This window comes from Oryza brachyantha, chromosome 5 (assembly GCF_000231095.2).
Source record: "Oryza brachyantha chromosome 5, ObraRS2, whole genome shotgun sequence".
In the NCBI taxonomy this organism is placed as follows: domain Eukaryota; kingdom Viridiplantae; phylum Streptophyta; class Magnoliopsida; order Poales; family Poaceae; genus Oryza; species Oryza brachyantha.
In genome coordinates, this window is record NC_023167.2 from 3,438,354 (window position 1) to 3,555,414 (window position 117,061).

Sequence of the window (117,061 nt, forward strand, 5' to 3'; positions counted from 1 at the left end):
TTAACTAAGCCCTCCTTGTTTTCCGCGCGCACACTTTAACTGTTAAACAGTGTATTTTTTGCAAAAAAAATTTATAGGAAAATTGTTTTAAAAAATCATATTAATCTATTTTATATTATTTTAATAATTAATAATTAATTAATCATGTACTAATCTATTACTATGTTTTCCGTGCCAGGGCATAAGTTAACTTATGCACCCACAACGAACGCGGCCTAAATAGAGCATCAAATATAGATAAAAAAACTAATTGCACAGTTACAGGAAAATTTGTGAGACGAATCTTTTGAATATAATTAGTCCATGATTATCTAGTCATAAGTACTAGAGTAACCAAAGTGTGGTAATGACGAATTAATTAAGTTCAAAAGATTCGTCTCAAGGTTTCTAGGCGAGCTAAGAAATTCGTGTTTCCATTTGTAACCAAAAATTTCTTTCGACATCTGGCTAAATGTACGACATGATCTAGAAATTTTCATTTTAGGAACTAAACGGGCCCAATTCCCAAAGCCAGTCAACTACGTACGCACCCGGGCGTTGGCTCTCTAGCTCACAGCTGGTTGCCACCTGAAGATCGACGTGTAGGAGTAGTTAATTAACTAGGAGAAGTCATCCTCTCCAACCCTGATTAATTAGATGAACATTTCAAATTTCACCACTGTCAACGCTCCATTCGTATGCTGGCTGTTCTAAGTTCTAGAAGGACTAGATAGTTTTCTTAATATAAAAAATAACAATAAGTTTCACAAGGAGTATGTACTAAAAGCTAAGGTAGTATGGCGGTGTTCTTTCTTGATGAAACATTATCTGTTTTTTTAATAAATATTTAATACTATAAATAATGAAATTAACTATTATAGAATTGAAATTCCACTTTAGAAATGTGAGATGATAAACTTTTGTACATAAACTTTTTTATAAAAAACACATCGTTTAATAGTTTAGAAGACATGCATAAAAGCCAAGAAAAAAGTTAAACGGGAGAATATGGCCGTAGTACTATGTTATCTTGAAGCCCTGAACATATGCTTGTTTGTATGGAGTGTGGAATGTTTCTGGAAGAGGCAAAAAAGAAAGTTATCCCTTGAATCTAACACACTGGTGTTGCCCATCAACCTCTCCAAGAGAGTATCTATACTCCTTGAAGGAATAGTGGTGACAGTGAATGATGTTCTGACACCACTGTGCCATTAGAGGGTTTATATGTTAACCACCACTATCAACTCTATCTTTTGTAGGAAACAAAAAGAACTTTGGGACCAAATAACAAAACAAATGATGTACACCGAAAATAAATAGTAATAATGTGTTCGTGATAATTTTTCAATCAAAATTCTATTGCAATATATGGGTATTATGCTAGTCATATCATATTACTATATAAATGAAAACCTCTTAGCCTAATTATTGTTGTAGGGCTTATCATTGGATCATTTCCATTGATCATAACTTGTATGTAGGTAGTAACTTGTATGCATGCAGTAACGATATGGGAAAAGCGATTGAATCCTTCTTCTTGGTCTATTGTTGATGCCGAAGGAAATGGATAAAGCTCGACATGGTCTTGACTTGCTGCAGATAGTATTGTCTGGTGGACAAATCTATCTAGCTAATGACATCACTAAAAACATAAACAACTACAAAAAGAACCGTGAAGCATATCCTCGAAGGGATTGGTCTAGAAGCTAGGCCATGGTTGGGGACTCCTAGAAGTGGAGGTTGCAGCTTCATCGGAACGACAATTGTAGCTTAGTTGCTCAAGAAATTTGTGTTGCTAGGAAATATGAAGATGGTCACCATGGCATCCTTTGTTCAGCCTTATGACCATGATCCCTAGGAAGATGGAAACATAGTAACGGTTGAGTATGGCATCCGTTTCCTTGTTCCACGGTGACATCCTTGGCAAAGTTGGCGTAGCCTTCACCGCCATTGCCGCCAAAAGCAGGAGGCTAGGTATTCGATCGCCGACCAAGCTAAACCAACTTCTTACTCCCCATCCTCCTCTCCAGGGGCGGATCTAGGGTTTGAAGGTTGGAGGGCCGGTTACCTTCTTCTTCCTCCAGCCCCCCTTTTCTTCTTCCTCTCCTCTTTTTTCCCCTCCTCTCTCCCCTATTTTTTTAAGGGGGATCCAGCGTGTAGGAGGGCTAGAGCTCCCGCAGCCCCCACGCTGGATCCGCCCCTGCTCCTCTCCACCGTAGGTCTACTTCTCTACCAACGGTGTGAGCACCAAGTGGCGACGGACAGCCACCACGAAACACCGAGACTAATGATGAACCAGATCCATGGCGAGCAAAACAGGAAGACCCAACCTAAAGAATAACCTGACAAAAAGCAAAACACTAAACTGTGGCAGTCGGACCTCTCCTCCAACCCTTGCCGCTAGATCGGAGGTGGAGGAGGGGATGGGGATTTTCAGATATAGGAGTTATGGTAGCAGTTGTGGGGAAAGGAGTAGGCGAGTCGTTGCTGTTGAATTTTGTCCTATGCCACTGCCGCATATGTCAGTCTACCAAAACCTCATTTCACTTGTTTTCTTTATATATTCAATTGTTTCTCAAACGTATCTATACTTCGAACCTCTCTATACCTAGGCTTTTCAAGCATACAAGCGTACATGAACCTCCTCTCCATATACGACTCTGATACCATTTCGAATATTGCCTAGGGACTAGAAATAATTTTAGACTGAACTTAATTTGTTATGCCACAACAACATTGTAAGATTTTGCACTTTACTTTGATAATTTCGTGCAAAAAGGAAAAAATCAAACTCAGAATCGCAATCATCGAGCTCCCATCCTTATAAATCGGAAAATTCGCTTGCTAACTAGCGAGTTGGTACTATTTTCCCTCACGCTGCTGCTGCTTGTTGGCCCAAATGGCCAAAAGCCCAAGCTGGCAACAAGCTCTTCTTCTCATGACTAGGCCATCTCCCTATGGTAGTTATCTTGGCATCATCATAGCCTAACAAAACCTTATTTCTATAATTATTATTGGGGGACGTTTCACAAATAGTTTTTTTTCACAAATAGTTTGGATGACTCTAATCCTATGGGGTAGATTCTTGCTCCTAGATTCTTTCAAAAAATAGATTTATAGATAAAATTGAATGAGACATCACATTTTTGGTTTGAAACATCAACAAAATGTCCTACCCTAATAAACTTAATTTACCAACAACTCTCTTTTATAACATAAATTTATGGAGTTACAAAAACCCACGTTAAACAAATTTAAGAGTTGGAACTATTCTAAACAAGATGTTACATTCCACCATGAAGTACTGTAAATGTTCACACAAATCGAGCCATCTCACCTGAAAAACAAAAGTTGTCTATCCCTTCCATGTTTAATCAAAATCATCAGATTTTTGGGTGCAACTATTATTCATGTTTCTCAACAGTTTGGTTGATATATTTTCTGAAGTTCAATGGTCGCATAAGTTGTCATGGTACTCTTAACATTTAAATGATTTACATATAAAAGATCAACTACTTATTTCTCCCACAGTTTTACTTTAGAATCAATATACCCAAATATTTTTTACTACCTTTTAGTGCACATCCATTTGTGTTGCATCTTATTCGATTATCTGACATTAGCTTATAACTAATAAGGCTAAGTGTCCTTAGATTAGTCAATTAGCTACAAAATATAGAACATAAACTTGTAGAGAGAAAGCGAGGAAATAAAGTTTCTCCATATTATTACTAGCTACTTCCTAGAATCTCCAGCTCCCAAAATTGGACATAAATTTTCCCTAAACTTCCATGTATCGAGGTACTGCATAGATTTTATTGGATTCAATAGTGCCCAATTCTTTGTTCCAAATGATCATTTAGAGAAAATGATCATATATGATTGACATTTTACAAAATTCATATGTTTTTTCTATAATCAGAAGGAGGCCTTAGTAACTTTTAGGGATTTTTAAATAGTCTTCTGAGGACTTGATCTGTTAATTTGTCTAGGTTTGTGTCCCCTTCCATATATGGTTGTCTATCGAGTTACTAATAATGTTCCAATCGGTGGTTTGTTTTAATGTCTGAGTTAGCAACTTGTTTGTAGCATACTATTTGATGTGTCAAATGAGTGGATATGGTTATGGGCGCTCATACCACGCTTGTCAAAAATTGTAGTATTATGGTTGCGCTTGTCTGTTTGAAGTTATCAGACATCTTTTTTTCTTATAAATCAAAGGGTTAATTCTGATTTACCCCTCTCAATTATCATAAAAGTTTGATTAACCTCCCTCAGTTCCAATACCTGATATTTAATGTTATTTAACTTTTCAAACCATGCGAATCACCCCTGTTCAAATTTAGTGTGGTTTTAGTTCTACATGGCATAGACACAGTAGTATTGTGACTATGTGATGATCCAATTAGCATGTAGATAAAAAAGTAGTGACCCACATGTCAGATCCAATCCCTTTATTCTCTCCTTTCATTCTTCCCATCAAGCGATAACCTGTTGCAACATTTTGTCTCTTCCTCCACTGAGCATGGTGGGGCATGTAGTGAGCGAGGAGTGGATGGTTGTTGCCGCCGCCTTGTTGGAAGGTTGTCACAGCCGCCGTCTTGTTCCCCCTGTTACTATGCCTTGGCAACTGTATACCAAGGATATGGGAGGTGAGACAAAGATGGAGCTCAGCAAGGATGGGGTTGGGACGTTCTTGTGCCAATCGGCAGATGAAACTACAACCCATTTATTCCTGAGCTAGAACTTTGCCAAAATATTTGGGTAGCCATCGGGCTTCGCTCAAATATTAGCGTTGTCACAAAACTTAGACAAATCAATCCTCCGTCTAGATTGCCAACTCATCACCACCAAACTTCCTTAATCCTTTTGTTTCTAGGTAAACACCCATATGATGTGGTCTTTAGAGGAATACCACTATCATTGCCCCGATCGCTACAGATAGCAATCGAAGAATCCTCCCTTTGGATGGAAAGAATGAGTCTAGGAGACCGTGCACTGGTGTCAGCTAGGAAAGACATCTTCTCTCATCATTTACGGGAGTTGAACAATTACTGGTTTCTTTGGTTAGGCTTCACCCCCTACATGTAATTTCTTTGATTGTTGTATTCTTTGTGATAGTTTTATTTCAATGAAATTTAGGTAGGTAACCTCCTCCTTCTGTGATCATCTACAAAATAGCGATGAAGCGGTGTTGTTCTCAAGCTCGTTTTCGTGCTTGAGGAGAGGCATTGGAGGTGGTGACTTCGGGGCAAGAACCATATGGTCCAAATGGCAACAGTGACTTGGCGAGGACCAAGTGGCAGTGACAATTTGGGGGCCAGCACAAGATATGGCCGCCGTCAGCTTCATGGCATCACATCCATGATTCCATGTCATCCACCGCCTAGCCATTCTGTAATTGTCATCAATGACAACCATGCCTGGGTAACCAGAGTCGCAACATTGTGTTTCACTGTTGCCTCCACCTTGTCATTGTGCTATCAAAATTTGTTTTCCATCTCCTGCTCTATCCACTGCCATTGCCTCCGATGCGATATCTCTTGACCTCTAGCACCAACGGCCCGTTGCCCATCGAATCCATCACCTTTTGTGCTATCGGCCCCGCCATCTCTCTCTGGCGTGACTTAGCTTGAATTGATTAAGGGGGCAGCGAGGTTGGATGAGGGGCACACCGATGACCTCCAATAGCTTGCTGATCACCGCCTCACCGGTCCTTGAATTGGTGGGTTAGGAGAAGAAATGGAATAGAGACTTATATGTGGGACCATTCAGATTTTTTAGCCATTTGATAATCTTGTTGAGTGGAATGACATGCAATCAAATTAATGCCACGTGTTTGCCACGTACTGCTGATACCACCTTCATTTAATTCCATGGATTAATTTGTCTCAAATCAAATGGTCAGAGGTGTCGAATGTCTTGTATTAGTTAAGAGGCCAATTCATACTTTTACAATTACAATAGTTCTGGGGTAAATCAGATTTAATCCTAAATCAAATCGAGAAACGAGCACGCGGATGGACCCAGGTGTTTGAAAGCATGTTTTATTTTTCTATCAGTAGAGATAGAGATATATATACTCATATACTACGCCCTTTTTTCCAAATTATTTCCTAGCTTTAGGAGCACACTTCCCAAACTATTAAATATTTTTTATAAAAAGTTCTCTCTCTATATATAAGTTGACCATTTAATATTTCTGAAAGTATAGTAGTTTAATTTCATCATTTATATTATAAAATAGCTGTAATAAAAATTAGATAACATTTTGTATAAAAGAACACAACCACAAAAATGAACCTATATAAAAACAACCCCGCTGTACTCAATTATAGTACCTGCATCGGATGGTTGAAATCTTACTAATAGCAATTTCCATATAAAAATAACAAGTCAAAAACGTCGGACCGTCCCTTGGTACTGATCCTACAGTTTCTCAGACCCCACCCAAACACTCGCATTACGGCAAGGGGGTCTCATTCCTCCCTCTGACAATCCGGGCCACCACCGCATCAACGGCCTCGATCTCCCCACGTCTCCAGATCCAACGGCGACCACGCACGCATCCCACCAGCGCGTCCATCTTCTCCCACCCGGCCACCCCCCCACCCAACGCAAACGCCACACCAATCTCTCTCCCCTCTCACCCCCGCGCGAGATCCACCGCCTCCTACGCTCGCCGCCGCGGGGTAGGGGTTTCGCCTGCGCCGCCGGCGAAGTCGACGGGGAGTACCGGGGGTGGGGGTTGGGGGGTGGGGGGGTTAGCGGCGAAGATGCTGACCAAGTTCGAGACGAAGAGCAACCGGGTGAAGGGGCTGAGCTTCCACCCGCGGCGGCCATGGATCCTGGCCAGCCTCCACAGCGGGGTCATCCAGATGTGGGACTACCGCATGGGCACCCTCCTCGACCGCTTCGACGAGCACGACGGCCCCGTCCGCGGCGTCCACTTCCACGCCACCCAGCCGCTCTTCGTCTCCGGAGGTAAACAAAAACCAAACACAGTTCCTTCTGCTAGATCTCGCCCGCCTCCTCGACCATTCGCTCTATGATTTTCCGTTGGCGTCCTGGTACGGCGTGTCGCGCGTTTGGTCGGATCCAACGTTTGATTTCTGCGTGATCCGTTTCGTTCTGCAATGTCCAACACTCGAGGTTGATACGTGGTTTACGATTAGATCGCGTTTGGTGTATAGTGGTGGTTGTGCAACTGATCCTTGTCGGTCGGATCTGGTGTTGGTTCTAGAGTGCATCTTAGCTTAAGATGAACTGTTTTGGTGAATTGTTAGTTCGATGAGGCCTTGAGGCGATATTTTGTTTCTATTCGTAAGTGGGATGGATCTCCATCCATTTTGCAACCCTTGCAAACTAGAGGTAGCATAGGAGAGGTAAAATCGGTCGATGTGTATCCCTCCACTAGAGAGAAGTAGCTTTTATTTTAGTTATGGTTGCGATTCTGATAGCATGGCAAGTTAGCAATGATGGGGTGCCATCTCGGAAACCTGGCATTTGTTGAAACCTGAACTTTGGGATTTGTTGGAACTAGAAATTAAGTCTCGCTGGTGACCGTTTTTACTGCTGCCATAGCAGCTTATGTGCCAGAACTACTGTTAAGATTTCTGTCATGCATTGCAGGTGATGATTACAAGATTAAGGTGTGGAATTACAAAACGCACCGCTGCCTCTTCACACTTCATGGGCACCTTGACTATATTCGCACCGTGCAATTCCACCATGAGTACCCATGGATAGTAAGCGCTAGTGATGACCAGACAATCCGGATATGGAACTGGCAGTCACGCACGTGTGTGGCTGTGCTGACTGGGCATAACCACTATGTCATGTGTGCATCATTCCACCCCAAAGAGGACCTAGTTGTGTCAGCATCACTGGATCAGACTGTCCGTGTCTGGGATATTGGTGCTTTGAGGAAGAAGACGGTGTCACCTGCGGATGACATCCTACGTCTCACCCAGATGAACACAGATCTGTTTGGAGGTGTTGACGCAGTTGTAAAATATGTGTTGGAAGGGCATGACCGTGGTGTGAACTGGGCATCATTTCACCCCACATTGCCACTCATTGTTTCTGGGGCAGATGACCGTCAAGTGAAGCTATGGAGAATGAATGGTAATACTGCTATTATGACTGAACTTTTCTATTATCATTTTCCATACATAAACACACATATTTGTGTTCATGTCCATTCATTGTTCCATACAACAATACCACAAAACTATGGATGTTTTTATTGTGAGTTCCTTTTTGTTTTGTTCCATTCAAACGAGCTGAATGCAAGAAACATGGTTCATAATTACTCACTTAGTAACTAGCTCAAACATTCAGTATATCACTTTTTTTGGGACTAAAGGTGGTTATTCTTGTTGCGTAGCATTGCATCAACTGCATACTGGTTATTTGAAATAATGCAGTGCAATCTAAATGTGCTATTTATGGACAGACACCAAGGCTTGGGAAGTTGATACTTTGCGGGGGCACATGAATAACGTTTCCTGTGTGATGTTTCATGCAAAGCAAGACATCATCGTGTCCAACTCAGAGGACAAAAGCATTCGCATCTGGGATGCCACAAAGCGAACTGGTATTCAGACATTCAGGCGGGAACACGACCGTTTCTGGATTCTTGCTGCTCACCCTGAGATGAACCTTCTTGCTGCTGGCCATGACAGTGGTATGATTGTGTTTAAACTAGAGAGAGAACGCCCAGCTTTCTCCGTTAGTGGTGATGCTGTCTTCTATGTGAAGGACCGTTTTCTTCGGTTCTTTGAATATTCCACACAGAAGGAAGTTCAGTTGGCTCCAATAAGAAGACCTGGATCAGTGAGCTTGAACCAGTCACCGAGGACACTATCCTACAGTCCAACTGAAAATGCTGTCTTGATTTGCTCTGATGTGGATGGAGGCTCATATGAACTCTACATTGTTCCCAAGGATTCTGCTGGCAAGGCTGACTATTTGCAGGAGGCAAAGAAGGGAGCTGGTGGGTCAGCTGTTTTTGTGGCACGGAACAGGTTTGCAGTCCTTGAGAAGAGTAGCAATCAAGTTTTGGTGAAGAATCTTAAGAATGAAATTGTGAAGAAAAGCCCTCTTCCTATCGCGACTGATGCAATTTATTATGCCGGCACTGGTAACTTGCTGTGCAAGGCAGAAGACCGAGTGACCATCTTTGATCTGCAGCAAAGGTTAATTCTTGGCGAGCTTCAGGCACCTGCTGTTAAATATGTTGTTTGGTCAAGTGATATGGAATCTGTTGCACTGCTGAGCAAGCATGCGGTGATTATAGCAAACAAGAAGCTTGTCCATCGTTGTACACTGCATGAAACCATCCGTGTTAAAAGTGGTGCCTGGGATGAGAATGGTGTATTTATTTACACCACCCTGAACCATATCAAGTATTGTCTTCCCAATGGAGACAGTGGGATTATTAAAACCCTTGATGTTCCTATTTACATAACGAGGGTTATTGGGAACAACATTTTCTGTCTAGACCGTGATGGAAAGAACAAGCTGATCACAGTAGATGCTTCTGAGTATATTTTCAAGCTGGCCCTTCTACGGAAACGATATGATCATGTAATGAGTATGATTAAGAACTCCCAGCTGTGTGGGCAGGCCGTGATTTCTTATTTACAACAGAAAGGCTTTCCGGAAGTTGCCCTCCACTTTGTGAAAGATGAGAAGACAAGATTTAACCTTGCTCTTGAGAGTGGTAACATCCAAATTGCAGTTGCTTCTGCAAAAGAGATTGATGACAAAGATCACTGGTACAGGTTGGGAATTGAGGCTCTTAGACAGGGAAACGTTGGCATTGTGGAATATGCGTACCAGCGGACTAAGAATTTTGAGAGGCTTGCTTTCCTATATCTTATTACTGGTTTTATTGACAAGGTGGGCTTCATGTGCAAAATTGCTGGGCAGAACAATAACCTGATGGGGCAATTCCACAATGCACTATACCTTGGAGATGCTAAGAAAAGAGTGGAGATCCTAGAAAATGCTGGACAGTTACCTCTTGCCTATATTACCGCTGCCACTCATGGGCTCGCTGAAATTGCTGATAAGCTTGCTGAAGAATTGGGTGAGAATGTTCCTTCTCTACCTGAAGGAAAATCTTGGTCTCTTTTGATTCCCCCTGCACCTCTCACAGCCAGTGGTGATTGGCCATTGCTGAGGGTGATGCGTGGTATCTTTGAGGGTGGGCTGGATGCTACCGGGAGAGCGGAACTTGAGGAGGACGACGAAGCTGCTTGTGCTGACTGGGGTGACGAGGATCTGGATATGGTTGATGCAAGTGAAGCGATGGCAAATGGTGGTGATGACTTTGATGCTGAGGATGGTGAAGCAAATGAGGAGGATGGAGAGGAAGGTGGCTGGGACCTTGAGGATCTGGAACTTCCACCTGAAGCAGAGACCCCGAAAAATGCTGGCAATGCCCGGTCAGCAGCCTTTGTTGCTCCTCCATCAGGCATGCCTGTCAGCCAGATTTGGACTCAGAAATCTTCTCTTGCAGGGGAGCATGCAGCAGCAGGGAACTTTGACACTGCAATGAGATTGCTTAGCCGCCAATTGGGCATCAAGAACTTTGCTCCCCTAAAGCCATTATTTCTCGATCTGCACATGGGTAGCCACTCGTATCTCCGTGCACTTGCAACTGCTCCCATTATACCAGTTGCTGTTGAGAAGGGTTGGAGCGAGTCTGCAAGTCCTAATGTAAGAGGCCCTCCTGCACTTGTTTTCACCTTCTCGCAAATGGAAGACAGACTCAAGGCTGCCTACAAGGCCACCACGGAAGGTAAGTTCCCAGAAGCCTTGAGGCAGTTCCTTAGTATCCTACATACCATCCCTCTTATTGTGGTAGACTCGAGGAGGGAAGTTGATGAAGTGAAAGAGTTGATCGAGATTGTGAAGGAGTATATTCTTGGACTGAGGATGGAACTTAAGAGGAAGGAGTTGAGAGACGATGTCAACCGCCAACAAGAATTGGCGGCTTACTTCACTAACTGCAAGCTTCAGAGAGTTCATATGAGGCTCGTGCTTGGAAGTGCTATGGGTCTGTGCTACAAGCAAAAGAACTTTGCTACTGCCGAGCACTTTGCAAGGATGCTGCTGGAAAACAGCCCTAATGAGGGCCAGGCAAAGAAGGCCCGACAGGTGCAGCAACAGTGCAGTGGCAAGAAGGATAGCTGTGAACTGAATTATGACTACAGAAATCCTTTTGTTGTGTGTGGCGCCACATATGTTCCGATCTACCGTGGCCAGAAGGATGTTTCCTGCCCATACTGTGGATCCCGGTTCGTTCCTTCCATTGAAGGGCAACTTTGTAACGTATGTGAGCTTGCCGTGGTTGGTGCAGATGCTTCCGGCCTCCTCTGCTCCTCTACGCAGTTGAGATAAGTGGTACTGAGGTAGAGCTCCCCTATATTATTTCTAGCCTCGTAAAGTTCTAGGGATTCTCTATCTTACATTTTAGCATGATGTTTACTGATTGTGAGGAATAAGTATTATACATGGTCGTGTTTTTGTATCTTCTTCCCCTTCCCACATTTTCCTCGAATTTTGTTTGACTTGAGGTTGCTGTTACACTTGTTATATGCTTATGGACTTTTTGATGATCTCTTGCTGGCCTATGCGCCTATTCCCGGATATTGATATACCAGTGTTGTTTCCTGGTGTTCCTGTTACATTGCTACCATGCTCATCATCCTCAGCTGGAGAACCACTGAAGTGCTGGTGTTTTGGTTCATGTGCTGGCTGTACTGTGTTATGTTAGGCTGATCCTGTGTTTTTGCTGTTTATCGTTCTAGGATAACATTTCATCGTCTTACGTTTCCCAGGAGGATGTACTTTCGCTGGTAGATAGTTTCTCAGAGCGCAGATGGGATGGCATCGGCTTCAAATTGAACCTTCCATTGTCGAAAGGAGCCATGCGCCTGGGTATCTGGATAGCCGCTTCTAGATTTTTTCTTATAACCCCTTACGCGGAGGGAGTATATGACACTGTTGTTTTTTATACATTCGATGATTGGTCTTACTAGAAATACGTTACAATTAAATCATATTTAGTAATAAATTCAATACCAATAAAATACTCGGTATATGATAACTCAGTTAATTTTTCTTAATAAGATGAATGGTTAAAACCATGTTAAAAAATTAATGATATCATCTATTAAAATAGGAGAGGGTATTTTAATATTGTTGCTTGCCTTCTTATTACTAGGACGGATGAGTAACTTTTATAAGAATTTTATAATAAATAATTTTATTATTAATATTTAGAATAAATAATTTTATTGTTAAATCTTTTAGGTAAATTTTTTCCTATAAATCCTTTAGCCTCGATGCCTCTCTGACATGACAAGATAATGCTATCCTGCTAAGTTAAAAAAGACTCACAACGTTTTACGGTTTAGAAGATTAGTGAAAAACTAGAAAATTTAGTTTAGCTAGCCAGGAAAGAACGCACCCTACTGCTGCTAAGAATTTTCAACAGCTATAAACAAACATCATTGCTGATTCATCCTGCGATGATCTAGAAGCTGCAAAACTGTGAGCCAGTGACGGAAGCTTCTACTCCAGTCAGCACCAGTGGTGGCATTTGATTCTTCTTTCTGCCCTCTCTCCGAAGCAAACGCGGCGTCTGAAGCAAAGGCGAAGTTTCGCACGTGCCTGCAGAAAAACTCGTCTCCTAACCGAAGCTAGCTGCCTAGCTTTGACCCCACTTAAGCTTAGCTTTGACCAGCATCTCCACCGGCGACGCATATAAGTAGCCCTCCGTCCGTCGCCACTTCCGTTCAGGCTAATCAGTAACCACTCGAATTCGCCACCACCCACGCAACAACGCGAGCACGCCAAGGACGACGACCACCGTGTTTGTTTCGCCGGCGTCTTTCCCCTCTCCGGCCGGCGGCGCGAGAGATGGCGGGGACGGAGGCGGCGGCGCAGCGGCGGCGGGGGGCGGTCGTCGACGGCAGCGTGGTGGACCAGGCGGTGGCGTACACGCTCATGGTCGCCGCGCTCGCCGTCACCTACCTCGTGCACTGAGCTGCTAGCTAGCTAGAGGCAGAGGGCTCGTGTTATGCCAACGGCTGATGTGATTGATCGATCGATCCCCTCTCCTGCTGTTTTGTGTACTTCATTTGTTTTACTGGATCACACTACTTTGTATAGTCCAGGCGTTTACCGGTTCGTGATTTCACGTACACTCCGTGTATTCGGTCGAATTAACACGATTTTCACCGTATTATTTTAGCAAATCTCATGGGAAATTTCAATCCATCCATGACCATGCTTCCTCCATCCCTATTCTAAGTCTTATCAACAATATAATTCCCATCAATTAATTAAAATCCTGCTCAAATTTATTCACGTCCTACTCCCACCTATCCTATCCTAGCGTACTTATTTATTTCTCATTTATCAATTAATAGGCAACACCATAATTATCTCCTTACCCACTGTTGGGGGTTAAGCTGCCTAACTATAAGGCGTGCCCGAGCCCACAAGATATCGGCAATGTCCAGGCCGCGGCTCATGTCCCCGTACCTCTCTTTGGTGCAAAGACTTGGATTCTTGTTTTAGTTTATATGTTCCTAAAATTAAAAAAATGTTTATATGGTCCAACATCTGGTGTTAGTTCGCAAAAAACAAATCTTGCAATTTTATATGAGATGATGCAAAGCGGTCACATGTCCTCCTAAGAGCATCTTCAAGAGAATGACTAAATTTTAACTCTTCAAATCGAAATTTAGCCATTCATTTTAGTTTTGATAACTCGAATTCCTAGAACATCTCCAAGAGACTATCCATCCTCGCTAGCAATTGTACTAGTGGAGTAATGTGTTGCTAGATTTGACCATTGAGGACTCAAGTTTAGCCATTCAAATGACATGACAAGTCAAAGCCACTCTCTTGGATGAAATTTTTTATGCAAAATTGTCAAATTTAAGTATGACAAATGAGATGATCATTCTCTTGAAACTGCTCTTAGAGCATCTACAATAGCATGGTCATATGCCTTTCCAAGCTAAAATTTAGCAATTTGGCCTCAAATTTACACTCCAATAGAGTGGTCAACCGGATGGCCACCCGGCTAGCCAAACTATTCCTACCACTAGCCAACTTTAGCCAGCCAAGAAAGACTTGCCTAACGTGGGCCCCACGCGTAGGGCCCACACTGCAATCACCCATCCTCCCATCCCTCCCAGTCGCATTCCTATCTCCCATCCACCGCTGCATGTCATCCGGCTGTTGCCGTCGCGTCTGGTCAGGTTGCCGCTTTCGTCGTCCAGATCTGGCCGGGAGTCGGTCACCGCCACCGTCCGGGAGTTGTCCGGGAGTACATCGGGCTCCATCCAAGAAATAGCCTCCAGTTCATTGTCGTCGCCGTGGTGTCCGAGCGAGCCGTGGTGTCCGCTCGTCCCGCATGTCGGCCTCTACCATGCCCCACACGACGCCAGCCTGTGCGTGACGCCGCCGCCGCCCCGACCGACGATGGCAAGGGCTTCTCCACACCCGGCCAACGCCGTCCCGGTCTCCTCCGCACGACGCCGCCGCCGCCCCGGCCGACAGTGTGCTCGTGGTTGCTAGCTCGTAGTTCTCTGCTAGAGAAAGAGAAAGAGAGAGGGGGGAGAGGGAGAGAAAGAGGAAGAAGAATGAGTATAGAGACTGACACGTGGGTCCCGTTGTCATAGACTCAAATTAGAGAGGATGAATGGAGAGACGGTTAGAGTAAAAACAAATTTGACTTGACAAATAAAATGGAGAGTTGGCTAAATAAACATTGGAGAGTCAAATTTGAAGAGATCGTTAGAGATGCTCTGACCGCTCTAGACCTCCACTCCTTCGTGAACAAAGTCTTCGTCATTACCATTGACCAATGTTGACTTCCATCACCTGTGCATGTAATACACCAAACAATCGTTCCGGTACATATATCATAAGTCGTTCCGGTACCTATATCATAAGTTGATCTATGTTAGTCTCATGTACACACCAACACATTCTAAACTGCTAACCAACAATTCCAGTAAAGATCAACACATGAACAAGTCGGTTAACACTTTTTCTTTATAACAACGTATGGTTTTACAATTTTAGTATGCATGTCTATATCGATCGTATCTATATGAGATTGTTATTTTAGCTTTATATTTAATGCCATGATTTATTTATAAAAAATTAAATATGTGTGCGCTTATATTTTCAACGGTACAAATTTTGGTCGTCAACAAATTGACATTATCAAATATTTTTGGATGGTGGCGATGGGGGCGTAGCTACAGTGTATACGTCAGGGTCACCCGACCCCGATGACCTCCGACGAAATCCACTGTTATACTGTTTAGGTAGCTAAGATAATACTAAAAATTAAATATAATTAGTGCATTCTGGCCCCGATGAACTAATTTTCTACCTCCGCTCCTGGTGGCGATAGTTAGTCAAATGAAGCGGTTTTTGCTATAGATTTCTCTGATGATATTTTATCACTAGCTACTACAGCAGCACTGAGAAGAATCGTCACCAACACAAACACAAACACTCCTTTCCTCTACCAAACACAAGTAATCCTTTCATCTACCAAATCCATATATACTATATAAGTCAGCTTTTAAAAACCAAAATTCGCAATCAATTCAAACACATCGTAAATAAAATAAATGAATGGTCACATAAGAAGGATCTCGGCTATGTTCTTTTCCAACTAAAGATAAAAGATAAAAATTATCTGATATTTTCAATAACTATTTAATGATGTTATGGTGATATTAACTACTATAAACTAAAAATCTAGTTTAGAAAGATCATATGATAAACTTCTATATAAAAATTATTCGTAAAAAATACGTCATCAAAAAAACGTACGCGGAAAAGCCAAAGTAAAATGTGCGAGAATAACCCGGGGAAAAAAGAACGCAGCCAGCTGGAAGTAGTTATTAGTTGGCCTGGCTAGTTGACGATGTCCCAGTGGATATCTGACCCGGAGCATGTTTGAACCGGGTCGTACGTTCTAACAATAATCTCACTAAGGTGGTGGTTAGATTGAGAAAGTTTCTAAGAGTTGTGTAACGTCAAATGTTTGATCAGATGTTGGAAGAAGTTTTCGGACACGAATGAAAAACGAATTTCACGGCTAGCCTAGAAACCGCGAGACGAATCTTTTGAGCCTAATTAATCCGTCATTAGCACATATTGGTTACTGTAGCACTTATGGCTAATCATGGGCTAATTATGCTCAAAAGATTCGTTTCAAGATTTCTTCCATAACTGTGAAATCAGTTTTTTGGTTCATCTATGTTTAATACTTTATTTAGGTGTCCATAAATTCGATGTGATGTTTTTGGAAAAAAATTTAGGAACTAAACAAGGCTTGAGTGTAGCCTTATGTCACATCAGATGTTTGGGCATTAATTTAAAGTATTAAATATATATTAATAAAAAAACTAATTGCATAAATGAGAACTAATCGACGAGACGATTTTTTAAGCCTAATTTATCCATAATTACAGCATGTTTAATGTAGCATCACATATGCTAATTATGGATTAATTAGGCTCAATAAATTCGTCTCGCGAATTAGTCCAAGATTATGGATGAGTTTTATTAATAGTATATATTTACAATTTATAATAAGTGTCCAAACATTCGATGGGACAAGGGATTGAACTTTAGCCCCTTGTCCCAAACAGCCCCTAATTTAAGTATTTAGGTCTTGTTTAGTTCCCAAAAAGTTTTTCAAAAACATCATATCGAATTTTTAAACATTTAAATGGAGTATTAAACATGGATGAAACGAAAAACTAGTTACACGGTTATGGGAGAAATCTTGAGACAAATTTTTGAGCCTAATTAGTCCATAATTAGCCATAAGTGTTACAGTAACCAATATGTGCTAATGATGGTTTAATTAGGCTCAAAAAATTCGTCTCGTGGTTTCCAAATAAGCTGTGAAATTTGTTTTTTCATTCGCGTCTAAAAACTTTATCTGATATCCACTCAAACATTCGATGTGATCCTTTTCGTAAAAAAAATTTGCCATCTATTAATAGGGCTTAACCGCTACTACCCTCGATCGCCCATGGAATGTTCCACGCTATGTTTGCGCCGCGGAAACCAGAGGGCAGTACGCGGATGCGGCACGCACGCAGCCAGCCGGCTGGTCAAGATTCACTTCCGCAGTCCACACGGTGGTGGGATCCACGTTAATAATTTTATCGTCTATCTCAAAATACAAATATTACAATCATACTATCCTTAAATAAACGAGAAAGGGACCGAGTAATACGATAGTTAGAGATAAAATATGAAGAGTCATAAATAAAAAATGATAGATATGATAAGCAACATTATAGATAATACCAAAAATGATTATATTTTGGAATTAGATATAAACATAAAAAATGTTTATATTTTAGAATAGAGGAAATATAAGATACCGTATTTTCTAATATAAATTTTTAGTACTCCATTCCAAGCATATACAAGCACTAAAATTTTATAATAAAAATTCTGTACCTGGAGATATTATTTTAAAGAAATAAAATTTCTGCCAGCTCGATAAATGGTAGACGGAGTCTCCGTGGCCGAAATGCCGAGGCCAGTCAACAACGTACCCGAATAAACCTGCAAAACGCTTGCAATCCTTCCATATATATATGCCGGCCGCTAGCTTTCACTGTGAACCTAGTGCAGACGAAACGACTGACTATGGCCACGTTTGGGATGACAGGTAATTTAACTTATCCCTGACACGAACAACGTAATAATATATTACATGATTAATTAATTATTAAAAAATATAAAATATATTAATATGATCTTTTAGAACAATTTTTTATAGAAAATTTTTACAAAAAATATACCCTTTAACTGTTTAGGAAACGTACGCGTAGAAAACAAGGGAGATAAGTTAACTAGCAGGGGCTGCCAGAACGCGACCTATTTATTTCGTCCAGTCATATTCCTCCCACCCTAGTTGCAAGGAAATTTCACTCTCGATGGCTGTTCTAAAGTTCCAGAAGGGCTACTTCTTTTTTCACTAAAAAGATATGAATAATTTGAAGATAAGGAACGTAGGAATCAGGTAGGATCCTCTGTTAGCTAGTTAGGTTAATTTAACATATGTTTTGTTTGTGCGGAATGTGTACACTTTGTTTAATGGAAAAATTGCAAAGATGCCATTATAATTTTGTGAAATCGTAGATATGCCATCCTGGCCCACTTATCATTGACTCACGTGGACCCTACATGTCATTGAGATACCAGTGACATATTTCTAACTTTGCAAAATTATAATGGCACGGTTGCAAATTTCCCTGTTTAATATATGCACAGTTAGAACTACAATAATAAGTAAACTTCACATTACCAACCTGCAGCTAGAGGTAGTTATGTAACAGAAAGTCGCTTAGAGTTGTTGGATAGTTTTTCTTTTGAGATGGGTAGTTTGTTAGTTAGAAAGCTCATTATGCATTGAGCCAAATTAGTCACAAAACATGGAGTTATTAGACCTTTTTTCATTGATCACAATTTATGTGGAGTTACACGTTCCTACGTTAACTATATACTGAACCATATGATTATGTCACCTGAAAAACATAAGTCATTGGAAACATTTTCTTTTCTTAATTTGTTTATATAAAAAGGCCATGCTACGGTTAACATTTCACATTTATGGTATACGTTTAACTATTTAATGACAATTTCAATACGATGCGAACATATATTAGGAAAATATTATATATATATATATATATATATATATATATATATATATGGCTAAAAAACGATATTATTTGTGTATTATTTTTACAGAAACTGTCTCGATACATTTAGAAATTAATTTCCGTTTTCACCCAATTAGTAAGAACCATCAAATATGTCATGTGTTGTTATATATCCTTCATGTTGCCGAAACAGTGTTGTACGAAAAAAATCTGTTTTTACTCGATCAAGAGGAACCCTAAATTTCCATTGCAAACAGAAGGGTATCCACTTTATTTTAAGCATGTGCTGCATGCATCAAAATAAGACACGGCTAGGCGCCGCCATTTATGAACCATCCATGAGCTATGACTTGCCTGTCACTCACCAAAATCTGATAGATCCATTATACATTAGTTAGTACCGTATCTGTTTGTTACATAATGTAATATGTTTGACTTTTTTTTACAACGTTTAACCATTCGTTTTATTTAAAAGTTTAGTATAAATATAAAAAATGACCAATCGTGCTTAAAGTTTTTTATAATAAAATAAATCACAAGGAAAATAAATGATATTTTCATAATTTTTTAAATAAGACAAATAATTAATATTGCAAGAAAAAAACCAAACATCTTACACTATAAAACAGAGGGGAGGGAGTACACGTTTATTTATGGTAACCGAAAATAACCCTTCTGTATATATATAAAGGATCTATCACAACCCAATTATGCTAAACATTATATACAAGAGCACATAGCACATAGATACCACTTTGAGCATCTTGTCGTTAATAGCTTCGTCATTAGCTTGATTACCTTCTGCGACAGTGTGAGGGTAGGTGTTGTACCATGGAGATGGTGAGCGCGGCGAGACCTTGGGCGATGTCGTCGTCGGCGGCGGCGGCCATGGCGTCGTCTCTGCGGCCGGCGGCCAGGCTTTCCAGGCCGCGGGTGAAAGGTGATGACGATGGCCAGTACTCTCCACGCGGCGGAGCGCCGGCGAGGAGGAGGAGGGTCGTCGACGGCAAGGCGGTGGACCAGGCCGTCGCGTACGCGCTCATGGCCGCCGCCCTCGTTGCCACCTACCTTCTCCATTAGCTCCATGGTTGATCATGGCCTCATGGGGGAAAGATCGGCTGCGCAAGATGATATGATCGAGTGCTGTTCCATGCCGAGTTTGCGAATTATAATTGGCATTTCTGAGTTTTGTGTGATGTTTTTTCAATGTGATTAAGTTAGTTTGTTATTGTATATTAGATAAAATTAAGTAATTAAAATGCTGTCAGTTTGATTGATCGATTTTTGTTACGATGTTTTCTTGGTTTGTTACAAATGCTCGTGTAATTCAGTCTCAATATATTTGATTTGTGGACTAGTTAGGATGAGTTGGAGCCATCCCCTTAAAAAAAAGTTAGAGTCATCCTAAAATCACATAATAAGTTAGTTTTATTTTTCTGTTTGATTGTAGAAGTGGATTAAACCCTGTTTTTTTATTTAGTGGAAGAGATGGATGAGGAGTAAGATAGACAACTTCTGTCCACCTGTTAGTCCACAATGTCTCTACGATGTGTTGAGGCCACTTGCCCTTAACTAGAAAAGGAGTGTCAATGAAGATAAGGTCAAGGCGCGTCGTAACGATGATCGACCACTTCCTCACCACCTGCTTCCACGCGAGCAGTGCGCGTGATGGAGGAGTGGTTGTGGTAGAGGAGAGGTGCGGTGGACACGGTGGAGGAGCGCGCGGCGAATGCAAGGTGCGACAAAGGACCAGGCGTATCAAGAGCTGGCGTCGTCCACATGGGTTCATTCAATTCGATTAATTTTGACAAATAAATTGGACTCAGATCTATGAGCAGTATTCTTCTCTCGAGTCTAACCCATGGTCTCTGTCCCCAAACCAAACATCCTCAAGAATGAGTCGGCTCCATCGCCCCTCCGTCCGTGCTCTCTATTTGAAAGGGAATAAAATGCACACACCACCGGGCCCCAGCCCACAGAGATAGCGAGCCCAATACGGCCCATCCAGTCGTGCCGCCGCTTTATATCATCGAGAGATCGCACCCCGCCGCCTTCCTCCAACCCCTCGTCTCCCCTCCATTTTCGCCGGCGCCGCCGCTTCCACCGCCCGGCGGCTGCCGCTGCCGGCGGGATACGTTCCACCCTGTGCTGCTGCTGGATCTCTCCTGTGTAGATCAAAGCAGTACTAGCAGGGAGTGAGGATGAGCGTGGTGGGGTTCGACCTCGGCAATGAGAGCTGCATCGTCGCCGTGGCGCGGCTGCGGGGCATCGACGTGGTGCTCAACGAGGAGTCCAAGCGGGAGACCCCCGCCGTCGTCTGCTTCGGGGACAAGCAGCGGTTCATCGGCACCGCGGGGGCGGCCTCCTCCACCATGAACCCTAGGAACTCCATCTCGCAGATCAAGCGCCTGCTGGGCCGCAGCTTCGCCGACCCCGAGCTGCAGCGGGACCTCGGCTCCTTCCCGTTCCGCGTCTCCGAGGGCCTCGGCGGATACCCGCTCGTCCACGCCAGGTATCTCGGAGAGGACCGGGCTTTCACCCCCACGCAGCTGCTTGCCATGGTGCTCTCCAACCTCAAGGGCATCGCTGAGGGCAATCTGAACTGCGCGGTTGTCGATTGCTGTATTGGTATCCCGGCGTACTTCACTGATCTGCAGCGTAGGGCTGTTGCGGAGGCTGCCACTATCGTGGGTCTCCGGTCACTGCGTCTGTTCCACGAGACGACCGCCACGGCTTTGGCTTATGGGATCTACAAGACTGATCTCCCAGAGAACGATTGGTTGAATGTGGCATTCATCGATGTTGGGCATGCTAGCATGCAGGTTAGCATTGTCGGGTACAAGAAAGGGCAGCTCAACATGCTCTCGCATGCATATGATCGGTCTCTTGGCGGGAGAGACTTCGATGATGTCCTATTTAAGCACTTTGCGGAAAAATTTAAAGATGAGTACAAAATAGACGTCTACCAGAATGCCCGTGCTTGCATTAGGCTGCGCGTGGCGTGCGAAAAGCTCAAGAAGATGCTGAGCGCCAATCCGGAGGCACCACTAAACATTGAGTGCTTGATGGATGAGAAGGATGTTCGGGGGTTTATTAAAAGGGAGGAGTTTGAACAGATCAGCGCCCCTGTGCTACAACGTGTGAAGGGCCCACTGGAGAAGGCCTTGTCTGAAGCTGGCTTAACGACAGAAAACGTGCACTTTGTTGAGGTTGTTGGATCAGGCTCTCGTGTCCCTGCAATAATCAAGATAATCACCGAATTTTTTGGAAAGGAACCAAGGAGGACTATGAATGCAAGTGAATGTGTTGCCCGGGGATGCGCTCTTCAGTGTGCTATTCTTAGCCCCACTTTCAAAGTGCGGGATTTTGAGGTACTAGTTATCCTGCTTACGTTTCTAGTGACAATTTATTCTGCCAGCAGTATATCTATCTTGTCCAATTCTAATGTTCTCTGCCATGTAACGTAAAATAGAGAAAACTGCTGATAATTTGTCCCACATGCATTGGTTTTTGGAAGCCTTCCTGCATTAGTATATTTATACAAAGCAGTAATAAATGTGCCACTAGCAGATTTTAGTACCAGAATAGGTATCTCAGTATTTTATAAATAGATCGTCTTCCAATTACCAGACGTGTCCACATATTTTATGTCATGTAAATCAGTTAATGCTTTTATCTTACATATTCTGATTTAACCATTTGATGGGTCATGAACTAGAATCTGTCACGCATTTGATTTTATTTTTTCTGTGCCTTGCTCTGTTGAGTTAATATGAACTCATGGCATGTATCAATTCAAAATAATTCTATTGTTGCTATTCAGGCAGTGTTACATTAGTCTTTGGAATATGTGTATCAGTACATTATGCTTTGCATTTGGTTTTTTACACATTGCCCACTTGTAAAATGCATGAAGTAAGGAGTATGGTATATCTTATTGATTTTATTATGTGATAGTATGATAGAATAAGGATGGTGCCAATAGAATATATATATATTTCCACCAACAGACTTGTTTGTAATGTTAATAGAGATGGCTTGATCTCAAGTTGAGTGGAATTATCTGTGGTGGCTTACTGTACATGTACACCAGCTAATTTCATAATCATGCCAGGCAGACTTTCTAATTTTAGTTGTAAGAGAATGCTTAAAAGATTAGATGATGTCTGTTTTCATTGTTCCTGTGAAAATAGTTAATCATATGGTTGATATTTTGCAGGTTAATGACAGGTTCCCGTTCTCAATTGTTTTGTCACCAAAACCAGATTCTGAGAACACTGAATCCCAGCAGACTCTTGCATTCCCGAAAGGAAGCCCAGTTCCTAGTGCCATAACTGCGACCTTCTTTAGGTCCAATACATTCACAGTTGATGTTGTGAATGTCTGTGATGATGATTTGCAAATGGCACCAAACATAATAAGCACATATACAGTAAGCAGTACGGCACACTTTTGATGTTATTCAGACCTGATTTAATCTGTGGTTCTTAACCAATTTCAACAGTTACTGAATTGCTATGCTATGATTGACTGTATGCAGATTGGCCCTTTCCAGTCCAGCAAATTTAAGAAGGCAGAACTGAATGTGAAAGCATGTCTCGACATCCATGGGATAGTCTCTGTTGAATCAGCAATGGTAAGTTTAAAGGATGCATCCCACCATCATCTCGAGTAGCACAATGATTCTGATCTTTTTGGGCTTTGGTTATTTTGTAAGCAGATGCTGGAGGAGGAAGTGGAAGTTCCAGTAGCAAGTACGAATGAGACAGTAAAGGATGCTACTAAAATGGATACAGATGATGCACCAACTGACCCTGCTTCTGGAACTGGTGGGAATATGGAGGAGTCTAAATGTGCTGCAGATGCTCATGGTGCTGCAGAAAATGGGGGACCAGATTCTGAGGAAACTTCTTCTCCGATGGATACTGATGCCAAGGTATGGATCAGCTGTTGGGTGCTGGCACACTTCAGCTTTAGTACATATATGTAGATAACATATCTGTTGCATTATGTTTTGAAATAATGCTGTTCTGTTTTGTCTTATAATTTGGTGGTTTCCCATCGCTATGAATGAAAATAACTCATCATGGTAGTGTGTTCAAACTGTTTGACTGCCACTTTCTGAGTTATAGAATGGATTTTGTAATCATTTTTATTGTACTGATTGATAGTTTTGTAAGTGCTATCTTGAGAAGTGTATATCACAACAAATATATTAGTACCGTAGGATCTTCACGCAAATTGTGATGTATTCAATGTTCATGCAAATGAGAGCTGCTAATATTGTTTGAGACTTTTTGAAATGGTTTTGATTTTCTTTTCAGGTTGAGCCACCGAAAAAGAATGTTAAGAGAATTAGTGTTCCAGTTTTTGGATTGGTCTATGGTGCAATGGGGGCTGAAGAATTGGAGAAAGCTGTTGAGAATGAGTATGAAATGGCTCTTCAGGACAGAGTAATGGAAGAAACCAAGGAGAAAAAGAATGCTGTTGAGGCTTATGTTTATGACATGCGTAACAAGGTAGAGAGTTTAATTTTGTAATGACATATGAACTTCTGCGCAGTACCTGATGAGTTTCTTGTGTTCAGCTATATGACAAGTACAACGATTTTGTCATGCCTGAGTACAAGGACGAGTTAATTGCCAAGCTTCAGGAGGTTGAGGATTGGCTATATGAAGATGGTGAAGATGAGACAAAAGGGGTTTATATTGCAAAGCTCGAAGAACTTAAATTGGTCCATCCTTTGTTGCATTTCTTGGTTCACCTTGTGCCTCTATGTATTGATTTGGTTTGTAGAGGACATTAAGTTTTGATATGCCTTAACTTTGTTAAAATTAAAGGTTGGTGATCCTATTGAGATCCGCTACAAAGAGTGGACAGAAAGAGGCTCTGCTATTGCCCAGCTCGTACACTGCATCAAGAGTTTTAGAGATGCTGCATTGTCTGATAATCGTGCATTTGATCACATCGACATGTCAGAAAAACAAAAGGTATGTTACTGCATAGAGATGGATGATTTTCTCTTGATAAGGAAATTCCCTGTGTTTCACTCAGTGTTCCTCACTTGTCTGACCTTCCATATAAAAAGCTGTTTTCCTTTAATGCCATGACTTTCCAAGTTCTAACCGTTATATTTCACAACGGTTAACTCCATTAGGTTCAACCACCATTAACTCAGCAAGTTGTCAGCATTATGTCAAATAAGTCAAAATCTATGGCTGAAGTGAATTTTCTCTTTTCTCGTCTCTTTTGTATCTATCCCCTGCTCTCTGGAGCAAGTCTAGAGACACTACCGGATCCACTAGGTTGAGTGCCGCCAGATGCTTTTATGCTGGTGTAGTTAGCATGAAACATGTGGAGCTATTCCTTTCTCGCTCATGCATTCTAACATCTCTCATCTGCCACATATCCTTCCTCTTCCTTCCTCTTCTGCACTGATTGTTAATCTGTTCTTCCTATGGGAGCATAAATTCTTGTCTCACTCCTAATTGAATCAAATACAGAAGTTTTGTACCAAACTGAAGACGAGCGATAGGGAAGTGAGATTATGAAGCACAAGAGTCATTTCAGCCTCTAAGGAAGAAAATGAAGGATGTCAAGTTGGCTCTGCACAGCTGGCACAGGCCTTAGGGCAAAGATGACCTTTTATAAACATCACATTAGTTGGTTACAGTCTGAAATGGTAATTGGCAAATACAGGTAGAAAAAATCTCTCTGATGGCACTAAAGGAAGTGCAATTCTTCTAGTGTGATATCAGGAGGGAGGAAACGGGAACGGAAGGCATTGGCACATGTTGGGCATGCGTTAAGGGCAAAACATGACCACATGCAACTCAATAAAAATCATACTAACGGGAGACAGGCAAAAATGCAAATAAGGTAGCAAAAATATTCTCCATTGGCAGTAAAGTTAACACTATTCGTTGTATGCATAAATCAGTTTTGTTAGGCCTGGACTGGATGTTTTGATCCAGCGGATGTGTCCTGTTACCGTGCCAGCAGTCTTAAGGTTGAAGGTGGGCCGCATAGGCCATATAATAGTTTGTAGGAGTAAATATATGTCCTCAGCCAGTCTTCCTAGCCTAGTTGGTTCAAATTGAAAACTTGAAATATCGTATTGGACACTTGGGTTGATGGAACAAACCTGTCCAGGTTACTAGGGTGGGAAAAAAGATCAAAGCTGTATTTTCCTTGGTCACTGGATCGGCCTGACTCAAGTCTCAAGCATTGGGTCCTGTTTTTCAGTTGGACTGCTGGGCCAGTAATACAAATAACTTTTTCTTAACCTCTGTTTCCTGCCTGGTCATCAAATCCTATGTTAATATATGCTTTCCTTGAGGTTCTTGTTTTAATAAATGGTATTTTGGCAAAGATAGGTGATCGGTGATCCTTTCTTCAGCTGCTAATCAATTATTCTGCATGCAGGTCATTGACGAGTGTTCAGACGCAGAGATCTGGCTAATAGAGAAAAGTCAGCAACAGGATGTTCTACCAAAGCATGCTGATCCTGTCCTCTTTATTTCTGACATAAAGAAGAAGGCTGAAGCACTTGACAGGTTTGTTTGCTGATCTATGCACCAATGCTCTATGCAAACACACCTTATGTTAGACTGATTCCTGTGACTGAGTCAGCTACTCCTAAACCTTGTTTTACAGGTTGTGCAAACCGATTATGACAAAGCCAAAGCCAGCACCAACAAAGCCACAGACCCCGCCTCCACCTCCCCCTCCGACTGAAACCCCAGCAACACCTGAGCCTCAAACACCTGAGCAGCAGCAGCAGCAGCAATCAGATGGTGCTGGTGAAGCTGGCGAGCCAACAAGCGTAGGAGGCGCTCAGGATCAGGAGCCTGCTGCCGAGCAAATGGACACAGACAAACCGGATGGTTCCGCTGAACCATCGGCATAAGTTTACCGTCGACAAATTAGACTCTCCTGTGATTGAACGCTTACTCCTGTGGTTATGGTCACTTGGTTAAGGCCCGTAAATGAGCTAGGGCAACCGGATGTTTTTTTTGTTGCTGCTATACTTATGTTAGGTGGTCATATATATATGCTGGGAATATGACATGGACATGTTGGAAGGTAAATGCTGTGGTGGCTTCTCCCTTGATTTCACTTTTTTCTTATTTAGAGGTGGTTGAATTGGGGGTGAGAGTATGGGTGAAAATGGGTCGGGTTCGGTCGGATTTCACCTTTCCTATATCCTAACCCATATTTTGCAATCGGGTCCGGATCTAATACGGATATTATCGAATACGGATACAATCACGGATAATATTGATATAAATACGATATAAATACGTATCAAAATGGATACGAACGTTTATGGGTACAAATATTTATATGGATATTAAGTTGAAACGACAACCATATATATCACATAGACAATAGCTATTGCACATTTGTATATATCCAAAATGTGATGGTATTAGGACCGGAGGTGGACGACGGACGTCACCTCGACAGGGGAACGCAAAGACTGGACCAGAGGGCGGAGGCTCGGTGGGAGGTTGGCAACGAGTTGTGTGCGCCACGGCGGTGAGCCTATGCTGTGCGCGTGCGGGAGCCAGGAGTAGCGTGAGTCGCGTACTCGCGTGAGTGCGTGACTCCCTCCTGTGAGGCCGTGACCGTGAGTCGGCACCTGCGTGACTCCCTCCTGTGACTGTGAGCCTGTTACTCCGTTAGTGTTTTTCCTTGCTGGGCTTGGACCTTGAAACTTAAAAGGCCGAAAGCAGGACATGGCCCATTAAACCTGATAATAATCCGGATATATATCCGGGTATTATCCGCAATATATCCCGGATAATCCATATCCATCGGGTATTGCCTTCCCGAACCCGATCCCATATCCGCCAAAATTACCCGGATTCGGCTTCAGATCCGTGTAAAATCCTGGGTACCCGAATTTTTATTCGAATTTATCCCAAATTAATCTAGGCGGGCGGGCGGGAAATATCCGCCCCGTTTTCACCCCTAGGTGAGAGGGCACATGCCCACCCATTGAGGCCTTGGCTCTGCACTGGCCTAAACGGTAAACTTTTGTCCAATGGTCCATAACATCTTGAGGGAAAATTTTTGGTCCATGGGAAGAAATGCTCTCTACAAAGTTGATCTGATGCTTCCATAATTTCCATTGATCTACACGTAGAAAGTTCATCGTAGCACGGATGGTTCGGTTCATGCTAAGTTTGTGATGGATGAGAGCGGTGCATGCGAAAGAGGTGCATTGGACACCTGCACGGCTCATCTCCATTTGGATGGATAGACCAAAAAATAAAAGACTCGTGCACCAGCCGGGAATCGAACCCGGGTCTGTACCGTGGCAGGGTACTATTCTACCACTAGACCACTGGTGCTTGCTGAACTAATTTGTGAATTAAGATTTATAACCATGTGAGATACGAACGACAGAAAACCATATGATCCCATCGACTCATCGGTTACCCAACTGCGGATAACGTGCTAAGTGGCAGAGATATGATGATAATTTATGGTTAAATATTTTACATGTGTTCTTAGCATTAATGTTGAAAAAGAAACTAGGATGAAAAATTAAAAACCAATTCTAAAATTAAATTTTAACACCGACGTATACGTTTTAGTTAAAAGATGGAGCCTATATTACAATTAAGTTCTGCATGGATACGTTTTAGATTCGATGATACATTCTCATTGTTAGCGTCAATACTAGTGGTAAACAGTAATCCAGGAAGGCAGACGCACTAAAGCAGCTGAATATGCGGTAAGTCTATCACCTGCTACTCCAAAATATAAATAGACTATTTTCTTAGCAATAATTAAAGTTAAAAAGAAAAAAAATAGGTGCCTCTTGATTAATACTAAAAATGTTTATATTATTAAACAGGATTTTAACCCTATATTTTTCTTATATTTGGTACGGAAGGAGCAGATAACAATCAAATAACCAATCCAACGGTCAGGATAGGACATACAACATAATTTGTTTTACATACAATGGCACTAGGTGTATGCATGTGTTATGGAAAAACTTAATAAAATTTGATATGGTAGATTATGATGCTATAAGCCACTAACCAAACATGCAAGTCTAATTCCAACGTACATATAAAAAAATAAAAAGAACAAAATTTATTTGATCTGTGTAGTACAATCGCTGACTGGTTTTTATTAATTTTTTGCTTTTATAGTTTGTAGGTCAAATTTAGCTTCCATGTTAGTTTATGCACTTAAATCTATTTTTTAAAAAAATTGTCCGCAACTATTACAGCTATGTAAAAAGGTCTTTGTCCGCTGTCCGGACATATTATTTTTGGGAAGGTCATAAGAAGGCAAGCTCTTTTAAATCCTCGAGGGGATATCCTCTTGTTTTTAACATGTCATTTGAATGTTTATAAAAAATTGATAAGATAAATTAATATGTGATATATCAGTAAGTTGATTTCTATGAGAGAAGGCCATAAGAAAACAAACTTTTTCAAACCCTTGAGGATATATCCCCTTGTTTCTAGCATGTCCTCTAATTTTTTTTCTGTGAAAAAGATAAAAAAAATATAGATTAATATGAGATATATCACTGGGCAAACATGTTGTACCGAATTTGATTTATACAAGTTGCAAAAAAGGATCGAGTTTAATTTGTTTCTTTATTTACATAATTTGGATATATGTGTTTATAAAATGATATATTGCATATTAATCTATCTTTTTAAAACTTTTAATAGCTATTTACTCTATTTCCTCCGTAAGAACCATGTCCATGATTTCCTAAGGCAAGAGCTACCAGTGTACTGTCAGCACAACACAACACACCCAGAAGCATTCTTGATGATTCCAAAACCTCTAAAATCTCACCTAAGATAATCTTAGCCAAGCTTGGTGCTGCATGCCATATATATGCATATATTAACTGCAGCTAAGCTTGGTATTATAATCGCAATTAAGCATTCCAAACTAAACTAAGCCAACACTTAGCCATGGGCGGCGCCCTGCGGAGCTTCCTCCTCTCCTACCCGGAGTTCCTCCTCGCCGCCGCGTGCTTCCTCGCCTTCTCGGCCATCCGCCGCGCGCGCTCCGCCCGGCGGCGCGCCGAGGCGGCGCCGGTGAGCTGGCCGGTGGTCGGCATGCTGCCGTTCGTTGTCAGCAACGCCGGCCACATCCTCGACGCCGCCGCCGGCGCGCTCCGCGAGCTCGGCGGCACGTTCATGTTCCGCGGCCCGTGGCTCGTCGGCGCCGACTTCCTCGTCACCTGCGACCCGGCCGTCCTCCACCACTGCCTCGTCGCTAACTTCGGCAACTACGACAAGGGCCGCGACTTCGCCGAGATGTTCGACGTCGTCGGCGACGGGCTGCTGGTGGCGGACGCGGCGGCGTGGCCGCCGCAGCGGCAGACCGCCGCGACCGTCTTCACCTCCGCCGCGTTCCGGTCCTACGTGGTGTCCACCGTCGAGAGGCAGGCGCGGCGGCTGCTGGTGCCGTTCCTCGACCACCACGCCGCCGGGGCGGCAGGGCGGTGCGTCGTCGAGCTCGAGGACGTGTTCATGCGGTTCTCGCTCGACGTGTCGTACGCCGTCGCGTTCGCCGCCGACCTCGACTCGCTGTCGCTCGCCAACGCCGCCGCGCCGTACCCGCCGTTCGGCGAGGCGACGAGGGTCACCGGCGAGGCCGTTCTGTTCCGGCACATCGCGCCGACGGGGCTGTGGAAGCTAATGAGGTGGCTCAACGTCGGCGTCGAGAGGAGGATGGCCGAGTCCAGAGCGGTGCTCGACGAGGTCGTCTACCGCGAGATCGCCAGCCGGAAGTCGCGCCCGCTCGCCGTCGCCGGAGACGACCTGCTGTCCATGTACATGGCATCGCCCAGCGACCCCGCCATGACTGACGAGCAGAAGGACCGTTCGCTCCGGGACACCGCCGTCGGCTTCATGTTCGCGGCCAAGGACCTCATCGCCGCGGCGCTCGCCTGGCTCTTCTACATGATCTGCACGCACCCGCACGTCGAGGCCAAGATCCTCGACGAGCTCAAGTCCCTGCGCCCCACCGCCGCCGACGACGACGGCGCACCCGTCGTGTTCGACAGCGACACGCTACGGTCGGCTACATACCTGCACGCGGCGGTGCTCGAGACGCTGCGGCTGTTCCCGTCGGCGCCGTTCGAGGAGAAGGAGGCGGCCGGCGACGACGTGCTGCCGGGCGGCACGACGGTGGCCAAGGGCACCCGGGTGGTGTTCTGCCTCTACGCCATGGGGAGGATCGAGGGTATATGGGGCGGCGACTGCCGGGAGTTCCGGCCGGAGCGGTGGCTGACCGCCGGCGGGAAGGTCCGGCACGAGCCGAGCTACAAGTTCGCGGCGTTCAACGCCGGCCCGAGGAGTTGCCTCGGCAAGGACCTCGGGCTCAGCAACATCAAGATCGCCGCGGCGGCGGTGGTTTACAACTTCAGGGTGGAGCTCGTCGGCGGCCATGTCGTGGAGCCCAAGGACTCGGTGGTGCTCCACACCAAGAACGGCCTCTTGGTTAGGGTCAAGAGGAGAGAAGCAGCTTGAGTGTGTTCTAACCATGTTTTTTTATATAACGATATTAACTTCTATATTTATGTTTAACAATTCATCTTATTAAAAAAATATTTAAATATACAACAGATCCTACTTAAAGTTCCATAATAATAAATCAAACTATAACAAAATAGTTAACAACAATTTAATATGCAACAAGTCATACTTAAAATCCCACAATAATAAATTAAATTATAACAAAATAGTCAATAATTATATAAATTTTTTAAATAAGACGAATGATGAAACGTAAATATAAAAATCAACGACGACATATAAAAGCATGGAGATAGTAGAATACATAGCAAAAGTATAGAGAAGATGAAGAAATGTTAAGGAAATGAAGCAAATTGCACTCCATATATGCTGATTTATATCACATATAAAACCATGTTTGATTCTGTTAAGAATTGTAATTAATGTTGTAATTACCTGTTTATTGTTCATGGTAAGGTAATAATGTACAAGATGGGTTGGACTTTACATATCATAGATATGTCAGCTCCATGGTTTTCAGTTCAGCGTGACTCGTATCCACAACTTGAACAAGTCACATGGCCATGTATATTATGCTTGGAAGAACAAAAATCTTTTTGATGAGAAAGAATGAACAAATTCCGCATTTCTGACTGCTCTGGTTGATCAAATCAATCTCATTGGATTAGGTAACTCCCGATTGTTTTCTACATCCATAACTTTGTCAGTGAAAATTTGCTAGGGCCTCTTCGGTTCGAAGGATTTTTAGAGGAAAAATGGAGGAATTGAATTGTTTCCTCTGAAATTTCTGTAAAATTCCTGTGATCCGAAGAAGCCCGGTCTACAGAAAAAGGAATCGCCACTAAGGCCTCTCTGCAATCCCATAGTCTACACTCATCACTCAAGAGCACGCAATAGCTGATATTGCTGATGAGGAATCATCCTCTGAAGAACAATCCTTTGGTTACCCTTGTGTTCCAGCACATAAATCAACAAAAGAATCAGTATAATATTTTGGTCAGCAGCTCATCTGATGAGGGTCTGCAACTATGTCTTGCAGCTATCATTTCAGTTAGCTTGGACAGCTATTCAATCGTCTCTGTGTACACATTATCAGCAAAACAGAAAGGGTGACAATAGTTGCTACTGTAAAGATGACTGCCTGCACAAGCCAAAACAGATAAACCGTAAAGAGGGGTAAACATCACTGCCAGAAAATGAGCATGATGAAACTAAATGGAGAAGCTTCATGACCATAAACACAGTAATTAGTTCCATGGCCTGAATGCCCCTTTCTGGAGTTACCTTGCATAACAAATACTCCCTCCATTTCATAAGACGTTTTGACTCTGCCTAGATTCATCTATTGAGCAATGTATATTGCATCTGTATGTTTGTTTATATGTCTATATTTCATACACTAAATACACCTGATCCTTACTTTTTAACAGAGTGCTCCAGGTCTTGAAATGAAAATACTAACCAGAAAAGCAGAAGCAGCAAGTCCAGGTCGCTCTCGAGGATCCCGGTTGTAGTACTTGCAGTAATAAAGAAGAGCTGCAATGTACCAAACCAAGGGGCACAAGAAACCCAAAAGAAAACTGCAGGAATTATATGTTCAAGATTACCAACTGACAAAGGTGAATGTGCATTTAAATTATGATTTTCACATATAGATTTTTCCCACCAGCATATACAAATCATCCAACAAGTGAGAGTGATGGGAAGTGGCAAAAGTGACAAAGGAAAAGGCAGAAATTTTAGCTAAAGTTGTATTTAACATAGTTGCCCTTTGTTTAATAAATTAATCAAAAGTTGCGCTAAAGAATAGAGGAATGGACTGACTCACCAACACCAACCAATTCCACAACCAAAGAAGGGAAGTCGTCTCTCAAACATTGCCAATCTTGGGTTTTCATCATCTGCAAGTAGTGTGTACCTGCCAAGGCAGGCCTGGCAACGGCAAAATTCATCCGAGCTTCCTGCAAAATGAAGAAGAGCAAATTGAGAAAAATTAAGACAAGTACCACCTATATTACAATACTTGAGTAAGTATAAGAATAAGAGAGAACGGTATCAGTATAACCAACATCAAACAGGTATCTAGCGCAAAATAAGAGCATGAGCAGGCCCAAGAAAATAGTTACCTCCCCTCATAAAATTTATATTATAGTTGTTTCGCGAAGGAACCACCTAGAACCTTGGAGTTTCTCAACATTTCCAGGTAACTCCTACTTGTAATGGCTTAGTGATGACTGTGGAAATACAAATTAGTCATCGCAGCAAGCAACTGACAAGTTCAAACATAAGAGGTTAGCAAAAGTATGAGGTGGTTCCAAATATAGAAAAAAACAAACTATAAAAACAAAATGCATTAAATTACAGTAGCATATAAAAAAAAGTCAGGTGACGAAATAAAGAAATCACAACAGAGTACATGTTCTCTTAATTGAGCAAAATGGTACTGTTGAACGAAATTGAACAAGCCATTGCATATACTCTTCACACATTCATTGCATAACCTTGAAAGAACAATTCACTCCTTCAGTAATGTATGAAAACAAGTACCCAATGCTCACAAATACAATTCTAATTTCGTTACCATGACTGCACAGCACAGATCCTTCAGGGGGGCGGATCTAATGTGGGACATGGGGGTTCAGTTGAAGTGTTGACCCCCAAACTTTTTTGTGAACAAAAAAAAAGCTGTTATTAGTCTCCCTTAGGGTTATTATTAAGACAAATTAAGCCAGATCCAGAAGAGAACCTATCTAGGGTTCATGCTGCAGATTCCAGAAGAGAAAAAAAAAGGTGCGTGAATAGAGAGAGATGAGGAAAGAGGATGCGGATGGATGCTCACCGATGAGGATGCAGGACGACAGCTCCCCTGCTCGCGGGAGACCGGAGCAGGCGGCGGGAGGAGGAGGAGCCCGTCCTGGGCCGCCGCAAGGGAGAGCGCGGAGGGGAGGAGCTCGCCGGCCGGCTGTCCCTGCCGCGGAGAGAGAGGACGGAGCGTCAGGTACTGGGGTGAGGAGAAAATGTGTGATGCACGAACTTCCATTCCAGGCCCATTGTTTGGTTGTAATATTTTACTCCGTTGATTATGCTATTGTTATACTCTCTGCTCCGGTCCCAAAATAAATTAATTTTTTAATTTTTTACCTATAATTTTTAACTCTTCGTCTTATTTAAAAAAATTTTATGATTGATATTTTTATTTTTATTAGATGATAAAACATAAATAGTATTTTATGTATACTAATTTTTTTTAATTTTCTCAAAATTTTTTAAATAAGACAGATGGTCAAACATTAGACACGGAAACCGAAAAATTAATTTTTTTTACAGAGGGAGTATGTTTTAAAATGTAAGTATTTTTATATAATATGATTTAGTAAATATTAAGATAGAGTTATATATACTTTTTTAATCACTTCAATGATTATTTTTTAAATTTTGAATGGTTTAGATTCTCTTTTTACGGTTAAAAACGACCCATTCAACGTGCATGAGTGAGATGCTAAAAGGGACGACGAGAGTATTCTCTAGACTATAAACTACTCTCAATAAATATGAGAAAACATAGGGTGTGGTTCATCGAACCATGTTTTATAGCTTATAACTTTATCAGTTAGATGTTAATCCATGTTCACTAGACTATAAACTGCTCTAAAGATCTCATGTACTATGTACTGCTCTCAAGATCTATGAGAGAAATATAAGGTGGTTTCTTTTTCTTGAAGCCAAAAGCATTGCAACATGAACTTGCTTGTTCAAGGGTTATTATCAACGCAAAATAATGTATTAGAGGTAAAGATTTGATGCAAATGTTCTCGCTTTAGCTTGTCCCATTAATTTCTAGAGATACCAAATAATTTTTTGAATGTCCAATTATAATGCTTTAGATCTAGACTGCTTGTTTTACTACAATTGCATTGTATAAGAACCTATGTAGATAAAAAATAGAATCTAGTCTAATTGGTTGTTTTTTTATGGTGGAACTTCCCTACCGGGTTTAAATCCTAGATCTAACCTATATCCTCCTATTTATGTCTAATTATTCTTTTGGTAGTGAACGATGTCCCTATCGACAATGAGACACTCATGATTATTTCGTCAATAATAAGATATATACCTATTTGACATCTTTTTAAAGAACCCGAGTCAATAATTTGGTCGATCATGTTATGTGCATGTCTAGGAAGTCAACACGCTGGCAACCAAGTAAACAAGATATGACCACCGACTCAAGCCCAAGATCCCAGCTACCCAATCCCTAGATTTAGCATGACCATGGGCGGATCTATAGTATACGGAGTGGGTCCTAGGATCCACTCAAATTTAATACTTAGGACATGTTTCTTTTAGCTTGGGATTATTATAATCTAGATTATTGAAAGTAAGCTAAAGGAAACATACAACTTATTAAAGTAGCTTATTATAATCTGGAGCTCAGCTTATTATAATCTGATAAGCTCATTTATGTGAGCTTTTTCTAGCTTATTGGATGAAAAATTACCCACCATACCAACCCACTCCCTTTTTAGACTTGCGAACCCAATAATCTAGCCTCTAGTAATCTAGAAAATAAACAACTCACAACTTATTCTACTACAGATTTAACAATCTAGTTTATAATAATCTGACTCAATAATCTAGATTATAATAATCTTAAGCCGAAAGAAATAGGGTCTTAGGCCGCGTTCGTTTGAGGGGAGGAGGGGTGTTAGTTATCCAGCGCGGAAAACGTAGTAATAAATTAATACATGATTAATTAATTATTAATTATTTCAAAATATAAAATAGATTAATATGGTTTTTTAAAACAATTTTACTATAGAAAATTTTCATAAAAAATACACCGTTTAGTAATTCAGGAAGCGTACGCGCGGAAACGAGAGATAAATAAGGTAACTTATGGGGCTTGCGGAGCCTTAGTGTATTACTAATATATAATTAAGTAAAAAATATTTTCAATACACTAACCATCTAAATAAGGTGCCCCACTAAGCTAGATCCGCCTATAGCACGACCATATTCAGATTTTACAACCATGACACCTTCCATACAGTCTCCCGCGCAATAAACCTCAGATTTCAATGGAAGGAAGAAACGACAATCTCGGTCAATCTTGGAAACAACAAAATTTACATTGCAGCAGCAAATCTCTTGTGTGGATACAAGAACCCCATGAAAAATATTCGTCCGGGTAGCTCGTGGTTGGGTGGTCGAGGGCTCGAGAGATGGGTGAGGCGAGAAGGGGAGTGGAGAGGAGACGACGAGCGACTTCGATGAGCTGAGCTGAGCTCACTGCCACCTCATCTCTTTGTGGTCGTTGTTTTTTTTTAAAAATAATTTCTTAATTTTTATTTCCTCCTCCTCCTTTTTTTTTTCCTTGCTGCTCGGGTTGTTTTTTTCGAAGAGTTCAGGATTTAAATATATTAGAAGCACAAAACATTGTTTAGGATACAGTTCCTTGAGACAAAGCGATCTTTTAGCTCATTTGCGTAACAAGTTGAGCTAGACAACTCTGTGTGAGCAGAGTTTTGACAAGTAAAAGAAGTGGTAGCTACTTGAGAAGTTATTCCTTCCTTAGCTAAGTTGTCAGCAATTGTGTTTATCTTCCTTGGGATCCACATAACTCTCCATTCGTGCAGAAAATCCTGTTCAAATTGAGAGCCACGGTCTAATACTCCAATGACCTGGGTCTTGATCAAACTGTCTAGTCGTCATAGTTCTTGCGATTACTTCATTGTCTGTAAGAAAGATTGTGTTTTCCAAGTCGAGGAATAAGGCAACCTCCATTGCTAACTGCAGTGCAATGAGTTCAGCTTGCAAAATTGATTGAGCATTAAGTGTAGTAGCCATGATGAATAGCCCCAAACCAGTAGACTCAGTTGTCCAAGAAGCATCTATATAACATCTGATTCCTCCTGGGATGCTTGGGCATTTCCTTCTTCTTTCTATTTGATTACCAGATTGCTCCATCTCCAAGTCTTGAGTCCTGCAATGCTCTTGGTTCACCAGAACATTATTGATATTAGTATAAGTGGTTAGCATCGCATCTGTTGCAAAGCAAATATTAATTGGCTCATGATGAATATTTTGAAATTTAAGATCATTTCTGGCTTTCCAGATTTGCCACAAGAGAATGAAAATTTTTCCTAGCAAAGCGTCCTGATTTCCATTCGAAATGACATAGCCAATAAAATGAGAAAGAGAAGCATTGGCTAAGTTTTGATCAATTCTGACGTTGATTTTGCTGAGGTGCCAAGTTAGATTACTGAAGGGACGCAAAGATTAAATGAAAGTCAGTTTCTGGCTGTCCGCACCTGGGGCAGTTGGGAGATAATCTTTCATTCGCCAACTTAACCGCAAGGAAGTAGGAAGAGCACCAACAAGAAGTCTCCAGACGAAAGTCTTAACTCTTGGAGGAATTATCTTGTCCTTTCAAATTTGGTTCAACAGATGCTTAGGTGGTGTTTAGATTGAGAAAATTTTTAGGAGAAGTATCATGTCAAATGTTTGATCGGATGTCGGAAAGGATTTTCGGACACGAATGAAAAAACCAAATTTCACGGCTAGCCTAGAAACCGCGAGACGAATCTTTTGAGCCTAATTAATCCGTCATTAGCATATGTTGGTTACTGTAGCACTTATGGCTAATCATGGACTAATTAGGCTCAAAAGATTCATCTCAAGATTTCTTTTATAACTGTGCAATTAGTTTTTTTGGTTCATCTATGTTTAATACTTTATCTATGTGTCCAAAAATTTGATGTGATGTTTTTTTTAAAAAAATTTAGAAACTAAACAAGGCCTTAGTTTGGGAGCTTACCTGAGCAACAGTTTGGTATCTATGTTTCATCACCTCTTTATAAGCACTTTTTGTGTTACAATTGCCATCTGATGTATGGTTCCGGCATAGCTTATCTTCTCCTTCCTGTTGAATGATTTGAATCTGCAAAATAACTTCAATTGCCTCCTGGATAAAGCAAGAATTTAGTTTATTCATATCCCAAGCTTTTTGAGGCGTCCAGAGATCAGAGACCAAAGAAGGCATTTGATAAGGGGCATTGTCAAGATTAATGTAGTCATGAATATCTTTAGGCAGGTTACACCAGGGCTGGCTCCAAATGGAGATTTTACCTTCTCTGAGTTGCCAAATGACTGAGTTCCTGAGAATATTTCTAACAGAGAGAATAGAGCTCCAAAAAACTGATTTGGGGGTATGAGTGGGAGCATTCCAGAAAGAAGTATTATTAAAGTATTTACCTTTGAGGATTCTGGAAATTTCTTCATTTGGGTTGTTCACCAATCTCCAGGCTGCATTGATCATTAGACTTTCATTGACTGCTTGTATGTCTCTTATTCCCAGTCCTCCTTTAATAGGCCTGCAAACTTCACTCCAAGTTTTAAGGCATAAAATATTCTTATTTTGCCCTTCTCGGGTTGTTTCGGAGGCGACGCTTCATTTTGATGTTGACGTTGCCACGTCGTACAACGGTACAAGCGGCCGGCGAGGTAGTAAAAGGGGTTCAGGACCAGAGGGACCAGCATAAACGCAGATTATTAATAAAACTCATTTATAATCTTGGATTAATTCGTGATACGAATCTATTGAGCCTAATTAATCCATGATTAGCCTATGTGATGCTACAGTGAACATATGCTAATTATGGATTAGTTAAGTTTAAAAAATTTGTCACGCGAGTTAGCTCTCATTTCTATAACTAGTTTTATAGTTAGTCTATGTTTAATATTTATAATAAGTGTCTAAATATCCGATGTGATATGGAACTAAAAAGTTTAGCCCCATCTAAACACCCCTTCAGCAATTTGTAAATTAGCGTACCAATATGTTGTTATAATATTTTTGAAATTAATGTATAAACCTGGTTTCGTAAGTTGTAAATTAGCATACCAATATGTTGTTATAATATTTTTGAAATTAATGTATAAACCTGGTTTTGTAAGTTCTGAAATTACCGTCCAAATTTAAAAGCTTGTAATTGTACTATGTGCCAACCTATAATTAATTATGTAAAGCTATAATAGTCACTATTAACTAATGTTTTATAGCTATTTTATCAGAGTTTGTTTAATAATTATATTAACAAATGATTGAGGGATAAACAACTTAGAAAGTTTGGTTTGTACGATTGTATTTGAAAGAGTTTATGATATCCTATTTATAAATAAATTGAGTCGTAGTGTTAGCACAGTACTCGTAACAAAGTGGAGGGGATATAATCAAGAGTTTGCTATCTAGGATAAGAAATAACAAAGAAAGGCTCCGGGAGCAAAAGCATGTGGGGAAAAAAAATAAAACACAAGCACACGACTCTTGCCTTTTTAACATCAACATAAAAGAATATGGATTGACATCCAATTTCCATTCACTCCTGAAGAAAAACAAACGACCAGAACAGAAAAAAAAATGCCATCGATGCAGCAATCAAATCATCCTAGCCGTATCAAACAAGTATTTACCTATAATAGTATAATGTATTTCTTGGTTTGCTCTGTATGTTACTTTAGACACGCTAAATTGATTTATTGCATTCATACGTATCTTAAGCTCTTGATTTAACACTAATAAAGTAGGATGTGCACTATTTAGCACCAGATCTTTTTCACCTTCGGGCTTCAAAAGCTTGCGAGTTGTCTGGCTCTGTCAACTTGTCAAGCGATGGTAGAAAGGAGTGCCCTGGTAAATAAAAGATTTCTTGCATTTTGCATTCTCTTAATATATTCATATTCTTTTAATGAACCTTACCTACATATTCTTCAACAAAAAAATTTATACAACAAAACGAAAGGGATAAGAGCTGAAATACTATTTTTTATACTTCTCTTGTAATTTTTGGTTCCTAAATGTTTCAGATTTAGTACAAGTGACGTTGAGCAAACTCAATAGAGCATTGGTTAACTAGTTGAACGCAAAAACTAATATTTAGTGAATACACATTTCAATACAAATCTGACACCCTTTTAATTTTATAATTAATTATTGGTCAATATCTCCAAAGTTTGACTTATATACAAAATCAAAAAAAATGGCAAGCACAATTATAATACTGTAGTGTGAAACTTTTTCCGTGGTAACACGGTTATGTTTATCATTTATTGTAATACTATTTTTTTCCATAGCAACACGCGGTTATTTTTTCTAAGAAACGTCATAATGATAAAAAAGAAATTTTCAAGACACCTAAAAAGACCAACTGTCCACCAGATCAATCTCCTCGCACTAGCGCGCGACCTCCCTCCTCCCCGCTCTCCCCTGCGGGTGGCCCAGGACGGGCTCCTCTCCTCCCGCCGCCTGCGCCTCACCCTAGTACGCGAGCTCCACCCCCCCCCCCTCCGGGCGCCGGCGCTCTCCCGCCGCCTGCGCCGATCTCCCCGCCAGCAGGGGCGCTGTCGTCCTTCATCCTCTCACCGGTGAGCATCTATCCACCCACATCCTCCTTTTCCCATTTCTCTCTATGAACGCATTTTTTCTCTCTTCTGAATCCGGCTTGATTTGCCTTAATAATAACCTTAAATGGGAGTAATAACAGGTTTTTTTTTTTTGGTTCCAAAAAAGTTTGGGGGTTCAAAACTGAACCCCCATGTCCCACGATAGATCCGCCCCTGGATACAACCGCACAAGCACGAGTTGCTCTATGCTGATCTTGCGCTGAAACTGGGCAGTAGGAGAATCAATTGAGATGAAACATATTTCCTCTCTTGTCCAGTGATATGCTGTGTGTTAAGCACTAGTAGTTCTACTCTTGAAGATGAACTAGGACTTTAGTACCGCCCTTAACTTGACGTGCATCTAACTTAATAGTCTGAAACATCAATTGTTCAGTTCATAGCATTTCGTAAGAATAGAAGATGCAACTTAGGAAGTTGACGTCAATACAACATATGCAATCTTCACTTTGAAGAGCAACATGTTCTTCTGTTAGGACTTGGTCTTTTAAAATCATATTTGATACATGCAGCAGTATTACATCTTTTCTTTACTGGTAAGATAAAATTCTATGCTCATAGAGACATTGGCTACAGGTATAAGAAAGTAAAGAGCGGGAACATCATAGAGACATTGGCTAAGAAAGTGTTGAGAAGGAACATCTATATATCCTCAGATTGGTTTGCACATAGTGGGCAAACTCCCAGTGCAACCAAAATAGGAAAAATGGAATGTTGATGATATATCCTATTCAGAGTTTCAAACACGTAGTGCAACTAGGGATGAAATCGGTTTGGATAGTTTCTGGCATCCGGATGACTTTTGGGAAATGGATAGTGTTAGATGGATATTTTTCAGAGTCCTGGAAATGGAAACAAATTCAAATATTTCTCTCATAGACAGAAACAGATACGGTAAGGCTAGTATACAGTGGAATTCGGATTCGGTTGGGAATTATCTGGATAGTTATTCAGATGCTTTCGGAAAATGGCCCATTCCACACTAGCTTATACTTTAGACCCATAGATCAAGCCCAATTCATTTGTCAATTCTTTCTTTTTTTTCATTTTAAAATATGGTATCTTACTACAAAACTACATGTTATGCACTAGCATTATCTTCTTGTTTTACTAATTTTATGATCTTAAGATGGAGAGAACTCCACTTTAGCTAATTTTAAATTTTAAATTGCTCATTCTTTTGGAAAAAAGAAACTAAAATCCATGGCAGTAAAAACTAAAGAGTAAATGTTATTTTTGATGATCTATTTATTTGATATAAATCGTTAAATATGATCTGCTATCACAATAATATAATATATTATAGTAACTAGATATTTCTTTGTATGAAGCCAAGTAATACTATTAGTTTGTACTTGCCTATATGATGTATCCATATGTATATACAATTGCTATAATTTAAATAACCTGATCTATTCTTTGGTACAGAAGAAGTTTATAACTCTTTGCTGATTCAAGTAGTCTGTTATGAGAGGCTTTTACATTCCAATAAATATTTGTTACCGTATTTGTACTGATTTGTATTCACTCTGTATCTATATTCGATAATATTCAACTCCGTTTTTGTATTTGGGGTTTCTAATTCTGATTCCAAAATAATATGAAAACAAATATAGTTTCCATCCATTTCCGATCCGTTTTCATTCCTATCCCCAATATCTTATGCAGCCCACAAACAAGAAAATGCTTTAGTCCTACCTGCCATCTTCCAGAGATGAAAGTACTGAACTCTACTTATTCATACTTCATAAGTTCAAAATCATAGCAATACTCATCATTTAGCAACCATGAGTGCATGAATCTATGACCTACTACATCTCTCATTCAAAATATTCATGCCACTATCCACACTAGTTCATTCACCTAATTTGGAAGGGTTTTAACTCATTAGTTGTGTCGGTGGCTTAGTCGATTTAGAAGCATATAAATGGATGTGTCTTTGTGGGGCTTCGCCCAATTTCAATTCCATCATGCAAGATTTTAGAGATGAGGCTAAGTTATGGTGTGTATGCAGGGGGCCAAAGGCCCAAATAGGTCGTAGTTTTTGTTGTTTCTTTGGCAAGTTCTTTGTATGAGTCCTTTTTTTACTTTCTTCTCTTCTTAATATATAATGGCATGCAGCTGTCCTGCGTGTTTAAGGAAAATATCCTGATTGCAAGAGGTCCCCAGGTCATCATCAATCTCCATGGCACAGGAACCCCTTCTAACATGAGACATCAGCTACAGGATACATCTGTGGCAAATTTGGTGGTGCATTTTGCAAGATTAGGGGTCTAAATATGCAATTTTAAAGGTTAGGGACTGGGATGAGAGCAACGAACAAGTTTAGGACAGCCACTGTAATCTACTTAAATATGAAATATAAGTTTTTCTCTGATAATGGTTCACATGAAATGATGAAATTCATGGTGCCCATGAAGCCATGACATGTTCAGTCCATTAGGGCCCTTGGGATGGTGCATGGAACAGCTACTGCAACCTTACTACTTGCTTGTCATTGCACCTTATATTTTCAAAGGTTGTATTTGCTGGGTCATCTTTAACAGCTAGTAGGGATTTCAGTTCTCTGTTTTTACAGGATGTGTTTTCATGCAGATACTTCATTATGGCAGCTAGACGCAATGTTAGAGGTTATGCTCCTCTTGCTACAGAGGACAGGGATGACAACAACCTTACTGATGATGTTGACCTTCGGTTCGCCTACACCCCAAAATCCTTTAGAAAAATCCCATGGAAGTCAATTGCCTTGGCACTATTCCTTCTCCTCCTTGGAAGCTCTCTACTCTTCCTTTCATATTTCATATTCACAGATCACATGGAGGGTGATAACTCTCAGGCGTATGGTCTCTTATTCCTGGGTATCCTTGCCTTTCTTCCTGGTATGTTACCGTATATTGCTTTAGCTTAGATTTTCACATTGGCATGGAATTGTTTCATCTCCTCAATGAAATTTTATTCCAAAATTATTTTCAACCATTCACCCTGACTAACTTGAAAAGTATTTATTGTAGTGTAGTTTTCTTTTCAACTGTATGCGCTGCTCATAAAGAAAGATCAATAGCCATATGCATCATTGTTGGGGTCAGTGATGTAAGGTAGTCCATGTTAGTATGTAGCCATTACTGAGTGTGGAAGTGGACTGTTGCACTTGACGTTTGATGCTTTTGTTATTGATAATCATTATCGCGTAAAACAAAATTTGTCCTTTTGTGCATCTCAGTTATCATGCTGGGACGACTGGTCCTATCTTTTGACATCACAACTATTATACTGGAAACAGAACCAGTTTTACCCTTTGGATCTCAGACTTTTAATGTGCAAGTGTAAACTTATGTGCTTTGTTATTGATGCAGAGAAAGACATCTCTGGCCTGTATCAATTTCCTGAAAGGACTATGTAGTCATGACATGTAAATTCTGACGTTATGTTGCAGGATTTTATGAGACTCGAGTTGCTTACTATTCCTGGAGAGGAGCACCAGGGTACACCTTTGCATCCATTCCAGACTATTAGCCTTTTCATTTCGTCTTGCAGAGGGGGCAGTGAAAACGAAAATGGGCAAAAGCTTGAAACTTCAATCAGGAAGTAGGAGTCAAATGAGTTCTTGTTTTTATTACCACTAAAATGTCAGCATGTAATGATGTAAATGAAGACATGAAGTCACCTGCTCATTGCTGTGGTCTCCTAATGGTATATTTCACCAGGCATCACTAGTGCTTGCTTTAGATAAAACTCAAACTCTTGTTCTTGCTTGCTTGTTTCTACAATCTACATAGAATGTTGTTTAAGAGTCGCTGCATATATTTGTTCTGCAATTCCAAAAAAAAATTCATTGGTGACATCAATGCTTTGATTTATTTTATTTGCTACTGTATAGCGATACTTTGATGTATATTTTGAAGCTCTCATAGTTGCTGATTGCAATTTGAATCATGTTGTACTGTTGTTTTATATAATATTTGAATTGATTAATTACTCCACCAAAAGTTAATCCATCTCCTTACCGGCCGTGTTCTGCGGGATGGGTATAAGATAACTTATTCACGGCACGGAAAAATCGTAGTAATAGATTAGTACATGATTAACTAATTATTAATTATTAAAAAAAATATAAAATAGATTAATATGATTTTTAAAATAACTTTTCTATAGAATTTTTTTATAAAAAATACACCGTTTAGCAGTTTGGAAAGTGTATGCGTGAAAAACGAGATAGGTAAGTTAACTTGTATGACACATGGGTCTAGGGCCCACATGCTAGTGAGACATCAGTTCAAACAAAGGACTACAGTTTTCTTGGCAAATGCCTATTTGGATCATGAGTAAGAAGAGAAAAAATAGCTTATCAAAGCAAATTAGATTTTTTTTTGTTTTCATATAATCTTTTGTATTAGTACGATATAATTTGTCATTAAGATGGTTGTGCGTCATTTTTCATGTTAAATGCAATTGAAGTTACAAAATATTTCCATTTTGTCCTTGATCATAATGGTACTAGGTATACCTCGGGTGAAATATTGTGTTGCCATTCTGAATTTTGGATGTTGTAGCAAGTATGCAGTGCATCATCATCCATATTATGATATTATTCGTACCAGTGCATTACCTCTCACATGCGTACCAATTTGAATTCTAGCACCACCAACTATAAGTCAAACTGAGACCATAAATCGAACAGGCACAACCAAATGATCTTTACTACCAGGACTAGAACGAAGGATCATGTGCTGTAATTACTAAAGCATATACAATCATGTCGATTTTAGGTTGGAAACGGTTGGAAAACTGTCTCTCCTATTTTCATTTTCATATTTTTTTTGTTCGGAAACGAAAATGGTACGGTAGAGACGGAAACGGAAACGGAAACGATATCGGCGTTGCTGAAATTCCAAGAACGGTACAACCGGAACGGAAATGTATCAATAACGGTCGGTAAATGAAAATGCATGTTGAAAATAACGATATATAGTTTACGACAGATTAATGGTACCACTTGTCCACTTCATACTCACATCATATCAATTAATAGCATACTAAGTATAGACAATCAATAAAAGAGCAACTTAACAAATTGAAAATAAATTCAGAAATTAATATAATAGACGGCCGGCGGGCAGATCTGGTCACTATCTGAGGCTAGCAGCAGCGGCGGCTGACAGAGCAGCGACGATGGCGCGACGGTGATGTGGTGCCATGCGTCAGGTGCGTGTGCGGTGTGCGGCGGCGTCGTCGTCTCCTACAGTCCTGCCACTCTCCTATCACATATGCGTGTACTGGACCGTGTGGACCCATGGTGACTAGTTAGTGTTAGGCATTGTTTAGTTCCTAAATTTTTTTTCCAAAAACATCACATCGAATTTTTGGACACCTAAATAAAGCATTAAACATAGATGAACCAAAAAACTAATTGCACAGTTACGGAAGAAATCTTAAGACGAATCTTTTGAGCCTAATTAGTCCATGATTAGCCATAAGTGCTACAGTAACCAATATGCTCATGATGGATCAATTTGGCTCAAAGGATTCGTCTCGCGGTTTCTAAGCTAACCGTGAAATTCGTTTTTTTCATTTGTGTCCGAAAACCCCTTCCGATATCCAGTTAAACATTTGACGTGACACTTCTCCCAAAAAAATTTTCAATCTAAACACCACCTTAGGCACTTTGGACTTTACAACTAATGGGCCAACGCTTGACTGGACTTTCTGTCACGCCCTGAGTTTATCCTGAGCCTAAATTCGTAAAGAAAATTCGTAAATAATAATTGGCTTAATCAACTCAGGAAAAATCCCTCTAAAGAAATTAATTTAATTAAATCGAGGTTCGTAAATCGATTAACTAGATTTAAACTCAAATTGCAGAAGTATAAAATTTGGCCAAACAAATTAATTTAAAATTCGGCAAAAGTGGGGCTTTCCTTTTTCCCTTCTTTTTCCTTTCTTTTTCACTCCCTTCTCAAATTGGGCCGAAGTCCAATTTTCCTCCTCTCTCTTTTTCTTTTTCCTATTTTCTTTTCCCCTCTTCCTTCCCGGGCCAGCCCAGCCGAGCCGGCCTACCTCCCCAGCTCGGCCGGCCCATCCGACCGGCCGCCTCCTCTCCCGCGCACGCGCTTCCTCCCTCCCTCCTGGGCCACCGCTCGGCCCAGCTCGCCCGCGCCCGCGCCGCGCAAGTCTGCGTTGCCTTCCCGCCACGTCCAGGCCGAGCTCCGCGCGTCGCCGCCGCCGACTCCATCTCCGTCGCCCGCAACGGCCGCCGCCGAATCCGGCCGTCGCCGACTCGGTCTCCTTCCCAACCGACGCCTCCATCTTAGCCGGCGCCACCTCCCCTATAAATTCCCCTCCCCCGCGCCGCCTCGCCACCTTTCGCCCGTCGCCCGAGCTTGCTGCTGCCGTTCGATCTCGTCGTCGGTCGCCGGACGTCGCCGCCTATCCGCGTCGCCACCGCCGCCTCGACCTTGCCGACCTTTCGTCGGCTTCCGTCGCCACCGGTGGGCACCCGAGCGCCCTCGCGCCTCTTCCTCCCCTCCGCCACCGCGCCCGACCTCCTCACCGCCGCCGAGCAATCTCCACCGCCACCACTGATCAACCGCGCCACCGGCCGTCGTCACCTGTCCCGGGTCCTCGCCGACTTGCTGCCGCACTCCGTCACCGCCGGTGAGCTCTCCCCTCCTCCCTCTCCCTCCTTTCCCTCTCCACGAGCCATTGCTGGGGAAGCTGCTGCCACCGCGCGCTTGCGCGCCTCGGTCCTCGCCGTTGTCCCTCCGCCCGCCGTCTACTTCGCCTCGGCGTCGCCGTGGGGGCCTCGCCGCCATCGGAGCGCCGCCGGCCCCGGCACGTCACCGCCGCCTTCTTCCCGAGCCGGCACCATCCTTTGTTGTCCTCCTCTTGGTCCGGCCGCCGTCTTTGCCGTCGCCGCCGGTCACGCCTTCATCGCCGCGCTCGTTGCGCCGTTGCCGCCATCAGGTTGCGTCGTCGCCGCCCGCTCGTCGCCAGCACCGTCTTTTCCCTCGGCCGAGGCCGTCTTCCCCTCCTCCTTTGCTCTGGGCCACTGACGAGTGGGTCCCACTCGCCAGCCGTCGGCCGCCCCTCTCTCCTTCCCGCAGGGCCCGCATGCCAGCCGATCCCACCCTCTCTCTGTCTTGCGGGCCTAGCCGCCGGCCCCTCTCTCTCTCTCCCACTGACAAGTGGTCCCCACCCGTCAGTGCCTCCTCTCCCCTCGCTGACGTCAGTGGCCCCATTAATTGCGCAATAATTGATTTAGGACTTTTCTGTTTAGTTAAAAAACCCAGAAAACTTCTAAAATTCATAGTTAATTCATTTAGTCTCTGTTTAGGTCCATTCAAGTTTTATTAAATCCAGAAAAATACCAAGAATCCATTAAAAATAGTTTCTTTCTCTGTTTCAGTAGTTTTATAGCCTGTTTTGCTTGTTTTGCCTTATTTGTCGTAGGTTTTGACCCCGTCGCAGCGTCGTTCGTTCCCGAAGTCGTCGCCGAAGTTTCTCATGGGTCTAAGCAAGGCAAGTGGCACCCTTCTTTGAACATATTGATCCTATGTTTATAAAATCCCTGCTTTACATTCAAACATGCATTGTTTTATGCAAATCTATTTATTTTATTTATCTATTGGGCAATTACCTTTATACCCGTTGATCCCCACTTATTATTATTATTATCCCAGGGTTAATTTGACTAGGGATAGGCTTAGGCAATGCTTAGCCATGCTTAGTTCAACTAGCTCACCAATTATCATTTAATTAATGATTAGACTTTGATAAACCTTTAATGGTTGTGATCATGATGAATTTCCCCAATGTGGATTAATACAACTAAAATATTGCTTATGATGGGCTATGGGTGCATGGTTTTGAGAGTCGTGCCCATAGCAATTAAGGACCGGTTCTCGGGAAACCCTGAAAGTCTTATACGTACTAACCACAAGCCAGAATGGGCAACGGTGTGACTCGTAATCTAGCTTGTCCCTATTCGACGTACCAAGGCAAGGGTGAGCGTGATGGAGTATGGACGGACAATCGTGGTGTAACGAAAGCCTCTGCTGCTTCCGGATTCACCAAGGCACAAAAGGGGACTGCCCGACTTGGTGTAAAGGAGGGGGTGAAACCTGAAGTGCGATGCGATTGTCTAGGGAGGGTTAGGTGAAAGGTCTTATCATGGTTTCCGTACTGAGGTATCGTGGTGATACATTGGGGCATGGTAACATGCTTGGGAACTAAAGAAGGCCATAAGCAGCAGATTCTCAACGAAAGGGTCTAGCCGCGTTCGCACTAATACCCGAACAGTTTGAGACGTCCAGAGAGTCGGATGCATGTTGCAACTTCCTCCGCGGTTCCGATCCCACTCTCCTATAAAGACAACAGCGACTGGATACTGAGCTCGTGGGTACGCACTATATATCAGTCCTTGGTCACATCAATTGTCTTCTTGATCGCTCGATCGATTGTTCCTCAATCCTCATGGCCACTGCTCTCGTCTGCCCCAAACTTCAAGTGGAACAACAATGCCGTTCTGCCGGCGGCGACGGCGACGGCGGTGGCCGCGTCGGCCAGACAGTCGCGATGCTCGTCGCCACGGCGTTCACGGCGCAGGCGGCGTACCGTGCGCGGCGGGAGCCGTCGGACCTGGCCTTCGTGCTCTTCGCCTACGTCGCGCTGGGACTGCTCGTGCGCCTCAACATTTACGAGCGGCCGCCGCCGCCGGTGGATCAGCAGGAGGAAGACGACGGTACGATGACGGGGGAGCGGCGGCGGTGGCCCAAGATGGCCGTGTGGGCGTTGTCGGCGGCGCTGAGCGTCGCGTTCCCCTGGGGCATCGATCGCGGCGGTCATGCCGGCGCCGGCGCTGGAGGACGCCGTGTGGGGAATGACCCCCTCCGTGGTGGTCGCCGGTTTCTACCTTCTGTTCGTGTAGAGGCCTGCGGCCATTTCATCGCCTACGCCACGCTAGGACTGTTCGTCCTGTGGCTCGGCACGTACGAGCGGCCGCCGCTGACGGTAGAGACGAAGGACGAGGAGGCCGTGTGGGCGCTGTCGACGACGTGGTCTGCGCTTTCTGAACCGTGGAACCTCGCCTTCGTCTGCGTCGCCTACGCGAACCTCACCGCGCTCTTCGTCGTCATCCGCCGCTCCCAGCGTCGTCTCACGCCTGCGTCGCCGGCCAAGGAGCGACGGCGGCTGCGGCGCCAAGCCTGGGAGCTGTCGACCGCACTCAGCTGCGCGTTCGCGTACCGGGCAGAGCGTATCATGCCGCCTGCCATGGCCGTCATCGTCTGGACCATGACCGCCTGTGCCATCGTCGGAGGGCTCTACATCCTGGTTCTTAACGACGATGGCCGTGGATCGGAGGATTGCCATGCCGTCGACGTCGACGATGGCCAATCCTCCTTGAACAAACTTACTGCACACGAAATGGTGTAGGACGAACCATATGCACATATCAGTTAATCGGTCGGCCTATCTAAGTAAAGCATTTTTCTTATTCTTGAGTAGTTATCACAAGGTACCCTTTTCTAAAAAGAGTTTTATTTAAAAAGTATGGTAACTTAAAGTATTTTTTAAGGACGGTAAAAAAAATTTCTAGAAAGTGCAAAAAATTTATACTAAAATTTTTGAGACCTTTGACGTATTTTTCAAGGATAATAAAAAAACTCTTTCTAGAAGGTACAAAATTTTACATAGAAAACAGTGATACCTTATTTACCTTCAGAATGGGAAAGATGCTCAACGAAGAAACTCCAAATAATCCGCGCGAACGAAGCTTAATATATAAACTTTTTATCTATCTTGTTTGTAGTATGAAGTTTCATAGTTATACATGTAAAGTTTATATATAGAAAATTTATGCATGAAAAGAATTAATATATAAAGTATTTAGTAGAAAAACATCTGCATAGAAAATGTTGTCTTGGAAAGATGTATCCCCATTAGTCTTTGTGCTTCCTGAGGCCCTCCTATCTGTTTGGTAACATGTCTGATTTTATTGTCCATTATGATTTATGAGTTGGTGCAGGATGTTTTATTTGGTTTGCAAAATACTCACTCCATCCTTGAATAAGTGTGCTCTCTTCTAGTTCAAATTTGAGCGAGAAGAAAACACTTATTTTGAGAAAGAAAAACGAAACAAATATAAAAATGGAATTGAAGGGAATTATGCTGTACGTTAAACTGTACTTATTACAAGTAAAATGACCTATCAACAGCAAAATAAAAATTAGGGATAAAACTTAATTGTGTGTTTTAGTGATTTAAAATAACTTATAAGAAAATAAACTATATAAAAAAATTCCCAAAATCAACTTAAAATGGTTCAGCTGAATCATGGCTTCCACGTTGATTGCTAGCGGTCCCGATTAGAGACGCTTGCCGTCGACGTCCACACCTGGGAGGCCTGCACCGCCGGTCGCCGGCCCGCGCCTCGCGCGCGTGCAGTAGCCATCGATCGCTCGTGAAACACCGGCCAGTCACCTGTCAGATCAAAAGAGGAAAAACGACATCGCCGCGGCCGGCTCGCGCGCGTGGGGATGCCGAGCCCGAGCAACAGGTGTGGTGGATCGATGAACTTACCGGTGAATTCCTCCTCCTCCCCCTGCAGCACCGTAACGCGGAGCGGCGCGCGGCGTCGTGGGAGCAAGCAGTCGTACGTGATGGCCGCTCGCGCGCGCGCGGGGATGGATTCGTTCTTCCCGGCCGGCACGCTCTAGCTAGATCCGGGGCCGGCCGGTGGACGGCTGCCGCCGAGGGCTCACCCGCGGTCGGGCCGTGCTGGAGTACTGCGGCGCGCGCTCGGCAGCTGGAGAGTTTCATATAGGAGTATATCACAGTATATGCTGGGTGCTTTCCGTGTTTCTTCTCGGGAAGTTGTATCGGAAGGAAATTCCACACAACTTCGGTCCTTCGCCGCGGTCGCATCCGGTGCACCATCTCGCATGGTGGGTCACGCCATCCGTAAATCGCCGTGTAGTTGGTGTGTTTGGTGCAACAGCATACCCACTCAAATACCGTCCCTATTCTAAAATATAAATATTTTTAGATCCTATAACACAGACTTTAAATATTCTCTCTATTTATAAATATAAATATCTTTAGATTATTTAGCATAGACTAAAGAGATGTTAAATAATTTCTCTTTTAGTTATTTCAATGGTTAATTTTTAAATTTTGAATTGATTAGATTTCTTTTCTAAACATTTGATTAGTTTTGGAACATAGTAAAATATGAAATAATAGCAATCAGCACACAAGTGCTTATATTATGTACACAATTTTAAGCCTAGGAATGCTATATTTTGGGATGAAGGTAATAGGAGAAAAGATGGAAAAGGTAGACCAACAACATAAACTAACCAGTTATCAAAATCATTCTCTTTTAGTCATCTCAGTGTTTAATTTTTAATTTTGGATTGGTTAGATTTTTTCCTAAGCATATGATTGGTTCTGAAATCGTCGGAATGACTAAAATTATAGAAATCAATGAAGAAATTATCATATTATGATATAAAATTTAAAGCCTACAAATAATATAAACAAAGGGGATACTCACCTCATGCACAAAAGAATCATCTTCTAGTCATAAATACGACAACATGTTTAGAAGCATCCCCAAAGTTGCTTTTCTTTTATATGAAGAGAGTATTCCATCTGGTTTTTTATTTGACATTAACTTTTTGTTTACATTTGACTTTTTATATTATTAAATTTTTTAATATATAAAATAATAAATTGTGCTTAATATATTTTTGATAATAAATAAATCACAACAAAATAATTAATAATTATATATTTTTTAATAAAATAAATGGTTAAACATTAACTTAAAAATTAACCGCGTCAAATTTAAAATAAACGATGGAAGTAGTACGAAAGATCCATTTTCTATTAGCGCGAGAAATTCTAACGCGCATAAGTCAAAGTCGCCATGTTCTGCTTACCACTCGCATTTTATATGCTATATAAAAATAGATGGAATACTACTTCCATGCCATCTAGTGAGATGAAGGCCTGCAGCTTCTCCAGTCGTTTACTCGTTTTCACTGGTTCATCACACCTCAATCGGATGCACCGGTGGCTATTATATACTACATTCATTCTAAAATGTAAAATTTAAAATGTAAAATATAAGTGTATCTACGATTTAAATTCTGTATAATATTTCTACAATTATTCTCATAATTTTAATTATTTCAATGAGTTTAGAGTCAATCAAATGGCTCAAAAAGGATTTTAGTCAATTCAAGATTTTAAAATTAATTACTGAAGTGGCTAAAGAGAATCTATTCTCTTTTAACATCTAATTAGTTCAATCTAAACAACCTAAAAATACTTATATTCTCTCCATAACATGATGTAAGACATTTTATACTATGCTTTAAATGAATGGTAATAAATCTAGATACAATACATATATAAATTATATATATATATATATATCAAATTGATCAATTGATAAATGTACTAAAGTTTCCCATATAAAACGGAATTAGAATTTTAGGGCGGATGTAATAAATGCAGCCAGCGCAGTCTGGCAATTAGCTTATCTGGAAGGTCAGTCACAGTGGCCACTCAACCTAGCCTCCTCCCTCGATCCAGGGGCGAATTTGGTAGGGGGGCGGGGGCTCAAGACTCTGCTACCCCATTAAAACTATTAAAGCCCTCACGAAGACCCCCTCATCAAATTTATGATAAATATCAATAGAAAGTGGAGTTGAAACTCTATCTAACTTGTTCAGACCCTACTAATAGAAAGTAAGGCTGAAACTCTATATAACTTATTCAGACACTTCTAATATCGTTGGCTGGATCCACCACTGCCTTGATCTTGCCTCTCATGGCACCGCTCTCCGTCCAGCCTCAAGGAGGAGCAACGACGATGCAATGGTAGCAGTGGCAGCAGCGGCAACGGCAGCTGGATTGCCTAGACAGTCGCGATTGCTAGTTGCCATGGTGTTCACGGCGCAGGCGGCGTACCGTGCGCGACAGGAGCCATCGGACCTGACCTTCTTACTCTTCGCCTACCCTGTGCTGGGAGTGGGAGTTGGGACTCCTCTTCCTATGCCTTGCTATGTAGGAGCGGCTGCCGCCGCCGGTGGGTCAGCAGGAGGGCCATGACGGGGGAGCGGTGGCGGTGACTCAAGATGGCCGTGTGGGCTCTGTCAACGGCGCTGAGCGTCGACTTTTCCTGGCGTGTCGCGACGGTCATGCCGGCGAGGGCGCTGAAGGCCGGCCGTCGTCTGGGGAATGACTTCCGGCGTGGTGGTCGTTGGCTTCGACCCTCTGTTCGTGTATAGGCACTGCGGTGATTCAATCCTACTCCGACCTTGATTCATGCAAGACGACAAGGCGTCGTGCAAGCTCTCTCAGATCGTGTAGCCAAACATTTGGAAAAGAAACGGTTACTGGTTTGGAATTGTAAGGCCTCTTACAGTGCACTGACGTGTCACGTATCCTTAGCCCACCACGTAGGAAAATCAGCCCCACCTGGCCTGTGAACTGCAACCTGCGGAGCACCTCGCGTCTAACAGGGGGGACGAGTTCTTCATCAGAGGATGGCAGGGTCGAAGACGTTCAAGGGTGAGGGCGCAGCATTGGTGGGCGAGGATTCCTCAAAAAGTTGCAATACCCAGAAATTTAGTGGGCCCTTTTGAGGGTACTTTGCATTGTAGCTATCGTATCTCTAGCTATGCCTTTGGGCCAAAAACTGGCTAGAGCTACGACCTCTCGTAGCCTACACTGTAAGAGGCCTAAGGGCATTCATAGTGCGCCAACGTGGCGAGGAGCCTTAGCCCGCCACGTTGGCCACAGTGTGTATGGGGCCCACTTTGCGTCGCCCTGTAGAGGATCACCCATCCGGGCGAAGACGCGAGGCGCTTCACCTCGAGGTCTGTGGAGGCACGCCCGGGGGACCCAATGTGAGCCGTCGTCCCCCTGCGTGCGTCGAACGATGCCGCCGTCATCGACAGACCACCGGCACCACCACCTGACCCGCTAGCGTCGTCGCCCGAGATGCAAGCTTCGCCGCCGGACAGACGCCGTCGTCGGCTAACCACCGGTGCCCTCGCGCGACGGACGCCGCCTTCGCCGACTGCCGCCGCCCCGACCAGATCTGCTTGGGCCGCTGCCGCCGCCGGGAGCGGACGGCCGAACGCCGCCGCCCCACCCAGATCTGCTTGGGCCGCCGCCGCCGTCGCTTGAGCTCCGCTGTGTTCGCCCGAGCTCCGCCACCGCCGTTGCCTGAGTTTCGCCGTCGTAGACGCCGCCGAGTTCCGCTGCCACAAACGCCGCCCGATCTGCGCCATAGTCCCCCGATCTCCGTCGCTGTCACCCGATCTGTGTCGCCGCGTCGTTGTCGTCGCCGGCGGCGGCGTCGCCGCCGTGGAGGGAGTGTGGGGAGGGGAGAGAAATGTGGATTGAAACTGTGGTTCCGTGGAGAGTGGGCAAAACGTGGGGGAGGGGAGAGAGAATATGGAAAATGGTGGAAAAAGCTGTTACCGTGGGTTTCACTTGAGGATGCATGCAGTGTGAACAACGTGGTTTGAAAATACTCTTTCACAGTTGGACGCATGAGGCTTCTGGTTAAGAGGATACGCACTGTGAATGGCCTAATGGTGACCAAAGTTTTCCGCACCGGCACCGCGACGTATGTCCCAAAAATACTGCTACCTCAGTTTTATATTATGAGATTACTTAAATTTGTCTAAATTCATTGATGTATTAAAGAATATGTTTTATATATGTGTCCAGATTCATTAGCACATATATAAATCTACGGAAGATCAGAAAGTTTTATAATATAATGTAGAACGAAGGGAACACATGTTTTTTTATACTAAACATATCGAAATAAGACTAAGAAGAATATGAATATAATTAACTTTTTAAAACTTTATATATTTATATCCTATTTTCATAAATTGCAATTTATTTCCTTCACTTTTATAAAAATCTAATATAATAATCACTTAAAAGTTAATGTATTTATAGAATAAACAAAGAGAAGGAAAAAGAATTCATACTATGACGGAGGGAATAGTATGTGTTAAGAAAAAAATATATGAATGATCAATTAGCATATGTCAATCGAGCCTGATATAAAGAGACATCTCTTCACCAGTAGTTTATGTTTACACTTGTTATAAAGTGATGTCTCTTCATAAATGTGTGTGATGTGTTCACGCCATATTCACACTCATTCTCCCTCTATAAATAGTTTTAATCACCCTTTTACAAAGGATTAATGGAATACATGATTTCATCTATCTATTCTCTTTCTTTACTTCCTCTTCGCTCAATCTCTCTCGCACTTTACTTTCTAATATGTTATCATGCATGTGATCTCTCCAAAAGCAACTAAGAGAGAAAAAAAAGTAGATTTCAGTTCTTTCCCGACTCTCCAAAAGCACTTAATTTGCTCTCACGAACGAGAAACAAAAGAACTTTAACAGTGAAAGTACCTCGCCTTTGGGATAATTACCTACGTTTTTGGCCTCCCTTGCCACTACCATGCTCACCATCCTCACCTTAGCAAAGGTGTCTAACGATATCGCTCCAATTGGAGAGGGATTATGTCTTAAATATTATGAAATCAAATAAAATAGATATCCTAAAATTAAATAATTTTTTATCTTCAGTGACAAAAGAACATTCTTACATCCTCATATTTCCGTTTTGCTTATGCTTATAAACCAAAATTTAAATTTTTAACCTTAAATTTAGAATTAATTTTAATGTTTTCTCGTTATAATTTATTTTCTGACCTTTAGCTTTAAATTATTATAAAAACATAATTTTTTTTACAAATATAGTATTCGATGATCACGCCGGTAATTTAGAGCCGATCTAAGTCAACGGCTGGGTCTGTAGGGCAGCTGATTTCCACGAGGGTATGTCGACATCACCGCGTCCTCGTCATTTTCATGGATGCTCAGGTGGTGTTTAGTTGCCAAATTTTTTTAGCAAAAACATCCCATCAAACGTTTGATCGGATGTAGGAAGGGGTTTTCGGACACAAATGATTAAACGAATTTCACGGCTATCCTAGAAACCATAAGACGAATCTTTTGAGCCTAATTAATCCGTCATTAGCACATGTTGGTTACTGTAGCACTTATGGCTAACCATGAACTAATTAGGCTCAAAACATTCGTCTTAAGATTTCTTCCATAACTGCGCAATTAGTTTTTTTTCATCTATGTTTAATGCTTTATTTAGATGTCCAAAAATTTAATGTGATTTTTTTAAAAAAAAATAGGAACTAAACAAGGCCATAAGCAGCAGAATCTCAACAAAAGGGTCTAGCCGCGTTCGCCGAATACCCGAACAGTTTCTTGGCTTTTAAGACGGCCAGAGAGTCGGATGCATGTTGCAGCTTCCTCCGCGGTTCCGATCCCACTCTCCTATAAAGACAACAGCGACTGGATACTGAGCTCGTGGGTACGCACTATATATCAGTCCTTGGTCACATCAATTGTCTTCTTGATCGCTCGATCGATTGTTCCTCAATCCTCATGGCCACTGCTCTCGTCTGCCCCAAACTTCAAGTGGAACAACAATGCCGTTCTGCCGGCGGCGACGGCGACGGCGGTGGCCGCGTCGGCCAGACAGTCGCGATGCTCGTCGCCACGGCGTTCACGGCGCAGGCGGCGTACCGTGCGCGGCGGGAGCCGTCGGACCTGGCCTTCGTGCTCTTCGCCTACGCCGCGCTGGGGCTCCTCTTCCTGTGCCTCAGCATGTACGAGCGGCTGCCGCCGTTGGTGGATCAGCAGGACGGCGGCGACGGCGGTACGACGACGGGGGAGCAGCTGCGGCGGCGGCGGTGGCTCAAGACGGCCGTGTGGTGCCTGTCGACGGCGCTGAGCGTCGCCTTCGCCTGGCACGTCGCGGCGGTCATGCCGGCGCCGGCGCTGAAGGCCGCGGTGTGGGGAATGACTTCCGCGGTGGTGGTCACCGGCTTCTACCTTCTGTTCGTGTACAGGCCGGCGGCCATTTCGTCCTACTCCGAGGTGGACACATGCGAGCATGACAAGGCGTCGTCCAAGCTCAATCAGATGGTATGACCACGAAGCATTAATTTGGAGAAGAGGAGACCATCGTTTTCCTCGCTCGCGATTGGAAGCACAATCTCTGAATACGAAATTTAACAGATATAATCATGTAATTAATTAAAGTGAAAATTTGTGGATTGTGTTGAGTGCAGATTGACAAATTAACTTTGCAAGACGATGGCCACTCTATTATAATGTTTTTTTTATAAAAGGCTTTTTGAGCCCAGCTTTTATATAGCAAACTGCGAAAAAAAAAAACAGAGTTCACCAGGGGATCCCGGGCATTACAGAGATTGTCTGACGGCAAAATAGAACACAGAAAAACACCCCTCCACACTTCCTAGAGTTTCAGACTAGCAAGATAGAAAGCAACAGCTGAGAGCAGGAGCCCAAACACAGACAGAGCAGGAGCCCAAACACAGACAGCAACCAAAAAAAGACTAGACTAGAGAGATTTAAGCAGCCGAAACTCTGAATCATCCTATTCCTGTTCTTGAAGCTTGCATATTTCTGGATAGACACTGGAGTCTTGAGATCCAATTTTCTAGCAAAAGACGCTCATCCTCTGTCAGGAGCACCTTCCACTGCAGAAGGCAACAAATAATTCTGAAAACTATATAAATGGTAGATTTAAGCATAACATCTCTAAAAACCATATCATTCCTCACCACCCAGAGATTCCAACAACAAGACGCAAGTAAGCAAATAGTAATTCTAGGTAATTTAATACGACAACGCCATAGCTCGCAGTTATTAAAATCTGAAACTCTATTATAATGTCACTGCCATGCTCATGTTTCCACACGCTAAACACATTGTTTTCCACTATATGCTGTCACTATCAGGTTTCCGGATGCAGTAGTCACGACGGTGACATTTTTATTCGGCGGGGTTGTCTAGCAAGTCAAGCAGGCGCCCGGGTTGCTAAACTTCGGTTGCGCAGAATATGCGGCGACACGATTTGGGGTGGATTAATCCAAACGATTTTGAACTGACACTGTGTCTTTATGGATGTTGCACAAATTACAGATGATTGTGTTACTATATAACTGACAGCAATTAACTTTGGTGGCTGAGACAGGATATTTTGTTCAGCCGAGGCTTGCATCCCCGTGGCACGATTTACTTATGCTACTTTATGATCAAATATAATTTTATGATCTAACATAATTATACTTATTAGGGTATCAACGGCTACCACGCCCTAATTAACCCCTAGAGGAGTATGTGATTCTAAAAGATTTTTGATACTATGTTCAATTCTAAAGTTAGTTCGATACATGTGACCGGTAATAAGACAAAATACAATAGCTAAATGATGATGAACAATACGGTCAGCCATGAACTCTGTGTCTCTTTCAAATTGAAAATGGGGGATTTTGTGCTACCCCATATGTCCATGGCCCACAAGGTCTAGCAAGGATCGGCTGCAGTCACAAATATAACAGTAGCTTAATTATCAACTGAATGCAGTCTAATCCGTTGTTTGCAGCGATCAACGGTCCCGATTCGTAGAAAACAGTCCCCGAGCTAAGGTAGAACAGTATTTCTCGAATTGATAGCTTTTAATCAACAAATGTTTGTCAGGATTTATGTTGAATTTTGTACTGTCGGGTCCACATCCAGATTCAACCCAGCCTCCCACTACTACTATAGTTGTGTTCTTCTCCTCTTTTACTAACCCATATTCGTACGCACATTTTTTAAACGATTAAACAAAGTATCCTTTATGAAAATTTTCTATAGAAAAATTACTTTAAAATTATATTAATCTATTTTTTCAATTTTTATAACTAATAGTCAATTAATTATGGACTACTTTATTGCTACGTTTTTCACGCTGAATAACTAAGCTATTGCAAAACACGGTACTTTGGATCCAATGAGATGTCAACAATTCTGATCAATTAGAGTTTGGGGTTAAGGCACAGGTGTGGAAGGGGGAAGCGAAGATGGAGGATCCTCCTCCTCCTCCTTCGACTCCAATGAGGTGGCAATAGCCTCGACCAGTCAGGGGTTGGGTCAGAGGTTGGGGGAAGGGGGAGGTGAAGGGTTTCCCCAAAGGTCTATTTGGTACACCCTGATTTCTAACTTCAACATATCTAAAGTTAAAGCTATGCTAAATGGTAGATTATATATTCTTAGAGCGGAGTTAGCAGAGTTGCTCCTTAAAAATAAACATGGGTGGAGCTAGTTTTTGTTTGCCCACAACACCGCTCTACCCTGAAAGGCATACTACCCTTAAAAATAAACATGGTCGTCGCCATACGCACGCGGTCGCCGCTGTCGCGCGCGGCCTCCGCTGTTGCTGTCGCCCCGCGATTGCCACCCGCGGTCGCCGCCGCATCTGCATCCGCATACACCGCCGCACAAGAGGGAGAGAGAGGAAGAGAGCAAAGAAGGAGAGGAGGAAAGAGAGAAAGAGGGAGAGAAAAGAGGGTACATAGGCTGACAAGTGGAACCACGATGTCATTGACTTAAAATAGAGAAGATGAATGGAGAGGCTGTTGGAGTAAAAAATAAATTTGGATTGCCAAATAAAATGGAGAGTTACCAAATAGATATTTTAAAGAGTGAGATTTGGAGAGGCTGTTGGAGATGCTCTTAGGAGGCACAAGCAGTGATGATGTCTTGGAGACAAAGAAGAAAGTGGAAAGGAGACTACTAACCTACTCTCTTCGATTTTTTATTTGACGCCGTTAACTTTTGGATAGCTCATCTTATTCATAAATTTTATGCATATATATATAATTATAAGCCATTCTTAAAGTATTTTTAATAGCAAATTAAATCATAATAAAATAATTAATAATTATATAAAAATTTTAAATAAGATAAATAGTCAAACATAAATATAAAAGTCAATTGTGTCAAATAAAAGAATCAACCTAAGTATTTGAGGAGGGGGAGGAAGGGGAGGAGGCCATGCCGGTGGCAAGGAGATTGAATCAACTGAATTTTTCACATCCTAGCCCTTTCTGCAAAGAAATTTCACAAATAGACCTATCCAAGAGCAATATCTAAAAATGGACTTGTTTCGTAACATGACATTGAGGTGAGGTTGACAGCGAAACCCGCCTCGGCACCTACTAGATCCTAATCAACCCTAACTGGACGTCATGTATTGTGGCACCAAGCTGTTATATTTCGACACCATGTTCTACCATCTAAAATAGATCTGTTTTAGATAATGTTTCTAGAGTCTATTTATAAGATTTTTTATGAAAAGAGTGAATCAAGGGGTTTATGTCAGAATTCTCCTACAGTGACCGAGTCTTATGAGAGCGCCTCAGCAGACTTGACCTATTTCTTTTAAAGTCGGTCAACCAACGCGGTTCGGTTGGTCCTATGTTAGACGGTGATGCATTTTCCTAACTTTCCATCTATCTACGTCGCAATAAGGGACGAAATAGCACGGATGTGTGCATGGGAAGGGACCTATGCTTATATATCATCTGCCGAGCCAATTTATTCATGCACGATTAATCTTTGCTACGCACTTCTTGGGCTCTTTGGCTTGACTGGTGCTCAACCTCGATCAACCAAACCGTCCTAGGCGCTAATCAGTTAAAACTAGGCTCATCGGATGGACGATGCCAAGGAGGAGACGCGCCGTGCCGCGGCGGCCGCCGGCGGCGGTGCTACTGCCGAGTCGCCGGACGCCGGCGAACCCCACGCCCTCGCCGCCCACCTGCAGGGGTGGTGCAGAGCGTGCCTTCACCTCGCCGCGCTCGCCTTCGTCGCCTGCGCCTTCGTCCAGACGGCGGGCCGGGCGGCGCGCCACGACGACCCGTGGGACCTCGCGTTCGTCGTCGCCGCCTACGCCAACCTCGCCGCGCTCTTCGCCGTCCTCCGCCGCGCCGAGGCGCTCACGCCAGAGTCGCCCGCCCGCGAGCGCCGCCGCCTGCTCCGCGCCGCCTGGGCGCTGTCCACCGTCCTCAGCTGCACTTTCGCCTACCGAGTGGCCAGGATCATGCCGGCCGCCATGGCCGTTGCCGTCTGGGCCATGACCGCCTCCCTCGTCGCCGGCGGGTTCTACTTATTGGTTCTCAACGACGGCCGGGGGTCAGAGGAGGATCGCCATGTCGTCCACGACGGCAGACCTTCCTTTCACAAGATTCCTGCAAACGACATGGTGTAGGAAGAACCATTGCAGATACTTTTTTCTGTTATAATTGGATTTATTTTTTTTGAACTCTATAATTGGATTTATTTATTACTCTTTCGACAGTAACTAAACATTCATAGCCAACTTAAATTCTCTGTAATGTTGATTTTGTAAAGATCTTTTTGGTATAACAACTGATCACAGGGCTTTATTTTCCCTATTGAACCATAATGGAAAGGTTAATTTGCAGTTTAGTACCAAGTTCTCATAAATTCCACCTAATAAGGTGGGCTAAACAGAATACTAACCACATTTCTGCCTACGAATAAGAAACATGGTGATGTCTTTGTTGTACTGCGACACCATTTTTCGCAGGTTTACACACTGACCGACAAACATTGTTATCTCAAACGTCAATTACTCCTACTATGTATTTACATTATGGATATGTTAATATCGAGTGAGAATGGTTCAATAGTGATAATTCGTAGCGTAGGTAAGATGAAATAAGAAAAGAAAGGAAAAGCAAAAGGGCCTAATGATACTATATCCATTCTGTTGCCTGCCCTTTTAGACTTACAGAAACCAACATGACTGATCACTAGGCCACCATATGTTACGGCCATATTGGAGCATGTATTATGGGGAAACCAAGAAATGCGCTGAAAAAACACAAGGCGAAAAGGGAACCTAATGGCAGGGAAAATTCAAGGAAGTAGCAGGCCAATTTGTGACGATTTGCAATCTAATCAACCCTGAACCTAAACGAAAAGATGACGGTGAAGTTACCATCGAACTCAATTTGTTGTCGAGCCATGGGCTGATTGCCCTGCTCAGTTGTCACACATTGGGAACACACCAACTCAATAAAATCACAGCATTCAACAAATAATGCAGATCAGCATTACTAAGATCAGGCATAGACTACTGGTAGGCTGGCATAAATTGCTACCTCTAGTCTTAGGTACTTAAGTTCATTCTTGCAGAAAAATCATTATAAGGATTAGAGTGGGCTGATACGAGAAGGCATGATGGATTCGTGGCAACAATTTATCCAAACAATACCGGAAATGGTAATCTTTCTCTGCTTGTTCATCAGAAGAGCCCATTGCATCAGCATTTTCTCAATTTATTGATCCACCAACAAACACAATGAGATAATCCAAGTTGGCATGGCGCCAAGATTTATAACTTTGCAGCACAAATCAGTAAGGGGGCCAATTTTGCCAGGTTACAAGGCTAACATGAAAAAATTAGCTCCGAATCTCATGTTGGATGAACAAATTTGAATTAGATTTTGAGCTAAATTTTATTCACCAATAAAACGACTTAAAATTCTCCAAAGAACAGTATAGTATGGCCAAAGCTAACCTCGCTCAGAAGTCAGGAACTCCCCCCCAAAATCGAAAGACTTCCGCGTGGATTCGGTCTTCGAGGAGCGTCCCCCACCCCCCTTACTCGTCGAGCTGGTTGAGCTCGGCCTTGAGCTGCTCCATCTTGAGCCCCATGGAGCGGCGGAGCGAGTCGGCGTCCGCCGGCGGGAGCCGCTCGAGCAGCGCGTCGAAGGCCGCGAGCGCCTCGCCGGCGGCGTCGCGCGCGCAGGCGGCCTCCTCGTCGAAGTACACGGTCTCCTTGCTGTCCATGGCGGCCTCGATCTCTTCCCGCGCCTCCGCGAACTTGCGGTTCACCTCGTCCACATCCTTGCCGTAGTCCGCCGTCGAGAAGGCCCGCCGGTGGGCCGGGAAGAAGGGCCGCGGCGCTACGAGCGCCGGAGCGGGTGCCGGCGTCGCGCGCGCCGGGGCTCGTGCGGCGGCGGGGCGGAGGAGCGAGGCGGCGGCGCGGAGGAGGAGGCGAGGGTTTCGGTGCATAGCGGCGGCTTTGCTTCGGGATTCTTCTCCTTCCAAAGAGTTTGGGGTGCCTTCGGCAAGTTGTTGTTTTGTTGTTCGCCTTGGGGCTTTATTTGCTCACGGCCATGGTCATGTTTTGCTTTCAAATCTATCAAATTTTGGTGGTTTGTTCATATTATTGCCGCTTTCAAACCTATCAAATTTTGGGGGTTTGTTTATCTTATTGCCGCTTTAAAACCTATCAAATTTTGGGTGTTACTGGCAGGAGTAAAACGTATTTTTAAGCTATCTATTAGCAGTATTTAAGTTTTACTTTGCAACATCCTTTAAGTTTATTTTTTCCCACTCTGAACAAAGTTAATTTTTCATTTTTTTTATAATTTAGACCATTAAATATTTTCTAGCTATATCTAGCCTCCCCTTCAGCAAATATATGGATTGCATATAGACGTGGAGTTCATATGTGTATTGGAGACTACGACCTGAGCAAGCACATCATTCATGTGTATCGAGAAAGTTGTTTGGCGGTCCATACAAAAAACAATGCAAACTTATCTGATCAAAAGTGAAAATATAGGTTTAGGAACAATCAAAAGTAAAACTTAGATAATACAAGATAATCTAAAATGTAATTTACTCAACAATAAACTAAAATATGATCTCGCCACTACTTACTAAAATTTACAAATATTGAGAGTTTGCTCTCATGAAAACATTGCCAAAATTTTGAAAATGTTACAAACTAAACACATCCATCACTGTTGAAATTGGATAACGTCAAACACGCGGTTGATTTTGAATAAAGTGAGCAAGCCCTTAGTTATCGCTGGTTATGGTAAGTAGGTTTATCTCTAGATAAAATAACAAGAAGACTAACCGAGCTTAAACAAAAATTTGTATTCTTCATAAACTTCGTTGTCAGGAGAAATTGGTGGGGGAGAAATACATCTCCTCCGATTTCTCATTATTTATTTCAATTCACTGGTAACATTTTTGCACTTGTGTGCACATCAATCTGCAAGTTGCAACTATCTACCACTACAAAAACTACTGGTCGTTCAGGTATAGAAAATTCCTGAATCGTCACTTTTTAGATAGAAGTTCAGGTCCAAAGTCCTTCTGTAGCCGGTCCTTGGACTCCATTCTGGCTGCTTGTATAACATCAGTAATAAAACTCTTGTCTGGGAATTCATCAGGAACAAGGCTTCTATATGTATCAAACAGCTCATCTGCTTCTTCCTTTTTGTCTAAAAGTGCATAAACAATCCCCTGTATTTAGGAACATCATAGACTGAGAGTCGTGTCAAGGATCAAAACAGAAGATATTTGGAACAGATCACATATGTAAAAGGTGTTAATGGTACCTGGCAAAGATGAGGCCGAAAATCACGAGGGTCCTCGTTGATAAGATTTTGCAGTTTCTCTGATGCAGCATCCAACTGACCCTGCATTTTGAGAGTTTCAGTTAGAGATCAGAAAATCAACATGAACAGATAGACTTGGAACTAATGTCAATTTTTACCTTGACAACATGCATCTGAGCAATCAAAAGCTTAATGTTGCGCTCTTCTGGAACCTTTTCCTCAGAAATTGCAAGTTGCAAAGCGTTCTCCAGCATCTCAAAAACAGTTGGTCCTTCAGATCTTTTATGCATACACAGTGCAAGTCCCTAAAATAAAGTAAAATGTTTGAATTAAGAAAACATCAATATTGTCCATAATGTCCCAAATAAAACACTATAGTGCGGTAAAAAATAGGATGATAAAACTCAGCTTCAAACTTCCGACAATAGATGACATAATGAATAATACTCCGTATAAGATAGGCTAGTTACAGTTTATGCCTCCACAAAATCCAGTGAAACAGAAGCAGAGCAAACATTCATCACATAAGAACCTTAAAACTGTATTTTCCTGATGAATTTGTGAGTATTCGCTTAATCGCTTGTACTTCTGTTGCCATACTAAACCTATTAAAAAAAGAAGAACATATTTATCCAATATCCAAAAAAAACCTAACAGTTTGAATTTCACAATAGGCAGGACCTACATCTACTTCTACATTCTCTGTCAAATAAATATAGGCCTACAGATTGCCACCAAGTCTGTTGCGGGCAGCACTCTATCACAAATCCTTCAACATCTGAATGCTACCACTGATTCTGCTAAGGCAAGCATGCAACATTCACTCAGACAACCAAGCACGAGTCCCAGATAGATTAGGGGCAATTGCAACAATGTTCATGGCATAAGTATTCCACCACTAATCCACACCAAAACATCGGCATCGCAAGCTACAGCTACACTACTACCAATTCAGTTACTCAATGTTTCCACATGTAACTCACCTTCAATCAAACAGAAATCAAAGATCATATCATGCTACTAATCGATTCAATATAAACGTATCAGCAGCAAGAACAGCATTCAGTGGACTGAAGAGAAGGAGAGCATGCGTAACTCACATGGAGTGCCCTGACGAGCAGCGGCTTCTCCGCGAGGACCTCCCTGAACAGCCGCTCGGCCTCGCCGAGGTCCCCCTTGAGCTCGTGCAGCAGCGCCTCCATGAGCCGCCACTCCACCTCGCCGGGCTCCGCCTCCCGCAGCCGCCGAGCGAACCCCAGCGCGTCGCCCCAGTCCGCGCGCCTCATCTTCGCGAACAGCACGCACTTGAGCGCGTCCACGTCGCCCGGATCGCTGCTCAGGACATCCAGATACATCCGCACCTCCTCGTCGCCCTCCTCCTCCTGCCGTTGCCGCAGCAGCTCCTCCGCTTCCTCTTCCTCCTCATCGACCTCCGCCTCCACGCCCTCCTCCTTCTCCACCGGCCCTTCTTGCTGCTTCCCCTCTTGCGACCCTTGCTGCTCTTCTTGCCCTTCCGTTTCTTCTTGCGGCTGCTGGGTAGGTGGGGGAAGGGACGCGAGTGAAGGGAGGGGGCGGACGCCGGAGAGGGAGAGGAGGGAGGCGACGAGGAGGAAGAGGAGGGTTCTCGAGGTGGAGATGATCGGCGAGAGGAGGCCATCGGTGGGTGTCCTGGAAGAGGAGGAGGAGGAGGAGTGGGTTCTGTGGGAGAAGCGCGGGGGCTCGGGAGGAAGAGCGGAGAAGGGAAGGCAGCGGTGTGGTCTGAGAGGGAATGAGAGAGAGGGTACAGCGGTGGGGAGCTTGCGGCGGGAGAGGCGGTGGACGGGGACGAGCAGTTGCGAGGACGAGGTGGTGGTGGTGGCGGCAGCAGACGCGAAGCTCATCGCCATGGCTGACCCCTTCCGCTGCAGGAGGAAGCGGAGAGAGAAACTAACAGAAGGGACTAGGCTGAAGGTGAGATATTTAACGATATGCCACTCCATTCAGCTGTCTTTAACAAAATGCCACCCTCTAGCATGCTCTTATAAAAATATCACCCCATCTAACTTTCTTAACAAAATGCCACTCTCATGTATTTGAAGCTGTATTTACATTTTTTTTCAAACAAACCAATTTGTGAATGGACTAAAATACCCCTGCTCAATTTAAAAGCATGGCAGCCTGTCCAGACACCTCCAGGCTGACAGAACGCCCAGCACCCAGGCGGACAGAGCATCCATTCAGCTTATTTGCAAATATTAAAATGCATCCATTCAGCTGATTTGCAAACATTAAAATTAAATCCCAGGCATTCATCATCATATAATAAATCATATTATACATGAATTTGTGTCATCAACGTTAAATTGAGTATAATAAGCCGTAACTAAAGTCATTTCTTACTCCCAAAATTAATTTCTAGGTTCTACCATGCAAATCGGTTATGCTGTCCACCCACTAAAATCATATCAGTACACTAACTAAACACTAAATTCAGGGAAATGCACTAACTAAAATCGTAGCAGTATACTAACTAATCAAAAAATTTAGAGCACTAAAATTGAAGTAGGGTTTACCGGGGGAGGAGAGCTGTCAGCACGACGGCCGGGTTACTGCTGCTGCCGGGGGGAGGAGAACTGCCGGCGCCTCTCCGAGGCGGCGAGCTGGCCACGGCGGCCGGGGATGGCGCGGCTGCAGGGGGAGGCGGCGGCGGCCGGGGGGGGCGCTGACGGAGGAGGGGGCGGTGGCCGGGAGGCCGGTGGAACGCAGAGTTCCGAGGGGGGAGGGCGCGGAGGCCGGGGAGGCGCCACGGGTCCGGCGGCGGGAGAAGGTAGCGGCGGTAGGGGAAGCCGGCGGCGACCGTGCAGTTCGGCGGGGAACTGGGGGAGGGCGGCGTCGGGAGCGGCTGCCTGATGGGAGGACGAGCCGACGCTAGATCTGTCCAGCCAGTTCACAGTAGAAGAGGGCATTCTCGACATTTTGTGTACTTTTTGATGCAAAAAAAAAGAGAGAGAGAATACCCCTTCAAATACGGTGAAGTGGTATTTTATTAAGAATGTTATAGGAAGGATGTCATTTTTATAAAAATATACTGGAGGGTGGCATTTTGTTAAAGACATATGAATGGAGTGGCATATAGTTAAATTTATTGGCTGAAGGCTGATGCGATGCGATTCCACTGAATTTAGAATATTCGGATTTTTCGAAATTTCAGACATAGGAGTAGGAGGCCATCTTTTAGCTTAACTTTTTAATAATTAAAAAATAATTTATAAGTAAAACTTTTATACAAGTATTCTTCACGATCTAAAAGCAAATGCTGAAAAATAAATTATGATAAAAAAATTTAAAATCAACTCTAAATTTAAGGTTTAAAATATAAATTTTAACTTATAAGCATAAAAGAAATGAGGCTATGGTTTATTCGAATTTCCCGTAGTATCTCTCAGTATAGGTATATTTCACGCGATATTCAACCCCACTCCGAAGAAAACCTACAGAAATTTCCATGGATTGTGATAGTTGTTTACCCCACAAGAAACAATTCAATTCGTGCAATGGCCAAAATCTTTTAATATCCGGGTGAAAGATTTTTATAAAAAAAGTTGAATTTCACAAATGGTCAAAATTATACAAACTCAGGGAGTTAAGCATTTGCCCTTAACCACAATACTGCCTCAAGATAAATCTAAACATTTCAAAAGTCTTACAATATAAATGGTATGTTGTATTAGTGTTCCAAAAAATCAAGCCTTGCACGAAATTAGCTAGGCTTAAATATGGGGTTTATCAGAAGGCCAACGTGACCATTCTACCTTAGGATTTGGAACGGTCAATTCTACTATTTGTATCCACTAATTCAAAACCAGTTGGTATGTAAAAATACAATGAATTTCAGAAAGCCAGATGTATTATTGACCAAATCTCATAAAGCCACACGCTTGTTAGAAACTGGCATATAATTACATTGTATTATGGTTGTAAGGTTTCATGAAACCATATTTTTAATCGATTATTCTTAAATCCAAGAGTTATAATATTGCATGTAAAATTCGGTTGGATTGTATGTTCTTTTTTTGACACATCATATACAAGTTGGAACCACATAAGCTTAAGCATTTTTATGTTGCTACAGTAACAAGTTAAAGTAGTTAATGCCTTAATGGTGTTGTTTTATAAAACTCTTGAGCTATAACACCCGTTGGCTGATGTTATATGCCACATGTCAAAAACCATATGATTTTATGAACTCTTGAGCTACAACACCCGTTGGCTGATGTTATATGCCACATGTCAAAAACCATATGATTTTATCTAAAGTGGATAATAAGACACATGGTTTTGTAAAATTTACTCATAAAATTACCGGGATTATATCTGCAGGGTGTATCAATATGAAACGTGCTCAAGCTAAAGCTTACAACCAGGACCAGGATGCAGACCAGCAAACTAGAATGATGTTGGCGTTACAGGGGAGTAGGGGATGAGACAACCACGACAATTCTAAAAGATGCAGAGTTGCAACCAAATCAGCTCTCGTTGGCTATAGATTAAAGATGTAACATGTTTCCTTTGGTTATACAACCACATTTTTCTTCCGTGGTTGATGTTTGGTGACGGAGTGCCATTGAAACAGGACAATTTCTCCTGGGCTTTAATAGAGAAAAAGTAAGCTAGCGAAGCTTTAAGCTTCTTTCTTGTACAAAATTAAGCAAGATTTGCCTAGAGATATCAAAACTGGAATGTGTGTGTTCCTTTCTAACTTTTTATCTCTTGCACATGTTTGCAAGTCCTCCTGTCTAATTGCTTGTGTCCTTTTTGTACATCTCGGCCTTAAGAACTCCAATATAAGGGAGGTTGCGGTAGAGTTCAGCATAATCCATGCCATATCCGACAACAAAATAATCTGGGCACTGAAAAATGAAGAATAAGTAAAATGGCGATTAATATATCATTGCAGAGGAGGGTTGGGACAATTATTCAACTGTTCCCAATGAAACAAGCACACACCGGGAAGTAACTGCTAACTTGACGTTAACATCATGCTGCTACACATAAATTTAAATACCACGTTGTTGAAGTGATTCATACCTCAAAACCTCTATAAAATTTTCCATCCCCCACTAGCTGAAAATTAGCAGTTCTCCTTGCTGGTTTGTCAAGAAAAGTGCAGACAGATATGGATGATGCTCCTTTCTTTTCTAAATGGGCAATGAGACAGGAAACTGTATTCCCAGTGTCCACAATATCTTCCACCTACCATGATATGAAACCACTTTTAATTTCTAGACTAGAACAGCCTCAGTAGATATAAGAAGCTATTTAAGAAAAATAAATACTAACAGAGAAGATGTTAAGCAAATCTCAGTTATCCTTAAGCACCATACAATTGGTGGCTAAGCCATAACACAAAACGAGCAGAGAGACCTGAGACAACCAGGCAAACTACCGAAAGGAATCAATGTGGATGGTGGATGACAATTTGATTTTTCTTCCCCCTAAAACTCATTTATATGAATCCTTAATACTAAAAGCAGACAATTCACATGTCACCCTCATCATATCAATTATTTTGCAGTTGTTGATTGTTGATTCATCATCTCAGTTGATAAGTCATCATCAACCGTGATTGCCTGATTGGTACTATTAAGCCTTCATGGCTAGGCCAGGATCCCAGCCCGTCCATGTGGAATTTAATTCAATTTCAACAAGAGCAGGCTGTCATGGCAAACAAGGATTTAGTAAAAATTACGTTTGACCTATGTGAATAAGTTTTGCTTAGGTGAAGACCGTATGAATGCAAATCTTCATGATTGCTTCTGCGTTCTTAATTGATTTATGCCAGTTTTGTATCAATCAAAATTAAAAAGTTGAACTCAGTGATCAGATAGCCAAATATTAGGTTGATATTTTAGATTAGATATGACAGCACATCAAAACATAAAATCTTCATGATTACTGTGTTGTCAATTTCTTTTATGCCAGTTTTGTATCAAGGTTCTTGGCGCAGAAGCAATTTGCTGAACAAGTTAAACTCAATGAATCACATAACATGTTATTACGCTGACATTTTAGATTAGATATGACAGCACATCAAAACGTCACAATACTTGCGCAAATAACAATGGAAAGCTTGCATGTCATCAATCTACCCGCATTCGACTGTAAGGAACTTTGTGTCTACACATGAAAATTTTGCACAGGAATATTCAGTAAACGCTAAATAGGGAGAAAGCAACCTAAAAGGATCGTCACGGACCACACGCCACACACAGGGGAGGCTCAGGAGGGGCGGGTTGGTCCGCGGCACTCACCACCACGACGTGCTTCCCGGCCACGTCGACCTTGAGGTCGGAGGTGATCCTCGGCCGTCCGCTCGACTCGGTGCCGTCGCCGTACGATTCGACCCGCACGAAATCAACCGCTAGCGGCGCGCCGACGCGGCGCACCAGGTCGGCGAGGAAGAGGAACGCGCCCGTGGCGACGCCGACGACGACGGCGGGCTCCCGCAGCCCGCGGAGGTCGGCGCCGAGCTCGCCGGCCACCTCCGCGACCCGGGCGGCGATCTCGGGCTCCGTCCACAGCACCCGGTCGATGCCGGCGCCGCCGCCGCCGCCGCTCGCCGCCCCGGCAGTCATCGTGCGTGCCCCGGCGGCAGGGAGGAGGGCTAGGGTTCTGCGGCGGCGGGGGCGGGGGTTGGGGGAATTATTGGTTGGCGGCGAGGAGGTTTTCCGGGTGTGGAAAGGGCGAGCGCGGATGGGGAGGGGGAGGAATGGCAGGATTAGCAAATTCGGCGTTGGCAGCAGCAGCAGCATCGCCGCTGACTTGTGTCTCTTTCTTTTTCCCCTTCCCCTTTTCCCTCTGTTGACTGTTGCTACGGTCCTTCTTGAAGCGGCAAGCAGGAGTAAGAGCCAGGGTTTAAATTCGTGATAGTCATGAAAATTCATGTTAATTTGAAATTGAATTTTTTTAAGTAAAATTGTTATGGTTTCGAAAGGAATATCTTACGATTTGGCACGATAATCACGCAGTTTCCTACTATAATCTTGGTAGTTTACGTAATTTTTTTCTACCGGTGACGGTTCTTCATTGAACAATGAGTTTCTCATGGATAGTCTCAAAAACTTTAACCTCCAACCTAAGAAGACCCTATACTATGTTATGACAAAATATGCAAATACCACTTGCTAGACGTGAACCAGACCATCCTTTTTCCTGGCCTCATAGTAAATTTGAAGAATACAATTTAATAAGAATCTCTTCCTTTGCTTCCTTTCAAAGTAGATAGACTATGGTTTTGTCTAATATAATATGTGAGGAGAAAACTTAGAGAGTTGTGGTCTACTAAAACTCGACCAAGATAGAAATAATGTTATGGTGAATTACTCGTGACTGCTAGGCCATGGACATGAACTTCAAAGGTGATATATTCTAGGCCTTTTGTGTTGTTTAGGTGGTCATGAAGAGAGAGTTGAACATTTACTTAAAAACATTGTTAAATATAACCGTTGTCTGATTGAAAGATGAATGTGTAAGCAAATAAATATAAACATGCCAATTAGTTTACATAACTACAACCGATAAACTTTAATGTTATCTGTGCAGTCAAGACAGAACAGTACAGTAAAAAAATAAATCAGAACAGTAAAAAATAAATAATGATAAAAGACTAGCACTGACCTTCACTACACCCACCCCCATCACTGTTACAAAGCCTGCAGCATGCAGTATAGAGCTACTGGGAGAAAGGATAAAGTTTACCATAATTAAGGTACATGAGAAAAAAATTTATGTAATGACTGTTTTTTAATAGAGAGAAGAGAATAAGGAAAAACAAGAGAACAACATGAGGAAGGGGAGAAAAAAGTGAAAACAAGAACGAGCATCACATCTTTAACGAATTTAGTTTATTTGGTTAGCTAACCTTTTTAACCCAATTTTTGAGTTTTTATTGAAGCATGGAGTATTTTTTAGGTATATAATTTCTTAGAGCAACTCCAACAACTCCCTATCCTAACTTGCTATCTCTGTTTTTTTGACAAATTGTAAAAAAAAAACTGTCTCCAATAACTTGCCATTCAGGTTGCCAAATTTTAGCGAGTTGCCAAATCCTCTTGTTTGCGCGCATATATGGGAGTCGGCGTTTCACTTGGTATCAAGGATAGTACGATGCTCGCGCCTCCACCAGAAAATTTCATCATACTTTTTTCTTGTGCCGACGTCCTTCTGTCATCGCTCGGCGTCCCCCCCGAACCGGTCGGCATCTCCCCCTCCCCGGGAGCTCCGACGAGCGTCGCGAGCCCCCGCTGCGCGCCCGCCCGCGCTCTGGCCCTCGCAAGAGTCGCCGAGCCTTTTGCGGCAGTACACCATCTTAGAGCGCTTGTCGCAGTGAGGGAACGACGGCCGGCCGGAGTCCTCCTGGAAGCAGCTGCCGAGGTGCCACGCCAGCTACGACTGCTTCTCTTTGTCGGCCATGATCTCGCCGCAACTGGCGAAGAGCTTCCGATACGCCTCTTGCCAACAGTTCTTGGGCTCGGCGAGCTTGCCCCTCGCGTTCTCCAGCAGCTTCAGCCCTCTCGGGTCGTTGGTCCCATCCATCGAGAAGTCGGCCACCACGCCGTCCAGCTTCATCATCGATGCGTTGGGCTCATCGGCCATCGCCGAAGATGAAGACGAGAAAATGTTTCATGAGAAGCAGCTGCTCCTCTAAGGGCATATCCATAGACATGCCAAGATCAACAGTGCAAGTCCCGCGTTCCTCCCCATGGTGATCGAAATCGGTGAGCGCTGGAGGGCGGAGGGCGACATGGGGAGGACGGGACGGCGCGTTGGCAATCTATGATCTTATCAACTACCAACCGTTTTGATGACTATATTTATTTTTAACAAGTGGAATTTGGCTAACTGTTGAAAATAAAATAATTTTTCGTTTGCCATATTATTTACCAAGTTGCTAAAACAGCAAATTTGACAAACTATTTTTACCTAACTGTTGAAGTTGCTCTTAGAAGACCTTCATATAGGATTTTTGGGCTTATTTTTCATCCTCTATTGGAGACGCTGTAGACGCTGTAACGCACAAATTTTTTTTCCAAGTTTCATTGTAATCACTCTGAAGATTGAGCTATCCCTAAAAAGACCAAAATGACCCTAGCCTTTTCTATTGAAACGTAACCAGATAATCTCCTCACCCTATTACTGGAGTATCTTTCTTTTCTCCGTCCTCTCTCCCGTACCCGGCAGGGACAGCCGGCCGGCGAGCTCCCCCCTCCGCGCTCCCCCTTGCGGTGGCCCAGGACGGGCTCCTCCTCCCGCCGCCTGCGCCGATCTCCCGCGAGCAGGGGCGCTGTAGTCCCTCATCCTCACCGGTGAGCACCCATCCACCCACGCCCTCTTTTTCTCATTTCTCTCTATCCACGGACTTCTTTTCTCTTCTGGAATCTGCATCATGAACCCTAGATAGGTTCTCTTCTGGATCTGGTTTAATTTTCTTAATAATGACCTTAAGGGAGACTAATAACAGCTTTTTTTTTGGTCCCCAAAAAGTTTGGGGGTTCCACTGAACCCCCATTTCCCACAATAGATCCGCCCCTGGCGTGAAGGATCCGTGTTCTCATGATTCATGACCGTTTATCTCTTGTTAATTTTAGTGATTTGTTTCAGTAAAAGGGATAATTTGTTTGTAGTGTTGGGGATTTGGGGCGGCGGAGGATGAGGTCTGGCGATTAATTTGACACTCCAGATTTCCAGTAGTAGAATGGTCTTGATTGGGTTGATCAGATTATCCAGGCCTCCAAGCATGGGGGAGATTTTCGTTTGTGTCCAAATGTATTGTATTGTTCAGAACACAGGGAAACTATCTTCTAGGGAAAATGTATTCTCTTTTGGTCTTGGCCGTTTCATTTTATTCTACTGAAGTATATGTTTATTAGTTAATGACATAACTTGTAACTTTTTCAATATTGAAAAAAAGTTGTATGCCCAAAGCATTCTTTTTTCCTGAAATTATAGGCTACTTAAACACTATTACTAGTATAGTGATAAACTGCCTTGATTGCTAGTATGGATTGCTCTGGTTAGTAGGTACCATGGGTAATTTAAAGATTCGATTTTTTGATAAAAAACTTTTCAGTGTAGATTTCCCATTACTTTCCTATTTAGCTTATTTGGTGACATGGTATCTACAGGGGTGAAGATGTCGACTCCCGCAAGGAAGAGGCTGATGAGGGATTTCAAACGACTGATGCAGGATCCTCCAGCAGGTATAAGTGGGGCCCCACAGGACAACAATATACTGCTATGGAATGCTGTAATTTTTGGGTAAGGTGTTAAGACTTGGGTGCCATATATGCTCCTTTCAATTTTATTTTGATCTATTATACTTATTTGTCATTTATGTCTTGTTTTGCAGCCCTGATGATACTCCTTGGGATGGAGGTAAGGAATTTTAGAGTCTTTTGAGTAATCACATGCATGATATTCAGTATATCTTGTACTTTGTTTTACTTCTGTTTTCATATTCTGAGTTAGTTTTACTTACACGGTTCCATTTTACTGTTAATACAACTACTGGTTCATTTAATTGATACATGCTTATTTATTCTGTCAGCTTTTTTAAGCAACGCATGAGAACAACGTATTTGAACTCTTTGGGGTTTCATGACTAGGAATGTATATTATTTTTCTTTAGATGAATGTCTTTTTTCTTTGTGTTGATGATTTGACCTTGGAGCATGTGGTTCAAACACTTTGGGTTAAACTTTAGTTAAAGCTTGCATTTTGCTTGTCCAATCCAGTGAAGCATGTGTTTTGTTCGGGGACTTACTTTTGGAGATCTGAGTTTGACTTTTGAATTTAGAAAACAATGTATTTTATGGAAGAGACTACATTGCCTTTTTAGATATGGCTAAGAATTCAGAATCACCTAGAGATGTTCTATACCTTTTTGTCGTTAGCTGATATAGTCTTATGGGCTCTGTGATTGAGAAAGTGCTTTTTATTAAAGAGCCTGTACAACTTTGATGAGGTGATTAACTCATTTTAAACAGTCTGTTGAGGAAGGCCTCTTCACCATATTTCTTTTGTGGTCCTCTTTTATGATAATCTCTCGTATTTTGTGCCATTTTGCTGTCACATATATAGTCAATTCTACTCTTTGACATGTTAGCACTGTTTCAAATTATATTTACGTTGTCAGGTACGTTCAAGTTGACACTTCAGTTTACTGAAGATTATCCTAACAAGCCACCTACAGTGCGATTTGTTTCCCGGATGTTTCATCCTAACAGTAAGCTTTTTATCCTGCTATGCAATACTTGCTTGTGACATGCTTGCCTTCCGTATTAAGTATTTATGTGGCATTTCGGAACTAATAATCTGGGCATCCTGAGAGGACATGTCAAGCAAGAACCTGGCGTAAAATAAGATGTGAGAACAAGCAAGCTTACATTGACCTGAACCTAACAAACTCTTGTCAAGGCCAAATAGCATCACGAAAATAATACCTATCCTGCTCTACCTCGTGACATGTCTAGTCTGATTCTACATCATTGTAAAGCTGATTTAAGCTGATCTAGGCACTGTCTGAACTCTGAATGTATCAAACGAGTATCAGCCCAAAAATAGGATTCAGAACTAGTGATTCTATTAATGGATTAGAATTAGGTGCACCATCAGAAGACCAACCCACTCCTTGATCCCTTGCCATCCAAGAGTTCACTTGTTCTGGTCTTTGTCCACATCATCCTATTCTAATATTTTTCCCTATCTAATGCAGAACATTGAATATGGTAGAAATTATCTAATTATGGTAATATGTGCTGTTGTTTGCCATATTATCTTATAACTCATATTGGGCAATTCAAGAGTATTGTATATGTTAGCAATAAGCAGATCCAATCATCTAACTAGTCAAATAATACTTGTTTGTTTTGGTAGCCTACTTTTGCTGTCTAATATCAGAATTGATGATTATTACTTTACTCACATAAAGCATGATAGTATCGTATCTCCATTTATTTGACTTTCCTAACATTTTTTTAATCATGTACAGTTTATGCTGATGGGAGCATATGCTTAGATATACTACAAAACCAGTGGAGCCCGATATATGATGTAGCTGCTATACTCACATCCATCCAGGTAGATGATGCCTTTTTTTTTTTGGTAATTGTTTTGGGTATATGTTCTGATGCCCTATTCTGTTTGTTAACTGTTGTACAATATTGTATAACATGTTTATTATTAGTTCTTCTGATTTTGAGGTCTTGTTGTGAAACATATTTAGCAAACGCTCCAGCCAGGGACTAAGGGATGAATGAATTCTCACTTAGTTGTTGTATTTGTAATATAAATGTGATGTTTTCATAAAAGTTAAAAGACGCTACTAGTTTTCTTTGGTACATGCTCCATTGTTAAGTACTTAGCGATGTTCACTTGGAATAGTTATTTTTCGTTGTTAGAGGCACTATAATGCCATATTTCCATACATGTGAAGGATCTCATCTAGAGACAACTATTCTCTGACTGATTACCAGTGCTCAGTATTAAGTACTCCATCCATTCCATACTTCTTCCATATTATAAGATGCTTTGGCCCTACCTTGATTTGTCCATGGATCAACGAATATGTTTTATATGTGTGTCCTGATTCATTAGCATCCATATGAATCTAGGAAGGGTTAGAATATCTTAATGTCATAGCGTGAAACAGGTAATAACACCTATATACTTTCCAATGACTGTTTCCTGCCTACGCTTAGATTCTGATTCTAGTAAGAACTATAGGCTGATGAATAGTAGATTGCTGACTTCTATATGTAGGTATTCCATCCCAAAATATAACAACTTCTACACCTACATTCTCTTTTGAACCAATCATAGGCTTCCAACACTTAAGTTTTCCACCTACTTTCCCTTTCCAACGAATTACAACCTCCCCCATTTAGTTCTGCCAACTTTCTTAATACTCATGCCCAAATCTAAAAATCCTTATATTCTGGGACAGAAGTAAATCCTCTAGGCTCAAGTTGAACGATTTTCTGAAACTTGTTCCCTGCTGAGCTGGCTGGGTACTGACATTGCCTCCAGTCTGTGGTGAGGCTACCTGCTCAATGTGATTAAACATATTCTCTATGTGCTTGTAGCCAATGTTTTTATTTAAACTATGGAAAAAAAGTTGAACACAATATGTATATCAATTGGGATACTGTAGGTGACAAGTGCATGACTCGAAGTCTCGAACACATTACACAGATCTCTATCTGATATTATAGGCACTTTTATAAATTCAACTGTTGAATACTTCTATTTCCTGCCCTGTATTAGCACAAATGGTTTGCATCTAACATTTCTTCAACATTTTTGCAGTCGCTGCTTTGTGATCCGAACCCAAATTCACCTGCCAACTCTGAAGCTGCCCGCCTATTCAGTGAGAATAAGCGGGAATACAACCGTAAAGTTCGTGAGATAGTGGAGCAGAGCTGGACCGCGGACTGATCTAACCACACCTGTTACTTGAAACGCCCATCCTCTGTGTGCCGTATACCAGATTGCTTGTAAAAAAAAGGCTAAAAATGCTTACTGTTATGTATTATGCCCTTCCCGGATACGGGCAAGGCTTTGGACCAAGTTGGGACCATATGGACTTGGTACTAACATACTTCTATTGTTTCCAAGCTAAGTGCTAAATTAATTACTGTGCTATATATTGAGTACGAAATTGTGCCACTAACTTTTTTTGGCCATCTAAGTAATTATTTCGTGGGCTAGTTATATTATACTCTATTTCGTGTTTCATTAACCATTGTCAAGATGGATAAGAGCAGAATGAGCTCGTGTGTATGTGTTCTATATAGTTCAATGCGAACAAAAAAAGGGGACCATATAAATAAAATTGGGATATTTTATCATCCTTGGCTCCTTGCTAGGTAAAAGGAAGAAGATGGGCTGGAATTTCAATTTGGCTGGGATTAATGCAATGTCTGAAACAGACAATCTCATCAATGCTAATCCTGTTTACAAAAAAGTCTTTTCCCTTTGAGAAAGGCAAAAGATACCCCAAAAATAAAAAGACTAATTCATGCCCGCACGGAGAGACCGCACGAACATTTCTAAAAACAGATACTTTTTTACTTTATGTATGCTGTATATAAAGTTTGCATGTATAACTTTATATGTATAAAGATTTCTATGTACTTAAGTTTATACCTATAATGTTTTAAGTATACAGATTGTTTGTATGAATAAAAAAAGAAAAAGAAAAAAGATCTAAGTTTGTATGCATAAACTATATATGTATAAATTTTTCATGTATACTATTATATGTATAATTTTTGTATATATGTAAGTTTGTATGTATAAAGTTTATATATATAAGGTATAAGGTTTAATATTAAAACTATACAAAAGATACTGTTTTCTCAGCCCACCTGAGAAATTAACACGGGGGCCAACATTCCACAGTAGTTTTGAGCCCAAAGCAAGGCCTTCAGCCCAGGTAGCTTTCCGTTGCCCCTCACGAGAGGGTTCCAGTGGTGTCCCCACCTGTCAGGCTCTGCTCGCTCTCCCGTCCAAACGCCTATATTAACGCGCCGCGCGCCCCCTCCCCTTCTTCTCTCCTCCACGTCGCGGCTCGCGCTCGCGCCACCTGATCGATCGATCCCCACGGCCCACCCCCCCCACACGCGAGACGAGGCAGCTGGCGACGCGAGGCGCGGGCGAATCGCCGCGGCGGCGGGCATCCTCCACCGGGTGCGTCGGTTGCGGCGGAGTAAGGGGCTAGCGCGGGCGGGCGGGCGGGCGCGATGACGGACGGCCACCACTTCAACAACATCTCCCTCGGCGGTCGCGGCGGCAACGTGAGTGTACTCGTCGACTTCGGCCTCGACTCCGCTCCTAGACTTGGCCTCCCTTGGTTCGTCGAGTATTTAGCGGTCTAGGCGTTTGTACAATCTGGTAGGATTTCTGGGGTCGTCTTCTCGCTACATGTGAGGCGGTTCCGCGGTACGGGCTTGGCTGCCGGGATTCGTGGCGGCGATTTTGTGGTGCGTGGCGCTTGATTTTTTCTAGGGTTTGTCCTCGAAGGGAGGAAACGCCGAGATGAACTGATTTTATTTAATATGAAATGCACTAGATTTTGATGGGCTTAGCAATACGTATGTTGGCCAGGCAAAGCGAATTATGTTACTGCAAATGCGATGGTGAAAAGCATCATACGAACAATTTGGAACTTAAATAAATTATAAAAAATATTCCCAAATGGTGGGTTTTTATCGTCCCTTTAATTCAATAGACCCTTTACTATTCGAAGATCTCATGCGATTGCTAGTGGTATCCAGTTGCATTGCATTTAGTGCACATTTTAGCATTCATCCTGTGATTATTTCGTCCATAACTGCATCAGTTCAGTAAATCATATCTTATGGCCTACATGATTATCAGTGTTGTAGAATTTTGAATGCCATTTATCTTCAGTTTGCTTGCTTCGTTAAATGATTTATCGCTCTTACCATGCTTGAAACTAATTACTTTTCTGCAGAACTACAAATGTTGGCATCTATTTTGTTCATGATTGTTTTTTCTTCCAGTAATAGTGAATGACTATTCCATTTTCAGTTGCAAAAGCGAATATGTAAATGAAGTCTGATTCCATTAAAAAAAGTCTGATGTCAACACCATTTTTGTTCCATCATCATTATTGTCCACTGTTTGTAACATTCCTTGAGGTGCTGAAATCTTCTACATAAATTGTTTGGGTTCTTGTAGAATCCTGGCCAGTTTAAACTTTATTCCGGAGGACTTGCATGGAAGAGGCAAGGTGGAGGAAAGACCATTGAGGTTGACAAGTCCGATATCACTTCTGTGACATGGATGAGTATTCCCAGATCCTATCAGCTTAGTGTTTCAACAAAGGAGGGCCTCTTCTACAGGTTCTTTGGCTTCCGTGAACAGGTAATACTTCCTCTAGTTTCTCCTAAGAAAAGTAGGTCCTCCAATTGTGTATGTTTTTCATGGATAACTTTCATTGAGCTAATATTTTTCTTCTAATTTTTAGGATATCAGTTCACTGATTAACTTCATAGAAAAGAACATGGGGATCATACCAGACGAGAAGCAGCTTTCTGTTAGTGGACATAATTGTGGTGGAATTGAAATCAATGGTAAGCCAGGTTCTCTATATTATTCCGTTCTCCATTGACTTTCCACAATGTTTGTTTGGTAGTTTGATTGTTTTCATGTTATTTCCATTTCAGGAAACATGCTTAGCTTTAATGTTGGTCCAAAGGAAGCATTTGAAGTCTCTCTAGCAGATGTAGCACAGACTCAGATGCAAGGGAAAACAGACGTTGTTCTGGAGTTTCATGTGGATGATACTACTGGGGCTCATGAGGTATATGGTTTGCCTAAATATACATTTTCCTGTATGCAAGTTCACTAATATTTTGTTAAATAGTATATTTTAATAGATGATGGCGTTGACTTTTTGCACATGTTTTACCATTTGTCTTATTCAAAAACTTATGTAATCATTTATTTTGTTGTGATTAGATTATTACTAAATATATTTTAATTATAACTGACAGTTTCACATATTTGTACAAATTTTTTGAATAAGACAAATGATCAAACATATATTAAAATGTCAACAGTGTCATCAATTAAAATACGGAGGGAATGTATTGGTTTGGTGTGCTTCTTGTTACTTTTCTGTTCTTTAGGTGCAGATGGTTATAACTTATAAGTAATCAATTTATGTTTATTAATATGACGGGAAATGGATAGAACAATTGTCAAAACTATCTTTTACATTTCATTGCTATGCATCAGTTACTCAACTGTCTGTCTTGTAATTAAAGAATACTATGTCCGTCCCAAATAATGTCATTTTTAGCCATTCTAGTTTGTCCCAAAATAAGTTCATTTTTGAGCAATGATTGCATTGGAGTTTGTGAAAGCAAGGGATAAATACATTGGGATTAGATAAAGTAGAAAATTCTTGTACAGGAATTGATAAAGCGGAGGTATTTTAGTCTTTTAGCTTTTGTATTGGTAGGTGTGTGATGAGTGCAAAATAAAGCTATATTGGGATGGATGGAGTATAATGTAATGCTCTCGATGCCTTTTCATTCTCATTTGATGGTATTGCAAGTACCACGCTCCCATTTTTAGAGAAATCATCTGGTAAACTTTTGGAGCCTTTATCTGTACTGATGAGCATCATTGGAATATTTTGAAAATAGAATATTCATATTGTTTTATACCCTACTATGTTTAACGGTAATGCAATTTTTACTCTTTTTTTGTTTAAAAAGAAATACAGCTGATTCAACTTCCTTTGAATTGTAGAAAGATTCATTGATGGATTTAAGCTTCCATGTACCAACTTCAAATACTCAATTTCCTGGAGATGAGAATCGTCCATCAGCTCAAGTGAGTTTGCTCAACAAGCATGCAATATGGACAACAGTAGAAAATACATGCTATTGTGTTGCAAATGGTGAAACCCTCTCTTTAGATTTTATGGCAGGCTATCTTGAGCAAGGCTGATGTTGGCTCATCAGAGGAAGCTGTTGTCACATTTGATGGAATTGCTGTTCTAACTCCGAGGTGGGTAAATCTTAATACCATATAGAGATACTAGACCCTTTAAAAATAAGGACATCATTTGGTATTATTATTTTGATTTTCTGAAATGTCTACGTGCTATTTTTCTATTCAGAGGTCGATACAGTGTTGAGCTTCATCTGTCATTCTTGCGACTCCAAGGACAAGCTAGTGATTTCAAAATTCAATATAGCAGTATTCTTCGCCTCTTTGTTTTACCAAAGGTTCTGTCCCTTCTGTATTTTTATTATGTGCTGTTCTTATTGTTAATTGTTTATCTGACAAAAAAAACCTTATTGTTTTGTTTTTTCACCTTGGCAGTCAAATAATCCTCATACGTTTGTGGTGATCACTCTTGATCCACCAATTCGCAAAGGACAGACATTATATCCTCACATTGTTATTCAAGTACTGTATGAGAATTCAATTTGATATTAACTTGGTGACAACTTACAGTCACCTTCCATAGGCATTTAGTAACCAATTTCTTTATTTATGAGTAGTTTGAGACTGAGGCAGTTGTTCAAAGGGATCTCACATTGAGTGAGGAAGTTTTGGCTGAAAAGTACAAGGATAGACTGGAGAGTTCTTACCAGGTGATATAATTTGCTTGTGTTCAATCATCAAATCTGACATTCTTCATCTGGAAAGTGGGTTCTAATCCCTGGCTCATGTAGCTTTGCATTTTTATCTACATCTGGGCATACATAGAACCAAAGAAATTGAACATTGGGGATGCGGATTATTTTAAATAATTGCATGACTGCAGTGTCCATTCATTTTTCTGTATGTTTTGTTTCTTGTTTCTAATGATATTCTCTGAACTGTATTTATTCTGGTAATGTACTACCGGAAAGCTCCAACTCCTGGAATGCACGATTACCTAACTTGTGATTCATCAGTTTGTCACTGAATATCTTTGATTTTTGCTATCTGCTCATCGGCTCCTGTTTGACTGAATTGCACATGCTGCTATTGATGTGATGAACTGCTTGTGTGGCAAGTACTACCATTGAATCAAGCATCATGCATTCCCTTGTGTTTCACCTATGCATGAATTATAGGGTTCAATGTCCTTCTGTACATTTGCAATCTGTAACTAAAGTATTCGATTTACCTGTAGGGTCTGATACATGAGGTGTTCTCCAAGGTCCTTCGTGGCCTATCTGGTGCTAAAGTTACAAGGCCAAGCACATTCCGCAGTTGTCAAGATGGGTATGCAGTGAAATCATCACTTAAAGCTGAAGATGGGTTGCTATATCCGCTGGAAAAGGGCTTCTTCTTTCTACCAAAGCCCCCAACACTCATTCTGCATGAGGAGGTATGTTTTCCACATTCCTGAGATGATTGACAATTCCATCCATTTGTCCTGTTTTAAGCTGTTGCTGTTTATGGCAGATAGAGTATGTCGAATTTGAGCGACATGGTGCTGGGGGTGCTAGTATGTCATCTCACTATTTTGATCTCCTGGTCAAGCTGAAAAATGATCAAGAACATCTATTCAGAAATATCCAAAGAAATGAATACCATAACCTCTTCAACTTCATCAGGTCTGTGCTTTATTTAATTAATTTCACCATCATCAGTGTACTTGCTTATTTTATGGAAGTATTGAACTGATAAGTACCTTATTGTAATCTTTTTCAAGTGGCAAGCATTTGAAAATCTTGAATCTTGGAGATGGTCAAGGTAGAGCTGGTGGCGTTACAGCTGTTCTTCAGAGCACTGATGATGTTGCTGTTGATCCTCATCTGGAGCGAATTAGAAATCAGACTGGCGATGATGAGAGTGATGAAGAGGTATTTCCTTTGTTTAATCGTTCATCTCATCATGATTCCATCGTCTGACTTAGCAACCATGTCATTTCCTGGAACTAATTTGTTTGCATTGGATGCCGTAATTCTCTCTTCAACTTCAGGATGAAGATTTTGTGGCCGACAAGGATGATAGTGGATCTCCTACTGATGATTCTGGAGAGGATGGTTCTGATGCTAGTTTAAGCGGAGGAGAAAAGGAGGTACCCCCCCCCCCCCCCCCCCCCAAAACACCCAAAAGAATCAGTCTGAGTAGTGTATATAGTGAATGCACCATGGTAATCAACATTGCTGTTTTTTCCCCCAGAAATCTTCCAAAAAGGAAGCTAGTATTTCAAAGGCACCTTTGAAGAAAAGGAAGCCGAAGAGTGGGGATGCGGAAGGCTCAGAAAAAAGAAAGCCAAAGAAGAAGAAAGATCCTAATGCCCCTAAAAGAGCAATTGCACCATTCATGTACTTCTCAAAAGCTGAGCGAGCTGTAAGTTACTTGAACCCTGCACTAGTGCAAAAATTCTCTGAATAATCACACGACCTTTGTCGAATTTTGTGGGGAATCTCTTCTTCAACACAAGGGAGCCAATGATCGTTTTCTTAAACGCAGAATCTGAAGAACAGCAATCCCGAGCTGGCCACCACAGAGATTGCGAAGAAGCTTGGGGAGAGGTGGCAAAAGATGACAGGTAATAAATATTCTTAGATATCACTAGTAGGAATTTCCACCCGATTTATAATGGCAGCCAAAGAAAAAAAAGCATTGTGAAAGGCTCCATTTGAACCGCTTCGTCTAATTTGCAGCTGAGGAGAAGCAGCCATACATCGAGCAGTCTCAAGTTGACAAGAAGCGGTACGCGGAGGAGTCAGCCGCCTACCGCGGGGCGGCTGCGATGGACGTGGACCCCGGCCCTGCCTCTCCCTCTGCCTCTGCCTCGGACTGAACACTCTACACGCCTGCATTGCGTTGCGTGCCACCACAACACACGAACAAAGGAGATGTTGGCATCTCCATGTAAATAAACTATCTCGATGTAAATAAAACTATCCTAGGAACCGGCAAGTCTTTCAAGTCTATCACTCTATCTTTAGCTATAGAAAGCAGCTCTATCTAAAGGCCTGGTTGGTAGCAGCTTCTGAAGGATCCAGATCCTCTGCATTAGATAAGCTAATGCAGAGGGTGGCATTAGCTCCAATCCTATCCATCCATCTTCATCCAATGGCTATAGCGAGATCTAGTGTTTTTTTTAGCTTAATTACTTTTTCCCCTTTCATGTTATGCTATGAGTACATGACCTATCCATCTTTTAATTTTTTATTTGAAATTAATGGCGGTAAACTTCAGCATGCTATAGCGAGATCTAGTGTTTTTTTAGCTTAATTACTTTTTCCCCTTTCATGTTATGCTATGAGTACATGACCTATCCATCTTTTAATTTTTTATTTAAAATTACTGGCGGTAAACTTCAGCTTATGCTTAATTGGATTTAGCAAATATGTAGTCTACCCATGCATGGTATATATTAATTGCTACTCAATGATCATTTTTATGTTAGATATCATTGATTTTTAGACACATGTTTGATCATTTAATCTTATTTTCTTTGCAAATATGAAAAAATATCATGCTTAAATTTTCTTAATGATAAAATAAACCATGATAAAATAAATGGTAGTTATGTAATAGTTTTACTTTTAATAAGACAAGTGGTCAAACATATATTAAAAAACCAACGACGTCAAACATAACAAACTAGAGTATGTTGTGACATTTGGTAAAGGCAAAACATTTCAAACACTAGAGAGGTGGACTTGGTGATGATGTTATGATTGCTTATTTGCTTATAAGCAAACTTTAAATTTTATATCTTAATTTTAGAATTGAATTTGTGATTTTTTAATCATGGCTTATTTTACTGCTTTTGCTTTGAGTCTACACATGTATAAAGTTTTACATGTAAATTATTTTTTTTAATAAAAATACGGTTTTTTTCCTAAAAGCGAAACGATGGGAGCCCACATTTTATCTAAGGTCTTAAGGATTATACCGTTATCTTCCTTGTTAAGATGCATTTTGTACAATAATATCTCAATATTAGGGTTATATCGTGCTATTTTTCTTATGTAAATTACCTCATGTACTTAGGGCGCGTTCAACGGTTCATTTTAGCTCATTAGCCATACACAAAACAAGCAATATGGTTGACATGGTTGATTGAGTAATAATTATTAAAAATTAAGAAATAGATTTATTTGATTTTTTAAATCAACTTCTCTGTAGAAGTTTTCGCACGAAACAACACCATTTAACGGTTTAAAATATGTGTTAGTGAAAGATATGGAATAGTCAAGCCATTTGAAGCTAAAAAGAACCGGCCCTTATGACCATTTTGGTGAAACAAACAAAATACTTAACACAACCATAGTACCATGATTGTTGGTAGACCAAACAAAATACAATACTAGGATTAATGTGATGAGGACTCATAAACTAGTTCATTTAGTAACTGTAACGGTAGAAGGGCAAAGATAATAGAAGAAGTACAAGAGCTAGCTCCAGCCGTTAGATAAAAGATGAATGGATCAGATTTGAGCTAATGCCACCCTCTACATTAGCTCCTCTAATGCAGAGGATCCGGTTCCGCTTCTAAAAGTTTCTTTAACTTTTTCATAATATATAGATTTTCAGAAACTCTTGACCATTTAGGGTTCCGCTTCTAAAAGTTTCTTTAACTTTTTCATAATATATAGATTTTCAGAAACTCTTGACCATTTAGGGCTTCTCCCTAAACAGACTCTTAAGTATCACTTACTCCCTAGGTATCACTAACTTTTGAATCTTACAGTTTTATTATTCACTTTATTCCAAAAAGGGTATTAATTACTTTATGATTTAGTTTATCACTAAAGATAATTTAGACATGAATTATAATTTTAAATGTTTCCAAAAAAATCTGAATAAGACAATTAATCAAACTTGGATTTTAAAATTATCGTCAAATAAGCTTATTTGCTTATGATTACGGTAAATGTGTGTTTTGGCTGGAGAACCACCTTTCTTTGTGTTGGGCTGGTGGAGTTGTGTTCGTGCAAAACTTTTTCAAAGGCTCAAATTATGGATACGTTAAATTTACGCAAACACATGAATTTTGAAAGTACTTTCGTTAGACATAACTAACTCGTGTTTATTGATGTATGCAAAATGTGTTGGAATCGAATGTATAGAACCAAAAAACATGTACATAACATCTGTACACACGATTATAAATGTAGACGAGCACGAACAACTTTCCTTTTTTTTTTTCCTTTTGAGTAAAGCGAGCACAAACAACTGGATATCACTGTGTTTTGATATCGAATGTTTTTCCGACAAAGGCCCAACACCAGCCAGTTCTTTAATTCTAACGGGCCAGGCCCATGGCGCGGGGTGGGCCACTTCTGCGGGCCCGGATCCTCTGCAGATTCCCGACCCATCAAAGGCCTTCTTAACTAGAGCGACCGCCCGTTCCGCGGGGACTCGTGTTCTTCTTACCTCCACACCTCGCGGTGACCTGCTCATCGACGTTTTTTTAAAAACCATTTTTAGTAAATAATTTTATTATTAATTTTTAGAAAAAAGAAATTTTACCGTATGCCAGTGTTGGTAACGTGACAAGACGACGTTGCCATGCAACCTGGTTAGCGTTGAGTCTTTGTCAAAAACTCTGCGCGACAGTGTTATATTGTTACGTTAGTATTGGTGGCGTGATTAAAAAGTTAATACGGTGAAAATATTTTTTTTCTGTTTTAGTAATAAAATTATTAAAAATGGTTAAAAAATAAAAAAACTTCTCACCGACTTCCTCCTGCCACCGACACGTGGCCCCACGTACCATTCCTCCCCTCCCCTTGTCTCCCCCTTCCCCAAAGAGGCTCGAGCTCGATCCCCTCTCCTCCGCGCCTCCGCCTCGGGCGACGTAGCCACGGGCTAGGGTTTCGGTTTCCTCCCGCCGTCACCTCCTCGTCCTCGTACGCCGCCGCGGCGGCCATGGCGATGGTGCAGGCCGGCATGGGCCTCACCCGCGTCGTCGTCCTCATCGGCGCCGGGGTGGCCGGCTCCGTCGTCCTCCGCAACGGCCGCCTCTCCGAGATCCTCGGCGAGCTCCAGGTGCGTCGTTGCGTGGCCACCGCCTTGCGGCTCCTCCCCCCTCCTTCCCGTTGGCTCCGCGTCCTGATCCTTGGAGGGAGGGAAGGGGGGGGGGGATTTGGATGATTTTGTTCCGATGATGATCCGTGCCTTGCGGGTTTGCAGGAGATACTTGACAAGGGGGAGAAGGGGAAAGGCGGAGACGGGGACGGAGACCTGTCCGACGCGCTCACTAAACAGGTGTGCCTCTGATCTCCTTGCCCTTGGGAGGTGTTTCGGCTAGTATATTAGCGAAGGGATGGGTCAGATTCAACTGTTCAACATGAGTACTGTGCGTTGCCTTTGCCATTAGTTGGGTGCTCCGGCTTCTCCACCAGAGCCCCATGTCGAAAGGACAAACATTGGATGCATTGTTATGCAATTATAGTATTTAAATTGGTGTATGCCTATTTGGATATATCTATTATTGATGCTCTAGTTTCAATACAATGAAGTTTCATTCGACACTACATCCACACTGGCTTCTTTATTTTGGCACAAGATACTACCAGGGGCTAATTCATATAAGCATTTAGTTATTTTTACCTATAGTGATTGCTGAATTATTGTTATGAGATGACACTGGTCCACATTGCATTCAGTCAGTTCTGCTGGCATTCTTTCTTATTTCTGGGAACTGCTAGCTTCAACAATACATTTGTTGTTCATGACATTATGTATTTGTTAATATTGTCAAGTGATATACTCCTATTAGGTTCAGGGGTGGCATTTTGACATTAAGGATGAAGAGCTGTTGACTACTTTTTGGAAGTGCATAATGTCTGTGCTAATATTAATTATTACTACAAGCCACACCACAGGTGTTTGATCGCAGGAAGCAAGGCCTTGTTGTCTTGTAACACCATACGTTCTGCACGAGTGTTTTAAACTGTTGTGATGCGTGCAACCTCAAACATACTAGTTGAATATTACCATAGTAACTGTTTATTGTCATCATGACTAAACAGTTTTGCCTATCTTGTCAAGCTAGACTTATACTTTGGTCCACTTAGGTGCGCAACTTGGCTATGGAGGTTAAACAACTTGCTTCCTCACGTGGATCTATAACTGTTCTTAGTGGAGGTTCCGGTCAAACAGGTCAGTCTACCTTTTGCACAACATAATAGACTTGCTAGATCACAAGCTGTATTCATTTCACTGGGATTAATTTTCTCTTGTTTTAAATATGGAATTCTTGTAGTTAGGGAAGTAGTGGACTGAGTAATAATCATTACTCGCTAACTCAGCCTACATAGATCTGTTGCTGCTTATTCCAGAAAATTGTGCAGTTAACCTGTGATCTATGTGACCAGGCATTCATGATTATAGTGTTCTTGATCTTTTTTGCAGGGGTATCAGGTTTGATAGTACCTGCAGCAACTGTTGGGGCACTGGGTTATGGTTATATGTGGTGGAAGGTATGCCTTCTATCATAGTCTTTATATTTATGTCATGCTTAATAGATTAACTGCCAAAATGTAGATCTGCTTCTATTTCATCTGCTTTGTTCTTTTTATCAGAAACCAAACCAATTTTTCTGTTTTTTCTTCAGCTGGCCTTGTTATTTTAAATTATTTTTATGTGTTACATTCTACATTCACAGCTACAACAATTTTTTGAGAAGAACGACTCATTTATTTATTTTTATTGTTTATGTTGACCAGGGCATCTCCTTTGCGGACCTAATGTATGTTACCAAGCGTAACATGGCGAATGCTGTTTCCAGTATGACTAAGCATCTGGAGCAAGTGCAAACCTCTCTCGCTGTAAGTTTAACTGTTACAAATTTCTTTCCTAGTTCATCTTCATCACAAAGCATCAAAGCATTGCTTTTTCACTTGTCTGCGAGTATGGAGTGTATACTAATACGACACTGCTATGCCAGGATGATGAGTTTAATTCATCCTAGTTTATGTACATCTGACTCCCACATTTATCCTTTTTTTTAAAAAAAAAATCCATGTATACTACTTTGTAATGTTACTGTTGAGATATTTGGTTAGTCATCAAACACTGTTCTTGATTATTATGCAGGCTGCTAAAAGGCATTTGACTCAGCGTATTGAAAAGTTGGATGATAAATTGGATCAGCAAAAGGCACTTTCTGGACAAATAAGAGATGATGTACTTTCCTTGTCATTTTCATATCAATCCATGTTTAGCATTAGCATATATTCATTTTGATGTGCATGGGTTCAATAGTTTAAGAAATCTCAAATGCCATATGCCTAAATGCAATTATATTTTAAGAGGCACCTTTATTTCCTTTTACAGAAGTGAACTGTGAGTATTTACAGGTTCACTTGTATGATTTTCACTTTTGAAATAGCTACTTTTCTATCCAGGTTACTGATGCACGGCTGAAGCTTGAGAATATTGGTTCAGAAATTAAGAACATCAAACAATTGGTTTGGGGTCTGGTTAGTGTATTTCTACCCAAACACTGTGTATAACTGCCTTGTTCAGGTTGTTTCAATCCTCTATTGCTTCTGCAGGATGAAAAGATGGACTCGATGGAAGCCAAACAGGTTGGCAACTTGACATCCACTTAGAAATGTTTCTACTGTTATTTCAGTCCTTTTAGCTTCCATTGTTTTCTTTTTGCATAAAAGGTATAGTGCATTTGCACTGGTTTTAGCCTGGGCAATGATATCTTTGTGTTGGAAGTACTGACTCAATGTGTGTTAAGTAAGGCCTCATTTCCTAACCTTAGTGGAAAGTAGAGATTGGTCTGTTAGAAATTTGCTGGGAAGGTAATGGAAGTAGGTCTTGAGATTTTTACATGCATGTTGTAGTTTGTTGAATTTGTTTGATGACTGAATTGTGACGGTGGTCTTTATCCTTCTGTTCCAAGTATATCTTGATAAGAAAAACATCAGTTACACCCAACCTTACTGTTCATTCTATTGAAGGTTGAGTTTATCTATATTCAGTTGATATGGCAAGCTCTTTAAACTTTTGTTCTTGTTATGATGGCTAATTATATTCTGTCAACAGAATTTTTCATGTGCTGGTGTGATGTACCTCTGCCAATTTATAGAGCAAAATGGTGGGAAGCTGCCAGAACGCCTGGTATGAGCATGAGCACTTTACAATTCCCAGTTCTGGCTTAACTATCTGTACTTCTTTACTTCCTGATATGTCCTCTAGATATGTATATGCATTGTGCTTTTATAACATCCCTTTGATGTCGATTCATGCATTCATTTTGTAATTTTTCTTAAAGTTGATTTTCTAAGGATACGGGATATTAGTACTTGCAGAGTATTTCTATGATGTTATAAATCGCGGTTAAGTACCCCCTCTGGCCCATAATACAAGAAATTTTGCCACTTACTTTCTCCCAGAATATAACAGCCTCACTTTCCGCTTCTGCTTATGGTTATAAGCCAAAATTTGAATTTTTAACCTTAAATTTGGAGTTGATTTGGGGTTTTTTTAGTTTATTTTTCAGTCTTGGCTTATAGATCGCTAAGAACATGCATATAAAAGTTGTATTCACAAATTATTTTTTTGTTTGCAAATATACTGTGAAAAAGCCAAAAGATCACCCCCTAAATGATCTTGTGATCTTGAGACAACTCTTTATTTTCCATTCATCAACTTTTGTACTATTTTATTCTCAATCTATCAATTTTTGCACTACTATATTCCTCAGCTACCAACATTTGTACTACTTTATTCCTCTAACAACTACTTTTTGTGACATGATGTGTACTTTTTCTACTTAATGTTTGCAAGTGCATGCCCTATATTATATGCATGATCCCTTATATTATGAGAAGGAGTAGCATGTATGGGGCTGTTTGGATTGATGCCCAACCAAACCTTACCAAAATTTGGGCAAGGGAATGCATTTGGCTATTGTTTTGGTCCTTTGCCAAAATTTTGGAGTGCCTTACCCATGCCATTTCTAAAAATTTGTTAACATATGTTGGTTATTCTCTTGTCGGTCTCAAACTAAATAACCAAAGCAACTCTGCCAAAATTTTTGGCAACAGACCAAACACACAACTTTACCATGTTGTCAATTCCCAGTTATTTTGGTAAGGTTGAGATGGCTATACAAACAAACTTTATGTTCTTTATACTGGTATGGTGTATGCTAAGTTGCTAACACACTTTTTGTCCACTGCACTGAACTTTGTTGAATTTGTACAGGAGGGCTCAAAAATAGCTGCGAAGCGTTTTGGGAGCCAAAGTGTCACACAGGTTAGTAGTAACAGTTACCAACTAAGGCTAGACATCTTTCTTCTAATGTACTGCTAATTCATAAACCTGAACTTCAGTAGAGACAGCTTTTTTGGTGCTGGTGCTGATAACAGCCTTGTCACTGATTTGACCCTGTCAGCTCACTTCACTGTTTTGCTCACTTCATTGTTTTTCAGGGGTTGAAACTGGCCATAGAATCAGGGATTTTTGACAATGAAATCTTCAGTTCACCTAAGAACAACCCTGATTCAAGATAAAACAGGTTTGAGGACTGACCTCTTTGCATGGTACATACAGAATATCCTGTACTTATTACTTACAGTCATGTGTTGAAGAAATGATCAATAATTTTGTAGGTCCAACGTCTGCCAAAGTAATTTTTGTCAGGGGGATATCCGAGGGCATCTCATCTAATACCCAGATTACACCCTCCATTGAAATGCAGTAAAGTATAATTTCTTACTAGATTTACATGTAAAGAGTTACAGCCTTTTCAAGTTTTCTGCTTGCAGGAAGTGCTGCTTTTTACATTTGAAAGCTTGTTCGATACTAGTGGTTAGGGATTTTCAGACCGTGCTATGCTGGCATCGCTTGTGATTTCAGATTTCAGGCAAACACTTTTGCCTTGAATAAAATTGACAACACGTGTGAATTATATTTGTGATGCTGTATCTATCTACTTCATGTTTAGTTTGCAAGATTTCCACGCGTGAATGAAACAGCTTATATGAAGTTTTCAAGTCGATTATAGATAGACAGAAGTTTCTTGCGACCAAATGATTTGGTGTCATTGTAAGTCAATTGCGCATGGATCAACAGCATCTGGGTGGTGCCGTAATGTGGTGCCTTTTTTTCGTTCAGAGCAACAGTCACGAGTTCAGTAGGTTTTAAATCCTCCTACCACAATAGCGTCATGCAACTAATGCAAGTACAGTCGCGAGTTCCATCTCTTGAGCTTGTACCTCTGCCGTAAAAAACAGATAGATTAGTGACAATTATGACCTGGAGTAGCGCAGAGATTAGTGACAATAATTTCTGAACAAATATTTGTTGATGTCAAATCTGTTGGTTTGACGTGCTAAATACACACGAATGCTCGAGAGTCTTTGCGTCGAACTATCGTAGGACCTAAATCAAGAGATGCGAGTGTTCGGTAGTTTGATCTTCCGAATAACAAGATGAACATAAGAAGTCGATCAGCTATCGAGCCAATAAATAACTGAGAATCCAGCCGATTAGATGTCGATATAGTAGTGTTTAGCCCACAAGTTAAACAATCGGCTGTTAAAGGCTTGGATCAGCTAGGAGTTCGATATAAAGACTCAAATAATTAAATAAACAATAGTTATTTGCTACGATCAATTGAAAACAACTTGCATGCAATCCTCATAAGCTAGATACAACACTTAAATAACTATTTATAAGTAAAATTAATTGATATAGATGCAATATAGTAAGACAATCGACTATTCTATTGATATAACTAGAATGAGTATACATACTTGCAAGGATCATCGGCAATAACCAAATGATGATCGACCATAATAATAAGAGATTACACCTAGCAACGTTAGATTAAGATTGCTATCAAATTGATGAGCCGATGACTGGTAACTTATCGGAAGTCCGATAAAATAGTGAGCAAGATACATCAACCTTGTATAAACTATTTGATAAACATAATCTAATATATCGGACTATCTAATATATCGGACTGAACCGATACATATTAGATTAAAGATATCAAATAACAAATATCAAGTCAAAATAAATCAACCCAAGATACAAACATAACTTAAAACTAAACTGATATAATCACTAGCAACAATATATGTTTTTCTCCGAATATTGGATGTAACCAAGGAAGTCCTGATCTAACCGATATGGTCGGTAGATAATTAACCTGAACACTAAAAAATACAAAAGTATATTAAGATGAAACTTTCAAACTCATGTCAAAAGAATTTACCTCTTGTAATCGGCTTTTTTGAATTAAATGATCTGAACTTTCAAACTCATGTCAAAAGAATTTATTTTTTCATAGGTGCTAATAGTCCTTATGCAAGATCTGCTAGCTAGTCATCACTTAAGCTTAAACTATCGCATCGACTATGAACTCTACGAAATTTTTGAATATATTCCATAGCTGATTCACCTTCTTGCTGCTCAACATATAAAGTTTGAAAGTTTCATCTCATTTATGCCAACAAAGGACTTGTGAAATTATTTTTCAAGATCGGCCCAACTTCCAATAGAGTTTGGGGGTAACGATAAAAACATGTGAAAACTGATCAAGAAAGTGACAACGGAAAAAACCTAACTTTCAACGCATCATGAGCCAATGCCTCTCCACATCGTGCTAAGAATCAACTCACATGGTCAATTATAGAAGTCTAGGATCCTATATCGATGAGGTAACGGAATCCATCAAACCACTCATGATATGGATGTTGATATAAATATATATATGTTCTTTTGGTTTGATCCAAAATTATTCCCTCATCGTCTCAACAATTCTATCGGTCTACTCATTTTCCTTTGAATTGTTATCACCACGCTAATACCGATAAGGTTCTTCCAATTGATATTGCCCCCTAAGTCAAACTCCTTGAGCAATGTATTCAACTGTTTTCTTGATCAAATTTTACAATCTATTCATCAACACTCCAGATTGATTGAACACAACATAATGGATTGCTTCATCAATTGTGTCTTGAAGTGTTTTGACCATCATCTTGGAGAATTGAACAATGCCCCTGCTATGTCATGACGAAAGGTTGAAATCAACACTTCCGAAAATCAGCTACGGATTGCTCCACTTGTTGACTTTATTCTTCTGTCAAACTTAAGGCTGTCAAAAAAGCTCAAAGCTCGAGAGCTGCTCGAGCTCGGCTCGTTTCAGGCTCGGTTCAAGCTCGGCTCGAGCTCCTAACGAGCTGAGCCCGAGCCTAATCGAAAGCTCGCGAGCTTTCTCAAGCCGAGCTCGAGCTTACATATACATGTTATTTTTAATTTTTATTTGATAAATTAGTAGATTAATAATAAATTATTATATATTTAAATAATATAAATTAGCTTTAGTCTTATATATTAATTTTAAATCTTATTTATAATTTATTTAATATAGTTAACTTGAAATTATTATTTTTATCTACAAATATCATCAATATATATATATATATATATAAACCGAGCTCGAGCTGAGCTTGCGAGCCTACCGAGCTCGAGCCGAGCCTGTCCAAGAGCTCGAAGGTTTGCTAGGCTCGATTCAAGCTCGGCTCGAGCCTGGATAGGCCAGCTCACTCGAGTTCGGCTCGTTGACAGCCTTAGTCAAACTCTCCATTGTGACCAAGTTATTATCGAATTCTTTGGAAGACAATCTCGACTTCTGTTCAGAAGAGTCCCACTGAATGTGCCAAAAACATATTGACGCCAGATCTCGTTATCTTTCTTTATCTCTTCCAATCAACTTTCATGAACCAATATTGTCTAAATTAAATGAACTAAACTTTCAAACTTACGACAAAAGAACTTGTTTTTATGATAGGTGCTAACAGTCCTTGCAATGCAAAATCTGCTAGTTGTTCACCACTTAGGCTCAAACTATAGCATCGGCTGTGAACATTACAAAATCATTGAACATATTCCATAGGCGGGAAAGTAAACTTCGATGAAAAAACCCTAAATCAATTCCAAAATTGAGGTTAAAAATTTAACCTTGGAAAACTTGGATTGCGTGGCATAGCAACACTGACCATAGCCTAACCGTCTACTTACATCCTCTTTCTTCTCAAAATGAAACTATTTATATCGCGCCTCCCCTTTGTTTTGTTTTAAAAATGCAACTATTTCTACACCTGCACTGCTATCTCAACCAATCATAACCCTTTTCCATTTAATTTCTCAAAATACGTTCTCTTAACCAAGCACAACATCTCTCTAATCATTTCTACCTATTTTCTTAATATTTGTTCTCAATAGTTATAACAGGAGTATCTTCATACGGAGCACAGCTGCGACAGCAATATAACTTAACAAAGTTTCTAGTTTCTGTTGCAACTGTAATGTAAACATATCTGATTAATACAAAAGGCACTTCCATGGTCACAATCATGTAAACAAAATTTGAGATTAGCCGATAGGTGTATTTGACAGCTCTAAAGTAAAGATCAAGTATTACACTATTACACCAACCTTTATCCAGAAACAAGACAATCACTTCGGTCCAGCTTTTCCATAGGAATCACGCAGGGTAACCGTTCTGTTGAACACCAGTTCCTCAGGCGTCGAGTCAGAATCCACAGCGAAATAACCTGCATGTAATGAGCAACTAAAGCATTAGAACCTTTCTCTTTTTTATTTCCACTGAAGATTCTTTTTTTCCACTGAAGAATTGACAAGCAACAAAATCCGAAGATGACTTACCGAGGCGTTCAAACTGAAATTTGTCCCCAAGAGCTGCAGTTGCAAGTGAAGGCACGGCATAGGCGCCCTTAATTACTTCCTTTGATCGTGGGTTGAGATCACCCAGCCAATCCTCAAGCTCCACAGGATTCTAATGGAGAGAGAATTTCAGTGATGTGATATCAGTACGACACACACTTGCAAGGAGCAAGGAGCAAGGAGCAAGAAGCGGGGACACAGGTAATACTGTACCTCTGAAAGAAATAATCTCTCAAACAATCTGATTTCCACTTTGAGTGGGTCAACCCCTGGAGAAGGTTCAGCAACCCAGTGCAACACACCCTATACATACACAAAATCAAGATCTCAGAAGTTTGGATTGGAGAATCCCGCGGAATAATATGCTTGTCTGATCTTAAAAGAATTTTGATTCCTAAATACCTTTGGTTTTGTAGCCTTTGAAGGGTCATACTCAGCACGGATCTCAACAATATTATCTGTATTATCACCATAGATAACTTCCGTACATTTTATCGGGAATGCATACCTATCAGTTTCAGGTGCCAAACAAATGAGATCACAAGTCCTAGGCAAAATATTTAAAGTACACGGTCTACAGATTTACTATTACCTTAGTAGTACTGTTTTACCAGGAGCAAGCCCATAATAATCTTTTGAATCCTTTACCCGAAAATCAGACTGTTCTATGTAGACAGTTCTTGAGAATGGAACCTATGGATGAACATATGTCCAGAACCAGAATATGTTTAATCTTTGAGCAGGACCAAGGGATTATGTAAGTATGTAACCAGCAAACCACTTTTATTTTCTCTCAAAATGATTACAAATTAGTTATTCATTTCAGACATGAGAGTCACCTTGTAATAGGCTGAAGCATCATCTCCTGGAGCATCAGGCCACTTTTTTGCATCAAGGTCTATTATTTTTCCAGATTCTAAATTAGTTATAACAACCTAAAATTTACCAAGTTCAAAGAAAGCATCAGTAATGAATCAATTAACAAAGAAAATAATTAATATATATATAGTCAATAAAAGAATGCCAAACCTTTAGGGGATGCAAAACAACCATAGTACGAGAAGCTACTTTGTTAAGCTCTTCTCTAATATGATATTCAAGGCGCTCTACGCGTATCAAGCTATTGTCACTGCATTGAGAGGATAAATTAATGGTACCAGTATGCTATGTTCACAAATAGATTCTTTTTGCTGATATCAAAGCACCTCTTTTGAGTAGAACATTTCTCAGCAACAATAAACACATTCTTACCTTCTTGTTATGCCCATTCCACGAATAAAGGAATTAATAGCTGTTGATGATACTCCCCTCCGCCGTAGTCCTGCAAGTGTCAACAGGCGAGGATCATCCCACCCATCTACCCACTTCTCTGTCACGAGTCTATTTAGCTGCAAATCCAATCCATATTATAGAAGCATATATCAAGAAGCATAGAATTGATATAATTCTCCATAAGAATCAGCACTACACCTTTCTCTTGGACATAACATTGTTCGATATGTTTAGCCTTGAATATTCCCAAACATATGGCTGGTACTGGTCCAGGGCTACGAGCAGCCAGTAGTACGAAGGTCGGCGTATGTCAAATTCTAGCGTGCACAGCTGTTAATTTCAATGGCCAATACAATTAATTTATAACATGATAAGGCTCACATAATCAAAAATAGTTGAGAGAAAATTACCGAATGTGTAATATTTTCAAGAGAATCTACCAAACAATGAGCATAGTCATAACTTGGATAGATAAACCACTTGTCGCCAGCATGGGGATGAGGTGTAAACTGTGTAAATATTAACAAATATATTAAATTCTACACTCTGCTATGAACAATAATTCCATTATGTCGAATTGTGTACCTTTATTCTATATGCTATCAAGTCAGCCATGTTCTTGTTGTCATTCTGCATGTCTTGTTTCATCCGAAGAGTGGCTTTTCCCTCAGGAACCAACCCATGCCTCATATCTTCAAACAGTTTCAGTGACTCTTCTATGGGCCTATCCCTCCATGGACTATTCATCTGCTTTTCTCTATACTCCTTTATTTCTTCTGGGGTCTGGCAAACATATAATGATCAGTTTACACATACACTATTTCTTTTGTGGAAAGCATTCAGTGATAATATTCTAAACAAAGCTATATGCATAATGTAGTCTACTATTGATCCAAAGAAAACAAACCTGGTGATCAACATAAGCTAGTCCCTTCTTTATCAAACAAACAGCAAGTTCATATAATTCCTGGAAATAGTCACTTGTATAGGTAACTTTGTAAGGCTCCCAGCCCATCCATTGGACAATTTCTTGAATGTGATCTATATATTCTTTCTTCTCAGCCTCAGGGTTTGTATCATCAAACCTGTTGTTCAGATTCAACCATGTCGGCATGTTTTGCAATGAAGTATGTCCATATAAGGAAAAAATAAGAGCAAATCAGTGGACTTAAAGGCTCTTTTGATACCATAACTGTTCATCCATACCTAACGTAACAATGTCCATTGCGCTCTTTAGCCAGTCCAAAATCAATAAACATAGCCTGTGCATCAAAAAGCTTGTAAGCATCTTTCAGATTTTAAGACATCAATGTTTGCAGAAGTGACGTCATAGGTGAAAGGGATAGCCACAACCTTAGCATGACCAATATGAAGGTAGCCATTAGGCTCTGGGGGAAAGCGGGTCATCACTTTTCCTCCAGTTGTTTTAAGATGTTTCTCTAAAATGTCCTTTGTGTTGTGTGCTCTCCATATATTTCCATCGCTGAAGAATATTTCTGTATGGACCTACTTGTAAAAAACGATTTTTAGCTTCAAGGTCATTAGAGAATTTCTTATTTTGAGAAGTATGGAGTGTCACTGCATCCTATATAGTCCATCTTACCTTTAAGTTTTCCTCCGGTTGAGGAAATATGGAGTAGGGATTTAGTTCCTCCTCAGAAGGTGGAGCAGGAGCAGCTGCTGCAGTTTTTTTGTCCTATATTTTGTCAGAAACAAAATTAAATGATGAGCAAGCTAATAGCTAAATAGTCCTATCATAAAACTTGATCAAATTTCAGATTGCAAACCTCAACTTTGGCAGGCTTCTCCTTCTTCTTTTTCATAGGCTTTATATTGTCAGCTTCTGTCTTTGGACCAAGAATCTCTGTAAGCCTTTTATCAATTTCCTCCTGTAGATTAACAAAAATAATTAGAACAAGCCATATCATGAAGTTAACAAATTGTAGTAACCAAAGTTACCAAACAAAATACTCCACATTTTAGCCATAGGCCATAGCATGTATCAAACCTTTATGAACTTAGCATCGCCCCAGGGATGCCGCTTCCTAACCTGTCCGCACAAGCTGCCAACTGAAAATGAGGACAGGAGTAAATGATACTCAACTCTTGACATAAAAAATCAGAAAATAAAACAATAAGATCAACAGTATAGTAAAATGAAAGTGAAGCAGAAAATAAACCATTTATATGATATCGCTGTTCAACTATGGCTTCCATGTTTTCCTTCAGGACATCAGTAACTGTCGACTGAATTTCTTCAGTTGAAACAACCACTCCTGCAAGGAAATAAAATTTTCTGGCCCTTAAACTTCTGTTGACTCTTATCAACATAACAACATGGTATCAACTGTCAACTCTTCCTAAGCTTGTGGTACTACAGTTCTCAAGCTTTATGACTGAATAAGATGAGAACGATATCGTGTAAACGTAATTTGATCTAGAAAGAACATACCCACTCCACATGTCTCTTCAAACTTTGCTGTGTCCAAAGAATCAGGACCCAATGTAGAAAGAAATGACAGAGCGGCATCTAATTGCGCAGGGCTCTTGATCTGTAAATCTCAAATTGTCAAGTTAGAACACCTGCAAACCCAATCATCAAAGCAGCAGTGCCCACAATACAATCACGCATCAGAGAAACTCGCCTTTGATGACACAATGTATTGGATGACAACGGGGCGATGGACCAGAGCATTTGCTGGATACTTCGTCGCAACCTATTCCATTTTCACAACCAATTAATACAAACCAACACGCAAATTCACAAATCTTAATTAGATTTTACATAACACAACTCCAGCACTCCAGCAGCGAAAGGTGCTTACAGTGTAGAGAAGATTCCCCACGGATTTGTCACATCCACTAACAACACCAGCCTGCCGGCACGGAACAAGCAACAGCAGCCGTGTATTAGTTCCCCGAAGAGCCGAGGCGCGAAATCGAAACGAGGGCCGAGCGGGCGAGGTACCTCGGTGATGACGGCGGTGAGGTTGGCGGTGACCTTGCGGTTGGCGAGGGCGTTCTCCGCCGTGCGCTGGTCAAGCCCAATCGCCAGGAATGACACTAGCTCCGGCGACGGCGGCGGCGGCGCCGCCTTGCCTCCTGCTTCTCCGGTCGCCATCTCCGGCGAGGGGGGGAGGCGTGAGGAGGGAGAGAAAGGGCTTAGGACCTAGTCGGTGGTGGGGCCCACTGTAAGCGTCACATAACCCCTCAAACCCTAGCCACGTGCGCGACTCGCTGTCACTGAGGTGTGGGACCCACTGGAAAAAATGAACGGGACACCGTCCGGTTTGCGATCTGGGCCGCACGTTGGACTCGTCGTGGTGGATTGGGCCACGTGGCCCATTAGGGGAAGCGACTTAGGCCCGTTACGTTCTGGGCCCATAAAAGGGAATCCCGTGCCCACTTCGTTGGAATACTTTTGTTCTCAACTTATTTATGCTCAATTTATCAAATTTATCTTCTGCTATGTATAAATAAATATACTCTCTCTATATAGTAAATTACAAACTTAGCACTGGTTTAATTGATCCTCGCAAAACTATCACTAGAAATTGCAAAAATGCCACTAGACTCATCATTATAGTGGCATCATTGCGATATAGAAAAAAATCAGCGGCGAATTTACAAGAAACCCCTTAATTGTATGAAGCTTTGATTTTTGACGTATTATTCATTTTTTGGAAGCATCATTTATTTATTCTGTTGTGACTTCTTTTATCCCTAAGTACTTTTAAATTTTTGCACTATTTTTTTTGAATAAGACAAATAGTCAAACACCAAGTCCAAAAGTCAAAACTTTATACATAAAAACATGGAGAGGGTGCTATCTAATACTCCTCTATTTCAAAATATATGGTGTATCTTATTTTATTAGGACAAATGTCAACCAAAGATTACTATATGTCACATAAATACTTTTTAGTTAAATGTTTTTCCTAATGAAGTAAAAGACATCGTATATTTGTATATTTTAAAATGGATGGTGTGCTGTAAAATACCATTTGACGATGCATAGAAAGGGATGGTCACTGCACCCAGACACTAGATTGCCAACAAACATCTGTCAACAAAAGATGATCAATATTTGACAAGAAATTTGTCGGTAAAGGTTTTTGGCGTATACTTGTCAGCAATCCTGCAGGCATATAGCGGCAATCAGGATAGCTAGAGCTGTCTTGCTCAAGAGAGAATAATGACACACGATGGTTTCAAAGAGCACATTCAGATGAAGAAAAGGTATCTGACTCTGAACAAAGGCATCACACATATGACAACCAATCATTTTCAGCATCATCTGCAACCTCGTGTCATCACATGTAGACTTTTTTTATAGAGCTCTCGACAGCTTACCAACTTACGCTGTTAATACCTTGTCACAAAAGTACAAGAAGACATCACTGAACTGTTAGCTATGGGTCTAAGGGTATGTTTGGGGGAGTTTTAGATTCTGAGAAGCAGCTACTTGGTAACCAACTTCTGAGAATATGGAAAAGCTCCTAAACCCAGCTTCTCCAGCTTGTGGATTTTTAGTTCATTTTCCAGAATCTGTAACTACAGATTCTCAGAAGCTGTGAATCGTTTGGGGCAACTTCTGGCAGAAGGAGCTTTTGGGAGAAGCTGCAGCTAGAAAAAGCTCCCCCAAACAGGCCCAAAGTAAGTTTCACATTTACAATTCCTACTATATTTACCACTTATATTTTAGCAGTTGAAATAGGATGTCATAAACAGTTATCCATCAGCAGAGACTATGGGTTGCTATTGTCCTATTGATGAGGTAAAAGAAAGAACTAGCAGCCAGCCAGCTTCTGCGCTATCAGACTACAAGGATGCATGTTCACCTCCAGATAAGAACTTATGGGCCCAAGCTTCAAGGTACTCCCTACCCATGTTCATGAAAAAGCTGCGGTGCACTTCATACTCTGGTTTACAAAGACAAATCCCAACTGAGAGTCTATCAGCAGGTGTCAATGGGATTTCTTTTAGCATGGTCCACAGAGGAGCATTTGGGTCTGATGATGTCGGAGCTGCCCGTATTGGTTTTGCAGGACGGTCACAGATCCCGGCTAAGGTACTCTTTACCATATCCGCTTTCCTGCCCTCATGTGGCACAGGAGCCTGTGATTTTGGGCTTGGGGTTGGTTTTGCTTTGCTGACTATTTTGCATTTCTTCAATCCAGGCTTGAGAGCAGCCATTGTGCTCTCGGCAAAGGATCCAGATGGCTGGCTAGATGGTGCACTAGTGTCAGACATCACTTCACAAGGCACTGCGTCACTACTTGCTGCCACCTCATGACAGTCATCTTCATCCTCCAAAACAAATTTGTCCAAGTCTGTACCATCAGGGTCCTTTGCATCTGCACAATTTGCCATCATGTTCAATGGATCCAGGATTTCCATGTCATCATCGTTAATGTCATCAGCTGCAATTGGGTCTGTCACGGGGGCAGCATCCATTGACCACTCACCAAAGAGAGCTTGTATATGATTGAAGAATGGAATTGGTTTAGCAAGAATTGCACGCTCAGCTATCTATACAAGGGAAAAAAATCAGTAATGTACTTGGAGAATAGTGAAAATAGCAGCCATTTCTAATGATAAAAGTGCTTACAGGTAGACTAGCCATAGTTGAAGGAGGTAGTACTAGCATTTTGTGTTTCTTGTCAAACCTGCTCCCTGTCACATTCATATAACGAGCCACAATATTCCAAACCTCCTTGAAGCGCCTAAAGTGGCGATGGACCTGATCAACAGTGAAAGTTGTCTTAAATCTAGCATTTAATATGGATGTGCAATAATGGTGGTGTATCTTCTTGAACTTGGTCTTAGGTGGCATCTCCTTCTTCTTCTGAAGGTACCAATCAAGCACAAACTTTGACATCACTGTAGGCCAATTTGTGGCTCTTGCCCTTTTGATCTTAGAGTGGTCACCTAGGTCCATGATGTGGTCTACAAGAGGTAGGTTCGAATTAAGAAGATTGTGGTGTAAAATTGCAGTAAAATAATTGACAGTAGGTAAATCATGTTCCCTCCAGTCACAAAAAAAATTTGTTTTGGATATATCCTAAGTCAATCTTACAAAATTTAACATGTAGATCTCCAAATCCTTGATGCAGAGTTATTGCATTATAAGACACATTGGCAATTCATCACTGCTTTATCTGTAACTACTCTGATCAATATAGGCAGTGCTTCAACCATCTTTGTTAGTTTGGTCTCCCCAAACCAATGTCACAGTTATCAGTGAAATACTAACATATTGGCAGTCCACCACACCCTGATCTAATACTCTAATCAACTTCAGTCATCATACAAAACAATGCACCTATTTATTATCCAGTGCTGTTATAGAAAATGACCATAAAGCCATCAGGGTCCGAAACAAAATGGAAGGTCTTTGGATATTAACTATAGCAATCCTGAAGTTCAAAACACATTCAATTTTCATGTAATTACAAGACAGTTGGTAATTGAAAATTATTAGAGGTGCACACCAGGTTGACTCCTGCCATGCCTTGGCTATTGAAAAACCTATGAGTGAGTTCAGTGCTTTTGCCATGGACAGGACTACGTTGTTTTGGGTGACGTGCCCACTACGTTATAACTCATTTGTTACTTTTGTTCTCAACTTATTTATGCTCCATTTATCAAATTCAACAGTCACTCAGGTGGGGCATTGAAGAAGAAAATACAAAATTCCCAAACTCCTCGTCTTAATATTCCTTCTCGTTCCTTCCCCAAATCCCTTGTTTCACCTTCAAGTTCCTATCAGTCTGTAACAAATTGGCGTGACGCCAAAAGATTATAGAATATTGTAACAACTCCCACCCCCAAACTACTTTGAATGGTATTCTATTTACCATTCCAAACACCTCCATGGTGGCAGTATACTACGCCAATCTGCACACCTTTGATCGGTTAAATACTGCTACCCTACAACAAGTAAAAGCAATCTGGTGTCATCAACTTGTGAGCATTACTATATCCTCATTTTCACACTAGCAAATTTGGTATGCTATCCATTCAGGAATCTGAAACATGTTAATCAATATACTTGCTACCTACGGCTTGATTTTGCTCATAGATTTGTCCATGCACAATGCAGCATGGATCACCTAAAAGAACTTACTAAAATCTACACTAGGTCATGCTATTTCACATGCATCGGCCGGCCGGCCGGGCGACCAAAGAAACGGGTTACCATTTCTGAAAACGAAGGAATAGCGATTCTCAACAGCATGAATACCTTGCGGTGTCTTGGGCGAACCCAAATCACCCGAGACCTCTTGGCCTCCTGACATCGTCGTCGCCTCCCCGGGCCCGGCACCACCCCAGAGATCCAACGAACGAACAGGGAGGCCGAGGCACCTGACCTGGCCCTCCCTCCCACGCGGCGCGGGTCAGGCGATTGGTGGCGTGGCGGCGGGGGGAGGAAGAGGAGGAGGAGGAGGATGGCTAGCTGCTAGGGCTCGCGAGGCGCGAGCCGGAGGGCGAGGACGCGGCGGCGGCGGCGGCGGCGAAGGGAAGGCGAGGTGAGGCGAGGCGAGGCGAGGCAGCGATGGTGCTTGGTCTGTGCGAGGCTGACCGGTGGGGCCCACAGGCTCGCAGTGAGTGGGTACCTCACCTGTACCGAACCGCGGCTGGGATCAGCTGAAGTTGCAAACGCGACCATAAGGTACGCTTAATGTATTGGGCTCTATGTTAGTCGTCAGTAATAAGGATCTATTTTATAATGATATGTATAAGGATAGAGTTAGGTGTGTTTTTTTTATTAATAGAATAAAATATTTTTTATTATGTTAGTTTTCTTTTTATACACCCTCGTACAAGAAAAATTTTCTTTAATAAATGATAAGAGTCGACTCTAAGCCGTTGCCATGTATGACAACAGTTTTTCTCTCTTATTCCCTCTCTTTCCTCCATGTCATCAAATTTGCTTACCTGGCGAACGAGAGAGTCAGTTAATAATCACCTTTGTACGTGTCCTAAGTTATTAGGATCACACGAAGTTTCGTCCGTCCATTCAGAGGATTAACGTCCTAGATTTTGTGCTACAGTATTCCATGCTACAATATTTTTTGCTGCAGTATTTGAGCCATCCGATTTACATCTACTAGTAATAGATACAACTTTCAAAATTACAGTTATTATAGCAACTTCAGCTGAACCGGATCCACCGAACTGACCCAAAACCTAACATGGTTTGGTGTAGTTCGGCGCACCAACGTGGCCCACCAAACAATTTGTGCATGCAATGAAAATCATGCATAACGATGAAACATCTAAATGCTTATGATATTTTTTCCCTCGAAATATCCTAAAATAATTATTTCGCCCATAAATTATAATTTGATATTATGTATTTTACTTTAGGTCCATTTAATTGAGATCTAGTTTTTAGTATATTTCGATTAGAGCTAGAGTTACCAGACTATCTAGAACATGATTGATCTAGTATAGCTCTTCAAATTTTTTGGAAGTGCTTTGGCTTTCTCCGCTTTGTTGTTTAGGTTGAGTTTGAGTTTGAGAGTGAGGGAAGAAAAGAAAGATGATCACGTCAAACGATGTATCTCATTAGCGATGATAAGTATTATCTATTATACATTCTAAAAAATCAATTAATGAATTTTTAAAAAATAGATAGAATCTTTTTTTAAATATGTACTGATTAGCAATTTAAAAAGTGTGATCACGAGAAAAACGAGTGGAGCTTATACCCTTTATGAAACCGAGCCTCGTAATTCTAGCTTTATCAATGTTGTTATTTTCATTACTAACCTGATTTAGACGCCACTACGAAATAATCACTGAATGGATTGACGTTGAGGACTTCAGGTCCATTCTAATGGGCTACAGCTTTGCAATTTTAGTTGACCTCCATGACTTGCATTTAGAAATGATAATTATGGCGTTCTGGCGCTTTCCTTTTTTCTATGATTTATCAGTTAGCAGATGAAAATAATTCTATACTAGTATTGTATATAGGTATGTATGTGATATTTAAAAATATCCTCTCTGTTTCTAAATGTTTGACGACGTTGATTTTTTTATATATGTTTGACCATTCGTTTTATTCAATTCTTTTTTAAAATATGTAAAGCTATATATATGCATAAAAGTATACTTCACCATAAATAAAATGATATAAAAATAATTAATAATTTTAAGTTTTTTAATAAGACAAAGGGTCAAACGTACATAAAAAAGTCAATGACGTCTACTATGTAAGTTGGACAATCTATGCCTATGGTATTGGATACACCACTTGGCAATTTAATTATCCTGGCAAAACCCCAATGAAAAAAATAACATTTCAGTCCTTTTGACTTTCTATTTGTAATGTTTGACCACTGTCTTATTCAAAAAAATTTAAAAATATTATTTATTTTATTTATTATTAAAATTAGTTTAATTATTACTTATAAATTTTTATATTTACACTAATTTTTTAAATAAGATGAATGGTTAAAAATTATAAGTGAATAGTTAGAATCCCATATATACCCGGACGGAGGGAGTACTATTTTTTCGGTCCACAGGGAATATGTAATATATGGTTGTCTATAAGTTCTAATCTGATGGAACCATTTCAGGGAGCATTGTTTTTCCACTGAATATTCTGATGTTAAATAGTGGTGTTCGTTTGATTGATAAGATGAAAAGGCAAAGATTAATGAGTACTGTAGTATAGAAACTTCGCAGAATGACACATTACACGATCGAGTCTTTTCCTACCCATTCGATCAGGTGTCGTACGTTGACTGGGAATTCAACTGATTTAATTTATATGCTGGCGATTTGGACTAAAGGAAGAAAATAACATGCTGGCTAATCAGCTGGGTCAAGGGTACTTATTATACTAGTTAATAACTTATTACTTGTCGAGATTGTGCTCAGACCACAAGGAGATCACAAACAGGGTTTTAGTTGAAAGAAAAAACAGGGGTAATGGACATACATTTTGGACGTTTTCAGTGAAGATTTATAAACTTAAAACATGTTTTCACTGATTTCAAACCTTTAATTTTGTTGAATGCGAAATAATTCTAGAGTTGTGATTTTGGCCTCCCTTTTTTGGCTGCCCCTATCTTTTTAGAGTTGTGATTTTGGCCTCCGTTTTTTTAAACAGAAGCTCCGGTTCACCCCTATTTTGCCAATTCCTACTAACGATGTTGATTTAAAGGTGAAAAAACATATTCCCTCCATCCATAAATATTTTTGACGCCGTTGATTTTTTTATAAATATTTGACTATTTGTCGTATTTATTTTTTAAAAAATATATAAAGCTATATATATATATGCATAAAAGTATATATAACAATAAATAAAATTATATAAAAATAATTAGTAATTATGTAAATTTTTTAAATAATATGAATAATCAAACGTGTATAAAAAAAAGTTAACGACGTCAAAGAACGGATGGAGTATTTAACTAAAGCCCACGAAGCTTTTTATTATCTTTTTGCTCATTGGTTTTGTTAGATTTAAAAACAATAATGAAATCACCATACAACAAAAAAGCGAGGCAAACTATGCAAAGTAAACATGTCCTTCTTATCGCCAATTTAACAGAATTTAGAAGGACTTGACATAATAGGGGCAAATGAAGCTTTGTTAAAATAGTTGGGATCAGAATAACAAACAATAAGAAAGGGGTAAAATCACAATTTGCAAACTAAAACAGAACTAATTCTAAATGTCTGACAACATGCACATCTTACTAGACTCACCGGTAGACTTAGAATTCTAGAAATATCATTGTGAAGTAAAGTGAACTTTGTTAAAGTCTATGTTGATTCTATCAATATGATTATGATTTGGAGTTGTAATAGGTATTATGACAGGAGTAAAATCGAACTCTAATACTCTAATCTGAGCAAACCTATGTTATATATTACCACTTTCGTTCTATCTAAAATATAAGAATTTCTCGGTTGTTTAAAAGGGATTAGGATTTTTAAAAAAATAATATAGTGTCATTTAGTACTGATGAATGAATTAATAAGGTGGAAGATAAAAGAGAAATAATAGAAGTGATTGATGTGACAAATAGTCTTTAAACAGTGTTAGAAATATTTATAGTTTGGAAAGGAGGTAATATAAAATATATATGCTTGTTTAGGAGACAAGTGCCGGTAAGTAGTGTCCAAAAAAAGGTTTTAGCTTAATTTCCTTAATAAATATCGTATCTCTGTGCCATCTTCAGGATTAGATTTCATATGGTATACTTTTAAGTTTATCATCCTTGTCTTTTCACATATGCTTCTTTTTATAAGCTAAAAATTAAAATTTCAACTTTAATTTAGAGTTGATTTTGGAGTTTTTCTATCATAGTTTATTTTTCAGCCTTTATTTTTAGAATATTGCTAAGAATACACATATAAAAATTTTATCTATAAATTATTGCTTGTTTATAAATACATCGTTTAGCTTTTTCCTAAAAAAGCCAAATAATCATCACATAGATATCAATGTAGATACTAGTGCCGTTTAACAATAAACTTGAATGGTCTATTTGAACTTCTGAGGCCCAATTTTCTCACAATTAAAACCCTTCTCTGTGAGACTGTTGCCTAGCTAGCTAGTGACCGAAAAAAAAACACTCTGAAAGTATATCACTTCAGCAACAAGAGAGAAGAAAAGACATCTCAGTGTGTTTCTCCCTCTGTTCCTGAAAATTACACATTAAACCAGCAGTCGATCTTTCTGCTAAAATACATGAGTCATGAACACGAACTCAAAAAAAGAAAAAAAAAAGATAACATGGGCAAAACTAATAAACATTCACTGTCATGAATCATGATATATAGAGTATGATACATCAGAGTTTGTAATTAAGATGATTAATTCAGGTAATTAAAACCTCTCTAGTTTCTAGCCTAGCTTAATTAGCTCCCGGGCGTCCAGTAGTGAAGACGACGCAGCCTCAGAAGAGCAGCGAGCCAGCCGAATAGGCGGCCGACGGCGGCGAGCCGGCGCTGCCCGGCGGGCTGGTGTAGTAGTCGCCGGCGTACTGCAGCGCGGCGGCGGGGCTCGCGTGGTTGTGGACGCCGTCGTAGGTGGTGATCACGTAGCGGTGGTCCTCCCGGTCCCTCTCCACGCGCTTCTTCACGTTGCACCCCTCCGTCGAGCACCGGTAGTAGTTCCTGCACGCACCCCATGGAGATTTCAGAACAAGCTGCATGCGGATTCGTAATTTCAGAGCAAATTCCATCCAAAACACACTCCTGAGGTTTTTGAATTTGCTTGGATTTAATAAAGTCAGTTGAAATTTCCAAAATTTAAACGCAATTCATGTGAATGGATAAGGCTTGTGACCAAGTGGCATGGCGGCGGTGACGTCACTACATATTCTTGTACCTTGGATTCGGGCTGTTCTTGACGGCTTTCTTGCCATACTTCCTCCACTTGAAGCCATCATCCAAGATCTCCACCTCTGATCTCATCCTGAACCCAATCCTCCCGTTCACCCGCGCTGTAATCTTCTCCTCATTCCCGCACATCATCCTGATCAAACCAAACCAAACGAACAATTCATCACCAAATTTACCCATCAAGCAAATAGAATCAGCACAAAAAATACCACATACATAATGTTTTTATTATTCTCCGGATACTCGTCCCCGGAGCCGGTGAAAACTGGAGCCGGGAGCGAGTAGTCGAAATCAAGCTCGCCGAAGAAGTCAGCCTCGACGGCGACGGTGGTGGCAGCCCGGAGCTCCGGGCCGTAGCTGGCCATGAAAGGAGAGGAGGAGGAAGAGTAGGAGCAGGAGCTACTGAAGAAAGCTTCAGGGTTGAGCCCGACGGAAGCCGCCATAGCAGCAGCAGCAGTACAGTGCTCAGCCACTGGTCCGCAACTTGTGAATTTTTTTTGGTGATCGATGGATCGGATATGATATGGTAAATCTTCAGGGCGGCGAGGCGAGCAATTTATACACACATGTTGCCGGCAAAATTGAGAGCTGGGTGGCTGGCTTCCTTCCCGGATCTTTCTCGGATGGCGTGCTTGGCTGATCCGAAGGTTCTCAGATGCGTCACCTGTCAAATCCATGGACCTGATAGTACCAGTGCTACTAATTAAGGGGCTGAGGACCTCATGCCACATCTAATATTTGAATATTTTTTATAAAATATTAAACGTAGACTAATTGTAAAACTAATTATAGGAATGAGAGCTAATTTACGTAACAAATTTTTTAAACCTAATTAATCAATAATTAGAGTATATTTACTATAGCATCATATAGGCTAATCATGAATTAATTAGGCTCAATAGCTTAATCTCGCGAATTAGTCCAAAATTATGGATGAGTTTTATTAATAATCTATGTTTAGTCCCTTGTCCCAAACACCCTTAAGCTCTTTTGCTTTGGGAGATACTCCGTCACATGTCAATTCCACTATGGTTTGATGTGGACGCATCCTCAGCTGCACTCAATGCGTTGGCACATATAGTCTTGGTGTGATTCGAGCATATCCTAGATGATTGTTTAGTTGTTTGATAGAAAAAAATTAAATAATATACTTATAAATAATAAATAATTTATGAATAAAAGTTTTATATACGTGCTCTTAGTGATCTTAAAGTTAAGGCTGAAAAATAAACTTCAGTGAAAAAACTCTAAAATCAACTCTAAATTTAAGGTTGAAAATTTAAATTTTGGCATATAAGCATAAATATAAGTGGAAAGATGGGGAGTATGTTTTAATCTTCTGCTTAGAATACTTAAATTTATCTATCGATTATTTGAGCTACGGATAATCTGGTATTCATATATATGCAAATGAACCGAATAAAAGATTATCTATTAGTAAGGTTTTTTATTTTTGCTCGTGGTTTAAAAGACATGGCTAAAAATAGGCTACATTAAAAACTCCAGTATTCAGCCATAAAATTTAAATATTAGCTTGAAAAATTATAGTTTGACTTAAGATGATAAGTCAACAAGTAAACGATGTCAAGATCATGGAAATTCTACCATTATCGTTACAAAAAGGCCTTTAGAACACATTTTCTTTACTTCGCACATTCAGTACATATACACATGCGTATGTTTTAAGGGAAAATTGGTTTAATAGTATTAAACTGTAGCAAGAAAATTTAACGATATATACTTAAACTCGTGATTATTTGAAGACAAGTAACCATTTTTTCCATGCTAAATGTTAAGTTGCCACTACATATCGAACAGTTTGCTGAGAAAACTAAGGCATGCCTGTTGTTTCATTAATGTTCCACAAATAACTTAGTATATAAAAGAAGTTTCAGAATTGTATATACTCCTTCCGTTCTATAATATAAGACACAATCACCACTAACCCAAAAAGTTATAACTATCTTCTCATTTAGATTAACTAGGTGCATGTATACATATATGTAATGTGGTGGTATGTTTTGATGATGAAAAATGTGCTAGTTAATGCATATTTACATGCACGTATTATATTATGAAAAAAATAGTGGATATGCTTGTATTATGGAATGGAGGGAGTAGATATTAAGGAAGTTGATGGAATTAAATAGTATGATGTGATTAATTAGTTAGGAAGAGAAAGCAAATAAGAAATTTTGATGGTGAAAGTTTGTGATGTTATGAAATGAAAATGCATATAAAAGTTGTTATACTTTAGGACGAATTTTAAATGCCAAAAATGTTACACTCCATGTTTCCTTAAATGTAAGAGATTATGGAATGAATCTTGGACAATTGTTTGTTCAAATTTATCAACAGAATCCCTTATATTTAAGGACAAATGTAGTATAGTAATAAATAAGACTAGTTAGCATAACTGACGAAGGTCGTCGCTCGAGTGGTCTGAAGACGTCGTGCAAAGTTGCAGATTACCATAGGACTGCATGCAAACAAGAGTTAATCCAATCCGTTCAAATCAATTGTAATAATTTTAAACATTAACGATAAATTAGGTGAGGTCAAATCAAGATATCTTCATCGTAGACAAATTATTTGTTCTTTTTTTAGATATTCCAGTCCCCTTCACTCACTAACTCTATTCTGGCTCGATAATGGAGAGGTTGGTGTTTCTTGACAGCGATGTACTTGTGATCATCTAGATGTTAACAGAATAGTTTATCTGACTTGTTTAAACTCTTTTGCTATTAATTCGCACGTGCTGTGGAATTTGGATCTTGTGTGAGTGGGGCTCATCAAGTGGAGTGCGCAAAAGAATAACTATATTCTAATTATCTTATTTAACATATATCATTGACTTTTGTATCTACGTTTGATGATTGTCTTATTTTATAAATACATAATTATTAATTATTTTATTATGATTTTTTATCACTAAATATATTTTAAGCGTGTCTCTTATAATTTTACATATTTTCACAAAAGTTTTGAACAACACGAATGATCAAATTAATTAAAAAGCAAAGGGCGCAAATAAAATTATAACTTATAATTTTGTATATTTTGATAGAATTTTTGAATAAGATGACAGTTAAACGTGGATTGAAAATTCAATAAAGTCATATAAAAAATATGAGGGAGTATACCGTTACATGTATTTCTTTGTGGCAACTTTCCGACAAGCTATGAAATTTCCAGATCGTAAGTATATATATGATGGTGGAATAACACTGGTAAAATGTTTTTTTTAGATGATTACCAGTAGCCTAGGGACATGGGGAAACTGAATATTTCCACATGCGCAAGATCAACCACCTGCAAAAACACTTAAATACAATTCGCTAACACAAGACAATCGCCTTTACGGTTTATTTACATTGTACTGCACCAGTCATGAAAATGGCGATACATTATTTACATTCACATTTAGCTGTTCACATCCACATCCACATCCACATCCACATCTACATCTACATCTATGTGTAAACCCCTATATTTTCACTTCTACTTATGTTTATTCACTAAAAATTAAATTTTCAACCTTAAAGCTAGAGTTGTTTTGGATTTTTTTTCACCAAAGTTTATTTTTTCGTCATGGCTTTTAGACCATTAAAAATACGTATATAAAAAATTTATTTACAAATTATTTGTTTGTAAATATGCCGTTTGACTTTTTACGTTCTCACCCCCATATATTGTGTATTCAAAGCTATAATCCTTATATCAAGTTTAGGTGCAGTGACGGAGAAATGTTCTCTCCGGTAGGGTTCCTCGATGCTCTAGCGGTTGATAGCTGCTACTAGATCGAGAACTCTTTCTAGGGATCATGATTTGATCGTTTTTCTCTCCTTTTTATGGTCCTGGTGGTCCCCCCCCTCCTATCTTATAAAAGTTCATCCATCCCCCTAATTAGGTTTTGGCAGGGGCGGAATCAACCACGAGCCACGTCTAGAGCTTAAATCAATTATATTGTTCTAAATCTTTATAAATTTAATATTTTCTAAAATTTCTACAATATTTATATGCAATTTGGATCCCAGGCCTAGGGCGCCCAAGCTGCCCTAGGCTTGGATCCACCCCTGGGTTCTAGACGATTAATGATAATGATATTACAGTCGTTGTGAGCTAATGAAGTTGTGGTGCAGAAAAAACACTCGAAAAGTTGAATTGTTTGCAGGATTAATTTGGTGGAGCATCTCGAAGACCCAAATGGTGGCGATTGAAGCTATTTTATTTTTGTTCGAGTCATAGGTATACCGCACAATTAAGAGAGGCCACAAACATCGGCTATCAATCCTTAAATAAGCTCAAGATCTGTTAAGAGGGGTGGTAGTTCTGTTTTTTCTAGAGGGCTTTCGAGATTTTGGGTTGTTTAACCAGCAATGCTTGGTACGTAGGTGTGGTGATTTCTTACTAACCCTATCTCTTAGTGTGTGCTAGGGTTCTTAAGAGAAGATATTTGCCAAACTGTGATTTTTGGGAGGCGGAACATCCAAGATCGATCTTCTTTATATACTTGGCGTAGCATCCTATTTTGAAGGGAAATATTCAAGAATGTGATCAGATGGCAGTTGGGAACATCAACAAAATTAGGATCTTGTCTGATATTTCGATTCCTAACCATGATGCAGGTTCTTTTAAGATGTTTTTTCCTTTGCCTGATGATATTATGGTTCAGTTTATCATGACCAACGATCAGCATAGGATAGTAAAATTGTTCACGGTTTTTTTGAGAAAGATATGGTCAATACAATTCTTCAAATTCCTACCACATGGCAGGATGATTTCATTTCTTGGCCACACTCATGCTTCCGTATTTATATAGCCAAGTTAGTATATAATCTTACCTGTCAAGTTAGCATATAGCATTGTCATGAATGAAATTTTTCAAATGTCTCGTAGCTCCAACGGCAAGGGATTGAGTAATTCTTGACATAGGAGAAGAGAGATGTTGAAAGACACTCTAAAAGGTTAATGGACCGAATACAATGAAAATTGTGGTGCAATGGATGACGCATGATTGTTTACCAACATGTTTCCAATTGAAAAGAAGGCACACTCTTGTAGCTAGCGAGAGGATGGTGGCCTAGGCGACTATAGGGTGGCAGGACTTGTACATGGATGATCTAGCGAGTTGGACACTGAGGTGGCGACAATCAGCCACACTAGAGGTGAAGTAGAGGTAGGGCATACTAGATCTGGTAGTGGTAGATCACATACAATTAATGAGCTAGTGGGTTTTGGCAGCCTAATGGCCACATGTGAGAGCCTAGAGAATTAGAGTTTTCACCGAGTCAAATCCACCTTATATAAGGAAAAGAGTTTATGGATGTCCCAGGTAACACATGTAGAAATCATTTTAACATAAGGATATCCTAACACGTTGCTTCTGAAAAATCTTCATATAGGCGGACATCCTAGTATGCCATCTTGAAAAAGGTTTGGATAAGTGGGGGACATATTTAGTTATTTCTAAATTGTCTAAACTTCAGAACTCATTAGAAAAAACTCAATTTTAAATCCAATTGAGATGAACAAAATATCACTGCGATCCATTATTTCTAAGGAATGATTGAATGATCAAACTTAATTTGGACACGAGTAGTATCCGGGGTGACAATTATTCCTTGAATGTACGTAGGGGGTAGTATAGAGACAAACAGTGGGTTCCATTATTACATACGGACAGCGTACGTCTAGCTGCATGACACACATTGGAACGAATAAATTTCGCATGAAATTAAAAGAAACGTCTACTAAGAGCTAGCCCAAGCATACACACACACATGCATTCAAATTTGAGTACAAATTTTTGTCCTATCAATGCCTTATGTTTGCTGTATATCTGTGGCAGTACATTTTTGACCTTAGTATCGTACATACAGATGATCTATCAACTTACGCATAGCCGCAACCCGTCCATGCGAAAGTTGAAGAAATTAACATGCATCGTGCCTGGTACAGCACGGAGTCAAGTTAATGCCGTGCATTGCATCTACGTGTTGGTCCTTTCGTTAAGCTTATCTAATTATATGTCTACGTGCATGCACTGTGGTAAATTATTTCCATCCTCAATATATATAGTTTTCACTTAATTAATTAAGCTAAATTTTGGTGTGTGTATATAGGAA

At 41.0% G+C, this 117,061-nt stretch overlaps 17 protein-coding genes, 1 non-coding gene and 2 pseudogenes across 24 annotated transcripts; 11 read left to right on the forward strand and 9 right to left on the reverse strand.

Annotated features, from left to right (window-relative positions):
* Positions 1-6,668: 6,668 nt before the first annotated feature.
* Positions 6,669-12,098, forward strand: LOC102710408 (coatomer subunit alpha-3). 2 transcript variants are annotated; one of them, XM_040524717.1, is made up of 4 exons: positions 6,669-6,963; positions 7,612-8,106; positions 8,438-11,402; positions 11,832-12,098. In XM_040524717.1, exons 1-3 carry the CDS (start codon positions 6,756-6,758, stop codon positions 11,389-11,391), a joined length of 3,657 nt encoding a protein of 1,218 aa, XP_040380651.1. In that variant the 5' UTR covers positions 6,669-6,755; the 3' UTR covers positions 11,392-11,402; positions 11,832-12,098. The 2 variants fall into 2 exon arrangements, with proteins under 2 accessions (XP_040380651.1, XP_040380650.1); XM_040524716.1 differs by lacking the exon at positions 11,832-12,098 and having other exon boundaries at positions 6,675-6,963; positions 8,438-11,521.
* An 8,758-nt stretch (positions 12,099-20,856) lies between these two features.
* Positions 20,857-26,840, forward strand: LOC102712082 (heat shock 70 kDa protein 15-like). The gene is made up of 9 exons (XM_006654049.3): positions 20,857-22,093; positions 22,942-23,154; positions 23,263-23,358; positions 23,443-23,658; positions 24,047-24,241; positions 24,310-24,456; positions 24,563-24,712; positions 26,148-26,278; positions 26,379-26,840. The coding sequence occupies exons 1-9, from the start codon at positions 20,924-20,926 to the stop codon at positions 26,629-26,631; spliced, it is 2,571 nt and encodes an 856-aa protein (XP_006654112.1). The 5' UTR covers positions 20,857-20,923; the 3' UTR covers positions 26,632-26,840.
* Positions 26,841-28,010: 1,170 nt separating this feature from the next.
* TRNAG-GCC lies at positions 28,011-28,081 on the reverse strand. Its single transcript has one exon. It is a non-coding gene; the product is annotated as a tRNA-Gly (tRNA).
* Positions 28,082-29,628: 1,547 nt separating this feature from the next.
* LOC102710700 (noroxomaritidine synthase 3-like) lies at positions 29,629-31,332 on the forward strand. The gene has a single exon (XM_040524533.1). The coding sequence runs from the start codon at positions 29,681-29,683 to the stop codon at positions 31,244-31,246; it is 1,566 nt and encodes a 521-aa protein (XP_040380467.1). The 5' UTR covers positions 29,629-29,680; the 3' UTR covers positions 31,247-31,332.
* Positions 31,333-31,893: 561 nt separating this feature from the next.
* On the reverse strand, positions 31,894-34,294 carry LOC102712359 (60S ribosomal protein L18a-like protein). 2 transcript variants are annotated; one of them, XM_015836931.1, is made up of 5 exons: positions 34,092-34,294; positions 33,379-33,486; positions 33,081-33,213; positions 32,715-32,832; positions 31,894-32,393 (listed from the first exon to the last, which is right to left on the reverse strand). In XM_015836931.1, exons 2-5 carry the CDS (start codon positions 33,386-33,388, stop codon positions 32,304-32,306), a joined length of 351 nt encoding a protein of 116 aa, XP_015692417.1. In that variant the 5' UTR covers positions 33,389-33,486; positions 34,092-34,294; the 3' UTR covers positions 31,894-32,303. The 2 variants fall into 2 exon arrangements, with proteins under 2 accessions (XP_015692417.1, XP_006654113.1); XM_006654050.2 differs by having other exon boundaries at positions 33,379-33,521.
* Positions 34,295-36,672: 2,378 nt separating this feature from the next.
* On the reverse strand, positions 36,673-38,791 carry LOC121054411 (annotated as a pseudogene).
* A 1,777-nt stretch (positions 38,792-40,568) lies between these two features.
* LOC102712633 (transmembrane protein 230) lies at positions 40,569-44,444 on the forward strand. 2 transcript variants are annotated; one of them, XM_006654052.3, is made up of 3 exons: positions 40,569-40,675; positions 43,307-43,590; positions 44,145-44,444. In XM_006654052.3, exons 2-3 carry the CDS (start codon positions 43,317-43,319, stop codon positions 44,222-44,224), a joined length of 354 nt encoding a protein of 117 aa, XP_006654115.1. In that variant the 5' UTR covers positions 40,569-40,675; positions 43,307-43,316; the 3' UTR covers positions 44,225-44,444. The 2 variants fall into 2 exon arrangements, with proteins under 2 accessions (XP_006654115.1, XP_006654114.1); XM_006654051.3 differs by lacking the exon at positions 40,569-40,675 and adding an exon at positions 42,865-43,229.
* A 4,609-nt stretch (positions 44,445-49,053) lies between these two features.
* Positions 49,054-49,670, forward strand: LOC102710984 (annotated as a pseudogene).
* LOC121054412 lies at positions 49,670-50,281 on the forward strand (the record flags this gene model as incomplete). The annotated part of the gene is made up of 1 exon (XM_040523910.1): positions 49,670-50,281. A coding segment is annotated over one exon (471 nt), but the record flags the coding sequence as incomplete, so codon positions are not given.
* A 6,814-nt stretch (positions 50,282-57,095) lies between these two features.
* Positions 57,096-58,176, forward strand: LOC107304167. The gene has a single exon (XM_040524509.1). The coding sequence runs from the start codon at positions 57,223-57,225 to the stop codon at positions 57,769-57,771; it is 549 nt and encodes a 182-aa protein (XP_040380443.1). The 5' UTR covers positions 57,096-57,222; the 3' UTR covers positions 57,772-58,176.
* A 3,087-nt stretch (positions 58,177-61,263) lies between these two features.
* On the forward strand, positions 61,264-62,087 carry LOC102711263. Its single transcript, XM_040524573.1, has one exon. The coding sequence runs from the start codon at positions 61,346-61,348 to the stop codon at positions 61,898-61,900; it is 555 nt and encodes a 184-aa protein (XP_040380507.1). The 5' UTR covers positions 61,264-61,345; the 3' UTR covers positions 61,901-62,087.
* An 846-nt stretch (positions 62,088-62,933) lies between these two features.
* LOC121054519 lies at positions 62,934-63,799 on the reverse strand. 2 transcript variants are annotated; one of them, XM_040524500.1, is made up of 2 exons: positions 63,488-63,799; positions 62,934-63,433 (listed from the first exon to the last, which is right to left on the reverse strand). In XM_040524500.1, exons 1-2 carry the CDS (start codon positions 63,733-63,735, stop codon positions 63,322-63,324), a joined length of 360 nt encoding a protein of 119 aa, XP_040380434.1. In that variant the 5' UTR covers positions 63,736-63,799; the 3' UTR covers positions 62,934-63,321. The 2 variants fall into 2 exon arrangements, with proteins under 2 accessions (XP_040380434.1, XP_040380433.1); XM_040524499.1 differs by having other exon boundaries at positions 62,934-63,799.
* Positions 63,800-64,488: 689 nt separating this feature from the next.
* Positions 64,489-68,010, reverse strand: LOC102711534 (protein SLOW GREEN 1, chloroplastic-like). Of its 2 annotated transcripts, XM_040524527.1 has the most exons (5): positions 67,631-68,010; positions 66,179-66,979; positions 65,237-65,383; positions 65,079-65,159; positions 64,489-64,983 (listed from the first exon to the last, which is right to left on the reverse strand). In XM_040524527.1, exons 2-5 carry the CDS (start codon positions 66,962-66,964, stop codon positions 64,798-64,800), a joined length of 1,200 nt encoding a protein of 399 aa, XP_040380461.1. In that variant the 5' UTR covers positions 66,965-66,979; positions 67,631-68,010; the 3' UTR covers positions 64,489-64,797. The 2 variants fall into 2 exon arrangements, with proteins under 2 accessions (XP_040380461.1, XP_040380460.1); XM_040524526.1 differs by lacking the exon at positions 67,631-68,010 and having other exon boundaries at positions 66,179-67,622.
* A 1,414-nt stretch (positions 68,011-69,424) lies between these two features.
* On the reverse strand, positions 69,425-71,964 carry LOC102711807 (hypoxanthine-guanine phosphoribosyltransferase). The gene is given in 4 exon segments (XM_006654997.3): positions 69,425-69,925; positions 69,928-69,967; positions 70,146-70,310; positions 71,369-71,964. Coding segments are annotated over 4 exon segments (744 nt in total). The 5' UTR covers positions 71,870-71,964; the 3' UTR covers positions 69,425-69,887.
* Positions 71,965-74,238: 2,274 nt separating this feature from the next.
* On the forward strand, positions 74,239-78,769 carry LOC102713080 (ubiquitin-conjugating enzyme E2 2-like). Its single transcript, XM_006654053.3, has 6 exons — positions 74,239-74,422; positions 75,242-75,374; positions 75,466-75,491; positions 76,252-76,341; positions 77,107-77,195; positions 78,423-78,769. The coding sequence occupies exons 2-6, from the start codon at positions 75,250-75,252 to the stop codon at positions 78,549-78,551; spliced, it is 459 nt and encodes a 152-aa protein (XP_006654116.1). The 5' UTR covers positions 74,239-74,422; positions 75,242-75,249; the 3' UTR covers positions 78,552-78,769.
* Positions 78,770-79,823: 1,054 nt separating this feature from the next.
* Positions 79,824-85,840, forward strand: LOC102712085 (FACT complex subunit SSRP1-B). The gene is made up of 16 exons (XM_006654998.3): positions 79,824-79,912; positions 80,820-81,005; positions 81,109-81,214; positions 81,308-81,444; positions 82,401-82,484; positions 82,570-82,661; positions 82,774-82,882; positions 82,980-83,066; positions 83,162-83,254; positions 83,782-83,979; positions 84,057-84,208; positions 84,307-84,457; positions 84,577-84,675; positions 84,780-84,950; positions 85,074-85,152; positions 85,268-85,840. The coding sequence occupies exons 1-16, from the start codon at positions 79,859-79,861 to the stop codon at positions 85,405-85,407; spliced, it is 1,938 nt and encodes a 645-aa protein (XP_006655061.1). The 5' UTR covers positions 79,824-79,858; the 3' UTR covers positions 85,408-85,840.
* Positions 85,841-88,339: 2,499 nt separating this feature from the next.
* On the forward strand, positions 88,340-93,538 carry LOC102713358. Its single transcript, XM_006654054.2, has 12 exons — positions 88,340-88,610; positions 88,755-88,829; positions 89,642-89,726; positions 89,979-90,046; positions 90,293-90,394; positions 90,663-90,752; positions 90,974-91,048; positions 91,124-91,156; positions 91,626-91,700; positions 92,790-92,840; positions 93,017-93,102; positions 93,197-93,538. The coding sequence occupies exons 1-11, from the start codon at positions 88,491-88,493 to the stop codon at positions 93,095-93,097; spliced, it is 855 nt and encodes a 284-aa protein (XP_006654117.1). The 5' UTR covers positions 88,340-88,490; the 3' UTR covers positions 93,098-93,102; positions 93,197-93,538.
* A 3,158-nt stretch (positions 93,539-96,696) lies between these two features.
* Positions 96,697-101,708, reverse strand: LOC102712362 (glutamine--tRNA ligase-like). Its single transcript, XM_006654999.3, has 22 exons — positions 101,524-101,708; positions 101,381-101,431; positions 101,201-101,272; positions 101,008-101,107; positions 100,736-100,831; positions 100,564-100,625; positions 100,343-100,444; positions 100,159-100,251; positions 99,909-100,061; positions 99,762-99,817; positions 99,463-99,640; positions 99,141-99,338; positions 98,966-99,064; positions 98,754-98,885; positions 98,535-98,671; positions 98,313-98,412; positions 98,123-98,218; positions 97,876-97,976; positions 97,686-97,791; positions 97,497-97,586; positions 97,266-97,395; positions 96,697-97,153 (listed from the first exon to the last, which is right to left on the reverse strand). The coding sequence occupies exons 1-22, from the start codon at positions 101,674-101,676 to the stop codon at positions 97,056-97,058; spliced, it is 2,403 nt and encodes an 800-aa protein (XP_006655062.1). The 5' UTR covers positions 101,677-101,708; the 3' UTR covers positions 96,697-97,055.
* Positions 101,709-102,668: 960 nt separating this feature from the next.
* On the reverse strand, positions 102,669-106,153 carry LOC102713629. 2 transcript variants are annotated; one of them, XM_015837265.2, is made up of 4 exons: positions 105,802-105,875; positions 105,416-105,488; positions 104,167-104,504; positions 102,669-104,087 (listed from the first exon to the last, which is right to left on the reverse strand). In XM_015837265.2, the coding sequence occupies exons 3-4, from the start codon at positions 104,494-104,496 to the stop codon at positions 103,377-103,379; spliced, it is 1,041 nt and encodes a 346-aa protein (XP_015692751.1). In that variant the 5' UTR covers positions 104,497-104,504; positions 105,416-105,488; positions 105,802-105,875; the 3' UTR covers positions 102,669-103,376. The 2 variants fall into 2 exon arrangements, with proteins under 2 accessions (XP_015692751.1, XP_006654118.2); XM_006654055.3 differs by lacking the exon at positions 105,416-105,488 and having other exon boundaries at positions 103,377-104,087; positions 105,802-106,153.
* Positions 106,154-110,170: 4,017 nt separating this feature from the next.
* Positions 110,171-111,453, reverse strand: LOC102714095 (probable WRKY transcription factor 51). Its single transcript, XM_006654057.3, has 3 exons — positions 111,150-111,453; positions 110,920-111,066; positions 110,171-110,705 (listed from the first exon to the last, which is right to left on the reverse strand). Exons 1-3 carry the CDS (start codon positions 111,374-111,376, stop codon positions 110,486-110,488), a joined length of 594 nt encoding a protein of 197 aa, XP_006654120.2. The 5' UTR covers positions 111,377-111,453; the 3' UTR covers positions 110,171-110,485.
* Positions 111,454-117,061: the final 5,608 nt, after the last annotated feature.

Coding starts and splice junctions, on each gene's coding strand:
- LOC102710408 (XM_040524717.1), top strand. CDS start 6,756: ATGCTGACCAAGTTCGAGACGAAGAGCAACCGGGTGAAGGGGCTGAGC. Junction 6,964..7,611: donor GCCGCTCTTCGTCTCCGGAG/GTAAACAAAAAC, acceptor CATGCATTGCAG/GTGATGATTACAAGATTAAG. Junction 8,107..8,437: donor GAAGCTATGGAGAATGAATG/GTAATACTGCTA, acceptor ATTTATGGACAG/ACACCAAGGCTTGGGAAGTT.
- LOC102712082 (XM_006654049.3), top strand. CDS start 20,924: ATGAGCGTGGTGGGGTTCGACCTCGGCAATGAGAGCTGCATCGTCGCC. Junction 22,094..22,941: donor TCAAAGTGCGGGATTTTGAG/GTACTAGTTATC, acceptor GATATTTTGCAG/GTTAATGACAGGTTCCCGTT. Junction 23,155..23,262: donor ACATAATAAGCACATATACA/GTAAGCAGTACG, acceptor GACTGTATGCAG/ATTGGCCCTTTCCAGTCCAG.
- LOC102713080 (XM_006654053.3), top strand. CDS start 75,250: ATGTCGACTCCCGCAAGGAAGAGGCTGATGAGGGATTTCAAACGACTG. Junction 76,342..77,106: donor CCGGATGTTTCATCCTAACA/GTAAGCTTTTTA, acceptor AATCATGTACAG/TTTATGCTGATGGGAGCATA. Junction 77,196..78,422: donor CTATACTCACATCCATCCAG/GTAGATGATGCC, acceptor ACATTTTTGCAG/TCGCTGCTTTGTGATCCGAA.
- LOC102712362 (XM_006654999.3), bottom strand. CDS start 101,676: ATGGCGACCGGAGAAGCAGGAGGCAAGGCGGCGCCGCCGCCGCCGTCG. Junction 101,108..101,200: donor AATACATTGTGTCATCAAAG/GCGAGTTTCTCT, acceptor TGAGATTTACAG/ATCAAGAGCCCTGCGCAATT. Junction 99,818..99,908: donor TTCATATTGGTCATGCTAAG/GTTGTGGCTATC, acceptor TTTGATGCACAG/GCTATGTTTATTGATTTTGG.
- LOC102711534 (XM_040524526.1), bottom strand. CDS start 67,057: ATGGAGTGGCATATCGTTAAATATCTCACCTTCAGCCTAGTCCCTTCT. Junction 65,160..65,236: donor CTCAGATGCATGTTGTCAAG/GTAAAAATTGAC, acceptor CTCAAAATGCAG/GGTCAGTTGGATGCTGCATC. Junction 64,984..65,078: donor TTCGGCCTCATCTTTGCCAG/GTACCATTAACA, acceptor TCCTAAATACAG/GGGATTGTTTATGCACTTTT.
- LOC102712085 (XM_006654998.3), top strand. CDS start 79,859: ATGACGGACGGCCACCACTTCAACAACATCTCCCTCGGCGGTCGCGGC. Junction 82,485..82,569: donor AGAATCGTCCATCAGCTCAA/GTGAGTTTGCTC, acceptor CCCTCTCTTTAG/ATTTTATGGCAGGCTATCTT. Junction 84,458..84,576: donor ATGATGAGAGTGATGAAGAG/GTATTTCCTTTG, acceptor CTTCAACTTCAG/GATGAAGATTTTGTGGCCGA.
- LOC102711263 (XM_040524573.1), top strand. CDS start 61,346: ATGGACGATGCCAAGGAGGAGACGCGCCGTGCCGCGGCGGCCGCCGGC.
- LOC102712633 (XM_006654051.3), top strand. CDS start 43,165: ATGGTGCATGGAACAGCTACTGCAACCTTACTACTTGCTTGTCATTGC. Junction 43,230..43,306: donor TGCACCTTATATTTTCAAAG/GTTGTATTTGCT, acceptor GTTTTCATGCAG/ATACTTCATTATGGCAGCTA. Junction 43,591..44,144: donor TATCCTTGCCTTTCTTCCTG/GTATGTTACCGT, acceptor GTTATGTTGCAG/GATTTTATGAGACTCGAGTT.
- LOC102713629 (XM_006654055.3), bottom strand. CDS start 105,856: ATGTCAGGAGGCCAAGAGGTCTCGGGTGATTTGGGTTCGCCCAAGACA. Junction 104,505..105,801: donor TTCGCCCAAGACACCGCAAG/GTATTCATGCTG, acceptor TACCTCTTGTAG/ACCACATCATGGACCTAGGT. Junction 104,088..104,166: donor CAACTATGGCTAGTCTACCT/GTAAGCACTTTT, acceptor TCCCTTGTATAG/ATAGCTGAGCGTGCAATTCT.
- LOC102710700 (XM_040524533.1), top strand. CDS start 29,681: ATGGGCGGCGCCCTGCGGAGCTTCCTCCTCTCCTACCCGGAGTTCCTC.
- LOC121054519 (XM_040524499.1), bottom strand. CDS start 63,735: ATGCACCGAAACCCTCGCCTCCTCCTCCGCGCCGCCGCCTCGCTCCTC.
- LOC102713358 (XM_006654054.2), top strand. CDS start 88,491: ATGGCGATGGTGCAGGCCGGCATGGGCCTCACCCGCGTCGTCGTCCTC. Junction 90,395..90,662: donor AAGTGCAAACCTCTCTCGCT/GTAAGTTTAACT, acceptor ATTATTATGCAG/GCTGCTAAAAGGCATTTGAC. Junction 91,157..91,625: donor ACTCGATGGAAGCCAAACAG/GTTGGCAACTTG, acceptor TTCTGTCAACAG/AATTTTTCATGTGCTGGTGT.
- LOC102712359 (XM_015836931.1), bottom strand. Junction 32,833..33,080: donor TGTGGAATTGGTTGGTGTTG/GTGAGTCAGTCC, acceptor TAATTCCTGCAG/TTTTCTTTTGGGTTTCTTGT. Junction 32,394..32,714: donor TTGCTGCTTCTGCTTTTCTG/GTTAGTATTTTC, acceptor TGGCTTGTGCAG/GCAGTCATCTTTACAGTAGC.
- LOC107304167 (XM_040524509.1), top strand. CDS start 57,223: ATGGCCACTGCTCTCGTCTGCCCCAAACTTCAAGTGGAACAACAATGC.
- LOC102714095 (XM_006654057.3), bottom strand. CDS start 111,376: ATGGCGGCTTCCGTCGGGCTCAACCCTGAAGCTTTCTTCAGTAGCTCC. Junction 111,067..111,149: donor GAGAATAATAAAAACATTAT/GTATGTGGTATT, acceptor TGGTTTGATCAG/GATGATGTGCGGGAATGAGG. Junction 110,706..110,919: donor AAGAACAGCCCGAATCCAAG/GTACAAGAATAT, acceptor GGGTGCGTGCAG/GAACTACTACCGGTGCTCGA.